This window comes from Cornus florida, unplaced genomic scaffold (assembly GCF_030987335.1).
Source record: "Cornus florida cultivar Cherokee Brave unplaced genomic scaffold, ASM3098733v1 CherokeeBrave_3.0.0_Hap2_Chr08, whole genome shotgun sequence".
NCBI lineage: Eukaryota > Viridiplantae > Streptophyta > Magnoliopsida > Cornales > Cornaceae > Cornus > Cornus florida.
The window spans coordinates 3,471,701-3,598,347 of NW_026775578.1; the positions used below are offsets into that span (position 1 = coordinate 3,471,701).

Below are 126,647 nucleotides of genomic sequence, written 5' to 3' on the forward strand. Positions count from 1 at the left end.
TCTCACTGAGAATTATTTGATTTTGTTTCTAGAAATTTTATTTAGTTTAAGATGTGAATTCTTCAAATGCTGGTGCTGTTGATAATAATTTGAAGCTTGAAACTACAAAATACTTAAAAAAATTTACCACCAAACATTACATGTTTGGTTATGCATTGCAGTTCAGCTTCAACAATTAAGACTTTTGGACTTGTCATGGATTTTGTTTCGCGAATTTGGCTTTGAAGTCCTGAAATTCTACATGGAACCACATAAAGAGGACGCTCTTCGAACTAGAGGGTATAACTTAGTTGGTGGCAACATTTGAAGTATATATTGCTTCTGCAATTAAAGTTAATGGAGAAATCGACTTTTACTCCATTCTTGGATTGGAACCATCTGCGACCAAGGCTACATTGAAGAAACAGTACAGGATGGCTGTCTTGCTCCACCCTGATAAGAACAAAAATGTTGGAGCTGATGGAGCATTTAAGCTTTGAAAACAAGCTATTTTATATTATATTAGATACAAAAGGGTAATATAATAATCTGATTGTTATACTTTCTTTTATTTTCTTTCCTCTGTTTTATCCAAACAAGAATGTTATTCATTCATTTTTTTTCTCTCATATCTATCCAAACATGAATATAAACTATTATTATCATTTTCTTTACTTTATTTTTTCTCATAACTAATGTTATCAAGCCTAAAGGTAATATAGTAATTTGTTTATTTTTATTTATTTATTTATTTGTTTTTTATTATTATTTTTTTAAAAAAAAGGTTATGGCAGTTACGCTGCTATTGTTCTTTTCTTTTATTTTTATTTATTTATTTGGTACTCAGTAAAATATAAATAAATTATTTTATTTTGCTATTAGTATATAATATTCTATATTTAACAGGTATAAAAAAGTAGCCAAAAAAAAAAAAAAGTATATTTAAATATTAGAGAATTACTATAAAAATAAGGGGTAAAGAAAACCCTTGAACTATGTTTTAATTTGTAAATAACATCTTGAACTATATTTGTACATAATACTCCTTAAATTATCATTTTGTTGTAAAATTTCCCAATACTTATACTATATTTCATTAAATGACCATAATGACCATTCTTATTGAATTATACTTAATTTATATTTCTTATTTAAATAAATTATGAAAAAAATTCATACTAATTTAATGACATATTGTCCATTAAATTTGCATAAATTTACCTTTTATTTCTAAATTAATTATTTAAATAAAAATCTTTAGTATTTAAAAATAATAATTAAAATTTTAATTTTTAATAAATATATTACATTAAAATAAATTATTTATATTTAAGTAATTTATTAATTTTTTATCAATATATTATCTGAAAAAAAGAATTTTTTTACAATAAAAAAGTTTAAACTAATTATAATAAATAATAAATTAATCATTTCAAAAAATAATACTCCATAGTTAGAAATCTATTTTTTTCGTTTTTATGATAAATTGGTACTAATAATAAAATTAAAGTAAATAGTATAATTAATATTTAGATAAAAGAAAAGATAATAAAAATAATTTAGTATAAAATTAAAATTTTTACTTATAATTTTTTTTTAATAAAAATAGAAAAAAAAAATAGAGATTATTTACAAATTAGAGATTTTTTTTACACTTTACCCTTAAAAATAAGGGTAAAGTACACGCCCCCTGATATTTGACAAAAGGACATTCAGAGAAAACTTGCCTGTTTTTTAGACAAAGACACTCCCTTAAGGTTCAAAAATGGACAAAGACACCCCTTTACATGAAAAATTGTCCAAATTACCCTTTGACCATTTATGAGACTTTTTTTAACTTTACAATTTAATAAATTGGACCAATCTACCCTCATGAATAATTTATGCATAAAAAAAATAAAAAATAAATAAATAAAAAAAAAACACTTTATATTGTTCACTTTTTTGTTTTTTGTTTTTTGTTATTTACTTTATAAATGTCTCAACTTCTAAAAAATGTAGACGTTTAAAATGATTGTTTGATTCAATACATATATTTCAAATAAATTATATTTTGTTTTTACTTCTTCTATTTTATTTTTAAATTAAGATACTTAATTATATCGTCTAAAAAAATAAACCAATCTCTTTTTCTTAAAAATAAAAAATATGATACTAGTATAACTTTATACATCTTAAATTATATATAAAATATTATACATTTCCCAATATAAAAGAAAATAGGTACTAGTATAACTTTATGTATCTTAACTTTATGCATGTCTTTGTTTTTTTTTTTTTTCCCTTTATTTTATTAAATTTTTTCCCTTTGTTTTATTATTATTATTTTTTCCCTTTTATGTTGAGAAATGCATAATATTTTATATATAATTTAAGATGCATAAAGTTATACTGCTACCATATTTTTTATTTTTAAGGAAAATATATTGATTTAATTTTTTTAGATGAAATAATTAAGCATCTTAATTTAAAAATAAAAAAGAAAAAGAAAAGAAGTAATAACAAAATATAATTTATTTAAAATATATTTATTGGATAAAAAAAATTATTTTAGACGTCTATATTTTTAAGAAGTTGGGATATTTATAAAGTAAATAACAAAAAAAAAAAAACTTTATGTTGTTCACCTTTTTTTTGTTTATTACTTTTTTTTATGCATAAATTATTCATAAGGGTAGATCGGTCCAATTTATAAAATTGTAAAGTTAAAAAAGGTCTCCAAAATGATTAAAGGGTAATTTAGTTAATTTTTTATATAAATAAGGTGTTTTTGTCTATTTTTAAACTTTTAAATAGTATTTTTGTCCAAAAAAAATAAATAAGTTACGCCTGAGTGTTCTTTTTCCTACCATGGGTGTAACTGTACTTTACCTGAAAACAAATTAAGGCTTTAACGGTTACTCCACCCGGTGAATGGTGAAACCCCCAAGCGCTCTAACGTCTCACTTAAAACAATCATCGAATACATTTCACTTCACTTGTCTCTCACGTTCTTGAATTCTTTCATTGCAGCTTCAATGCCCAGTGATTCCTTTAAAAACTCCCGCGCCGGCGTTCGCGTCGTTGTCGTCGGCGACCGCGCCACCGGCAAATCAAGCTTGATCGCCGCCGCGGCTTCCGAGACCTTTCCGGCAAACGTTGCTCACGTTTTGCCTCCCACTCGCCTTCCAGCCGATTTTTATCCCGACCGCGTACCCGTTACAATCATCGATACTTCATCCAGGTTTTGATAATTATTCGCATATATGCGTCTGTACATGTATATACTGCTCCTCTATATATATTTAAATTAATCTATCGATTTAATTATTGAATCTTGAAATATGGGTTTTCTTTCTATTTTTTTCCTTTTAAATTTAATCTTGAATTTAGTTTGGAGAGTAGAGGTAAGCTTGCTGAAGAATTGAAGCGAGCCGATGTGGTAGTGCTGACATATGCTTGTGATCTGCCTGCAACACTTAGTCGTCTGAGTTCCTTTTGGCTCTACGAACTTGATCGATTAGAGGTTTGCGATTCACGCATTTTGTTAACATTTGGTTCATATATATATATATATATTCACATATTAATTTATGTATGTATGTCTGCATACTTGTCAATTTTTTCATGATAGGTGAAGGTGCCTGTGATTGTAGTTGGTTGCAAACTAGATTTGCAAGACGAGCAATACCAAATGAATCTACAGCACGTGATGACACCAATCATGCAACAATTTAGGGAAATAGAGATTTGTATGGAATGTTCTGCGGCTAACCTGGTTCAGGTTTCTCAGTCAAAAATATGCAATTAGTTAGCATGTTGCAATAATTTTTTTGTTGCTGTTCATAAATAAGAACATTCTGATTGCATGTGTGTACGTTTTTACTTTATGATATTGATTTCAATTTCCTTTATTTATAGTTTATATAATAACATTAAATTATGAGTTCAAAACATTGTGTTGGCATTGCAATAAGATAAATCTCAATTATGGAAGTCGTCATTCTTGTTTAATTTTCAGCAATGTTAGAAATCTGAAAGTTTTTGGTATCTTTTTTCACTCTCAGTCTCTTGCAGGTACCTGAAGTATTCTATTATGCTCAAAAAGCAGTACTCCATCCAACAGCACCATTGTTTGACAAAGATTCCCAGTCCTTGACACCACGGTGCATGAGAGCATTGAAACGGATATTCATTCTTTGCGATCAGGATATGGATGGTGCCCTCAATGATGCAGAGCTGAATGATTTTCAGGTTTTTCTTTTATTACCACACACCCGTATATTTGTTTTCTTTGGTAGTTGAAAATTTGAACTTTCGCTTTTTCTTATTTATTATTATTATTATTTTATTTAAAATTTTTTTGGGGGGTGATGGTTGAGTGGTTGACTTGTTTCCATACAATGCTAGTATCTCATGCCTTACATGTTGTGTATGATTTTATGATCCTGGTGAACAGGTTAAATGTTTCAATGCTCCATTACAGCCTGCTGAAATAGTGGGTGTTAAAAGAGTTGTACAAGAGAAACTACCTCAAGGTGTCAGTGACCTTGGGCTTACACTGACCGGATTTATTTTTCTCCACTCTCTTTTTATAGAAAAAGGGCGGGTTGAGACGACATGGACTGTCTTAAGGAAATTTGGTTATGATGATGATATTAAACTCAGGGATAATTATCTTACAGTTCCATTTAAGAGAGCTCCTGATCAGGTATCTCTCTTACTGAGCTAATACTTGATCGTCATAATCTTGCCCTTGTTATAAACTTTTACGCTGGTGAGCCTTGTTCTTGTTTTTATTCAGTGCAAGAAAGAACTTCGCTTTAAGCATATAATTAGTTTTATAACTCAGTTTTTTTGAATCATATTATAACTTTAGTAGTTGGCAATGCAATGGTTACCTCCCAATAGGAATTTTTTTTAATTGGGAAAAAAAAGTTTTTAGTACATAATTTTTTCATAATAATTTATTTGTATAAACTACATACTTACTCTTAAATGCATTATTGTAGAGTATAGAGTTGACAAGTGAAGTTGTTGAGTTTTTGAAGGGAATCTTCAGTTTGTTCGATGTTAATAAGGTACTTATAAGGCTTTGCCATACTTCTTCTCATGTTCTTATTGATAGATTCTCTATCACGTTGTAGATGTCCAATTTCTTTTTATTTGGTTTATCTTTGAATTAAAATCATCATGCATGTTCCTCTTAAAAGTACTATGTAAAGAAAATTGTCTTGGCCCTTTTATTGTTTTTGTATGTCAGATTTTCGTTTCTGATTTAATTAGTGCCTCCTTGAGTCATCTCTCTACAAGAGCCATAAATTTGTTTGCACCGCCATTGAATTTAAATCATCTCTAGAAAAGACAGGAAATTGTAGATAATTTGGACACAATTAAAAAGGTTGACCTATAATTGTGCGTGCCCCCAAATTTTTCTCTCTTAAACAATATCTAAAATAATATTTATTTTTACAATTACCCAATATTTTATGTTCCTTTTCAATTATACCCTTACTTTTAGTTCAACATTTTAAATAGTATAACCATTATTTCAAGGATTATTGACACATTATTTGTGTCCATATCCCAGATTTTGACGATTAGAAGGATTTGAGTCATTTGACACCTAGACACGCACCCGTACCCAAGTCCGGGTAATGTAACATACAACTAATGCGGCATTAGCAATCTATATAGCTAACTTTCGTTTTCCTTTCTATTTTTATCAATTCTTCATTTTCTTCTTCCATTTACTCTAAATATATTAGTCATTGTCAGGTAATTCACAGTTGAAGTTTCATTTGGTTCAAGCACTTCAATGGTTTTCATAATTGGAATGCTGCATCTTTGTTACATTTTCTTCTGAAAAAAATTCTTTCAGGGAAAAATAAAATTTGAATGCAAGTAATTAGTATTTTTTTTTCCTTTTCCTTTTTTTTTTTTTTTTAATTTTTTTTTTTAAGAAGCGTTCTAACATGCCAAAATATTCTTTCATCTTGCATCGTCTCTAAGTTTCTAGGATTTAAGTGGTTGATAGATATACTTATCAGGGGAAAAAAAAATTATGTCTTGCATGATAGATACTTATCAGGGAAAAAAAAAATACTGTCTTGCATGATAGAAATTGTTTTCAAATTTAGGATTTCATGTTCTGTGATTCTTAGTTATGTGCCTTAATATAGTATAATTATCTAGCAGTAGTGCAATTTGACTCTAAAATTTAGGATTTTTATGTTTTTACAATTCTAACCATACGCATACTGAAGTTCTGAATTTGTGAACCTTTGTGCTTAATAGGATGGAGTCCTAAATCACTTTGAACTTGATGATCTATTTTCAACTGCACCAGAAAGGTGAGTTGGTTTTGTTAAGCAATATTTTCTTGGTCTCCTTCCCTTTATTTGATATGTTATGATATATAATTATACAGAAAAACACACGAATGCATGTATCGAAGTACTTCCATGCTGTGTATTCATGCATGGTATTGTTGCCCTTCTTTATTGATGGATGGAAAAGTATGAAAATATTATGATCAATGTTTCAGCTGTTACTTCCCATGGGGAATTTCAGGTTGATGTCAGCAAATATTGCTTAATGCACTGAAAATATTAACGGTCCATGTTGGCTGCAAAATTATTAAGTTATCTCTTGAAAATACGCTTTCAATTGTATGTGCCCACTATAAAACTCGAACCCTCACCTCTTCTTTGAGGAGGAGAGCTTGTATGATCCACGCCATAGCATAGTAGTTAGTTTCTAGCTCTTCAAAATAAAGAATTTTACCCCATAAATTGCTTGTAAATGTTGAATTTTAAACTCTTTTTTTTTTGTTGTTGTTGTTGGGGTGTTTGTAGATGATACTTTATATCTATAACTCCCTAGCATTACAAACATAATTAGGACCTCTGCATCGCTGATCTATTATATTTCTTGGTTGTTTCGAACTTTTCAGTTATGATGTACTACATATGCAATGAATTAGGATCACATCCTCTTCTTTTTTCTTTTCCTTTCCTCTCTTTCTATATGACTCACTTTTGCAAATGGATTAGGATCCCATTCTTACTTCTCGTTCTTTCTTCTCTTTTTATATGACTCACTTTTTTACGAGTCTGTATGATAGACGAAGTATGAAGAACATGTCATAGTTAAACGATTTCTTCTCACCATATCAACATCACAAAGCATCAACCCTAATCGTATTACTCATGTAATTTTTTAGAAAAACTGTATTTTAATAAAATTTTGCAGGATGTGTTATATCATTTAACTTCAATCATATCGTTAAGGCAGTGGAAATACACTCCAATAATGTTTCTGAAAAATTACAGGCTACACCAACTCTGCATAATGTTCTGTTTATCCTGCAGTTGGTTTGGGTAAATTGAGTTCACATTAAGTAGCATGTTTGAATGCTTTCGATCATTTGATTTTAAGCTTATTCTTTGCACCATGAGAATCCTATTATGATTATATGGATTCCTTAAATGGACAATGCATGGTTTGGTTTACACAGGCTCTTTCGTGTGTGTTTCTGTTGTGCTCTCTTTTGAAGGGGGAGGGGTTTTTTGGTTATAGTTAGGCTGAGAGTTGGAACTAATTTTGTAACAAAGATCAGCATTTTGCATTAGTGGGATTTTATCTTTCTGTGCATTAGCATCTCATCACTAGTTGTAAAAGGAAACTGATAATGGCCTTCAACCAACTTATTTGTTTCACATTCTGTATCTATATCATTTGAAAATACATCATGCATGTATTTTTTTTTTTCTGTTGATTTTTTGGTAAGTGTTTTATCTGGTGATATTTTATACATTGACACACAAACATGCATGGCAGTTTTTTACTTTTTTATAATTAAATTTCTTCATTTTTTTTCTTTCTATATTTGTTTTCTTTATTGACAAACAAGTGAATGTTAATGTCTCGAGTAACTTTAATGACTAAGAACCAGAGACAATTTATGGAAACTATATCCAATACACATATAGGGTACCTAAGATTTCAAAGATAGTCTCTCTCTCTTTTTTTTTTTCTCTCTTTTTATTTGTAAAATACTTGCTCAGGCAGTTGTGATAATTAGTAAAATTTAAGTTTACTTGTACTATTGGTCTTCACTACTTCTGTGAGTAGCTCCACTTCCCATAATCTCTTTGATGACTCTCCGTTAAACTGGTGATGTTGGGAAATGAGATGTTTGTGGACACTGGTCTTTACTGTTGACCTTCATGCTTAAATGTGCCTTGTACTTTTTCTTATATTTCCTGTGTATGTTTTGAATTTCAGTCCTTGGGGTGAAGCTCCTTACAACGATACTGCAGCTGCATTAGGGGGTTTGTCTCTTAATGGTTTTCTATCTAAGGTTTGTATGCCTGTTAGCATTCTTCAGTTGCTGCACTTTTATGAGAGTTACAACACTTACCTACATGTTTTACTCCACAATAATATTTTCTTCCCTTGTGTTTGTTTTTTGTTCTTGGGGGATGGGGCGGTCGGAATGGTGATAAAGCTTACGTGAAGTATACTGGAATACAAATCCTTTTTATCATCTTCCTGATTCTGAAACCAACTTAGCAAGAGCTGCTTGGTCATAGTGGTTATCTTGTAGTGGCTACTTTACAAATTCGTATTTTTTTCGTGACCAGCTGTACAGACTATTTGTGGTATGAACTAGCATCATCATCATCATTGTTGTTGTTGTTATAAATATTATTAAGACACACACCTGCATCCTAACTGAGACTTGAATCTTGCATCATCTTCTCTGGGGTGGGCTGGTGATGCCACTAAAGTTAACAGGTAGTGGTCTCATTGTATTGTTCTTGATGTTGCATTAATTTCTTTTAGCATTTGGCTGGCAAATAAGTGGTGAATGTTTTTTTCTTCTTCTTAATAAATGCTTATAATGACCCATCTTTAAGTCTACTGTGTTTTTTCCTTGTAGGCTTATTAATAGGCCTTGCAAACTCTAAAAATACGAAGTACCTTCTATTTTTAACCCAGAGAATATGAACCCAAATTATGTTCCTAGAACCCTTGAAATTTTCTGTAGAACTAAAAATCCCTGAATTTTATAAGAAACAACGCTCAATAAGACTATAAATTAAAAGATATCTACATTGACTTCTCATTGGTCCTATGTCAAATAAATCTTTGTTGATATCAGGCTTTGGGATGATGGGGTACCACTCTAACAACGATGGGAGTACCAAAAAATAGAGTCTTAGGTGGAGGCACTGAGCTGTCTCACACGGTCCTTGCCTAGAGGAGCGATAAAGAGGGTCGTGGGGCTTAGCTTTGGTGATCTCTATAGAGTCAGAGTGCTTAGTATTTATTTTTCTTTCTTCTTCTAACTATCATTCTTCATGCCATTCACTCCTTCTATACTACTCTATCATTGGACAAGGACCGTTGATCCAAGTGATTACCCCACAATTGCTTACCTAATTAGTTGCAAATCCTACACGCTATGAAGAGATCAATTAGTTCGACGGAGTAGGGATTAAGCATTTAATGCTGACTATGACTTAGAGGGCAATCTCATTAAATGCAAGCAAGATATCACCCCCCCTTCCTTCCATTGTGACCAACTGAGAGGCACCCCATGGTCAATTCGCAATGGGTGTCTCTTAGCTTCCCTCTAGTGCTTAGTTACCATGCCAATACGTTTATGCTGCGTTTGGTGTGCAGGAATAAAATGGAATGCAAGTGGGAATGGAATGAGAATGGGAATGGAATGAAATGGCCATTCTCATTCTATTGTTTGATTGTAAATATGAAATGTGTAGGAATGGAATAATAATAACCATTCTAGTGTTTGATTGGACCAATTTAAGATTTAGAATGGAATAAATTTCAAATTGAATTCTCCAAAATATCTCTCTTAGTAACAAATAAATTAAATTAACAAAATGACATTCTCTAATAATTTTAGAAAAATAAATGGTGGGAGTGACGGTGGTGGATTGTGGTGGAGGTGAAAAGCGGTGGTGGTGCAGGTGGTGGCATTGGTGGAAGGCGGCAGTGGTGTTGGTGGAAGGTGGTGGCAATATTGTGGTGGTGGTGGTGGAAGGAGATAGGGGGTGTATGTGGCGATGGTGGAAGTCAATGGAAGTGACTGTGGTGGTGGTGGAAGGCAATGGTGACGGTGGTGGAAGGCGGTAGCGTTGGTGGTGATGGAAGGCGGTGGCGGCGGTGGAAGGAGTTGGAAGGTGGTGGCGGCGGCGGCGGAAGGCGGAGACGGTGGTGGTGGTGTAAGGTGGAAGGTAATGGCGATGGAAGGCGGTGTGGTGGTGGTGGTGAAAGGCAGTGGTGGTGGAAGGCAGTGGCTATAGTGAAAGGCGGTAGCGGTGGTGAAAGGCAATGGCGGTGGTGGTGGCGGTAGCGGTGGCAGCTGGGTGGCGGTTGCGGCAAAGGAAGGCGGTGTCAGTGGTGGCGGTGGCGGTGGTAAGCGGTGGGCGATGGTGAAAGTCGGTGGCGGCGGCGGCGGTGGTGGTGAAAGGCGGAGGTGGTTATGGTGGAAGGTGGTGGTGATTTTTGGAATTGGAACATGAGGTTTTTTTGGGGAGTTTATTTTAAAAAAAAATTTACTTGGGATTGGAATGGTCATTCCATAAGTTTAGTTATGGAATGGATTTTCATTCCAATGGAATGACCATTCCCACTTTAAATTGCGTACCAAACAAAGGAATGGTTGGAATGGGCATTTCATTCCATTTCATCCCATTCCTGCACACCAAACGTAACATTAGTATCCATCGAGGAAAAAGTTCCATAAGGTTGTGCCCTACACAAACCACAACAGAGGAGTTCCTCAAAGGTCTTGCACTCTTTTCCTCGAATTTATTAGTAGAAAGGAGTTTCCCAAGGGCCTTGGGCTATCCTTGGGATTTATCTGTAGAGAGGAACTACCCGGAGGTCTTGAACTCTTCCTCAGAGTTTATCTGTAGAGAGGAGCTCCCCAAGGGCCTTGGGTTCTTCCCCGGATATTATTTGTAGACAGGAGCTCCTTGGAGGTCTTGAACTCTTCCTTGGGGTTTACCTGTAAATAGGATATCCCCTAGGGCCTTGGGTTCTTCCTTGGGGTTATCTGTTGAGAGGAGCTCCCCGAAGGTCTTGAGCTCTTTATTGGGGTTCATTCTTGAGGTTTATCCGTACAAAGATGAAGTCCTGTAGCTATTAGTCAACACTGAGGCTTATCCATAAAGAGGAAGTCATAAGTTATTTTTTTTTTTTGATAAGTAAAAATATATTAGAAAGACGTTCAAAAGGGGAACGCGTCCCTAATACACAAAAACGAAAGAGCAAAAGCCAAACCTATGGACCAACAGAGTCCAATAGAACAAAAAAGTCATCAATCGAGGAGCAAGTGTTGCCTCTGACATAGCAGAAAAAGAGAGCGTAGGATAAAAGACTTAAGGTTTGCAAAAGACGATTCCTTCCCTTCAAAGTTTCTGTTATTTCTCTCTCTCCAAATACACCACCAAACACAATGTGGGGCGACCCTCCAAAAATCACGAGCATGACCAGAAACAGGGCATCTTCTCCAAGCATTAATTAATTGGAAAGAGTGCTTAGGCATTACCCACTGAACGCCAAAAATACTAAATATGAGATTCCAACAATCAGATGCAACAGCACAATGCATAAGAAGATGGTCCACGGACTCACCATCAGTTTTACAAAGACAGCACCAATTAACAATGGTATTACCTCTCTTACGCAGATTATCCAATGTTAAAAGTTTTCCCCAAGTAGCAGTCCAAACAAAGAAGGCAACTCTAAGAGGAGCTTTAGAGCGCTAAATACACTTCCAAAGGAAATCATATCCAATAAAATTAGACAAACACAAGAACATGGATCGAACTTCAAATCTACTATGAAGAGAGGGAGTCCACAAAATATCATCACAACCTTTGCCAACATCTTTCTGTCTATACAACAGGTCCAAGAAGACGCAAACTTCAGCTATCTCCCAATCCTGAAAGGAATGCCTAAAACGCACATGCCACGTAACTCCACTGTTATCAAGATGATAACAATCAATTACATAAGCATGCTTATTCTCGGCAATGCTAAAGAGACGAGGAAAAGAAAGAGACAACAACTGATCACCACATCATAAGTCTTCCCAAAATCTAACATACATACCATTACGAACCTTGAACTGAATATGGGTGGAAAACACATCCCAACCTTTCCGAATGAACTTCCAAACGCCAACGCCCTCGGTAATAGAAATAGGACGAGAGGACCAACCTCCACTCTCTTCCCCAAAACGACACGAGATAACTCTTCTCCATTGTCGATGACGTTCTTTACCAAATCTCCATAACCACTTCCCCAATAAAGCTCTATTGAAAGGGACTAACTTCCGGATACCTAAACCGCCAAACTTCAATGGTTTACAAACCTGCTCCCAACTAACAAAATGATACTTAAACTCCTCTCCTTTTCCACCCCAAAGAAAATCTCTCTGAATTTTTTCAATTCTTTCAGCAACAGAACACGGGATCTGGAATAGAGATAAGAAATATGTGGGAAGGGACGAGAGGGTGCTCTTAATAAGAGTGACCTTCCCCCCTTTCGAAAGATACTGTTTTTTTCACCCCGCCAATCTTTTTTCATACCTGTTAATCACCGGATCCCAGGTCCCCACTATCCTAGAGGAGATTCCCAAAGGTAAGCCCAGATAAGGGAGTGGAAAGGCACCCACTCCACATCCAAGAACAGCAGCTAAAGTGGAAATATTAGAGACCTCCCCCACTGGGACAAGCACACTCTTTCCAACATTAATCTTAATACCAGACACAGCTTGGAAGCATGTAAGAATGCACCTCAAATACCTGAGCTGGGAAACATCAGCATCACAGAAAACCAGGGTATCATCTGCAAACAACAAATGGGATATCTCGATCTGGTTAGTAGCATCTCTACCAACAGTGAACCTCCTTATGTAACCCAGATTCTCTGCCTTTTTCATTAATTTACTCAATCCCTCCATAACAATGAGAAAAAGAAAAGACGATAAAGGATCTACTTATCTCAAACCACGTGAACTCGGAAAAAACCCAGCAGGAGAGCTATTCACAAGCACAGAGAACATAACTGATGAGATGCAAGATTCAATCCATTTTATCCATCGATCTCCGAAGCAAATAAAGAAGAAATTTCCAATTCACGTGATCATAAGCTTTCTCGATATCCAGTTTGCATAAAACACCAGGAACTTCACTCTTCAACCTGGAATCGACACATTCTCCTGCAATAAGAACAGAATCTAAAATCTGTCTACCCCCAACAAAAGCATTTTGTGACTCTGAAATGATTCCATCCAAAACAGTCCGCATTCTAAGAACAAGAACCTTGGCAATAAGCTTATACATACACCTCACTAAACTGATTGGCCGAAAGTCCTTAATGTCAAAGGCGTTGCTCTTTCTAGGAATAAGAGCTATAAAAGATGCATTTAATGATTTCTCGAATGTGCCATGAGAATAAAATTCCTGAAAAGTGCCCATTACCTCATTACGCACCACCTCCCAACTCTCTTTAAGAAACCGCATAGTGAATCCATTTGGCCCTGGAGCTTTATCACCATTGCAACTGGATAATGCCTTAAGAACTTCCTCTTCAGAGAAAGGAACCTCAAGCATATCACTATCCAACGTAGAAATAGCATTGAAGTGCAAACCATCAAGTTTTGGTCTCTATTCCAAAGTCTCAGTATAGAGCTGTTGATAAAAAGAAACAATACCCCCACGTACCTCATCTTCCTTCCGCAGCTTTGAACCATTCACACGAATACGCCCAATATTATTGTATCTTCTATGAGCGTTAGCAAGTCTGTGAAAGAATTTAGTATTACGGTCACCTTCTTTAAGCCATAAAGCCCGAGATTTCTGACGCCACGATATCTCCTCCATAGTGGCAATCTTAGCAAAAGTTGCCTAACAAGTCGCTCTTCTAGAGCGAAGAGAATCCGTATCTTGCCCTGTCTCATCAAGACGATCAAGATCAGCGATATCAGCCAGGACTCTATTTTTCTTCCATTCAAGATTCCCAAACACTTCTTTATTCCATTTCTTAAGCTCAGATTTGAGAATCTGAAACTTCTTAGCAAGCACATAGCTATTAGAGCCAGTAAGCGTTGTTTCTTCCCACCAGGACTGGACCTTCCCTTGGAAGTCTTCAGCTCTCAACCACATATTTTCGAAACGAAATGGAATCCGTCTAGATCTCATGCCTCCACAATCAAGAACTAAGGGCACATGATCAGACGTGACTCTAACCAAAGCTGACTGAGTGACATCCGGAAATCAGGAATCTATCAAGCCTCGATAAAGTAACTGGGTCTCTGCCACTAGACCAAGTGAAAGTTGCCCCATCCAAAGGGAAGTCAATAAGAAGGTGACCATCAATAAAGTCAGAGAACTGGGTCATCTCTGAAGACCACCTCCCCCCTGTGGATCTTTCAAATGGAGACCGAACAGAATTGAAATCCCCGCCTAAGCACCAAGGCAACGGCCACAAATCCTTAATGTAACTGAGTTCTTGCCAAAAAGCAGGTCTAACACAATCAATAACGGGTCCATAAGCTCCAGAAAATACCCAACTGAAGTTATCATCTTCCATCTGAAACACGCAAGACAAAGAAAATAGCCCTTTCCAGATATTCGTTCTAGACATCCATCTACGATCCCACATAATAAGAATACCGCCTGATGTACCATAAGCGTTCAAAGCTTCCCAATCCACGAACCTACTTCCCCAAAGGCTTCTAACCACGGCATCAGAAATAGAAGCCAACTTGGTTTCTTGCAAGCAAATAACATGGGCATTCCACTTCTTCAAAGCAACTTTAACCACCTTTCTTTTGTCCGGATCATTTAATCCACGGACGTTCCATGTAATAATTCGTATCTTCATTGAGAACCAAAGATAATTAGTGCCCCTCCTCCCTGCTTCCCACTTCTAGTCCTTCCCCTTTCTTTATTCACCCCATCCTTCCCTTCGTAATTGATATTAGAAATAAGGTTCTTAAGCTCCTGATCACCTTTCCGATGTGCATGTTTCTTATTTTTAACAACTTTTGTGCTTTTAAAGGTCTCTACATTATTGTTTCCTTCCACAAAATCATGAAGAATGATTTGTGTTCGATCATCATCTCCTTCCGAGGAGACACCCAAAGCTTCGCTGACCTCGCCAATATTATCCAACACCCAGTCCATACCCATATCGTTAACTGTCTCTAAGCAATCAGGGTGCACAGTTGCTAAGGGTTCCATAATGTCCACATCAGATTGATCAACATCCCAGGCAAGAGGACAAATCTGTTGAGACTGATCATCAAAGTCCTCCCCTTTGCTTTCAGTATTGTTCTGATACAGGTTTAATTGCAAATTCAATTCTGTTCCAGTGTCATCCATAAAATTTTTCATTAAATCATGGGTAGAATTGGTCCTAGTCACGGGGGGTAGACCATTTAAGCCTTTTAGAGCAGCACAGAGCTTAAGTTCATTAAGTAAAGTCATGGCTAAATCATCTTTCAGTTTAAAATGAAGGTCTCGACCAACACAAACTGTCACCCCGTTAGAACAATCAATACTTCCGGACTTGGACATTGAAGACGATGATTCTGCGTCCCGTGGTACAATAGCTTTAGAAAAACCTCTCTTTTGATCCAAACGATCCTCCACTACACCTTCACCATTTCCCAGCACCTTACTCGAAGAAGGGGTAGAAGATGAGCTCTTAGGATGAGAAAGAGGGGTCAAACCTGGAGAAGGAGAAGGAGAGCGTACTACCCATTTCTGTTTTTCAGTATGAGTCCATCGAGTACCTTGTCGACTAGCTGAACCAACCGGCTGTCTCCACTTTTCTTTCTCAGTCCGACGCTGAAATGAAGAAGAGGAGAGAGTTTGATTTTGGGCTTGAGTTTTAACCTGGGCTTTCCTTGGATCTGGGTCATTAAGAACAGAAACAGAAACTGAGTTTGGTCTTCTAATAACCCGTCTTTTAGTATGGGCTAACTTAGGCCCGAAATCAGGTTTGAGCCTTAATGCTTTAGTTTGCCCATAACCCCTTCGGCCCAAATCAACTTTAGGCCAATCTGTGTGGCCCATCCCATTTTCCTCACCAACCCTTGTAGATAAGGATAGTGTGGAATCTGGAAATGAAACTCTATGAGCACCACGTGCAGAGTAATTATTATCAGCTGTGACGCGCGTAACCGGAGCGTGTCGTTGACTTGATCTTCCTCGTACCCATCCTTTCTCCGGCATATGAGTAGGCCTTTCGCCGCCTTCGATACTCTCTGTTGAGGGAACCAACGCCGGCGCAATTTCTTCCCAAATCGCCACCTTGTAGCAGAAAGTATCATCATTAATAAACACAAATTGCGGACAAGTCGATCCTATCTTCACTGTAATACGAACGCTCTCGGCATCCCTGGTTTCATCGGCAACAGCTCCCACAAATCCGCCGCATAACTCCCCTACTTCAACAAATAGGGCATGACACCATAGATGAAGGGGGAGCCCAAACATCCGGATCTGTTTGAGTCCTTTTTCTCTAAGGACGCCACAACATCCAACCCTAAAAGGCCACACATCGATCCGTAAAGTTGCAGATCCCCAGTGACGTCGTCCTTCCTTTAACTTGCGTTGGGCTTCGGCCTGAGAAGGAAACCTGAAAAGAAGCATCGAATCAGATAATGGAGTAACCCCCACACCACAGGACGTATTCCATGCTTTCGCTGCCCATTCCTCCACACGATCACAGCCCCCAACTTCCTTATCAAAACGACCAACCAAGCAAGATGAGAGTACTGATTTCCTCCCTCCGACGGACTTCCCGTCGATATACATAGACGGTCCTCGATGCGGAACAGCCGACTTCACATCCCCAGCTAATGAGATTCTTGGAATCCTTGCAGTTTCTAAGTAAGATTTCATCGCGGAAAAAACAAAAAAGAAGAAAGAAAAAAAACAAAGTCTCAATCGCGGTAAAAATCGCCCTTAGTGGGGTGAAATCGCCCATAGTGACGTCATTGCGCCCTTAGTAGAAAGCTAAGTCATAAGTTATTTAGTGCCTTTTGGAGGGCATAGGTAGGGCTGCAAATGAGCCGAGCCGTGTTCTGGGGTGCTTGGGCTTGGTTTGTCACAGTAAGGGATGCTCGAGCTCGATCAAGCTTTGCCTATCTATGATTGAGCTTGGCTTGGCCAGTGCCCGAGCTGAACTTAGCTTAGTTGCTCTTTTATATACACACATAATACACACACACACACACACACACACACACACACACACACACCCACCCATATATGAATCTGTGTATACATATGCACGCATCTTCCTTGTTTGATCTCTAAATCCCACTGCTGATTTTGATATGCGTATATGAACTTCTGTATTTATACCCATTGATCTTCCGTGTTTGATCTCCAAATCCCACCCTCAATTTCGATCATTATGCCAATATCAAGAGGATACTTCTCTACTATCACAAAGAGAGAGACAGAGAGAGGAGAGAGAAAAATAACACTAACCTGAGCTATTTGCAGAGGTGCGGTTGCTATAATTGTCGGTCGCTTGAAGGGTTGGGATTTGGTTTGTGGCAGAATGTAGAGAAGAGAGAATAATGTTTAGGGTTTAGAAGGGATGGCAGGAAATGGGCTTGGGAATGAATGGATTTGGTTAGTTTTATTTTTAAAAGAGATAAATGATATCAAACTGGGTTGGGCTGGGTTGTAAGGCTAGTTTTACTTTCAAAAGAAAAAATAATATAACAAATGGGTTGGTTTAGATGTCAGGCTTGGGTTTAAAATAAGTTCAAATGGTTGAAATACCTATTATAACATAAATATATAAGAAAATGTATATATGTGTGTATTTACGAGCTCAAAACGAGCCTGGAGTCGAGTTTGTTCACAAGCATGTTTACGAACTAACGAGCCGTGTAGAGGGATGTTTGAGTTCGGCTCCTTTGATAATTGAGCTCAACAATTTTTTTTGAGTCGGTTCGTTTAATAAATAAATGAACACGAACAGAGCTCAACTCGAGCTGAGCCTGAGTAGCTCGTGAACGGCTCGGCTCGTTTACAGCCCTAGGCATAGGGCATCCTCGGGGAGCTTTATCTCCTTTTGCGACCGCACCTGTAAATCTCATTAAGGAGAAAGATCATTAGCTTCAAGATATATAATAAAGGATCCTTTGGCCGCAGGGCAGCATAAGGTTTGCGTTCGGGGGAAACCTTTTATAACAAATAAATACATAAATAAAAAGGTAAATTGCACAGACCTCCCCTATGGCTTGCCATAATTACTTGACCTCCCTTGTAGTATGGGAATTTACTTGGATCTCCCCTAAAAATGAAACTATCCTACAGTTACCTTCCTTTTGTGTGACGGGCCTTCAAATCCACTACTGGACCTGTCGAATTTATTGAAATGCCCTCACGTTGCTACCTGAAATTACTAAAATACCTATCAGGTTTTTTTTAAGAGTGACATCATACGGAACCACCCCAGGACCATATATCCGCCTTGGCACCATCATACCCTTTCTTCCTCAGAACCTCTAGCACAACATACACCGAAGTTCCACACTGGGTGTGAACTGTGAAGCAACCTATCATGTCTGCATTGCTTTGGCAAGGCGGAGAGCCTGAAATCGGAGACCTTGAGGTTTTCATTGTCGTCGAGGAGTAAGTTCTCCGGCGGCTTGAGGTCGCGATGGTAGACGTCGTGGTTGTGGCAGAAATCGACGGCACTGATGAGTTGCTTGAAGTATTTCCAAGCAGTGTCTTCTTGGAGTTTGCCTTTGAGGACTTTGGCAAAGAGTTTGCCACCGGCTTTGATTTACTCCATGATGAAAAAGATATTATGCTTGGTGGCCATGACGTTCTTCAATTCAACGATGTTGGGGGTGTCGGAGCAAGCGCATGACATCGATCTCGTGCTTGATTTTGGTTGGTATTGCAATCTTGTGGAATAATTGCACAATCCAATGATGGATATAAATGCTTGAAAGGGGTTTGTGAATTTAATGCGTAGCAGAAGACCAAAATCCAAAAGTTCCCCTGCTTTTAGGTAAGCTTTGCACAAATTGGAGTGTTACCCTTTATTTGGATTTCCCTTCTCTGGATTTGTGCTATGTTTTTTCACTGATTCACTGCCCCTACCATTTGCTCTCTCTCTCTCTCTCTCACACACACATGCACACTACACCCCAGCTTTATATTTCCTTTTAACATCTCACTCCTATAATAGTATTTCCATTTTTTTCCATTTTCTTTTTTTCTTTTTTTTTTACTTTTCTGGTCATGTGTCCAAAAAGAATTGGAAATTCCACAAGAGGTTGATTTGAAGGTGACTTCAAGTCATGCTTTGTTCGTCCTTTTCATTACTGTACGGTTTAATGAAAAATTATGATCTTTTTACACTGGAAGTTTCTGTTTTGCTAAAAAAAATGTGGATCTTTTCACGCTAGTACAACTACACATCACTCAATTAGCTTGGTTATTAGCAACTATTAGTACTAAATTTCTGGAATGACATTTTTTTTTTTTTCTTCTGGAATGACAATTGACATTTCTATTTGGAGATGTTTTGAAATTCTTGTCCATGCTCAAAAAAGAGGTCAATTAAATACTATTACTCAATTTCTAATTGATAACTGTTACTCAGTTTCATCACCATGTCTTTGTTGATGACTTTGACGGTGAAGCTCTTGGCGGTGGTGATATTCTTGGCGTAGTAGACTTTGGCGAAGGTGCCTTGCCATAATAGTCTACCCATTTCGTACTTCCTAAGCATGATGTTTCAAGTTGGGGCTGTATTTCACCGGGAACCATGGTTGAATGAAGCTCGTCGGCGACGCCGGTTTGGTTACTATGGCTTTGCGGTTTGAATGGTCTCCATGATCTTGAAGCTCTGTGCTCAGTTGAGTCTACAAGATGATTTAGTAAGCTTTTTCAATTTGGGTTTGAACTGAAGCTGTCTCTTGAGCAGGTCTGTGTAACAATGGTATATTGGTAGGGATGAGGTATTTTAGTAATTCTCTTGCTTTTTAAAGGTTTAAAATGTCTTTGACTTCAACGAAGGGTACTATGGGAATTTCAATTAATTCAATACATGACATCATCAAAATAAGTCGTTGACTCGCGTTGACTGTAACAGAAGGGAGGTCCGTATAGGATAGTTTCTTTTTTAAGGGAGGTCCAAGTAAATTCCCAAACCACAGGGGAGGTCCTTGTAATTATGGCAAACCATAGGGGAGGTCCGCGTAATTTTCCCAAAATAAAACAAGTTTATTGGTGAGTCATCGGACACGTGGACATGCAATGTGGTGATGATCTAGCATTGGTCCTAATTCTAGTATCTACAATCTTCAGAGATTTATTGATATGGCATGACTGTGACAGTCACAGGGCATTGTCATCATGGTGCATGAGTTCTATGAAGTCAGAAAGGTTTATTAGTTGGAATTTAGTATTTGCAACACTGCCTTGTAATTGGGATTGGCCGTTAGTGCTTCTAAAAAAATTGCTTTCTCCACTTCCTTTTGGCCTTTAATGGAAAATGAATCATCAATTCCATTTATTAGGAAGATTGGATACTAGTTCTCTGTCTGATTTGATGCATCTAACTCCGCATGTTGTGGTTGGAGGGAGGCTTATATCCACTGGTTTACTTTTGTTATAGATTATGTAAAATTTTGACATGCTATATTTCAATTGTCATTAGGCATCAGGTTGCTCTCCTTGCAGTATTATTGACTACCAAATGTTGACATCTTTTAAATTCTCCTCAAACTATCTATTCATTGTTTCTCATGTAAAACACGCGATTGCAGTGGGCCCTCATGACAGTACTGGACCCAGCTCAAAGTCTGGCTAATTTAGTATACATTGGATATACTTATGACCCTTCATCAGCACTCCGTGTTACTAGGAGAAGATCTTTAGACCGCAAGAAGAAACAAACAGATAGAAATGTCTTCCAGTGCTTTGTTTTTGGACCTAAAAATGCTGGAAAGTCTGCAATACTGAAGTCATTTCTGGGAAGGTGTAGTTCTGACTCTTTAGCTAGGTCAAAGTCAGATTGATTTGTATTTTTTTTGCATTTCTTGACTGAACTTGTTTTCTGCTGCTTGCCTTTTTGGCTTTTGTCTTTAAAAGAGGTGTGGCTTTACTTTCTTTTTCTTGGCAGCACAAAATATCATATACTCTCTCTTCTTCCAAGCCAAATTCAACAATAAATTGTTAACTTGTTTCCAATTACAGGCTGTTTTCAGACGATAATATTTTGACTACTGATGAGGGTTATGCTACAAATCTTGTTGATAGTCTTGGGGTGAGTACATAGTGTGACTTGATAGCGTGGTAGAATCTCTCTCCCTCTCTCTCTCACTTTTGCATCATATCACATCAAACCACAAGTTTAACAAGTTAAATAAATGATCATGGTGAAATGACAAAATCTGTGTGTATTTTTATCATTATGTAATATATACGTCTTACTTTTAGTTAATATGGGGTAGCAGCTGATGTCAGAACATTTTATTCTCAACCCATCAATATCTTCTTATATGATTTATAGTTTCTCTCCATTGTTGGATTGAATAAATGTCTTCATGCTATCATGCATGCCAAAATTCAAATTACTTGGAATGCAGCGCTGAATAAATTTTTTCTAATGTTTATTAAAGAAAAATATAGCGTCTACCAGGCACTTATATCCGATGACCAGATATTGGGCATGCGTGACAAGTACGATATAGTTATATAATCCAACGATTGGATTCATAAAAGACATATTGTATTTGCTAATTAAGTCGATACCCTATCTATTTATATATATGCACATATAATTTGTTTTCTGCATTTGAATATCTATTGTTTATTACATATTTTATTCATGACTATTGAGTTCTTGCTGATTTGAAGTCTATGATTATATTTGTGATATACTACTGCAATTGTAGGGAACTAAGAAGACTCTTGTACTGCGGGAGATTCCAGAAGATGGAGTTAAAAAACTTTTGATTAATAAGGAGTTTTTGGCAGCTTCTGATGTTGCAGTTTTTGTTTATGACAGGTAAGCATGATTTGGTATATTTATTAATAACCATGAAATGATCACATTAGTTTGCTTATTTTTTTGATAAATAAGCAATTAGATTAGAACAGAAAACTAAGTACAAAAGTTGGGGAGGGCATACCCTTTTATGTACAGCAAATTAAACTCAGAAACAAAAACAAAGGCAAATAGAAATGTTCCAAGAAATTTGAAATCTACTAAAAAGGTCAGAATCATCCAGATTAGAATCAAAGCACATCTTCAACAGATTCAAAGTTTAGCTGCCAATCATAAAATGAAACCAAGTCTGGGTATGCCCCTACGAAACCAGATGCGGGAGTCCACTTTCATGTATCATTATGAACTCTGAAGGTCTAGTAAGCATCTCCAATGGTGAAAATTTTAGAATTGTCAGCCCAAATAATATTGTCGACACCATCTTTAGATGAAAGGGGTATGATCCAACAGAATATTGTTATCTCTCAGGTTCTGAAGCTCTGGATTAGGCCATTTCCAACCTTCCCTCCCCAGAATGTCAGCCACTTCTTGTTTTTCTTTTGTCCTATTTAGCATACCGTTGGAGGAATTCTATAAATTTACAGAGTTTCTTCTTCATCATCATCATCTTCTTCTTCTTCTTCTTCTTTAATTTTTTATATTTAAAAACAATCATTTTTCCTGATACAATGATGTATGAAAGCCATGTTGTTTTTTTCTTCTTAGTTCGGATGAATATTCTTTTAAAAGAGCAGCAGAATTACTTGTAGAAGTAGCTAGACGAGGAGAAGAAAGTGGCTTCGGGGTGCCTTCCCTCTTTATTGCGGCAAAGGATGATCTTGATCCATATCCAATGGCAATCAAAGACTCAGCAAAGGTATTTACTTCTTATGTGTGAGATATAAACTTCTTCCTCTGTCCCACCCTCTCCTATGCGGTTTCCAGAAAATGAATTTCTTTCTTTTTTCTTGATTTATCTTTGCAAGAGAAAAATGCTAACTTTATTGCAAATTGCAATATTCTTTTTCTTTTTAGATTTGTCAGGATATGGGAATAGATGCACCTATTCATGTCAGTGTAAAGGAAAGAGATCTGAATAATTTATTCTCTAGAATTGTAACAGCAGCGGAGCACCCTCATTTAAGTGTCCCTGAAACTGAGATTGGGAGAAAAGAGAAGAAATACCGCAAGCTTGTTAATCGTTCTCTCACGGTTGTTTCCGGTATGTATGTTGATCTTCTGAATTCCTGAACTTATCAGACAACTATTTCACATTGTTATTATTAATTGTTACATAGAAACTCAAATCTTTTCATGGATCTTATTAACATCTAGATTAAACCATCAAATCTATAATTTTCAACGATCCTCCTTAAATTATAAAAATCAAATCCATTCGTGTAGAATTCATCCCGAAATGAAGCCTTAAAATGTTTGATATGGATGCCCTATTTTAAAATTGCAGTTGGGGCTGCTGTTACTGTAGTTGGACTGGCAGCCTATCGTGCCTATTCTGCGAGGAAGAATTCATCCTCTTAGGCGTATATATTCACCAAGGAATGTGGTGCTCCTATGCTGAAATTGAAAGCAAATGGTTTGTTATATCACGTCCTTTTGTGTTCCGCATTATGCATTGTTGACCATTTTAGAGTTGGCCGTTGTATATAGAATGTTTTTACATTCTGATAATCATTTTTTCCTATTGAAAAGCATGAATTATTGTTTTCTTTTTAGAACTCTCCTATGCTGAAATTGAAAGTAAATGGTTTGCTTTATCACTGTCTTTCTTTTGTGTTCCACAATTTCTATTGTTGAGCATTTTCAGAGGATGGCTCTTGTATAAAGAATCATTTTCAGAGCATTTTCAATAATAATCACTCAAGTACAACGAGTAGTGGTAGGGACCCCGACTCCCGGACAACTCCCCGCCTCCGGAGGGTGTCCGGAGTCGGGGGATTTATTATTATTTTCTAAGTAGAATTTGCATGTGATGGGACAACCAAATACACTAGTGTTGGGAGCATCTCATCTCTTGCAGTGGCATACCTCGAGGGTGGAAATTAATGGAAAGATATCGTGAGAGAAGTAAAAAGTTGTGGTTTTTGAACAAAAGGGTTCTTTCCTTCTCTATAGAGCACATGATGGATATAGACACAATCACGTGTATGTTTATATCTTACTACATCCCTCTCTCTCTTCTCACACAAGAAACCTATGTCCACAAAAGCCACAACTCTGCGCGGGTCCGATCATCATTTTTAAGGAAATGTTACCCACTTTCCTCGTTCTGTAGTATGTTGTAAATTCTTAACACAATTAAATCTGGCTGGAAGTAGATTTAATGTGTTAGAAAATAAATTTAATTGTGCCTTCCGACTCTTTCTCATCACCCAGCCTTTTCAAGTACCAAAAACCTCCTCCACTTGGTACTGTGCAAAATACTACCTTAACCCTATGACATTTCTAATTCAAGTCCTATTGATGGAACATAATTCTCTCCCGTACATTTTACTCCACGGTGCAATTTCAACACATTTCACTTTTAAACATTTTTGCTATTAGTTTCAGATAAATTTCACCAATCTAAACTCACCGATACAAGTGGTGAAATTTATCATTACAAGTGTTGTGAGTTTAAAGCATAAAAGCATCCTGTATGAAGAGTTACTTTGGGCTCTCCCCATTTGTGAATATAGGGAACATTCCCAAACTGACCAGCCCAGTTAGCTAGTATGGTGCTGGCGGGCTACTTGTAATAAATTTTAAATTGTTTGAGAGAGAGAGAGAGAGAAAGAAGGGACAGGACAGAAAGTGAGACTCATCAGGTCAAACTCCCTCGCTTTGTTTGTAGCGTGAGTGCTAAAAAAAAAATTGCGTGGGCCCAGTGATGTGGTAATCCCCACACAGCCTGCAAGCCCAACAAGACTTTGGTTCACTACAAAACAATAATATCGGATGCTGTCACCTGATTGAATGATGGTAGGATGAGGTGCAGTATCACATAGCCTACCTTGTCTCGTCAAACAAGGCTTTGGCTCACTATAGTGAATGCTTATGGAGTGACGGTAGATCAAAACAATGATACAGAATGGTGATGGAGTGATGTTAGACTCAGTTGCAGTACCACACATGCCTACGTTGCCTCATCAAACAAGGCTTTGTCTCATGATAAAACAATGATACCGGATGTTCAAGGCTTTTGTCTCACTACAAAACAATGATAACGGATGCTTATTGAGTGATGGTACGATCAAAACAATAATACTGAATGCTGATTGAGTAATGGTAGGATCAGGTGCAGTACCACACGGCCTCATCAAACAAGGCTTTGTCTCCCTATAAAACAATGATATCAGATGTTCAAGGGTTTGGAAAACAATGATATTGGATGCTTATTGAGTGATAGTAGGATCAAAATAATGAAACGAAATAGTGATTGAGTGATGGTAGATGAGCAGGTGCAGTAGCAACAAGGGGTACCTTGCTGTTGGGTGGCCATGAAGCAATGATAGCAGGTGCTGAATGAGTGATGGTAGGAGCGGGTAGTACAACACTTTATCCAACGAGGGATGGTGCAAAGACCTTGAAATGTATTCGTAAGTAACTTGCATTATGTAAATACTTCGTATATGGGTGGAGTGTGAGAATAAAAAATATGATAATCCATCAACAAAAGCTGTGAAGAGTCACAGACTGGATAGACAATACTCGAATAACCATAATAGCCATCATTCTCTAAAACAAAATGATGCACATCTTGAGGCCGGATTCTCTCTTTAGGAAAAACAAGGTGGAGAAACCAAAATGAAACCGAAGAAAAAACACACACAAAGAGTTCCAACTTCCAGCAGAGTTTTTTAGGGTTCAAGAGATGGCTACATAGAATGACCCCCAGCTTGACATCTCTTTGTTCCCACTCCCACCTTCCTTGCACCTGCTTGGCCTTGGAACCTCCTCAATCCCAATTTCACATCCAACATTCCCACCATTACCCTCACTCGAGCAATCACCACCACTATCGTCGTGGTGGTCATAATCATCATCATCGACATTTTGTTCTTGATCGCCATTTTCATCACGTTCAAGTTCTTCATAGCATTTGGTTACTTTCTCTTCATCTTTGGTCTCGGTACTCTGACAATACGAAGAACAGTCCTTCAGCAAACAGAGCCTAAGCCGGCCATTCACACGATTGGCCTGAAGGTAAGTGTTGCGAGAAACAGAGACAGCTTCTATAACTAGCCGGCCACCTTCCCGGTGAGGCCTTACTCGAACAGTGTCTGAGCCGCTGATCGAGCTCAGGGGAGGCGGGAAACTATCATTACCAATCACTTTTTTGGTAAATTGTCGAGGCTTTGATCGATGATGCATTGTGTGGAAGTTCTGATTCTCCGATAAAAGAGAAGAGAATTCATCGCTAATGTCACTACCTGTTTCGCTTCCCAAACTCTCAGTGCACATTTCCAAGCTTTTCATGCTTAGAATGGATGAGGAGCGCTTTACAAGGGGGTGAACATAGACAGTCTCTTTGTGGGATGCGTTGGAGAGAGCTTGAATGCAGCTCCAATCACCCAGCTCGTCGTCATTGTTGTTGCTTTTGTGTTCAGAATCACCAGAACAATTGTTGTGGGATTGAGAAAAGTTGGATTTGGGTGGAGTCAATTTGTGCCTTAAAACAAGGGATTCAACGAGCGGAGGCTCAGGACATGATGGCAGCCCTTGACACACACTCGAGGACATGGTCTTATACTTTTAAGTAAGATGTGAAGTAAACAGAGTAAGAACAGATGGAAGAGGGGAAGAACAGAGGACTTTTAAAATTTTCAAGAAATAGAGAGAGAGAGAGCATGAAGGACAATTGAAGGGTGTGATGGTGAATTTATAGGTGTAGAAAAAGCATTCACAGAGAGACATCTGCTGTGGCGACTAGAGAGAGAAGAATTTATGCCTACTAGAATTATTAAGCTTTTTACTCTGCCGCCCATTATCACGAGAAAACGAAACAAGGAAAAGGGGAACAAAAAGTTGGTCATTTTTGAAGATTTTATGTAGTGGGCACTTTTAAATATATATATATATAATATAAAGGACTTAATGGGCTTGTTATGAGTTTCTTAATTTGATGGATTGATTTGGAAATTAGTGTTAAATGATTTAAAAAACAAACTTTCCATAGATACTCTTTTGTCATCCAAAAACAAGCCAACAAACAAAAGATTGTTTATGATATCATTGATGGGGGATCACCTTTGCTTTGCACTGTTTAAAACCTAAGTTGATTGTATCTCATTCATATGTTCCCCACCAAAACACCAATCAGCCTCTATCTTTAAGTACCATTCTGTTTTCGTGACCTTTAATTCACACACACTTTCATAACAATGCTCATCTTCACAATAGAAAAGAAGAAGAAGAGAAAGACGGGATAAACATAAACATGAATCCACTACAGCTGTTTCTGTTTGTCGCCACTGTGATCACCATGAAAAAGAAGGAAATTTGCTATTACAAGACAATCTGCTTTGAACATCATTCACGTGACCATCAATCATATTGTGACCATCAGTGCCATATACATTGGGAGATTACTTTGTAATTATTACTAAGAAATTTCCATTACAAGTGATATGGTCCACACATCATAGTAATAAACAAAATCTCTCAATTTGTATCTATTTAATTTTTCACTAAAAAAAATGCATTTATACTCTTCCTTTTCCTTTATTATACGTATTTCTACTCCAAGACCATTAATGCATTTATACTCAGGACATGATGGCAGCCCTTGACACACACTCGAGGACATAGTCTTATACTTTTAAGTCAGATTTAAAGTAAACAGAGTAAGAACAGAGGAAAGAGAGGCGAAGAACAGAGGACTTTTAAAATTTTCAAGAAAGAGAGAGAGAGAGAGAGAACATGAAGGACAATTGAAGGGAGTGATGGTGAATTTATGGGTGTAGAAAAAGCATTCACTGAGAGACATCTGCTGTGGCGACTAGAGGGAGAAGAATTTATGCGTACTAGAATTATTTAGCTTTTTACTCTGCCACACGAGAAAAAGAAACAAGGAAAAGGGGAACAAAAAGTTGGTCATTTTTGAAGATTTTATGAAGTGGGCACTTTTAATATATTTAAAAAATTAAGGACTTAATGGGCTTGTTATGAGTTTCTTAATTTGATGGATTGATTTGGAAATTAGTGTTAAATGATTTAAAAAAAAAAAAAAACAACTTTCCGTAGGTACTCTTTTATCATCCAAAAACAAGCCAACAAACAAAGGATTGTTTATGATATCATTGATGCGGATCACTCATGCTTTAAAACCTAAGTTGATTGTATCTCCATTCATATGTTCCCCACCAAAACACCAATCAGCCTCTGTCTTTAAGTTTCGTTACCTTTAATTCACACAATGCTTATCTTCACAAGAGAAAAAAAAGAAGAGAAAGATGGGATAAACATAAACATGAATCACTACAGCTGTTTCTGTTTGTCGCCACTGTGATCACCATTAAAAGAATGCATTTATACTCTGCTCTTTCGTTTTTTATACATAATTCTACTCCAATCTGTTAAATTATTTTATATGAACTCAATCAATCATAAAATGATATATAATAAAATAATAATAATAATTTTATTTAGCTGTTCATCCAAATTTGTCATTGTTGATGAAATTGAAAAAAACTTAAAAGAGGGGAGTACACAACCATTTATCTTGAAATTAATTACAATTTTAAGTAAAGAAATTACTAAAGTTAGGTAAATTTAGAATTAGTTCTTGTTAACACTTTCACGTAATCGTGTGATTGGGTAACCAATGTGAAATAATGATTTATTTAATCTAATTTGTTGGTGGTTTGCTTTTGTTTAGAATTGGCCGACCAAACCCTTGTGAAGCAGGGAAAAAAAATTGGGATTATTTGCGTCATCAATCCCCTTATGGTATTTAGTCGCACATTATTCTTAATACACAGTTTTCGAGCTTCCCTAAGATAGATAGACAGGGAATCAATTCGTGGCTTACACAACATATCAACAGAGCCGCACTTTGCTACCTTTTTGACCCATGCGGTGTCGTCTTTTTTCTTCCAAGGCTCGTCCTTGTCGGGAATAGGGCTGCACCATTAGATACTTGTTGAAAATTTTGGACATTAAGAAAAAATATTTAATTTATAGAAATTTCTTAATCTTAATAACCAAAATATTTTTTCATACGATTTTTTATTTTACTCTTGCGGTTAGACATATTGGTCCTTGTTTTTGTGTCTTTCAAAAATCAGAAAAAAAAAAATTTGTTAAATTTAATTTTGTGCCGATAGTAAATAAAGATGCATTATGCCCTTGAAGTGCAATGAGGCAACAACACTCGCACCTTTCGGTGGCATAAGGATGGTAGTTCCCACTATTTTATTTATTATTATTTTTTTTTTTGAGTGTTGCCGAATACGGAGTATCATTATTCTTTTTAGGCCATTAAAAGTAGTCTGTGGAGAGAATCATTAGTATACCCCAGTCGGGTATTCTATACTTAAAGCAACCCCACAACCCCAGTGCACTCATTGATTTTCATTCCACACACACTTTATATAAAGTGTGTAGCCACGTCATCAACTTTATATAAAATGTATAGTTACATCAGCATTTAATTATACACTTATTTTTAAGACTTTAAGTTCTTGTTGTGCACTCATTTTTTCATTGTACACTTTATTATATCATTATTTTTTAAATAATAAAATAAATTTTTTATTATTATTTTTTTCTTAACAATTTTATTCTCAACAACTATAATACAAACGGTTATAATTGTTTGCTCCGATTTAGATACAAGATTTTATATATATATATATATATATATATATATATATATAAAAGAAAAAAAAAGTGCATTACATAACTTCTTACAAATAAAATAAAAAATACAACTCAGGAACAAAAAAATACATTAATACTTCCACACATGAAAAAAAAAAAAAAAAAAAAAAAAAAAAAAAAAAAGAATAGTAAACATTACAATTTTGTCTTTTTCCTAACGGCTATATTCCCAACGACTATATTATGTTTGTCTTATTCTAACGGCTATATTATGTTTGTCTTTTTGCTAACTGATATATTCTGTTTGTTTTTTTTCTTCAACAACTATATTCTCAATGGCTGTATAAACCACTCATTTTCTCATTTTTTCAATTATCAAGTCCACTTCTTTACATCTTCGAATTCATTTTCTTTTCTTTTAGTCTTTATCTTTATTATAGAAAAAAAATGGCTTCATTATCACAATCTATTCCAGTGTCCGGGTCAATTTCTCCATTGAGTTCATTTTCTTCTTCTGACGGGGAAGATTTTTTTGAAGAACATCAAAAAAGGATGAATGTAGTGATGCAACTGTTATCGCCTGAGAAGGTAAATGCATTCTTTCGACGTCGTAAGAGAAGATATATTAAACGTGATCGAAAGGAAGCAGCCCAACGGCTACTCCAAGATTATTTTGCTGAAAATCCCACTTTTCCACCCGAGATGTTTCGTAGACGATTTCGGATGCGCCGAGAGTTGTTTATTCGCATTTTAAACGGTGTTACAGCATATGACGAATGGTTCATCTAGAAGCCTGATGCCCTCGGTTGTATGGGTTTCACTCCTATACAAGAGATGACAGCTGCAATACGTATACTTGCATATGGAATTTCAGTAGATCTTTGTGATGAGTACATAAAGATTTCTGAAACCACTGCGGTTGAAAGCTTGAAGCACTTTTGTGATGCTGTAATTGCAGTGTATGCAGGGCAGTACCAATGCATACCGAACGAAGAGGACATTGCACGTCTGCTTCGAGAAGGTGAAGAAAGAGGCTTCCCAAGTATGCTTGGCTCTATAGATTGTATGCATTGGGTATGGAAGAACTGCCCTACAGGGTGGCATGGCATACACAAGGGAAGAAATCATAAGCCTACCCTTATATTGGAGGCGGTTACATCGAAAGATCTGTGGATCTGGCATGCTTTCTTTGGTATGGCTGGTTCAAACAATGACGTGAATGTCTTGGATCATTCCCCGGTGTTCAATAGCCTGATCAATGGCACAATGCCTCCGATTAATTACGAGGTAAATGGTCATCGACGTACAATGGGGTATTACTTATCTGATGGTATTTATCCCAAGTGGGCAACTTTGATTCAGACCATCCCACACCCAACACCTGTCAAAGAGAAATTATTTGCTAAAAAACAAGAAGCCGTTAGGAAAGATGTTGAACGAGCGTTTGGCGTGTTGCAGATCAGGTAGGCTATAATGCAAGGACCCGTGTATTATTAGGATAAAGAAGATTTAAACAAGATAATGAGAACGTGCATCATATTGCATAATATGATCATTGAAGATGAGCGTGGACACATTTTGCAATGGACACCTCCGCCGGATGAGCCAATATCCCTCCCACAATACATTCGAAACCCAACAATGTTGGCGGCACACATTTCCGGTCGTTTTAGAAGAATTCGTAATAGAGCGGATAATGCTGATCTCAAAAGACATCTGATGGAACATTTGTGGAATCAATTTGGTAATGAAGATGTTTAAATTTGGTGTAATCGAATAAAATGTAATTTTTATATTATTATGCGAATTAATTAAATCAGTACGTGATGAAGATGTTTAAATTTATTAATTGAATAAAATGTTATATTTTATATTATCATGCAAATTAATTAAATTATTATGTAATAAATAAATAAATTAAATTGATAAGTCAAAAAGTACTAACTTTTTTTTTTTCTTTTAAAAAATAATTAATTAAAAGCTTATGTAAATTAAATGACTCTTTTTATTTATATTAAAAAAAATGACTTTTTTTTTAATTAATAAAAATTTAATTATCTTTATATTAATTAATTAATCCAATATACATACCATACTTATTTTACATATCACATTTTTATTTTATATTATTCTCACACACAAACCCACAAAATGGCCCACTTTTCTGCTGCGACTGCGCATTTGACAGGCGCTACTCCATTCCTCAATTGTGGCGTGTTGAGTGTGTAACATTATGTGGGCCCCGCAAGTGTATAAGCTGCACAGGAAAGATTTTGCTTCTACACAGTCATACATATTACACACATTGATGGTGTGCTGGGGTTGCTCTTATTCCACGAACCATGCATGGTGGGTCCCACATGAAATTTCTCTGATTAATCCGTGTTTGTCAAATTTATTTGTACAACTTTCATCCTGCCACACACATAATATATTCATTCTTCTTGAGTTTCGAACAAATTTCATAATGATAGATCGTTTTAGACTATTTTTAATACAAAATGTTTTTTTTTTTTTTTTTTTTTTTTTTCATAATTGGGTTTGTATAAAAGAAAGAAAAAGTATTTACAGGCGCACAGAGGGCATTCCCTCATAATGAAACAGAAATGGAAAAACCTATTTCAAAAAAATAAATGAAATGTAAACAAATAATGCTAAATAATGTCCCTAAGGGGGACATTATAAACATCAAGAACTTCATATAAAATTTGTCGAGCCACCTTAGAGGTGGACCTAGAACTGTGGTCATGAAGTCTTCGATTTCTCTCTTACCAAATACCCCAAAGCCTAGCAACTAGCATAGTGTGAACCATTTTGCTACTCTGCTGCAAAAACCAAGTTAACAAATCATCCATTGAGTTCAAAAGAGTAAAATCAGTCCTCCAATCAAGAGTGTCTGCCAACCATTTCCAGAAATTCCTTGCAAATGGACATTAAACAAACAAATGATTTCTGGTATCAATCCCTTGTAAACAAAGAGAACATCTTGGAGCCAACTGCACATTTCTTCTTTGCATATTATACATAGATGGTAGTCTATCTTGGAACAGAAAGACACCATTAACTGACCACTTCGGTCTAGCTTTGCCCTAGCAAATTTTAGACCAATTAACCTCTGGATTTATGACCCTACAGCTTTCCCACACATTTTTGAATGTGAAATTTCCTCCATACCAAAGTAACCTATCAGTTCTAGAGTGAATTGTCAATGTACACAAATAATCTCTAATAGGTTTAAAAATATCCTCCTGTAACAATTCAAAATTCCATCCACCATCAATCATTAGTTGCGACAATGATGAATTCCATGTGAAACCCAACCTTCTGACAATTCTATAGCCAAATTTCTGCAATAAAGTCACCCCCTCACACCAAGGATCTAATATAGCTTTAAAGAACTGCCCATCACCAATTGAGAAATGAATTGCATTAAGCAAAGTTTCTCTAACATTAATCATGTTCTTCCACAAGATTGAATGTGAAATCTTAGGAATAGCATTCCAAAAATTAGAAGATGTTGTATACCTGTGATGAAACCAAGATATCCAAAGCCTATCCTTGCTTAATAGGAAATCCCAGGCCAAGACACACTGAGAAGTGACCTGCAGATCTTTCAATTTCCTGATACCCAAACCTCCCTCATCTTTGGGCCTGCACATCATATCCCAGCTCAAGAGATGAAGTTTATTCATTTTTTCCCTGCTTCCCCAAACAAAATCTCTACGCATCTTTTGAATTTGATTGATGACTACTATAGGAAGTTGAAAAACGCTGCACCAGTAAAGACATGTAGGAGTAATAACCAACTTGATCAGCTCAGCTTTACCTACAGTAGATAACAGCTTAGTACTCCAATGAGAGAGCTTTTTGGAGATTTTATCAATAAGAGCATTACAATGGAATTTTCTGAAATCAGTAGAACTCAATGGTAACCCCAAATATTTGAAAGGAAAGACATCCTCCTTGCATTGAAGCATGTTCAAAATTGATCTCTTTCTTCTGGCAAACTTGGAAAAGATAACACTACTTTTCTGATAATTAATATAAAGACCAGCAACATCCCCAAAAATCTTGAAAATATGTTTAAGTGTTCTAGCATTAGAAACTGAAGCTTTGTAAGTAATCAAAAGATCATCAGCAAAAAAAATATGACAACATGTGGATTTTGCTTTCAAGGCAGTATTTGACAATGTAAGTCTCCCCTCTGAAATAGAAGTATTAATAAGCTGAGATAATTGATCAGCTACCAAAGTAAATAGCAGAGGTGAAAGGGGGCATCCTTGCCTTAATCCTTTTGAGGGTTGGATAAAACCAGTGGGAGATCCATTCACAAGAATTGAGTATCTAGTGGAATGCAAAAGGTTACTAATCCATTTGATCCAAATAGGACTGAAACCAGAAGTGATAAGAGTCTTCAAGAGGAAACTTCACATGTTAAATTTATATTTTGTGAGTAGTTATAGTATCAAAACAATATATTTTAGTAATTCTGTTTCAATGATGGACCATTTTTTTTTTTTTTTTTTTTTTGTGAGTGTTTGTATTTTATTTAGCTTATTTGCCTTATTAAAAATAATAATTATCAAATCCAACTGAGTTTTGAAAATTTAGATAACTTTTGAATTAACAAACATATATAGTTATATATATAAACACAGACATATATATACATACATATATACCAATACTGACATATATATATATACAAGCACAACACCAAACTACAAAATCTACAGGAATCAAAAGTTCAAAACCCATATATTTCAGTTTGGCAGAAACAATAACCATAGCTATAGTTTGTGCTATATTTGGCACAAGATTTGGCAAAGTTATATTTTGGCATCCCATCTAACCGTCCATTAGAGAGCCCATGTTAAACTCACCTGCTATATTTTGAGATTGGCAGCCCATTTGCCAGCCTATTGGAGTTGCTCTTAACATTTATCATTTGAGTATTGTTATTTATCTTGATAAATAGAATAATACTTGGGTCCAACCCAGGATCGATCATCTAACCTGTTAAATATAATGGGATGCATTTTTAAATATAAGGTAATTAACTAGTAATATGTTACATTATATTTTATACAATGGAATGATAAAATTGTTACTCCCTTTATTCAAAAAGAAAAAGAAAAAAAAATAGTCCCTTTTGAATAATTTTGACTCACAATTTGTCCAAATTTTGATCAATATGTATGTGGGAAAGAAAAACATTAGAAATGTCGTTGAGAATACTCATCAAATCTAAAAAGAAGTCAAAGTAGTAAACCCTCAACGGCCTACCCATCAATAATTTGGAGATCAGTAATTTAATCTACATTCACTAATTGCTCGTCAGTACAAAATATAAGAAAATATGACCCACCACTCTCTCGTATTTAGTAAACATGATTAATTAAAGGTTTAGGTCTGAAAATTCACTTTAACCAATTGGCCCAAGTATGGTGCATCATGGTTCACCATATCGATTGATTTATAACTCTTTTTCAAAGGTCCGATACCGTTACATAAGTTTATAAATCGATTGATTCGGCTGATTTTAGGTGTAACAATTCGTGTCCGTGGGACATAATTATGTCGTGTCGATGTATGTGTATTCTACTAAATAGGTAAACTCAAAACCAACCAACTGAATAATCGTGTCAGAAACCTTTAATACTAACTCGACCTGTATATTAAACGAGTTAAGTGTTAACCCGTTTAATGAACTGTCTATCAAAACGAAACATTTAATATTCAATCAAATAATAAATATTAGAAAAAAATTGTTACAATTAACCCAAATATTCAAAATAAGAAAAAAAAAAATCATAATACTTAGTCAATATTTATGTTAAAACGACTTAAATGTCCATAATAATTGAATTTAAACAGATAACATATTACACATGTCATATTTATAATTATAACATGTTGAGTTAAACGTGTATAAACGGGTTATATGTGTTGAATCCCCTCAACCCTAACTCGATATGATTAAATAAACGAGTTAATCGTGTTAACCCATTTATAATTCAAACTCGTTTAAGGTCAACCCAAACTTACTTATCTTGTGTCATGACGAATGGTATTGTAATTTGCCACCCCAAACTAATTTACATCATTATTCTTTGGAGTTATTTTACATTGCGAGCACGACAACAACACATACCGCGATTGTGACGCATGTGCTACACATCAATGATGTTTGAGGTACGTGTTTAGTAGAGGTCAGTTAATTGAAACGCCCTCGTTTGACGGAGGTTGACTGTTGCTTTACGTGGGCAAATAGTAAGAAGCGTCAACTTGGGTATTCCTAGTTCCCAAAAGTCTTCAAGATTCAGCGGATCAGTGCCCACATTTACGCGTTCTACGGTCCTGATTGAGGATGCGATTCGGAGAATCATTGTGATCGACGACGCGTGATCTACCGATTGATCGTGGGCCCACTCGTGTAGCAGAAGAGAGTCTAATTGGACCATTAATAGTAAAACTTCGCACCCATCATTTAATGAGTTTTACCTTTAGAAGAAGAGAGACCAGAAACTTCAGTGTTCTTGTTGCATGTTCTAGAGAGAGAAAGATAGAGAGAGAGTAGTGGGTTAAGATCTTTTTCTGTTTTTTGAATCTGTTTGAAGAATGGGTAGGAAACCCAAAGCCGCAAAGGTCGTTGAAGGAATTGCTGATACCATGGTATATTTGAACTCTCTCTTGGTTGATGATCTGTTTTTCATTTTTTATTTTATTTATTGAAAAGATCTGGTTTTTTTATTTTCAATCTTTGAGTATTTACGTGCTTATATATATGTGCGCGCGCGCGTGTGCGTGTGCGTGTATGTTGAGACTGGGGTGTTTGGCGATTAGGGTTTTTAGTTAAAGAACGGAAAGCGTTTTTTTTCTCTTCTTTTTCCGAAACCACAAGAACCCGGTGAGAATGCAGACATATACTCTCATCTCTCTCTCCACACACACATTATATATATGCATCTCTGAGTGTGCTTGTGCATGTGGGTTTGTGAGGAGCAAAAAGCTTTTGTCACTATACTCTGGCTATTGTGTCCTCTTTTAAACACTTTTTAGCCTTTTAGGTGAAATTAAATTATCCTTTTGTATATCTCTGTGTGTGTTTTATTGGGGTTGGAGGGTTTTGAATGGGTCATACATTGGAGTATGTTATATTTAAGAACGCAGAGATAATTTTTGGCATATCTCTTAATTTGGCAATAGATTTTCAGTAATTTTGTGAGTAGATGAATGCCCATGTTTGGACACATAAATGCATTGCATATTCTGACTAATCCCAAATTATTCCCTTTGTCAATGTTGTTTCATTTCGTTTACATTTTCTTTTCCTGTACCTTTTCTCGTGGGCTTGTATATGATTCTTTTCCCCCCTTGCAAAATGAAAATTTGTTGTTTCTGTATTTCAGAAGAATGTTTATTTATTAAAGATGTTATTAGATCATCGTTGGAAGACTATTTCAAAAAGACACTTTTACTTTAATAATAACAAACAAGAGGGTTTCATGTTGAAGAATATGGCTTTCAATTACCAAATTAACTTTTTTTGTGTGTGTGTGTGTGTGTGTGTGTGTGTGGATCAAATGTACATTCTTGGTGATATCTACTTTTGTTATAACTAATGAAGAAATTTTTACAATGATGCTATGTTTAGGAGCAGAATCGTCGACTTGGATTTGGAAATTTGTTCCAAATCCAAAACACCGATTCAGTGCTCCCAAACGCAACATGAAAGTATTTAATGTTTGATTTAATGTTAGAAAATCATTTTGATTTAATAGAATTACATTTGATTGAAATTGATTGTTGCTTTTTTCTTCTTTTTTTATTTTTATTTTTTTTTATTTTATCAAAACTTATTCACTAACTACATTATTTTATTCATAGCCTGAAAATGCAAATCCTTCTTTGGAGATGGTGAATCCTGGGACTAAAATGCAACCCAACTCTGCTTTCTTAGATTTATCGAAAAAAGACGCTGCTTGCTTACCTACGAAGAAGAAAGCATCAAAGAACCAAAAAGCTATTGTTAGGCGATCTGAGCGCCTTCATAACATAATCCCACATGCTAGAAACCAAGAGATAGAGCCTGTGATTGAGGAAATAAATCTTGTTGAAAGCGAGAAAGAAGACGAGCCAAATGTTGAACAAAATTCCTCGGAGCCACTCCCACATGAGAGAGACTTGGAAGAAAAAATTGACTATCTTGTTGAAACAATGGAAGAATTGAAGTCCAAGGCATCTAATATATTTAGATCTAACATCATTATTTCTTTCATTTTAGTCCAATATTTCTGATAACGGACGTGTGTTTTCATTTGAAACAGGCAGCCAAGAGGTACTTTCAAAGTGAAATTAAACAGGGGGACCTCAGTTACAGGGGCCTTTATATTGAGTCACAGAAGAAAGTAGGTTATGTCCTTTAGCACTCTTTTAGTGTGCTATCATTTTTCCATTACCTATATTCCTACTGTTTGTTCATTTTTTTGTCGTATGCAGATTGAAGCCTTGACAGATGAAAACAATCAGCTTAGTAAGAATTTGGAAATTGCTATTGCAAAACTTGAAGGAGTATGTTCAATTTACTCCCCGTCTGCTCCTAATATACTGGTCTTTTACCTTTCAACAGAGAACAACTTGTGGTTTTTGTTGTTGTTGTTGTTGTTTCTGTTATACTGGAAGCTAAATTCAATGTGTAATGTTTATATATTGACAATAATAAAAGCTGGATGTGTGTAAGCTCCAACAATTTAATTTGGTTACTATCTTGAATGGCTGGCCTTCAAATAAAGCTGCATTTATAGTAATAGATGCATATATAGATATATTAAAATTCTTCCTTTTGTTTTATAGACTTTAGAGATGTCAAGCTTATTTCATTTCTTTTTTGCTTGGTTGCAGTTTGAAAAAGGGAGTCGAAATTGTTCTAAAATCATTGACAAACTGAAGGACGTATTTTTGATTTCAAATCTGGCTAAAGCTACTGAAGCAGCCTTTAATCTGCCAACACAAGAAACATCTGGCGGGAATTCTTCTCTTGATGGAGCTGCTGAACCCCAGGTTTCTGCTATGAAGAGAAAGAGGGTTGCTGCAAGAAGTAAAAAGAACTGAATTTACCAAATTATTCTAGTATTTTTGTGACTAACCTCTAAAAGCAGAATATGTTGGTAATTATGGTCCTCTCTTCTTTGTTTCTGTTGGTACTACTTATGGGTTTCTATTCTCATGTCCATAGTTTTTTGACTTGCCTGTTTGGAGAAGTAGTTGCTGCTGTTTGATTAACTTAATAGATAATCTATATGGTTTTTGCACTGGGGATTTTAAGAAGTGGGATTTGTTTGTCACTGTCACATTTTAAAGGTAATTGCAAGATTGTGTTTGTGGGTAAATTAACAGAGACACATAAGTAAGAATGCATCTATTTTGGTGGATCCCATCACTTTGTGTTGGGGTGATACCATGTCATATAGATTTTGTATTTAGTATAAAATTTAAATTTCAGATAAACTGCCTTGAGATTATGTAGGTAAGAATTTTGTATTTAGTATGAAATTTAAATGTCAATGCTAATTTGGTTACAAATCACCAGGGTAGTTGGTTAAAGAATTTGGGTGGTTGCTTTTCAACCATCCAATATTTTGGCCATCTCATAATTCAGATGAGTTTTTTATATGTTAGGTAAGAATTTTGTATTTCATGTGGAGTTTAATTTTGTGTCTGTCACGCCAAATTTAATTTATTTCTGCTTGAGAGATGAAGAAAGCAGCCCAAAAAAAACAATACTAGTAATTACTTCTCTACTATTAGATGTAATTAGGCCAACCGATACACCATAGTTGCAAGCAATGTATAAAAAATCCATCTGATAACAGACATCAAAATTTACACTTGGGAGTGAAACTTCAACACCAGATCTAAAATGAAAAGAAGACCGTGTCCTGTGCCCCCTTACGAAGATCTTCTGCCTCTACTGTTCTTGACAGTAGAATTCATTAAGAGAAGTGGATAACCCAAAACGCTCACCGCCTTTTGGTGTCTTTGTTAAAACTTCATCACCATCCTCCTCTGGTATGGATGGCGGTGGAGACGAAAAGTCTAAGCAAGTTCCTCTTATTATATGCTCATAGGTTTCAGACAGATCTTGGGAGGTAAGTTGGTGGTACTCAACAAGCTGGTGCAGGCATTGGTTTTCCCTAGTTAAGTTCGCATTTTCATTTGCTAATCTGGATTTTTCAGCAAGCAGAGCCTCCAGTTGAAGCCTCACCTGACCAAAACAGACGTTCCACATTGTTAAGATTAAAGAATTTTATGATTGTTTGTTTGGATGCATATTTTTCATGGAGAAACTTTTTTGGAGTAATTTTCCAAGAAAATTTCTGTGTGGTTCCAAGAAAATTTCTGTAAGGAATAAGCATTTCATGCTTGCTTGATTTTAAGCCTAAAAACTTCTGATTAAGGGAATATGAAGTGATCAAATAGAGTAAAGGCTAACCAGATCATCTTCCTCAGGTCTAATCCCTTTGGCAAACCCGTCACGAAGCCTCCTGTTCTCCTCTTCAAGCAGAGCGCATCTCTCTTGCACAAAACACAAATCTGATTTTATCAATTTCAGTTCTCTTGCAAATGAAGCCGCATTGCTCGCCATAGAAATCGCAAGCTGCAAAAGATGATGAACAACACAAGTAGCAATCAGCACAAGCTCGCTTTTTTCACTTAGTATCACATCTATTATTGAGCAAATAACCAGAAGAGAGATAGAGACCAACATTTTTTGCTTTATTGAGCTTCTTCTCATTGTCCTTATGTGAATCATCATCTTCTTTTTCCACACAACATTCTTGAGTAGCAAACTTCCTTTTCAATCCTCTCTTGGCTTCCTCTTCATCTTCTTCTCCTTTCTCTTCTGCTGCTTCTTCAGATTCATCTTCTTTGTTTTTAGCCTTTTCCATTGCGCTATGAAACATTTCAGTTAATGTGGGTGGTCTTGCAAGATCTCTTGCTCCCTGAAAAAGACAGGAGAAATATAGAATATTAAGCCAAATATGCTTCCCCATTGGGTTTTAAATTTCTCAAAAATTACAAATGTATGGAGATTCTTCATATCAGTAGCTTATGTGACTAATTAATTTTTTTGGGTATTTTTCCATGTAAACTCAAAGAATTCAACCCCTTCCTGTCTCTGACTTACCCTTTGATTGTACCTAAATCTAAATCAGAAAATAGATTGTTTTCTACATATTCTTGAACAAATGACACAAAATTTGAGAACCCAATTCTTATCTGACCATACAGAATTTTTTGGGTATTTTTTCATGTAAACTCAAAGAATTCAACCCCTTCATGTCTCTGACTAAGCTAAGTAGTAACTACCCTTTGATTGCACCTAAATCTCAATCCGAAAATAGATTGTTTTCTACACATTCTTAAAGAAATGAGCCAAAGTTTGAGAAACCATTTGTAATCTGACCATACTGATCCAAAAGAACAAACCCCAGAAATATCAATCCAATTTAAACTTGGTGAGCTGTTTTTGTTACCTGAAGTGCATTATCTAGATTGCTAGATAGCTGAGACAGAGAATAGGCAACAGAGTCAAAACCTCTGAGCAGAAGCAACGAGTCCTCCTTCATTCTTTTTGCACGGTCAAATTCTCCAGCATTCTATCAACAATTTTCAACATAACCCACAAATTGATTCTCAGAGAAGAAAGAAAAATTAAATAGAAATTGATAGAAAAATCCAAGACACACACTCACCGTTTGTGTGGAAGAAGACTGATAAATAGGCTTCCGATTGTCGAGAAGTGTTTCAATACGGCCTCGGAGCGTGCTCCAGAAGCGCTTATCTGATGAAGGGCTGAACATAGGAGACGAACTCATAAAGCTATTTGATTCCTGCAATCACAATTTTGAAGCAGTTAATAGACAATAATTGAAACTAGTCATGTGATTTAATTAGGAGAATAAAGAAGAAACAGACCTTGTTGAGGTTAACAGGAGATGGAGATTCGACTGAAACTGCCATTGGAGCTTAGATTTAGAGAGAGAGATTGTGTTTATAGAGAGAGAAGGGTAACGGCTAGTTTTTGGGAGCCTTAGTGAAGGCGGTGTTTAAATAGATGCGCTGTTGTCGCCAACGTTCCAATTATGTGAAGTGGACTTTCTGTGAATTCCTTTTATAACCCTTGATAAAAGGATGATCTAAAATAATCGGACGGTTGATATTTTTCAAGGCTTCTTACAATTTTATTTTGGCATCAGACTAGGACCCACCGTTCCTAAAGTACTAGCTGGGCACATTCAATTAACTCTATCACCAATGAAATGTATTCCGGAATTAAGCTCAAGTATTTCATGTTAGTGTGAAAAAAATAAAATAAAATAGGGTGTAATGCTCCTTATTATATTGGCAGACTAAATAGAACTGAATTTGTCTTAGTGCACTTCTTGTTAAGGATTACCAAAAAAAAAAAAAAAACAATATATGAATGTAATTTATGTGAATCTATTATGTAGTTGTGGAGATTTGAAAATTTGTAACAATTTTAGTTGTTAAATATATAAAAATAAAAATAGTATCTAGCTTTGGGGTGATTAAATTAGAATGTAAAAACATAAGAGTTTTTGTTTTTTGAGATGTGATTTTCGGCCAGTTAAGATTTGAATGTTGATTAAATTTGAATGTAATTTATGTGAATCGATTTTATTAATAAATTTACTGAACGTTTGTAGTTGTCTAGATCTAAAAATTTGTAAAAATTTTAGTTGTTGAATATATAATATATATATATTAAAAAAAATAGTATTTAGCAATGGGGTGATTAAATTAGAATGTAAAAACATAAGAATTTTTGTTTCATGAGCTGTGACTTTTCACTGGTTAAGATCTGAATGTTGATTAAATTAGTATGTGAAGACATGTTGAAACAGAGCAATTAGTACAAGTTTGGATGTAAAATATTTTTCAAAAAATATTTTTTATTTTTTATTTTCTTATGTTTGGTTGTCATAAAATATTTACGAAAAAAAAAATTAAACCATAAATTTTCGGCTAGTTACTTTACATACCCCGCTCGATGGACTCGACCTTAACGTAAACCTTTGCCAAACACAGAGGCTCGACCTTCGTAAACCTTTGCCAAACATAGACAAAGTTTACCTAAGCATAAATCTACATTAATTTTATTATCCAATAGATAGATAGAGAGGTCAAAATATAAATCTGGATTTAGTATTTTTTACATTTGTAATTTTTTTTTAATTAATTGGGTAACTTTTAAATTCATCCGGGAAACGAAGGTAGTTGAAAAAGCAGGTGTAAATATAAACCTATATGTTTGGATCAAAAACTGCTGGCTCTCATAGGATCATCAAAAGCAGTCAATGGCCACTCTTGCTGCTTCCCCATCCTCTCTCCTCTTCACCTCCCAAAACTCCAACCTTCCTCAACCTTCTCTCTCTTCTCCTTCCCGCCTCCTTCTCTCCTCTCACTCTTCGTCTCTTTCTTCATCTCTGTCAATTTCCCCTTCTTTCTTCACATATCCCACAAGCTCCAGACGCCTTTCACTCTCTTCCTTCACTGTCAAGGCCAGTGCTGCAGAGAAGAAGAAGGTCCTTATAGTGAACACCAACAGTGGTGGGCATGCAGTCATTGGTTTCTACTTTGCTAAGGAGCTCTTGGGTTCTGGCCATCAGGTCACCATATTGACTGTTGGTCAAGAAGCTTCAGACAAGATGAAGAAGCCCCCATTCAACAGATTCTCTGTTAAGATTTCATCATTATACATACATATACACACACCGTGTATTTATACATATTCAATTTGAGTTCTATTGTGAAATTTTCTTCATTGTTGAATTTTTTTTATTTTTATTTTTATTTTTTTTTATGATGATTTTGCAGGAAATTGTGAGTTCTGGTGGTAGCACAGTATGGGGAGAACCCGCGGAAGTTGGGAAGGTGGTGGAAGGGGCGGCCTTTGATGTGGTCTTGGATAACAATGGAAAGGACTTGGATACTGTGAGGTTTGCTGTTTTCAAATATTGAAATTGAATTTTATTTCTCTTGATTAATTGGCTTTATTCAATGTAATGTTATTCAGTCTTTTGCTTGATAGAAGTTGAAGCTTTTGAGTAAATTTATGTCTTATACAAATTATTGAATTTTAATAATAATCATTTGATGAGAGAGGGGCAACATGAATGAAGTCCATGTGCATGAAAGAAGTTCACAATGGTTTGTGTAGTTGGTTGTACAAACATTATTGTGGAATATGGATAATAAATCCTATTGTTAAATAATGATATTGATTAATTCTTTTAAACTCAAAATGTATCGAAGGCAATGGCAATTCCACAAGCTTTTGGTGAGTTCAAATAGGAATTGTGCTTCTATAATTCACCAGCTTTGCAAATGAACTATATAATTAAAATGGTGTACTTGAGGTGACCAATTTAAGTTTTAACACGCACATTCTAATATTTATCTTTACATATAGGCCTGTGGTTGATTGGGCCAAAAGTTCGGGTGTAAAACAATTTTTGTATATCAGCAGTGCTGGAATCTATAAGCCAACTGATGAGCCTCCTCATGTCGAAGGGGTATGTTATATGTTGATTATGTTCATGGTCCTAATAAGATAAAGGAAAGCAAAATTTGTTCTACTTAACTAAACTACCCATATCGCAGGACGTTGTCAAAGCTGATGCTAGTCATGTGGGAGTGGAGAAATATATCTCAGAGATTTTCAGTAGTTGGGCTATATTCCGTCCACAATACATGATTGGTTCCGGCAACAATAAAGATTGTGAGGAGTGGTTCTTTGATCGTAAGTGAATAACTTTGAGCAATATTTTTTGTGTTCCTTTTTTCCCCCAGAAAGTCTAAACACATATTCGTCAGGTTTTAAATCTGTTTGGAACCAAGATGCCCTCATTCATTCTTAGGCCACGACCCTGTTTATGGCTATTATTTGAATTTACTTAATGATTTTTAATTTTTTTTCCTTGCATTTTGAATTGTTGTATAATCTTGTACATGTAACTATGTAAGCTGTGGCTATGTGCCTATGTGTATGGTTATATTCATTGCTGCAAAGGATTTTAACTTGGAATCCAATGACATGGTGTAATGTTTGTTCAATTCTCATTTCCTATTTCGTCACTGAAAGTGGTTTAAACACAAATTATTATGATCAATTGTTCCCATAGTGTTTATGCTTCACTGCTTTTTGGCATTTTGTTGATAAGAAAATTATCAACTTTGAACAGGAATTGTTCGGGGCAGACCAGTTCCAATACCTGGCTCCGGAATGCAACTAACCAACATTGCCCATGTTAGGGATTTATCCTCCATGCTTACTCTTGCAGTCGAGAATCCAGCTGCTGCAAGTGGTAACATCTTCAACTGTGTGAGTGATCGTGCTGTGACGTTGGATGGCATGGCCAAACTATGTGCTCAGGCTGCAGGCCTCCCAGTTGAGATTGTGCATTATGATCCCAAAGCTGTTGGATTTGATGCAAAGAAAGCTTTTCCATTCCGTAACATGGTATGACGATATCTTTAAATTGACATAAAAAGGTGAAAATGAATGAAAGAAAACTGGATTAAGGACACGTCATTTCTATTATTGTTGTTATATTGCTTGGTGATTAAAGACTTCACTTACTGCACAAACTTAAAAAATAGTTGAGATAAATCTATATATATTATAAAACATTTGAATCATCCAACTATTCTAGGTTTATAAGCTATAAATGGATGGAATCCACGTAATTCCTGTATTATTTAAGCTGTATCGACATTTTATCTTCCTTTAGGCAGGAACCATTTGATTCTCAAAATAATGTGTCATTTTTTCCACTATTAACACTTTGCACTTTGTGATAACCCATATTGATCAATGTACTTCTGCAGCACTTCTATGCAGAACCAAGAGCTGCCAAGGACAATCTAGGGTGGTGTGGCACCACAAACCTTCCTGAAGACTTGAAGGAGCGGTTTGCTGAGTATGTGAAGATTGGGAGAGACAAAAAGGCCATGCAATTTGAGATCGATGATAGGATACTGGAGTCGCTGAAAGTGCCAGTAGCTGTGTAATAATCCAATGCCAAGTAATTGATGCATGTAACTTCCCTGTCAGTGGCTGTCGCCCGTTGTATAATTTGTATGTAGTACAAGTGAGACGCAGTTTTGTGTTTCATTCTCATGTATTTGCTGGATGCTGCTAAGAACCAATATATCAATTTTGATCATTCAAAGTAATACAATGAAATTCAATTACCAGTTAGTCTTATTCTTTATATTTAAGTCGTCAGTAAATTGGTTTTCAAGAGCATGATAGCTGCCCTTTTCTTGCTAGCGTGTATCGCTGAATCCACTTCGGACATGGTCCAGTGGTTGGCTTGCTAGAGTTTGGTGCTTTGTAGGCTCAAAGTCTAGGTTTCAAGTCCCCATTGGGTGTTCTTTGTGGCTAGCTTCCACTGTCCCTGCAGTGACTTACCCGACCCGGGTGGGAAAGCGCCCTTCCGAATCCTCGGGAATTAGTCGGGTTGTTGGGGGTTCTCAGATTCGTGCCTTCGCGGGGTTGTAGTGAGCTGATTACCTCATTTATCCGCACCTTAAGAACTAGAGATTAGAAAAGTTGAGATTTTATTGTTTGGCAAATGCCAGGAGTTCTGCTGATAATGTTTGTATATATACAGTAGAAGACCTTGCTTCAATTATCTATTTGAGCTAGAACATCATCTTCAGACTTCAGCTGTTAATTTTGATAATGACAGTGAAATTCGATCAAAGGGCCTCTAACTCATGCTATTTTCTCGAACACCATCCTCCTCCCCTGCTTATTTATAGTGAAGGAAAGTAATACTACGAACAATCAAACACCTAAGCATCGCGAGGGTGCAAGAAAATCAAATCCATTTTCATTTAAAACAGCAGCAATTAATCATGTACTGGGCAATGCATTTGCTGCAATCTGAAGCTTCAAAAAATGCTACAATCTTGTGAATATAGGCAGTGCGTGGCTAATATATATGTAGCATTATTCTGCATAAATTCATGCTTCAAAATCGATGTTGATTCAATTACCCGTCATACGCCGAATACTTTTTAACAGTGAGTATTGTTCCGTGTCATTTGTAATTTAAAAGTTCAAACATAATAATTCTTTTTATTTACAAAATTATCTATAATTTTTTATAAAATCTTAAAAATACTTCTACTTATAGTTTTTGATAATACTTCACTATATAATCTTATATATTCTGCTTGTTAAATTTCTGGGCTCGTGACTGAAGTTGAAGTTGTTGCTGTTGGTAGCAGTACTCTAGACAAGAAAGTAAGTGTGTTGATAAGTCCAATCAATGTAATAATTAATTGGGTTGGAATGGCAATCCAACTGAAGCTGATCGTAACTAGTTTAAGATTAATTAAGTCGAGCCAACCTGGCAAACCTAAAAGTGATCTAATAAATGTCAATAGTAACGTCATCATCTACATGTATATACACATTATAGTATATCTATATATACACGAGTATATTCAAGTTTGTTGTTTGTATTGTTTGTAAAGCATTTTCAAATCAAGTAGGACGGTAATGGAATCGTTTTTCAATTAACCATGCACACCACCAAACAAGGCCCCATCGTCCGATTAGGTGCAACAGACACCGATTTGTCCAAAAACAACTTGACAAAATGACCTTACAACTCAATCCTCTTCTCCTCTGTTGCCAATCTAATCAGCAGCGCACATACATACATATATATATATATATATATATTATAAGTGGATTTTATATTATAAATGGATTTTACCTACAAACACCACTAAATAAACTTCTTGTATCATAAATTATTATTATTATTGTGTTTCCCAATCAACGCTTAGACAAGTGAAGTGACGCACCGTCGGTGGCTTACCTTGCGGCGTTAATTACTACTGTATATCTTTCGGTTGGTGGGTCCACAAGAGGGTTATATCTCCACCGTCGATCCATTGAATTATTTTATTTAAATATTGATTAAATAAAATTTGATATGTTGATAATGATTCCAATTTGATAATCTTGTCATAACAAATTAGATATTAGATATGAATTAATGTTAATACATCCAATAGTAAGAATTCAATTAAAATATCCTATATATTGGTTATTTAAAATTAAACATATAATATATTAATTATTTAATTTTAGATTCATTTAGTTGCATAGTTATATGATAGACATCTCTTTATTATTTTTTATATTAATAAGTTTTTTTTCTATTTATAATTCATTAGCTTAACAAATTAAATATAAATTACGGTCCAAATATCTTGTTAATTGAGCAAAGTTCGGTAAGCATGAGTATTTTTTTTTTTTTTTTTAACACAATAGTAAAAAAATAAAAATAATAATAAAATCAATTGAGGTGTCAAATATTGATTAAAAAAAGATATAATGCTTGACTATGAATGGTGTTGCGTGTAGTACCACATGTGTCAATGGGCCTCACACCATTCACAAAAGGAAAGATGGACAGTGAATATTATTTTTCCTTTTTATAGTGATATTTACAATTTGATATGAAATAATCTGAAAAAAAAAAATGAAATAATCTAAAATTAAATCACATCTTTTATTTGCTGCATATTTTGAATTAAAATTTTATATATTCAGACAGAATAAAATTCATAGCACACCGAATACTAATTGTTGAACATTGGATATATTATGCTCCTTTCAACAAAAGATGTGGAATAAATGGTGGGGAATTAATTCCACACCTTAGGCACATAGTAGTAGGTGTAGTATGGTGGGGCCATTAGACACCGACACTCTTCCGTTCCAATATACAAAACTATATATATATATAGTGGGTGTTACGGAGAGTGATGTATGTAGGGGGAAGAAGAGGAGTCCATGTGATGTGATATAAATAAAATTTGGAAGCCACTAAAGTAAAGTAAATTATTTTTAGTAACTAAATAGGGGGAGAGAGACTTTTGTTGTGTAAGTGACCTAAAAGACAACCAATTTGGAGGGAGAAAAGGGGAGAGAGAGAGAGAGAGAGACTGTGTTTATTGTGGCATAAATAAAGCAATTTCTGAGTGGCAAAAAGTGTTGATAACATAGAGAGATATGGTTGTGACTCTCAGAGGAGGGAGGGAGAGAGAGAGAATGGAACTGCGATTCTGATATAATCTCTCTCTGTCTCCACCGTATCATCTTCGTGCCTCGTGCTCATGTAGAAGAAACAAGTACCGACTCAGACAATACAGATCTCTCACCAACCTATGTAAGCCCCATTCTATTATCTCTCTCTGTGTTCTTATTGTGATGCATTGTGTTGCATCAAATCTCACTTGCATTTCTTGATGTTCGATCATTTGGAGTTGATCTTTGTACCCAACGAGTTAGGATCTGCTAAATTTTGCTTTATTTCTTCAACATGTTATTTTAGGGATTTGGGTCTGTCTGATTCGTTCTTGACTATCAAATCGAAGGGGATTGAACCAAACTGATACTAATTTATATGAGATAATTTCTGTGTATTTCATGTGAATTTCGGGGTTTGGTGCTTACTTTGAGGGGTCTTTAGATTTTACTGATTTTCTGTATCTTTCTTGTTTATTTACTGAATTATGTGTTAATTGAAGTATTGGATCTAAAACTTTACAGTGATGTTTTGTTTTTGCTTAGTCTTGGAACGTGATTTGCAGAATTATGTACTACTAATAGTTAGAGATTTTGAGCTCGATTGATAGTTAAGATGAAACCCATGAAAGCCGTGAGTTTTACATTAAAACCATTCCATTACAGAGAGAAAAGGCCAAAGAATAATATATTATTATCTGGGAAGAGAAATTTATAATCTTCTCTTCTCTACCTGGGATGCGTTTATGAAAAAGAAGGAAAGGAAGTGTTTTGTTATCTTCTTCTTCTATTCTCTTTGCTTCTCTTGATCATAATGGAAGTGCTAGAATCACAGAAAATCTTTACATTTAAATTTTGTTAAAGTTATGTTTTCCTGTTGAGGAATATTGGTTATCCCACATTGATATACTTGGTATAGGTAACAACACCACCACAGTTACTTGAATCCTATATTTCCATTCCTTTCTACCCACATTAGCTTTGGGACTTTTGGTCATCCTCTTCTCCTAGTATTATCCTCGATGTGGACTATTATGTCACTTTTCCTAAAGGTCTTCTTTGCACATGTCCAAACCATCTTAATCGATTTTCATTCATTTTTCCTCCAATTGGTGCTACTCCAACCATCTCCAGAATATGATAATTTATAATTCTATCCGTTCCATCCATGCATTCGCATTTCTGCCATACTCACTTTATGCAAAATGTTGTTTCCTAGCCGCCCAACATTAGGTACCATAAAGTATGGCAGGTGTAATAGCTGTTCCATAGAACTCCCCTGTGCCTATCACACAATATAGTAGCAACATTTAGATGTTGCTAATTAAGTAGGAGAAAATGTCAGACACATGGTGAATGATGAAAACACGATGGCCATTGCACCGGTATGTTAACATGAAATAATTTATTATCAGCTCACTCTTCAATGAAGATGAGTGAATGCAGCAACTATGAAGGAGCAAAAGAATGTAGAATGAGTGATAACTTATGGTTTAACAAGAATGTGGCTGTAGATAGAGCTCTGTGGGAAAAGTATTTGTGTAGCTAATTGGGTATTTGGGATTTATATTTCTTAGGTTGAGTCAGTTAGTGATTACTAATGCTCTCTTCGCTTACTCGCATCATGGACTGCTTTGGATGGGCTGGTGAGAATGCTTTTTGTCTTGTAGCGTGTCTTGCTTCATGTATTTAATTATTATGTTTTTCTCAGTTATTCTAAACCTTGCATTTCATTTTATTGGGTTATTTAGTAGTCCATATGATGATACTGAGCGAGTTTGGCTGTACATATCACTGGCCCGCATTAGGAGCCTCTTGTCATCCTGTGGCCCTATCAAACAATACTGCATAATTTATATATTCATTCTATCTACCCATTTTAATGGCAGCTGTATATTTTATGATCCCTTGAGATTGTTCTTCATGCAAATTTTACCTTTGATATCTTTTTTTGTGTTGTCTAAACATTAAATGGGGATTCTTCGAATATGATAGCAATTTAAGAAACTTGCTGGGGTTTTATCATTTTATTGCTTCTGTTGATCTTCATTAACTTTCCAGACTTCCCCATTTGGTCAGGATGGATGGTTCAAACTTAAGAGTAAGTTTGACATTTTGAGCTACAACAAATTAAAGAAGAAAAAAAAAAAAAAAGCGCACAGATAACAAGGACAACACAGAATGGGCGATTCATGGTCAGTGACATCAGGATGTGAATTTTTTTTCAGTACCTAGAAAATTCCATTTTCAAATTAAATCACTTAAATACTTTCTATCGCTGAGAAGCTGGCAGCGACAGTGAAAAATGGATAGACGACAAATATTGGAAGAATCATTCTAGACCAGACTTTTAAAGTTTCCTTAAGTTTGTCTTGAGAATATCAAAACGTGGATGAGATGGAAAGCTAATAAACTAACACCATGTGTGTCAATGTTCTTTCAAAATTAAGAACCAGTATCAAGATTTTTGAACTGAGATTATATTTATATGGCATGTTGCAGATTTGTCTGGGTGGTTAAACTGGGAATTGGTTCTTTTTCTTACCTGGTGTGGAATAATTTTTTTTTAGCTCCATGTAAATTGTCTGGTGCAATTAGTTTTTTTTAACAATTTCAGATTTTTTGTCAAGTTTTTGTGTTTTCACTTGTTTATTCTGTGAAATATATCGACGCATTTATTTCAGTTCCCTAGTGGAATGAGTGTGCATTCTATACATTGACCAGCTCATCTATGTTACTCTGTTGCACCACAGCTTGAATATGGGAACTTTGGCACTTGAATGTGAGACAGTAAGCTCAGATATTTATCTAGCTTTGGGGCTTAAAGAATTGTGCAAGGAAAATCCAGGAATACCCCGAGTTCTGTCACTTATTTCTACCCTTTTTGAGAGATCTGTTCAAAAGAATGAAATGTTATTGGAGACGAGACAAATCAAAGATGTTCTTACAATATTTCATGGTTCAAGAGCACCTTCTCTGGGCATTCGACAATATATTGATCGCATCTTCAAATACTCGTGCTGCAGCCCTTCTTGCTTTGTTGTTGCTCGGATTTATGTGGATAGATACATTCAACGCGCAAATATTCACCTAACTTCCCTCAATGTTCACCGGCTTCTAATAACAAGTGTAATGGTAGCGGCAAAATTTATTGATGATGCGTGAGTACTAATTCCCGAATCGAGATGTACTTTGTTTTGATTATATATTGCAAAAAGTGTTTTACAATTGGAAGTATGTATATTGGTTTTAGTGATATCTAAGGCTCTTACTTGTTCACCTGCATCATTTTTCATGTGCATGAAACCAAAATCATTTGTTAAAGGAGAATTGGGTTCCATCATATAATAATTATCGCCATATGGCTCCATCATACAATGAGTGTTATTCTTTGCACCCTTTATTTGTTTCTTATTTAATGCAGGCTTCTTATATAATCTACATCTTTTTCAGGTTCTTTAATAATGCATACTATGCAAAAGTGGGAGGAGTAAGCACATCAGAGCTGAACAGATTGGAGATGAAGTTCTTGTTTGGTCTAGATTTCCAACTTTATGTAAGCGTTCCAGCGTTTGGGAAGTACTGCTCACAGCTGGAGAAGGAAGCCGGTGGAGGCCTCGAGATTGAATGGCCAATCCTGGCTTGCGGAATCAAAGAGAGCTGGTCAGCCAAAGATGATTCAACCTGCACTTCAACAATTGCTAGATAAAAATTAGGAAGAAATTTAAATGTAACATTACAAATTCTCAATCCACGACACGTGTCAAGTTAGAAAATGGTTGTTGAATTGGTAAGTTAGAGTTTCGCTGGGATGATTATTAGAGAAACCAGAATGTTTTTTGTGTCTTATAATAGTGTATAGGTTAGGTTGGTCTGAATTTATCTGCTTCCTTTCTGATTGATTGTACGTCTTCAAAGTTCTTCAAAATCGTCTGTTGATTTTTACCCCCATGAAGTTTGGGTCATCCTTAGACAAAGTGCCTGTATACAAAAGGTGTGTATGCTTAAGAAAAGAAGTTCTGTTCACTGTTTCCTATTGCTGCTACCACTGACCTCATGAATGGAGGAGACATTTAGGCTAGCATTATCTATTCAGGTGTGTGATGATTCAGGATTGCTTTTAGGAAAAATTATCTGCCTTGGCCATTATGTATCAGGGTGAAGAATATCACATGAGCTCATGCGTTTTGGTGGTAGAAGAGCCAAAGAGGGAATGGAAGGCCTGTCAGAAGAAAATTACTCTCCATAACCACTAATTTTTTAGAGAATTACTGTCAGAAGGAATTTTTTAGAGAATTACTTTTCCATAACAATCTAATTTTCCTATAAAAGTTTTTTACAGACGCACTGAAAAATTTTAATTTCTCGAGAAAGTTTCATGAAGCTACAATAATGCTCTTCTTTTTATGGTGAATTCTATGATATTCAAACCATAAAATGGAAAATTTTAATAATTTCTTTTTTTTAAAAAAATTCATACTATGCACTCCATTTTAAAACCTCTTTTTTATCGACTATACAATGACAGAGACACTGATATGTGTATAAATTACTAGTAATTATTTGATAGAACCGTGATGATTTAAAAGAAGGCATTTGTTGGCTTCAATTAAAGAATTTAATCATAGTTTGAAGTGTGTACGGCACAATAAAGTCCAGTATATTTATTCTGGGTCAAAAAAGTTGTGCTACAGGCCCAGAAAAGTAAACAGTGGTAGACCAATTTTAGAAAGAGTCACAGCATCTGAAGAAAGTGGACCGGCCCAATAGGATTCGCTAACACAATCAATACAAAAAAAGCCCTTCCCACATAACATTATTACTAATTTACATTCGTCCTATCGGGTGGTAAATGGTTTAGATAAGAATGTTCGATGTGGTTTCCTAGAAACGTCATCTCTGAGCCTCAGCGGATTTGATGCCATTTTGGTCTGAGCAACGTCAGATAATAATACATTATACATACAATACAATACTAATACTAATAGAATAGAATAAAATATGAATAGGGACTGTCCTGTCCTATCCTATCCTGTCCTCTCTCTCACTACTGGTACTGGGGTCCGGGGACTCTCTTTTTCTCTCATCAATCCAGCACCATAAATGACAAAATAAGTCAATCACATCTACCATAACCAGGTGTTTGTCATGGCCATTGTTACAGAAGACAAGACTCCATCAGTATATATATATATATATATTAACCCACCACAGCCGATATTATTTCGAGAGGTCCACCCCTAGCTAGTAGTCACTGGACACGTGACACGCACTAAAACATGCAATGTACCCAGCTGTATTTTTTTACTTGTATATATGTGTGTATATATATATTTAGGCATCGATAATAGATTTTTACTATTTGGGTCAAATTCGGCTAAGTCAATACACACATTTTGGGAAGCCTACTGATACTTAAATTTACCTTCCGAGTTGGAAGGGCGTGTGACACATGAGCCTTTTTTTTTAAAATTAATACATTTTGAATAAATAATAATAATAAAGAAAAATTACATATAAATGGAGTCAAAGTTTCATATTTACTTAGAAACTGAGTCAAAGTTCCATATTTTTCTAAAATGAATTGCTGAGGTGGCACATGATTTTTTACTGTTTAGAAAATTGTGGTGCCTAAAATGCCCTTCCCTAACAAAAAAGTAGTACATTCAGTGCAAAAAAGTAGTACCTTCACTTCAAAAAAGTAGTACCTTCGCGGGTGTTTAAAAAATACGATATCTGGACGCCAAAAAGTAGTACCTTCAGTTCAAAAAAGTAGTACCTTCGAAGAAAAAGTAGTACCTTCACGGAAGGGTATTTTAGGCACCACAATTTCTAAATAGTAAAAAACTATGTGCCACCTCAGCAATCCATTTTAGAGAAATATGAAATTTTGACTCAGCCTCTAAATAAATATGAAACTTTGACTCCATTTATATGTAATTTTCCCTAATGATAATAATAATAGTGCACATGTTATACCATCACAATCTATAAAATAGTGATAAAACAAATATTGGTAATTGGTGTTCCATCTCATTAAAATTTCTAATTTATATAAAAAAAAAATGAACATATATAAAAAATTAATATAAAAGTTTGCTTGAACCGAACCTCCGCATGTGTGCCACGTGTAACCGATGTAGTTACCTCGAGTAGCATGTCCAAGGTAAACTTTCATACCTCCTCTTCAGAATTTCACGTTAGGTGTGAATTACTACTACTACATGTTTAATCTCAATCTTACATATGAAGGGACAAAAATTTATGTTGCTATCACATTTACATTTTCACCTTATATACTTTACTATTTCATGGAAATTCTTCTTCTTTTTTTTTTTTCTTTTTTTTTTTTTTTTTAACTTTTTGCTTTGAACTGGATCAGTACCAAGTACATAATTGTGCAAAATATAAATTTTTTAATTAACTAATTATCTTTTTATACATATATATATATGTGTGTGTGTGTGTGTGTGTGTGTGTGACTATGTCTCTGTATATATTTGTCCTTTTGTGATGTATATATATGTCTTTGTTTCTTCTATTGTTGGATTAAGGCTGCTTTATACATCCACTTCTTTTTACCTTGCTTGCTGTTCCATCGCCAAAAGAATAAAAATCATTAATCCAAATTCAGAATCAGTTTGAACTTCCAACATAAGAAAATTGTGATTAACACGCACCACTGACATGAGCGGACCAAATTACTTCACGAGGAGAGAAAAATGGTGAAAAAAACACTCGTACGTTGTTTAGGTAAATGAGAGTCATTAACCCTCAACTAATTGAAGGAAACATAAGTTAATACTATTCATCTTTCAACGGTTAATGAAATTTTTGTTTGTTATTATAATATATTATAGGAAGAGATTCCAGACATATAAAGACCAATGAATCAAAAACACTGTATTTCACAGTGTACTAAAATGTACCTACCATGCAATGAAGTGGATTTTAGTCCAAATTTGCTTGTTTATGCATCAATAAATTTATCATTTGGTGACAAGTCCTTTCTTGCCTAATTATTCTTCTACCATTGAAGTGTCACAACATTTCCTATTGTTTAATATTGACATTTGATTAGATGGGCAGGGACATTAATATGCCGAAATAACCATATATTTTAAAAGTTTTAAGTTATTAAAAATTGTGTAAACCGTGTAATTTTAATATTTAAATTCTTTAACAATATGCTATCAGTATTTGACATATTATTTCTTAAAATATTTGAATTGTAAGCATAAATATTTAGGTTGATCTACAGAACTATTAGAAGAAATGTTTGAAAGAAAAATGATGGTTATTAGGTCTGAAATGGTGAAACTTTAAATAATATTATTAATCAAATTTGACGGGAATTATCTAGTAATATATATATGTATATATAAATTATTAGGTTAAACAAGAGAAATGTATGCAGGTGTTTCAAGAAACCCAACGGGACAAGATTTGAGAGGGGGAGCACCTCACGTGCTTCACCTGATCTGGGGGATACGCGGAGCCAAGGTAGGTGTTATGTGTTGTTGTGCGAATTGGTGTATTACTACCATACTCGAGTCAAATTAGTCGGATCGTGTGTTTTTTTTGGTATGCGTGTGGGCTATTTATGCCATTTTAATTTACGCGACCCAAAAGGTGTCTATCCTTGACTCATCAGGTCAAATGTTGACTTCTTGTTGCTCATGGTCATCTAAGAATTGGGCAACCACTTTGTAAAAAAAATTCCCCTTCATGATTCCTTAATATCACTATTAAATTAGGGTAAATTATATTCACATTCCTTGATGTTTGGATCAACGTTACTTAACATAGGGTCAACACACTACTTTACACTCATACCTGCTGAAGTTTTAAAAGTTATATTTACCCTGAACTTATTAATTGACAAAAATAACTCTAACCTGACCATGTAAACCCTCACACCCACCACCGCCACACCCATCGCCACACTCTGCCGCAACCACAGACCGCCACACCCCCACCGCCACCGCCACCGCCACAACCACAGACCCACACCCATAATGCCACACATACATTCTACCTCAACCACAGACCCACCGCCAAACAATTCACACCCACCGCCCCACACATGCACCGCCACAACCACCGCATCAAACACAACACACTCATCGTCACCACCACATAACACTTCAGATCAGGATGCTCCTCGATCCAACCTTAAATCAAACGCGTAAAGCGCACGTGAAGGGCAGTGGTGGTCTGGTGGCGGCGGCGACGGTGAGTGATTCACTAGCTGACGTCCCCATGGAAAGCCGTCTCAAGGAATTGCCAATTCGCTCCTCGATTTGAAGCGTCAACGCATTGGGGATGTCTCGATCGCCACCGTTGTCGAAAAGTATGTGTGTGGGTGGGTGGTTGTGTACGGTCTCGTCATTTTCGCAGAGGAATTTTGCCTCTAATTGGACAGAGAGGGTATGGTGGTGGTGAGAAAGACAGAGAGGGTATGGTGGTGGGTGGTGTTAGGGAAGGGAGAGATAAAGAGGGTATGGTGTGGTGGGTTAAAGAGAAGGTTATTTTGGTCTTTTAAAATTTAGTTTATAAGGTTATTTTGGTCCTTCAAAATTTAGTTTATAAGGTTATATTTGTAATTTATAATTTTTTTGTATTTGTTGACTAAGTCAAAAGTTAAAATGATCATTTTTAAATAGAGGGATGTGTACGATGACTTTTGAAATCTTATGGGGGTCAATATTGAGGGAGTGTTTGACGATCCGCTAAATCGCGTTGACCCAAATCTCAAGAGGTGTGAGTACAATTTATCCATTAAATTAAAAATAGCTAAGTCAGCTTTGTGTTCTAAGTTGATATTCATTTTCACACTTAAATCATTCAAAATTACCACCATATCTCCCAAAAAAAAAAAAAAAAAATCCATTCAAATATAGATATACAGGTAAGGTTAAAGTTTCACATGGTATGATTTTTTTTTCTTTTTTTTAAAAAAAAAGAGAGCAAAAATGGTTGATCATTTCTGACTACATCTATAATTTGGCCATTCCTCTCAAAATATAAATATTCAAAATACTAAATTCACATTTAATGTTTGATATGTATTCATGAGACCACAATTACACTTTTTGACAAGATGGAACAGCCCACTGGGTGGGTCATCCCTGTGATAAATGGGTGGTGCATCAATCAAATGAATTAATAGGGGTCAACTGAATTTTAAAGCTGGGAGATCCAAGTTTTAATGCTTGGCACCATAAAAAATAATAATAATAACAATTCAATTAATTAGCTACTATTACTGTATTATAAATGGGCTGTACTGAACAACTTTAAATTGTCAAATCTTCATAAATACTAGTAGTAGTTTCATAACTCTTAGCCCAAATTGCCACACTTTAATTGGTATTGGTAAACGGCACAGGTTTAATCTATAAAGTGGGTACGGAGGAAAGAGGTGGATATATTGAATACAAACTTTATTTTTTTTTAATTGAAGTCATTGTTATTTACACTCAAATCTGCGTTATGTATTTTAATTTAATATTTCAAAATCTCTATCAATAATATTATGATTGTCTTTATTCCATATGAATATAGTCGGTCATGTGAAATCTCTTTTAAGAATAAATTTTATTTAAGTTTTTTAAGATTTGTCAATATTTCATATAGTGTTTTTCTTGAAGTTCTTATTTATGTTATACATACCCTGTGACGGGTACTACCATTGTCAACAAGAGATATTTAATAGAAAGTCAATTTTACCTTTCTAATGCACAAAATAACATATTTAATTAATATATAATTCAAGACCAAAACCATAAAATAACACATTTGAATAATTGTCACTGCAAAGGACTTTTAATTGGTTTTTTTATGGCTTACCTTTTAAGCAAATAACTCTTTCTTGTCTAACTCGTACATCATAGGTTGACCTAAGTCTATTTTTTTTTTTTTTATTTACATGCAATATGCCTAGGGTACCCTCACACGCAAGTGGTTTGCTAGGCCTCATAAACTCTTCTTGCAAATTTCATAGTTTCCATTGTGGTTGGTAGATTTAAAAATCTTCTAATTCTTTCTTTAAGTATTTGTAGACATTAAAATTTTATGAATTTTTATTTTGACAAATTGACTCGTCAAATATGAGTCTCATGTTTAATTAAATTATTTTAATTGGTTCAGATTGGGTCAACTTAAATTATTTAATTAGTTAAGCCCAAATGATTAAATAAAAAAGATAATTATTCTTAATAAAATATATTTGGAATATATTTGGAATAATTATTTTTATGAATAATTATCACAATATAATCAATCCGTCCAGTTATAATTATGTCTTTATCAAGAAAGGACACATGTCATCATCCTATTAATCCAAAAAATCATGAAATCGAGAGACGCTGAATCCAGAGGGTCAGAAATTGAGAGACGCAGAAATCCAGAGGTGTATAATTTCAGAGACTCAGAATTCTAGAATAAAATAGAGAAACTCTGCCGACATTCATCCCCAACATCCAATCCTTGAAGAAGAAGAGTAACAAGCACATCTAAAGTCGTATCGTTCTTCCTTAAATCCAACAAAGAATAACAAACACATCAAAATCGTGTCGTTCCTTCTCCGTGATTCAACAAGTTTGAAGAATTGCCAAACAACACTGTTCGATATCAAACTTCTTTAACCTTCGATCAGAAATAATCGGTGGTCTTCATCAATTATAAATACTTGGAGAAGATTGTCAACAATTCGATTCAAGATCAAGCTCTAACGGCCCTTGAATCTAACCAACAAAAGTAATTGAATCAGAAGATATTTTCTTTCTTTCATAAAAAATACCTTAGAGAATTGTATATTTGAATTTTCATAAATCAATGAATTATTTCTTGCCCCATCTTTCATTCTTTAATTTGCCGGTAAGAAATTTGTGTGTACCGCATTATTTATAAGAAAGCGTAAGCGTGATTGGTTGAAGGGCCATATTATACAGGTAGTGTGTGTGTGTATTTATACACACACTGATTTTCCAAGGGTAAAGGTGTCCCATGCAATGCTTGGTTTGGTGGGAAATGGGGATGATTCTAGAGAGAATCACTTGGGACTTAATCAAATTATAGGTTCTTTCCTGGCATCAAATTATAGGTTCTTTCCTGGCCCCGCCATATATATATATACACACACACATGACACTTAAACCTCACACTTGCCCAAAGAACATAGGACACTTGACCCTTACACTACTCCCTCTTTCTGAACATATATGTGAAAGGGGCATATGTGTGTGTGTGTGTATATGACGAATGGCCTAATAAATAGCCACTAAAAGTCACACTAGTGGTCTCATAAATCATTAACTATTTGCTAACCTATTTATTAGACAGGTTTCTTAAATTAAAATAATCTTGAAATGATATGAATATAATAATATATGGGCTTGGAATCTACTTTCCTAAAAGAAGAGCTAAACCACTCACTAAAATAAGCGTTGATAAGGAACCAATACGGAAAGCCTACTTAATCAAAAACATGATCCTACTCTTAGCTTTTTCCATCTCTATTGTACTTTAAGCAAATGTTAAATAATTAAAGTGCTACATAGGAAACATATGTATAATTAACACTAGCTCTATATCATTGCTATGAAAGAATATAGCTTTTACTGTATTGCTGCAGTTTTTATTATTATTATTATTATTATTTTGAGAACTAGTGAGCCTAATTTACAAGTCTAATCCTTAAAAGAAACATCACCGAGCCATGTGCATATATTTTCAAGTTGTGTTTGTCCTTAGTGTACATAGATAGAGATATCTAAGTTTATAAACGATCAGCTACAAAGCAATATATATATATATATATATATCTCAATGGAGGGTACGTGGACCAAAAGGATAGGGACAACCTTCATATTTGACTCGTTCCCGGTTCTCATCCTAATCACCATAATCAGTTATTCCCTTTGATTTGTATCTCTATAAATATTTTTTATAAAAAAAATAAAAAAAATAAATAAAAATAAAAAATGAAGAAGAAAAAAAAAAGTAATTATGCGTTCACATAAATACTACCAGATTTAAAAAGAAATTTATTGGTTGGGACTTTTATTACAAGAATATTTCTCATTTCACATTATTTATGTCTTAATAAATGCATATATCTAATACTGGAAGAATAAGAATTGCAATAAATGTGCATTAAAAAAACAATAAGACTAGGATTTAGTGTTTGATTGATGCATTTAAGAGATCAATATATGAAAAACTTGAAGTGTAGTTAGTACTTACCTATCTAATATTTATATGAGGAGAATAAAATGATTCTTGTGTGAAATTTCCGGACTAGAATTTACTGTTTGGTGGATACATTCAAGAGATCAAATGTATGTATAGTGTACAATTAGGGTAAAGTGTAAAAAAAAAAAAAAAAAAAAAACTTTTGAACTATTGTTCTTTTATAAATTACTCCTCTTTGAACTACAAACGGCCTCCTAAAGTAATGATTTTTTTACAACTAAGCACAAACTCATCACAAAACACTATTTTACCCTTTCTCATCAAATTTGTCTGTTCTTATTAAATTAGTTTGATTATATTTTCTCTTATCTAAATATTAATTATACCATTTATCTTAATTTTATTATTAGTATCAATTTATCATAAAATAAAAAAAAGGTTAAATACATTTCTAACTAACATTTTCTAAAATGATTAACTTATTAGTACAACTTTACTATTTATAATAAAACTTATTATACCCGCTCTAAATTTTTTTACCATTAATTAATACATTTTTTTCATACAATATATTCATGAAAAATTAATATACTAAAATAAAAAATATATTCTTTTTCATGCAATATTTTCATGAAAAATTAAGAAAGTACTTAAATTTAATAAAATTTTCTACTTAAGATTTTTGTTTAAAAAATTAATTTCAAGAATTAAATGTTATTGATACAAATTTAATAGAGAATATGTCATCAAATTAGTATGAATTTTTTTATAATTTATTTTAATAAAAAAAAATAGATTAATTATAATTTAATAAGAAAGGACATCATGGTCACTAAATGAAAAATAGCCCAGACATGGGGTATTTTAAAGCAAAATGTGATAATTTAAAAAGTATTGTGCACAAAATATACTTCAAAGGATTATTTTCAGATTTGGAAGTAGTTCAGGAATTTTTTTTTGCACGTGAGATGGATGCATTGCTTTAGTTATGCAACAATAAAATTTTGAGATGTCAAGGTTGAGAATAGAAGTCTGGGTTTAATTAAGGATACGACAAAAAAAAAAAAATAAAAAAAAGACACAATCTATCATTCCAAACATCCCCATTAATAATTTGGGTTAAGTGCAGAAAACTCTCCTGTAATATAGATTTTGTGCACAAATAGTCCTTCTTTTTTTAAAATGTGCATTTTAGTTTATAAAATAAAATAAATAAATAAAAAATACAAATAAGCCCCTCTGACCACTTTTTTGTTAAAATTGACACAAAGTAAATTTAAAAACCCTAATTTGCCCTTTCCTCTTCCTATTCTGCCCTTCTTCTCTCCTACGCCCTTCACTACAACCAGTGAGGTCGTTGCTGCTGAGGTCGGTGGCACCATGACGAAAGCGGGAGTGGGAGCCGCCACCGGCGACTTAGTCGGAGAAGCAGTCAGCGACCGTTGTTTGGAGGGAATATGCGGGTCGGAGCACTGAAACAGAGAGGACGAGAAAAGTAGTGGCTATGGCCACCGCGGTGCTCGATCCATCAAATCTCAACCATCATTATCACAGAATTCGCGACAAAAGTCGATCTCAACCACTACTAGACCATTACAAACCTCCCGACCAAGCTCCTAAAACTATCAATCTCATAAATAATCTTTTGACCCGTCGACGAACAGTTTTCGATCTTCATTTTTGTAATGACCCGGTCATTTTCCTTCCTTTCTTTTTTCGGTGATTTCTTTTTTTTCATCTTTTCCTTGTTTTGTCTTTTTCCTATTTCGTCTTTTTCCAGTTTATCATTTTCCTTGCATAACCTCATTTTTTGTGCTCGAATTTGATTCTGGCTTTGCATGCATCCATAATAATTGATTTACAAGATATTTGTATTTTTACTTTTTTAGGAAAGTATGCTAGTTACTTACTTTTTCATAAAGGGCATGGATGCATGGTTTCTTAGAAACATTCTTGATTTTTGGGGTTTTAGTGTAATTATGTAAAGTAATTATTTTTCGTCTTAGGAATCATTTTGCAATTTAATTTAGAAGATATTTTGGAAAATGACCTTTTTGCAATTTTTGGAAAGTGTGACAAGTGTCACACTCTCATGGAGCCACTTGTTGGCATTAAGGGGGAGTGACTTGGAAGCAAAATCTTGTGACTTGTGGAGGGTGGAGATTCACCCACTTGTTGGCCTAGGATAGGTGCACTTGTTGGCTTGGATGGTTAACAAGTGTAGGCTTAAGATTAAGCCTAGGAAGGAATCATGGATTGGTGACAAGTGTAGGCACCAAATTAAGTCTTGCATTGTGTGTGTATGAGAAGTAGTGTAAGAGCACCTAGTGAGTGGAGGAATACTGGATCCTCCACTCACCATTTTTCACTTCATCTTTTTCACTCCATTTGTTCTTCAAAACCTTAACCTAGCCACCATTGGAGAAAAGCTTGGTTTGTAACTTATTTCTTTATTTTGATCTTCTTTCACTCACCTTAGACTTTAAACCTTAGGAAGTAAAAGTTTCCTCTCACTCTCCTCTTCAAAACCCTAGAATTGTTTTCCATTTTTAAGCTTGGTTGCTTGGGATTATAGATATTCAATTCTCTATTGAGGTATGGGTGGTAATATGTTTATGCTTTAAGTGTTTTATAATCTTTTGAGGTTTAATATATATTATGTACATGCTTTTAATATTGTAGTCTTGCATATTATAGGAAATCATCACATATGACTTAGGATTTATTGATTTAAACATGTATGATATGTCTTTATATTATGTAGAATTATTGATGTCATATACAATTCTTATTGATTTGAATTGCTATATTTATTGAGATGATAGTTCTATATTCATGTGGATTACTAATCATAATTATTTTAAAAACTTATTACTAAAATGTGAAGATTTAGTATATGAAGTTTGTTGTTGAGGCATGATTTAAATTGAAAAGTTGGTGGTAATGTATTGTACATTATATCATGATAAAGACTTGTCATTTGGTATGCCATTTTAGACTTGGAACCCTAAGACATGGTTTGTGTGGTTTCAAAATACTTGTGCGTGGAAGGTGGTTTATATGCCTTAATTATAGTGTATGAGTTTTGAACTTGATTATGATTTTGGATTCTCTTGGGACATTGTTACAAGTGACATGGCTAGAGTTTGGCTCTAGTGCGGGAGGTATGAGTTCTCCCCAATTGAGATAGTGCGTACTAGAGTAGTCTTCCCAGCGGGTTAATGCCTGGAATAATCATTTAAATCTTGGTTTATCCCGAGACGTGATGTCCAAGTCTTCCACTAATTGATTTCGCATTCAATTCTAAGTTAACAACCAATGCTTAATTGTAACTTGTGATTTTTACTATTGGCGAATTGATGTTGTTAAGTACATTGATGTTGATAAAGAATCATTTAAGTTAGCTCAAGATGATCCCTTAGAACACCTTGAACGTAGACGTTAAGTGGAATGATCCATTGTATTCGTCTATATTGATCTTGCAATGATATTGAAACTTTAGGGTATACGCATATACTTCTTCTTACGAGTAACTTGATTACTCACCCTAATGGTTTAGGTTGTTTTACAAGTAAAGTGTGATACCCTTCGATTCTAGAGTCACAGGTGATCAAGTTCGAGCACAGATCCAAGGGATACCAAACAATTAATATGTAAACATGTAGAAATAAAAAAACTGAACTAAGAATAAATTAATAATATGCTGAAAGAAATCTAAAATAAGAATCCTCAAACTTGAAATAATAAATTAATATAATTTAAAACCGTACAACTCGGGAATCCACCTAGTGGACCCCTAACCCCAAATCCATGAATAAATTTACAGAATTAAAACCCAAAAATTAAAATAGAAAGGAAATCCTATGTAACCGGAAGAATGAGTGTCTGTATCTGCACCAACACGATCAAGCTCTACGCCTGGTACTGTCGAACACCTGAAAAATAATAGAGTGGGTCAGACCCACATGCAAGTCCTAATCTACTACGATCCAAACAGTAATCCGATACACAGGTACATCATAGAAAGACTTAACAACATCTAGAGTAGTCCATATATATATATATATAGTACACACTATGGGATGCTCGCTAGTCCAGTAGGTCTGTCTCAGCCTGAATAGAAGGCAACATGCAAATACGCACCCTAAGGTGGGCATGAGTGTAATACCCCTAATTTTAAAAAGGATATTCCTGGTATTTAATGGTATTTAATTTATTATTTAAGTGCATTTTATTTGATTATGTGTCATTATTTTTTTTTATTAGGTGCTTAATTGTTTTCTTTTGTGGTGATTTAATTTATTTAAATGATATTTATTTTTAGTTATTTGATTGGAATTACTTGTTAGTATTTTAATTATTTAATTAGCATTAATGGTTTAAGTGTAATTGGTTTAACTATTCTATGTGTGTCTTATTTTATGTGTGTCTTATTTGGTTTAATTGGGTCTACTAATTATTATTTTGTTTAATTAGATTATTTGTTAAGTATTTAATGGTGAATAGTGTAATTAGGTAAATACATCTAACTAGGGTTTTAATTACAGTATAAATTAGGGTTTTATATTATAGCCGTCGTAGGTTTCTACGTTAATTGGATGGGCCGGTTAGGATTGTGAGTTGGACTTAAATGAATCTAGGGTTCAGAAAAACTCTATAAGTATAAGGTAGACGTCTGTGTAGGGTTTTTTTAAACAAAACACACGTTTTGTGGAAGTGGAGAAGGAAAAACGCAGTTTTTCACATTCTGCCAAGGTTTTATTAAAGCTCCGTTCCTGCTTCGTCCGTGGTCCGATCGAGCTGAATTTTGGAGGAGAGGTTCATGACTTAATGACGCACAATCTGAATGGTGGAGATCAGAGTTTGACCTTGGGAACAGTGATTCGTACTCCTGAACAGTAACTGGGTCGCACAGGTTTTTTCCATTCTGCCCAGATTTCATCAAACATCCGATCCCGCTTCGTCCGTGGTCCGATCGAGCTGAATTTTGGAGGAGAGGTTCAAGACTCAGTGACGCACAACCTGAACGGTGAAGATCAGAGTTTGACCTCGGGAACAGTGATTTGTACTCGTGAACAGTAACTGGGTCGCACAGGTTTTTTTCCATTCTGCCCAGATTTCATCAAACATCCGATCCCGCTTCGTCCGTGGTCCGATCAAGCTGAAATTTGGAGGATAGGTTCATGACTCAGTATCGCACAATCTGAACGGTGAAGATCAGATTTTGAGTTTGGGAATAGTGTTTCGTACCCGTGAACAGTAACCGGGTTTTGGAACTCGCCGGGATTTTTTAAGAAAACGACGTTCAAACTTTGAACAAAAGTTTCTGAGGCAAGATTCTATCCTTACTCTTTCCCTTAGGCTTCATACTCTTTGCACTCTTAAATGATTCCAGGATTAATGAAGATTAAACCAAACTAAAATGATATATGTTTTGCTATGAAACTGGTAGTTACAGTAGTGTTGTATGCTTGTTCAACCTAGACTAAGCATGTTTGTGGATGCATTGTGGTTCTGTGGTTCACGTTTTTCTTTACCACTGCTAGTATAAATTATTGGAAGGATGGGTCTAGATGATAGCTATCTTAACTTCTGTAATAGTAACTGTTGGAACTTAAATACTAGGAGGATTTGAGTTTAACACTAGATCGGTTTTGTGGAACACTATAATTTGAGTATGTCTACATACATACTGTGAATATTGTTTTGATGCTTACAATATCACAGTTAATATCAACTGTGGAGGTTAGGATTTTGTGATACATACCCTACATATCTGTATGTCATTTGTAAGGTGTTAAATGGAAGTTTTAATTAATTCTGTCTTTATATCAGACTAAAGGGAACAACTTAAATTGGGCATGTATATGTTGTTGTTGTGACCCTGTTTATCAATGCTTATTTTATCACTGCTAACATTGAATGTTGGATGTTGAAATTTAGTTGATATATACTTGATTTATTGGTATTATTGACTACTGGAGGATTGGAAAGTAGGCACCGGTATGTGACGGTGGCATACTAAGGATGGGTTTGGTTTTTAAACAATACCATTACCCACCTACTTGGAATAAGGATGGGATTAACTAAAAGTCAAGTCCCGTGGATTTGTATTGTCATGGCAACTACTTGTTGAGCGGCAATACCAGGGATTTTGGATGGATTTTATATATGTACTATTATGGTGCCTCGGTATGAGCTTGAGCCTCAGGACCGATAGCTAGGGAGCGTATATGCATCGGGATGTGTAGCTGGCTACGATGGTTGGAGGTGTACCCTGTTTAGGTATAGGTACATATGCCCACTTCGTGTGCGTTTTAGCATGTTACCTCTATTTAGGTTGAGACCGGCCTGTAGTCCAGTGAGAGTCCTTCAGTGTGACTATATATATATTTACGGACTAGCTATTGTTGAATTGTTTAGGATGTACATGCGTATCGGGCCTCTGTTTGGATTGTAGTAGTATAGAACTTGCGCGTGGACCTGACCCACTTCTATTTTTCAGGTACACGACAGTTCCAGGCTTAGACGTGTTCGTGCTGAGCAGAGGTCTCTATTTACTCTTCCGACGATGTAGGGCTCTCTCTATAGTTTTATTTCTGGACGTTTATTACATTTGTTCTATCTTCCGTTTGGATGTTTAATAGGAGTCCACTAGAGATGGATTCCCAAGTTGTAAACTGATGGAGTTTTGGAGTTTGGGTTTGATGGATTTTAATAATTATAATATTTTGCGGATTTTATTTTTAGTTCCTTCCAGCTTTAATTTCATTTCTTAATTTATTTTGTATTCCGTGTTCATTATAAAATATTAATTGTTTGATATTCCCTCGGGTTTGGGCCTGGGCCTGATCAACCCGTGTCTCGGATCCGAGGGGTATCACAATGAGTACCTAGACCTACGAGGGAACAACACCTATGTCCAGTTATCCATCTTAGGCGATATACCCGCCCTAACCATGGTCCTGAGACTCAAGCTCATACTATGGCACATTAAATATATATATAAAATCCGTACTCCCAATACAAAATATCAGCCATTTTTGTAGTGGTCTGATATATGCAAACACTCCATCCTGAAACCGTAGTAAGTCTTTCAATTCACAATTGATATGACACATGTAGATGATGGACTTAACCTTTATGGTTAATCCATACCTTAATCCAATTTAGGTAGGTCTTAGTATTTTGAGCTAAGCCATCCCCAATATGACACCGTCCCATATCGGTTCATATATATATACGTCCATATAAGTAGGACTTAACCTTTTTTTGTTTTGTTAATCCAACTCATTCCAAATTAGGTAGAATTTAATGTTTGAAATAATTCATACCTAGTATGTCACCGTTCCATACCGGTACATACAATTTTCCAGTTAACACAAGTGACCATACAATATTAAGTAGTCATCAACCACACTCCAGAATATGCACAAGATAAATTTAATGCATATACATAAATATTAGGCATTCCTTACGGGCCTAAAATCTAATTCCAATAATGTAAAGTGCTACAATAAATTCAAGCATTCACATACTCCACCATAGTCCACGAATTGATATAGTGAGTAAATATTTTAAGTATCAATTTCACCCAAGCCAAGCATAGATAAATTTAGTTAATTCACTATAATTACAATACTATGGACATATGATTTATTATACATATTCAAATCATAATTAACAACCTTGTTAAGCTCCAATATCTAAAACTAGCAAATCCTCCAACATAGTATAGTTACTAAAATAACACTATATAATTAACTGCCATCCTCCAAACTATGCACCAATATGAATTCATACATACATATCAACATTAGGTATTCACTTCAGAACCTAATTATTATACTCCAATAATTTAAATAGCTAAAATATTTCATAGTATTTAAATTCTACATGCAGTGCATAAACTGATACCTTTTAACAGCCCTTAAGTACCAAATTCATTCCAAACCACTCATAGTTGAACTTACAGATAATTCACTACGTTCATTACATGGTGGAAAATATGATTAAATATAATTAACTCATATACCAACAATTTGCTAAGTTCCGGTAATTAAATTCCTTAGCCAAACAATGTAACATATGGACATTTCTTTAAGCTGTTAATTACTCCTTTCCTTAATCCATTATTGTACTAAAGGTTTTCAATATTTAATTAAGTCCCTAACATTTAATTACACCTTACCATAGCATTCAAACAGCTTTAGAAAACACTGCACAGCCCAAACAGCCCCTAAAGCTCATTATTGTGCGATGCAAGAAAGAGCAGGCTCAACAAAAACATTGAGCCTGCTCCACTTTTGACTTAGAGCTGGCTCCTTCAACATTGAGCCGGCTCCAAGTCCCTAATAGAGCCGGCTCCATCATCTTTGAGCCGGCTCTAATGTGATACCCCTCGGATCCGAGACACGGGTTGATCAGGCCCAGGCCCAAACCCGAGGGAATATCAAACAATTAATATTTTATAATGAATACGGAATACAAAATAAATTAAGAAATGAAATTAAAGCTGGAAGGAACAAAAAATAGAATCCGCAAAAATATTATAAATTATTAAAATCCATCAAACCCAAACTCCAAAACTCCATCAGTTTACAACTTGGGAATCCATCTCTAGTGGACCCCTATTAAACATCCAAATGGAAGATAGAACAACTGTAATAAACGTCCAGAATTAAAACTTTAGAGAGAGCCCTACATCGTCGGAAGAGTGAATAGAGACCTACTAATTATTATGCCAACTTCGTGTGCGTTTTAGCATGTTTCCACGGACGAAACATCGTAGAGTGAATAGTTACTCGGCCAGGGTTTTATTCATAAGAGTACATCACCTTGGGGAGCACCGGTTCTGTTTGTAAAGAAGAAAGATGGTTCGCTTCGTCTGTGTATAGATTACAGGGAGTTGAACAAGGTTACGATTCGTAACAAGTGTCCTTTACCCAGGATTGATGACTTGTTTGATCAGTTAAGGGGAGCCACATATTTCTCCAAGATTGATCTGCGTTCTGAATATCATCAGCTGAGGGTCAGGGAGCAGGATGTTCCTAAGACAGCATTTCTCACGCGATATGATTCTTATGAGTTTCGAGTTATGCCATTTGGGATGACTAATGCACCTGCAGTATTCATGGACTTAATGAATAGAGTCTTCCGGGCTTATTTGGATCAGTTTGTTATTGTCTTTATTGATGACATCTTGATCTATTCTCGGTCGGAGGACGATCATGCTAGACATCTTCGCATAATCTTACAGACGCTTCGTGAGCACCAGTTATATGCCAAGTTCGAGAAGTGTGACTTTTGGCAGCGGGAGGTGAAATTTCTGGGTCACGTGGTGTCAGAAAAGGGGATAGCAGTGGATCCGGCCAAGGTTTCAGCGGTGGTTGAGTGGGGACAGCCTACATCACCTACTGAGATTCGGAGTTTTCTCGGTCTGGCAGGATATTACAGGAGATATACAACACTACTGTAACTACCAGTTTCATAGCAAAATAGATATCATTTTAGTTTAGTTTAATCTTCATTAATCCTGGAATCATTTAAGAGTGCAAAGAGTATGAAGCCTAAGGGAAAGAGTAAGGATAGAATCTTGCCTCAGAAACTTTTGTTCAAAGTTTCAACGTCGTCTTCTTAAAAAAATCCCGGCGAGTTCCAAAACCCGGTTACTGTTCACGGGTACGAAACACTATTCCCGAACTCAAAATCTGATCTCCACCGTTTAGATTGTGCGACACTGAGTCATGAACCTATCTTCCAAATTTCAGCTCGATCGGACCATGGAAAGTGGTCTCAACATGAATAAAGGTAACATGCTAAAACGCACACGAAGTGGGCATATGTACCTATACCTAAACAGGGTACACCTCCAACCATCGTAGCCAGCTACACATCCCGATGTATATACGCTCCCTAGCCATCGATCTTGAGGCTCAAGCTCATACCGAGGTGCCATAACAGTACATATATAAAATCCATCCAAAATCCCTGGTATTGCCGCTCAACAAGTAGTTGCCATGACAATACAAATCCACGGGACTTAACTTTTAGTTAAATTGGGCATGTATATGTTGTTGTTGTGACCCTATTTATCAATACTTATTTTATCACTGGTAACATTGAATGTGGGATGTTGGAATTTAGTTGATATATACTTGATTTAATGGTATTATTGACTATTGGAGGATTGAAAAGTAAGCACCGGTATGGGACGGTGGCATACTAAGGATGGGTTTGGTTTTTAAAACAATACCATTACCCACCTACTTGGAATATGGATGGGATTAACTAAAAGTTAAGTCCCGTGGATTTGTATTGTCATGACAACTACTTGTTGAGCGGCAATACCAGGGATTTTGGATGGATTTTATATATGTACTGTTATGGTGCCTCGGTATGAGCTTGAGCCTCAGGACCGATGGCTAGGGAGTGTATATGCATCGGGATGTGTAGCTGGCTACGATGGTTGGAGGTGTACCCACTTAAACCATTAATGCCAATTAAATAATTAACACACTAACAAGTAATTCCAATCAAATAACTAAAAATAAATATCATTTAAATAAATTAAATCACCACAAAAGAAAACAATTAAGCACCTAATAAAAAAATAATGACACATAATCAAATAAAATGCACTTAAATAATAAATGAAATACCATTAAATACCAGGAATGTCCTTTTTAAAATTAGGGGTATTACATCTAAGGTAATTTTAGAGCCTGCTCCTTCTCCTTTGCAGTAGTTGCCCGTTTCAGCTTCGTCTTCTCTAACTCCAGTGTTTACAGAGCCTCTGTGGTATGTTCTAATTTTTATTATAGGTTCAATCTTAGTCCTAAATAAGTTTAAACCACTGAGATCCAATCCTAACATGTGTAGGAACACAAGTATTAAAGCAACAATTACAACACTTCTGTTAACCAATTTTAAGCAAGCTGCGACAGATTTAATTCAGATTAATTTGATGCAATTAAATACTGTTCTAAGCACCTGTTCTAGAGTTCAAACTCAGTCCTAGATTAATTACTAGGCAACCATACGAATCGTTAATCTTAATTAAACAAGAAAATAAACATGTTACAAGATAAACCAACTAACAGAAACCTAAAGAATTTTGGTATAACAGTTCCATGCAACGAAGTTAATTATCAGTTTAAACATGCATAATAGATTGTTTAAGCATTAGTTTAATCCCTGAAGTCTTCCTAAGCATGCACAAAACATGAATTAACAGGAAAGAATAGAACAGAACTTGCCTGCAATTTCAGAGTTTGAAACTATAAACCACCGTCTCTGAGGTTTTCCGACCACCTTCTAAACTGTCGTTCCATGCCTCTGCTACTCTTGGTTAAACCCAGAAGCAACCTCGTTCCTTTCTCCTTGGACCTCTCTATTAAACTCTCAAGGTTTACTCTCTGTTTTTCCTAAAATTCCTCTCTATTGCACTCTGTATTTTCTCTCTGTTTCTTAGGTACATGAGAAGAACCTTGTGTATTCTCTAAAACCCTAAACCCACATAACTATATATTTATAGAACCAAAATCTTAAACTAATTTTAATTCGTTTACAAACAGGAAAACAAAACCCTAACATTCACTCCCTAATATGTCGGCGACATCCGTGTAAAATAAAACCCTAAGTTACCATAAAGAAAATACAGTACATTAATTAAATAAAATAATTAAATCAGTAGTAAAAATTAATCAAGTAATATATCATTAAAATAATCTTAATTAACATGTAAATTAAATACACACAAATATTAATTAAATCAATTAAGCAACCACAATTAATCACTTAAGAAAACAAAACAACTAAGTCACATAACTAAATCAATTAACCAATGAAAAATAAAATTAAATTTCCAATTCTATCCTTTTGAAAACTAGGGGTATTACATAAAGAGACTATGTTCTTGGATGCTTATCATCCTTAGGGTCTTATGAGTAATTGAAGCATTTTTGTACATTAACATGCAAATGTTTAGCATGCGTTACTTTTGATGATGTATTTTGTATATCATGGGTGTATGGTATTTTAGAAGCCAATGTAACTTCCTTGATGTGTAATGGTACTTAAGTACTCACTTTTGACACTATAAGCATATATGTAATGAGGCCAAGAGCCAAACATGTTTACTTTTGCACTTGTGCTCATTTGGTACCATATTTTGCTTTAAAAATGTATTTTAACCAACTTTGGAGGTTTGGCATATGAAATTCTTGTAATTGACATGTATGATGACATAGGCCGTTGTAATACATTCAAATATTCATATTAGGTTTGTTGACATGTTCACATGCTCATATCTCCTTGAAAATCAACTTTTAATCTTTGTTTTTAAACCAATACATGATGAGATTTGAGGCTTGGGTTAAGCCTCAATGTTCTTGGTGTTTAGCAAGTCTCACAACAGCTTTTCGAGTCATTTTGGCCGACCGAAATGTCATTTTGGTCGACCGATGGCTTTTGGATTTCATTTGCACAGTAAAAAACATATTCCAGTAGCCAAAATCACTGTTTGGGTCCATTTTAATCGACCGATGCCTTATTTTGGCCTACCTAAGTGACCTTCCCTCAAAAATCAGCTTTCAGGAAATTTTCTTTTCATTTCGGTCGACTTAAATAGCTCTCATGCACCAGCCTTCCAGATTTTGTTTCAGCATTGTTGTTTCGACTTCAAACGGTCATAACTTCTTTATTTCTAATTCAAGGATTTTGAGTCAGCTTTCTAATGGTACCTATGCCATTCTCATATTCAAATCACAGTGGGAGTTATTCATGTTTTAGTGAGAAAGTGTAATAACCCTAAATTTAAAAAGGACATAATTGGAATTTTATTTTTTATTTTATTATTCTTAGGTCTTTTCATGACTTTTGTTACGTGGCTTCCTGTTTTGTTGTTTAAATGAATTAACTATTTAATTATAAGTGTGCGTGATGAAGTGGCATTTGAATCTTAAATTAAATGTATTGTTTTTATTTTATTTTATTTTTAATCGAACTTGGGCTTGGATATGATTAACGGACTATTTGGATAGTGTAAATGGGTACCGTTTTACCCATGGAAGTATATACATGTATATATATGGGTATATATGTATATAGAGTTAGTTTTAATTATTGGTATTTATTAATAATTAAACTTGAGGTATTAATCATAATTTAATATAGGTTATAATTTTAGGGTTACATATATTCTCACGTTTTTAGCCGACTTACATTATAACTTTTATGGTTGTTTTTCTTTCTCGGATTAAAATTAGAATTAGGGTTTTAGTTTTTCTAAACCTATAAATATATCATTATGTTGACTTAGGGTTTTAACAAAAAAAATATGTAAACCTTTTTCACATACCAGGGAGATAGAGAGAAACAGAGCGTAAATTGTGAGACAATAACAGACCATCTTTGGTGAGGGTTTCAACTATGGATAAAGGATTGGTCATAGGAGAAGGGAAGGTTGAGCAGTAAGAGGCTTGACGGCAGTCATGATCACCGGGAAAAAACCTTGGAAGACGGCAACAAGGTTTTGATTCCAAAACCGCAAAGGCAAGTTCTTTCCTTTCTCTCTCCCGTTGCCTGTGTTCTGTGCATCTGTAGATAGTCTCTAGGGCTTTAATGGACTAATAAATTGAATCTTAGATGCTTAGTATTTGTTTAATCAATTATCTGTATGTAGGCGTGAATTAATTTTGTTACAGTTCATGCAAGTTTGGTTTGGTTGCAGTGCTTGCTCTTTCTAAGCATGTTGGATCGGTAAATGTTTTAAGTTTTAATTTGATGCAAATTGACTTAAGTAAGGATTTGGGATGGTTTTAGATATACTTAGGACTCCTAGGAACAATTTTAAAAACCAACAAAGGGAGTGGAAGTGGCCGGTGCTGAAGCAGATGGTCGAAAAAACGTAGCTGGAGGAGAACAGAGGCTCAGAGGGATGAAGAGCCGGCTCTGGGGATTAAAGAGCCTGCTCCCATCATTCAAGAGCCGGCTCCAAGAAGGCATGGAGCTGGCTCCATGCTTGCAAGAGCCTGCTCTTGCATTTTAGAGCAGGCTCTCTCCTATTTTGACGTATTTTAGTGTTTTCTGATTTTCTGGGCACCGTTTGGATGATTTTAATTCTTTCGAATTGTGTTGTGAGGGCATTTGGGTTCTTAATTTAAACTTCAAGTGTATTTAAACCTCTTATTGCACAGTTTATACATTTACGCTAAAGTGTTAAACAGTAGGAAAATAGACAACTTTTTAGTACTGTTAACGGTTGGAGGAAAGTTAAATTGCTTAGTTTAATTCAGTGATTGACGGATTATAAAACCAGTCATGGGGATGATTTTGGGTGTAAATAGGATTCTTAAACTCAGTATTAAAGATGAACCGAATGTTGGGAATAGCCGGAGACGAAGCTGAAAGACGAAACGGAGCAAAACTGGACAGAGGAGGCTCTAAGCCTTTAAGAGCAGGCTCTAAGTTTTTATGGAGCAGGCTCTAAGTTTCTAGAGCAGGCTCTAAGTTTTTATAGAGCAGGCTCCATGGTGTAAAGAGCCTGCTCTATGATTTTCAAGAGAAGGCTCTTTGGTTAGGTTACGTTTGGTTGCAATCTGGAGCTATCCGGGAACTGTTTGGGCTATGTTTGGAGTTCGAAATTGTTTTAGGGAGTGAACTAACAATTTTAAAAGTAATTTCAAGAGATCTTAAGCTCTCTAATTTCATAAGTCAGCCTATTATAGGAAGTGAATGATCAGTGTGAAAATTAGACAATTCACATACTGTTAACGGTTGGAAGGGAAGTAGTTGTTAAATTTTTAAATGGGTGACTTAAGTAATTATAACATGATTTTAATCTTGTTTTAAATGCATGTTAGGGTCATTTAATTAATAAATTTGATCTGTGCACACTCGGGAATATAATTGCTGAATTAATAAACCCGTTCTGCAATTATGTAGATTAAGGATAGGAAATTACTTGCTTGTTCTAATATGGCAATTTAATGAGTTATAACATGTTTCTAATTTTTGTTTTTGATGCACAGTTGAGTCTTTTAGTTAACAGATTGGACCTGTGCATGCTTTGGATTTTTATATTGCTGAAACATTAATTTTCCTGTAATTACATGAGTAAAAGGTTTGCTTTAAATTGCTGAATTATTAGATACACTTTTCTGCAATTAATTGGATGATGGTTTTCAACTGGATGACGGTTTTGGACTTAAATTGCTAAACTAAAACATAGGTTTTGTAATTTACATGGGAGTTAACCTGGACTTAATTGAAGAATTAATTGCATATTTTCTGTCAATTATATGAATGGATTCTGGATTTTAAGTTGACGAACGATTAAGTTTTGTCTCATCAATTTCATGGATATTGTCATGGATATTTAGTTGATAAACTGTTCCAATTTTGTTTTATCAGCTACATGGATTTATGTGGACTGTATTTGGTGTACTGATTGAGTTAATGCATCATTTACGGATCATATGCATGGTATGTACCGGTATGGGACGGTGACATACGGAGGGACGGATTAGATCAAAACGCTAATTCCAACCCATTCATACATACGGAATGGATTAACTAAAACAGTTGAATCCTACATGGTTTCATGTCCTGTCAACTAAAACAGTTGAATGACATATTGGATGGTTGTTTATATTTTCTGTTAATAGGAAGGATAGGAATTTAATTAAAACATTTAGATCCTAATTATATGTTGTGTTTTGGCGACGAATAGTTGACCGGCTCAACATTGTTTTTGGATGGGATGTATATACGCTTAATTTATGTCAGTCTGTGCAACTGAATAAGCTGAACGACTAGCTGGATTTCTTTTGGTTGGATAGGATCGGACTTTATATATATAATTATGGTACCGCGATTTGAGCTTGAGTCTCATAGTCGACGGTTAGGGAGCGTATATGCAGTAGGATGCATAGCTAGCTATGTTGGTTGAGGTACACCCTGTTAGGCTTAGGTAGTCATGCCCACTCAGGTGCGTTTTTGCATATTGCCTTCTATTCAGGTTGAGACCCTCAGCATAGTCTAGTGAGAGTCCTGTAGTGTGGTTATATGTATATATCTATTTACGGACTATATAGATATGGTTGAGACATCTAGGATGTATCTGCATATCGGGTCTCTGTTTGGATTGTAGTTAGGATAGAACTTGTTCGTGGGCCTGACCCACTATTATTTTTCAGGTAACGGACGGTTCCAGGTCTTAGATCTTGTTCATGCTGAGCAGAGACGACTTCTCATTCTTCCGACGACGTATGCGGTTCCTGTGTGGTTTAGAATTGGATTCTTTTTCAGTGGTTCATTTCTCAGTCATGATTTTATTAGCGGTCCACTAGATGGATTCCCGAGTTGTATTAAAAATGAAGAATTTGGATGTATCAGAATAATTCTTTATTAATTTAATTTTATTCTGAGGTTTCAGTATTTGGTTTATCATTCTAGTTTCTTTTCAGCAAATTTTTATTTATTCCTGTTTCCTTAATTGTATTCTATGTCCGTTTATTGCTGATTGGTTTGATATCCTCGGGTAATCGGGCGTGGGCCTGGCCAACCCGCATCCGGAAATCCGGGGGTATCACAGAAAGTGTCAGGTTTTGTTTGAACCGGGATTGGGCATTTTGTGGGATTCTAGGCCAAAGTTCTTAGAACTTCTTGAAATGTTGTGAAATGGTTAGTTTAGGTTGTATAGACCTCATTTGACTTGTTTGGAGTCAAATTTCCCTTCTTATTTATAAATTGACCATTTTGCCCTTGATTAACGGATTTTACCCGTTTTAACTCTAGTTTCCTCTTTCGCTCTCTTTAAGTTCCGTGACTTTATGGAAGGTTACATTGGTGTCTTAAGGATGACTTCTATATTTAAGGACTATGGTTTTATCTTTCGCTTCCGCATGCCGGATCTGTTACCGGGTCAACTTTCGGGTCATCATTGACGCATCGGGTTGAAAAACTTAGGCCGTCACAATTTTCATCCCTATCATTGCAAAATCACATATTAACATAAACCACCACTGTCCCAATCCTAACCCATCACCAATCGCTGCTGCCACCACAATCACCACTATCCTACACCCATCACCAATCTTGTCGCTGGAATCTGCAAAACCCATTCATCGCCTTCGTCATCAACTACCGTACTAGGAGTGTTCGCTACTGCGTGGTCGGAATCTGGAATTGTCAGAGTTTGATTTACAAGTTTGTTAAACCAACGGTGGCCATCCTCGGAGTTAGATTTGTGATTTGCACTCTGTGAAAGCAAGATTGAACATTTGATACATATATATATATATATATATATATATATATATATATATATATATATATTGTGTTCTTTGATTTGTCGGCGGTGTGAGGATGGAGTTGATTTGAGTTGATGGGCTGTAATATGGTGGACAGTTGTGGGTACAAAGAGAAAGAGGGGTAGAGAAGGATCGTAATCTAGGCACAGAGATACTGAGATGGGTTGCCATAGCGCATAGTCATTTTATAGAGAAATTCTAAGGGAGATAATGACAAAACCGTCATTTTACACGGCCTACATTTTTATATTTTATTTCATTTTACTAATATGAGGGCATTATAGTCATTTTAAGTCTTGAGGGGAGTATTTGCACCAAATCGATAATATAAGGGGGTTTTTATACTGCGCAGGGACTAATTTGCACTATATCGATAGTAGAGAGTAAATTTTTTTCACTTAACCCTAATAATTTAATATGAACAACTAAATAATTATCCATATTTGTCTTTATTTCAAATGACATAAAAATAATAGGGTAAAGTACAGCCACACCCCCTGAGGTTTGGCAAAAAGATACTCAGAGGAAACTTACTTGTTTTTTGGACAAAGACACCCCCTAAAGGTTCAAAAATGGACAAAGACACCTCTTTACATGAAAAATTGACTAAATTACCCTTTGACCGTTTAGGAAATTTTTTTAACTTTACAATTTAATAAATTGGACCAATCTACCCTCATGAATAATTTATGCATAAAAAAAAGTAAAAAAAAAAAAAACTTTATATTGTTCACTTTTTTTTTTTTTTTTGGTTATTTACTTTATAAATGTTCCAACTTCTTAAAACTATAGACGTCTAAAATGATTTTTTGATTCAATACATATATTTCAAATAAATTATATTTTGTTATTACTTCTTTTCTTTTTCTTTTTTATTTTTATTTTTAAATTAAGATGCTTAATTCTTTCATCTAAAAAAATTAAACCAATCTCTTTTTCTTAAAAATAAAAAATATGGTACCAATATAACTTTATGCATCTTAAATTATATATCAAATATTATACATTTTCCAATATAAAAGAAAATAGATACCAGTATAACTTTATGCATCTTAACTTTATGCATGCCTTTGGTTTTTTTTTTTTTTTTTTCTTTGTTTCATTTTTTTTTTCCCTTAGTTTTATTATTATTTTTTTCCCTTTTATGTTGGAAAATGCATAATATTTGATATATAATTTAAGATGCATAAAGTTATACTGGTTCCATATTTTTTATTTTTAAGGAAAAGAGATTGGTTTAATTTGTTTAGATGAAAGAATTAAGTATCTTAATTTAAAAATAAAAAAAGAAAAGAAAAGAAGTAATAACAAAATATAATTTATTTGAAATATATGTATTGGATCAAAAAATCATTTTAGACATCTACAATTTTAAAAAGTTGGGACATATATATATATATATTTTTGTTACATTTTTTTTATGCATAAATTGTTCATGAGGGTATATTGATCCAATTTATTAAATAGTAAAGTTAAAAAAGTATCCTAAACGGTTAAAGAGTAATTTGGTCAATTTCTCATGTAAATGGGTGTCTTTGTCCATTTTTGAATCTTTAGGGATGTCTTTATCCAAAAAACATGTAAGTTTCATCTGACTGTCTTTTTGTCAAACCTCAAGAAGTGTGGTTGTACTTTACCCAAAATAATAATAATAAATCTGGAATGGTTAGAAAAGAATAACTCGAGAATCATGCGCATCAACATTAATTGTAGTTTCCATATTTTGCTCATCAGCAATTGGCCTTATGAAAGGTATTTAACAACTGCAAGTATATAACATAGAATACAAACAATTATTTGTTACCAATTTAAAGTATGGTATGTGAAACAAACAACTATATATTACTCTTATGAGCAAATTGAGTTTTTTAAAAAAAACCACATAGATGCCCTTTTGTTATGAAGTATAGGGGTTGTATCCACGTCAACCAGGTTGTCTTAGCTAAAACCAAACCCTACAAAATTAACCAACACTTTATATATATATATATATAATAAAGCATAAACCTTGTCTTATATAATGTCATTACCATCCTATTAAGATAATGAAATGAGAGTATATTCTACCTAACTCATAGAAAGTATCCTACTACAATCATGAATTACCACATAGCTAGGCAAAGGACAAAGAAAAACACTCATGCCAATAGGGACCATTTTTTGCAAAATAAATATAAAAAAATAATAATAATAAGGGAACCATTTAATAGCATTAGAGAAATCAGTGGCCTGGTCTCATGCCAACACCATTTGAGAAGTACATTATCTCACCAAACATACCTACCAAAGTAATGAAAAGAAATTTCACAAGATTGTGCCTCTACAAAATATGCCCACTAAAAAGTGAAAACATGAGTGCAAACTCCATTTTTGTTACCTTTTTTTTTTTTTACTTTTTGATATTACATATTTGTTTGGTATTTTTATTTTTTTATTTTTTATTATTTTTTTTAACACAGTTGTTTGGTATTAGTGTGTGTGTGATATTCCATTTCATTGTCTATGCTATAACATTTTTTTTTTCACTGTTGGATGATTTCCCAAAAAGAGGTTTAAATTGGTACCCCAAAATATCCTCCCAACTGTAAGGCTTTGTCCGCTATATTTAAGTCTTTTTCACTGTAAAGCTTATATGTACGGGTGTTTATCCCTGGTAGTGGTAGTGGTGGATGACTCGAAAAGCATGTAGTATCATTTATTTGGATTTTTTTTTTTGGAAATAACAGTGTGAAATAACAAATGGATTTTATATTTTCTTTTTCTATAAATTCACCTGAATTTCACATAGAAATAGTAGTATTTAAATGATTGGACAATATTTGAAGTTATATTTGTAAATTGGTTGTGACTAAAAAATCATTTTGAATGAGCTTGTTCTTGAAAAGTCAAATAAGCCGTAAACTCAGAAGTCTCATAAAAAATTAAGTAAAGTGTGATGGAGTTGAGCCTTATATTGTAGTGTTTTTCCAAATAGTGATAGAACAAAGTTGACTCTATTTATTGTAGTGATTTAGATTCTCTATTAAAGAAAAATAATGCAATTTTTGTTGTCTCTGATATGTCAAACACGAATTAGAACACTTTTAAAAGGTGAGAGAAAGTATTTATTGTAATTTTTAGGAAAAATTACATATAAATGGAGTCAAAGTTTCATATTTACTTAGAGACTGAGTCAAAGTTTCATATTTCTCTAAAATGGATTGCTGAGGTGGCACATGATTTTTTACTGTTTAAAAAATTGTGGTGCCTAAAATGCCCTTCCCTAACAAAAAAGTAGTACCTTCCGTTCAAAAAAGTAATACCTTCAGTTCAAAAAAGTAGTACATTCGGAGAAAAAGTAGTACCTTCGTGGGTGTTTAAAAAACATGGTACCTGGACGCCAAAAAGTAATACCTTCAGTTCAAAAAAGTAGTACCTTCGAAGAAAAAGTAGTACCTTCGCGGAAGGATATTTTAGGCATCACAATTTCTAAACAGTAAAAAACCATGTGCCACCTCAGCAATTTATTTTAGAGAAATATGAAACTTTGATTCAGCTTCTAAATAAATATGAAACTTTGGCTCCATTTATATGTAATTTTCCCTAATTTTTAACATTACAGTAGCACTCTAAAATTGTTGGTTCATTTTGAATAAAAGTTCACACCGTTCATTCATGGCAGCATGTTTATCTCTATTCCAGCCCATCTTTTTTATTTAATGCATTTATTATGAGTTGGATCTTATCTCCACCATTCAATTTCGAGTTATCCAAAAGTTAGAAAGGAAAATACAAATAGTAGTGTCACTGTCTTAAATTTTAGTTCCTGTTATCTCATGATCTAATTAACACGATATTTATGAAAGAAATTCCAAATAAACTGAGGGGATAAGAGAAGGAGTGAGATTAAATGCCAAACAGAATCACTATTATTTGGATATTTAACTAACAAAACAAGGATTATGAGAAAGACAAAAAAAAAAAAAAAAAAAAAATTAACGGCCATTAGCAAGCGGACTAACGGCGTTTTCCTTGCACGGACTTGGTGGCAGACTACCCTTTCTCGAAGCAGCAGCGAGCCTCTGCACGAAGCTCTCAATTCTCTGTCCATTAGTCTCCGTCACTAACCGCTTCCCGCCAAATGTCAACGACTCCACCCCTTTCTCTTTCAACACCTCCTCCTCCATTCTCCGCCCCATTTCCTCCGCCGCGTAAACGCTCGCAACCTACATATTTAACTTCCTTAGTTATTCTGCATGTGAGTAACATCTAAATAAAAACCAATCTTCATCCTTTTTAAAAAAAAAATTATAAATAAGAGAATAAAGCTGAGGATTATTTGCAAACATTCTGACGAAAAAATTGAAGTAAATTAAAATATGATAGTTTAGAAGAAAAAACATGTTTACTAAATTTACAATTAAGCTATGTTGACTAACCTGAATTCTAACGTAGTCGGCACGGTTCCAACAGAAGGCGTTCCCCAACATTTGATCTATGGTTTCAGAGACGCCGTCGAGAACAATACCGACGATTGAAGAGGTGGAACACTCGCCGTTCAGCCGGAGATTCCGGAGGGAAGGATTAGTTAACGGACCATTACCTAGTGAAAGGACCAATAGATCATCAACACCGTTGACAGAGGGGAAGTCACGTTTGTTATGCAAAACGTGAGTGACGGCAGCGGCTGTGGGGTTGTTCATGACCAGACCACCGTCAACGGCCAAACAGGAGGTTTTTCCGTCAATTGACGTGAGGCTGAATGGCTTGAACATGGACGGAGTTGCTAACGTGGCGCAACACACCTTCCAGAGTTCGAAGTCGTAGCTCTGAGACTCGGAGGCATCGGCTCGGGAGAACACGAACGGCGCACAGCTGTTGAGATCGAAGCACGGGATAAGGAGAGGCTTACACGTGTCCTTCAGCGTCAACACCTTACCGTCCTCTCTCCTCAACGCCTCCTTCAACACGTTGCAGATACTCTTGGCCGAAAAACTTCGTCGGCGGCGGAAAACACCGGTGTTCTTCATCTTGAAGAGTTCCGCCTGCTTTTCAGCTAAGAATCTAACGGCTTCTCTGGCGGTGAAGAGCGGACGTCCGTTGCCGTCGTCGACGGTAACCATTGCGGCGAGGAGAGCGCCGATTCCGGTACCAGCAACTATATCGAAGAAATCGGCGATCCTTGAGTTAGTATCGCCAGTTTTGGATCGGATCTGGTCTTCGAGATGGATCAAGGCGGCTCCGGCGACAATGCCGGTGGTTCCGCCTCCGTCGATGCTGAGAACTCTAGTCTTCTTGCCTTCGCAGTGGTAGAGCCATTTCTGCTCAAGCTTTGAGAAAATCTCCAATGTCACCTTACTAACTTCCATCTCTTTTTCTCTCACTATATTTCTAGTCTCGAGGAGTATGAGAACAAAAGGAAACTATCACTGTGTTCGTTCGTGTTGTTGATTCAATGAATTTCAACCTATACTGAACTAGGCAGATTATGAGATAAAATCCGTGAAAAAACGAAATGTCAGAGAAGCATTAATGGCGTATAGATGCTCTCTCTCTCTCCAAACCATTCACACTTTCTGCGCTTCTCTGTACTATGTGGACTCTGGAGAGTTAAAACGATGACTGTGAGAGGCTTTGGAGACTCGTTTCGTGTTTTTTTATAGATAAATAAAGCAAAGGTAATGCGTGGATGCAATTATTATTATTATGTTTTTTGTTTTACGGTGAGTCGCATTTGCAGTATAGTAAGACAAAGTACTGTATTTTTATTTTTATAATTTTTTACTACTACGTATATCTTAAGTACTTTTTTTATTTTTTTTCGCATTTACTACTTACTCAGAAGTCAGAATCTACGTGTGTAGACTGTAGATGCACGTGCAACTCCTCGTGCGATCACGGATTCCGCGAAGCGCCAATCTTGGCTTTTTAGCCGGCTTGGAGCTTGGCGGACTCATGGTAATGTTTTTCCTTTATTCTTTTATTGAAAAATAAAATTTAATACTTTGTCAAAATATAAAAAAATTATTTGTGTTACAAATACTTTGTCAAAATATAAAAAAATTATTTGTGTTACAAATAATGAAATATATCAAGACTCTTGTGTCTCACTGATATTTTTTTTACTTCTTAAAGTGAATGATGAAAGTTTAAATCTCCAAAAGAATAAACTGAACGTGTCTATGAGTTTCTTATCAATAATAATAATAATAATGGAACAAAAAGATAAAAAAGAAAAGAAATACTTTGGAGACTTCATGGATGAGATTAACCCATGTGTAACTATCCTATGGCCATTTCAATTTTTTCTTTTTTTTTTTTTTTTTTTTTTTTTTTTTTGACACCAACAAAATATCATAACATTCTTAAGGAAGAACAACAATACAGAAGCGTGGCTTACAGAAGCTCTTCTTTATGACCATTTCATCTAGATTGAGCAATTAACTTCACCATCTTTCGGCCCAACTATTAAGGATGTGACTCGCACAAGAATGATTTTTTTTTAATCGTTCCGTAATCCAAATAAATTTTAAACTATAACTAAGAGCATAATTATTTTTGAGTAGTAAAAGAAATTTAATATTGAGGTGTCAGATAAAGAGAAATTTTGATTTACAATTTTTAAAAATAGTAGTTTTTTTATTTTTTTCTTTTTCTTTTTCTTTTTCTTAATTAATACTCACACACATAAATATCTTCACTGCAAGCTTGAAACCCTGTATCTTATTTTGAAAAATAGAGGCTTGATACCGCTAGACTACTCTGTTTGAGACTTTGAGTAGAGTATAAAATGGATCAAGCTAAAGAAATTCAAGAATATTAAATTTAGGAAAGAAAAAAAAAAAAAATCAAGAAAAGGGTGGAGGTGATTTGTTTGGAAAAAAAAAAAAAAAAACATTCAAATTTGTTTGACAAGTAGTTGTTTTAGGTAGGAAAGTTGAATTTGAATTTATTTTATTGTTATTAATATTATTTAAAAAGGCAAAATAGTTACATGGAAGCTCAAAAACACATGCAGGCAATAAAATAACCTAAAAAAATAAAAACCGAGCCTGGAAAAAAAGGGAAGGGATGTGGCAACAACCGGGCAAATCAGCTGGGGTATTGCATAATGTCACATACAAACTATGAAGTAAAAAAATCTGATTTTTTTTGTGCATCAGAATGAGTCAAACCAAGGTAAATATAAATATATAGTAAGAGAGTTGGTGCCGGCTATTGCTGAATATAACCTCCAAAACGAGGCCGTGGTATATCTAAATCAACGGTTAGAAAATGGCGCTGCAACAGCCACTGACTGTGATTCTAAAACAGACTCCAACCAAAGGCTGTCATGATGCTGCTTTCCAATTAGCAGTAACCCACTTTATCCAGGGGCTTTTTTTTAGGGGCATGTAAATTTCTCTCATACTTAATAGAGTCGTATTCTCAAAGCCTTATTAAACCACATCAAACTTTTTCCAAAAGTGGTTGGGTCAAAACAATTATGTCAAGTTTAATATAATAAGAATGTTTACTACTAAACATGAAGATCATGAAGCTTCTTTATATGCTATATCTGAAAATGACCACCACCTGCATCAGATATCGGTGATAGAATTTTCATATCATCTCTTCAATGAAAAAGACAGATTAACAGTTCAATTAGAAATCTTAGTCCAACTTTAGACAAGCAGTAAATAAAAATAACAACAGTAGTTCTCATAATAATTTTTAATGGAAACTCCCAAAAGCCAATTGAGCTTGTACATGGGGATTTTGCAAACTTTTCGTAGCTTAGTGAAGGCCAGAAAATTACAGCACTCATACAAGGTCTTCCAGACCATTCCTTTTCCGTCCATATATTCCATTTTCCTCCACTTTTCATTGTTCTCAGGTGTATGCAACAAAAAACCTATATTACTCCAGCCTCCACAACGCAAGAAAAAAAAATAAAAATAAATACGGCAATTGCTCACGCACATTCGTACTCTTTCCATGTCAAAATCCAAAACAGAATAATTTTCTTTTCTTTTTTTAATTTACATTAAGACACTGGTAAAGTTCTGTTCTGATTGCGATACTTCCCATATCTTCGGGAAACCCCAGCATCTGATAATGTATCCCATACCTGCATATAATTTTGCAAAAATAATTGTCACCCTCAGCTACATGAAACTCGCACATGAGAATTAAAATTGCTACAGGGCGAACATTGGGGAATTTTCAACTCACATCCAATTTTCCTTTCGAACCTCCTATAGCCAGCAAAAAAGGATTATCCTCTGCGAAAGAAATGGAAAATACAGCTCCCTGAAGACATTTGAAACACAATTTGAAATCCACATCATATTAGCACGCATATAAATATAATGCCACTCTATCAATCTGAGTTCAAAAATCATCATTTCCCAGTAATCCAAAATATTTTGCCAAAACAAAACCGGAAGAATCACATACAGCTTTAGGATTCCTAGATGCAATACATGAAGGCTGGTTGTTTGACAAATCCCAGAGTTTCACCTGCAGCAAATGAAGAGTAGGTAATAGAGATCATACAAACATTCATAATCTGCAGGGCATATACTGAGGCCAATAAAGGGAAATGGAAAGGACATTACCGTTTTATCAGAGGATCCGGTTGCAAGAAGCTACAGAATATCATAGGGGCAAAGTTACTATAGCAAGTATATAGTTAATCATAAACAAGGCAAGCGAGATAAAGGAGAGAGATGTACATTTGGTGCCAATATGTTATAAGAGACCGTAGAAACTGCTTTGTCATGTGCATGCAGAGTGAAACTTGGCTTCAACTCAGATAATGGATCAGACTTAGCAGCTCGGATATCAAAACCATTAACCGTACCATTTTCAAGACTGACCTGAAAACACAATTAAATAATTATTATTCAGTTGTGTAAGGATTACCCAAGCAAAGAATAAATGAAAAAAAAAAAAAAATTAGATACATGGAACATATGTTCACCGTGAGAAAAAAATTACATGGTCCCAGGCTAAGAAGCACGGATATGACACGACACAGATATGACACGACACGGACACAGCGACATGGCAAATCCAAAAAAATTAGGACACGAAAAAATTACTGAGTGTTACTATTTTTCATCAACCTCACAATGAAAAAAAAAACACAAATCATAACTCATAACTAATAAACTATAAAAGAACAATGTTGCAGAGTTATAAAACCAAATAAAAAACAAGACATTAGAATAATAATTAGTATCATTTAATCATCATTGCAACTTTTCTCCAAATACAAAAACATAGACAGAAAGGACTATTAACATTCATGACTGTTAAACATTCAGGACTTTATTGTTAGCACTTAACATTCACAAAAACCTAAAGACTAGTCCCCAAAAAAGATACAAAAACAAGTCAGTGTACTATCATCTATTCCCATCCATCATCTGACCTAGGACTTTTACCATTTACAATACCAAAGACACGCGTAGCCGCGGAGTATCCGTGCCTTGTCCGAAAATTAAAAAAAAAAAAAAAAAAATTCTAGACACATTTTTTGGTGTGTTCGACACGTGTCGGGGCGTGTCCGACGCGTGTCCGTGTCCGACACGGATTCTTTGCCCATTTTGGCATGTCCGTGCTTCCTAGGTCCCAAGCCAATAACCATTTGACACATAAGCAAACGTGTAAGCTTTATTCAGCTTTTTGCTGAGGTGTCAAATGAATGGTCCGAGGCCAATCACCTTTTGACACATAAGCAAATGTGTGAGCTTTATTTATTTTTTTGCTTATGTGTCAAATGGTGATCGGCCAGAACCAATGGTCCCGGGACCATATAATAATTTCTCGTTTACCATCCTTGCAAAGAAACTTTCTTTGGCGTAGCTCAGGAGAAGGATTCAAGTCTCACTTGGTGGATTGATCAAGCATTACCAGGGTAGAGGTGGTGCAAATTGTATCTCCAATGCAAAATGTTATATTTTTATGCCAAATCTATATTTTGAGAGGAGCTACAGTGTCAAAATGCTATATTTTTGCAATTCTACTCCAATGGTGCATTTCATCCTAAATACTATTTTTTGACACAACCATCATTCCATATTTTGAGAACCCATTGGAGTGCCTTATTTTCATTTAACAACTTTTGACAATCTCAAAATATGAGAGGTCTTTTGAGAGAGCCCATTGGAGTGCCTATTCGAGTTTGAGAGGCTATTTGAGAGTTGCCATATTTGATAATACATTTGAGAATCTCAAAATACGAGAGGTCTTTTGAGAGGCCATTGGAGTGCCTTATTTTCATCAACCTGCTATATTTTGAGTTTGAGAGCCCATTGGAGATGATTAAAATATATGGGGAGGATAAGTGTCGTTACGACGAATTTGAATATTCTAAAAAAAGGAGGATTCTACGCCCAGAGAATGGGCCATTAAAGAAACTTGGCGCCCTTAATTAAGTTCCTCTTCCAGACATCATTAAGTTGATTTCATAATATAATAGATGCGAGCTTTGTACAACTGGAATGCGCAGATGCTCAGAAAAAGGAATACGTAGCCACAAGAAAGTAGATAGCGTGGAGGGGTAAAGTCATCTACTCGAAGATTAGATTTAGAAATTCCAAGGATGATCAAAGCATTTTTTCTGCAAGTCATCTCGAGGCTTTCAAAGGCATCACTACTCAAGCTGAAGCGGCTTGAAAGGCGTGGCAAGAGAGCGAGCAAGAAGGCATTCCATGTGCCAAAGCCTAAACCTCAGATGAATCCATATCCACACCTTTTCTGCACCTTGTCGTTATGCCCTATTTCAAGAGGGGGCTCCCTCATGATCAACTGAGTCTTCTGCCTCTTGCACATATAGCACTAGCGTAAAATAATTTTACCTTTTAAATTTTTTATCGAATCTTTCTATGTACAGATGACCACATAAAAACTCCACCCTAGAATGGGCCCAAGAGAACCATATACATTTCCAAGGTTAAACAACAATCCATAGCTCCTTCCATAGCCTTGTAAAAAGACTTGGTTTAAACCTCCTTGAGCTCACTTAATATTCCTCCTCCTAGCTATCCACTTTGTTCAAAAATTCTATCAACTCAAACACTTCCTCTTAATTGCCTTCAAGGATAACTCTAATAAGCCAATGGAAATGTCGGCACCTGTTACGAAGACTGTTTCGCAATTAAACAAAGGGCGTTTTACAAACCACACTGCCCAGCGTGGAAGAGGTAAGAAAGGCAGGTTCAACCTGTTTGCAGTCACTGTATCAAAACTGGTCACACAGTTGATCAGTGTTGGGTTCTTCACCCTCAGTAGATCTACACGGTAATATATGCTATTTCGTTCAACAGGCTTAGAATGCCATAAATACGGCTACTAAATTCAGGTTCAAATGGTGATTATCTTAGGGAGCGAATGGGACTAAGGGCAAAGTCCAGCAAGTGAAAACTACTCCAGTCGAAGTCTCATCACTCGGGTTACCAAATGGATCTTGGACAATCAACCTTCTTGTCCCATTTGGTCATGCGGCTAATTTATACTCCCTCTTGATAGTATGACACCGGTTAGGGTTGAGACGAACTACTAATACTGTCCTCAACGCTTCTTCTGTTATTAGTTTATTTCTATAGACGCACTCCTTCGTAATACGTCAAGAGTCCATTGATGAGAAGGGGCGAGGTCACAAGGCAAGTGAACAATGCCTCTATATCTACCACATTCAACCGGATCTTGAACTGGTTTGAACTGGAGGAAAGCGAGTATGACTTGAGCAGAACATCCTGTTCTGCTTCTACTAGGAGCTCTCATATTTCTTTAATAAACAAGAGTTCTGTCTTTCTGATTGTAGACAACCCTAGTTGCTTGTTTGGGATGTCTGGTGTAGAGGGAAATTCGCCTTCTTCTCCAGCACCGACAGGGGTTCCTTCTATTTGAGTCAACTGAGGAATGTGGCCTCCTACTTATCAAAAAAAAATAAATAGAATGTGGCCTCCCACTGGACTACTCCAGGGCTCTATTGCTTCCTGCACCCCTAATAAAGGACTCGACATCCAGAAGGGTCAAAAGAGGGGAGGATTCTCCGCAATGAAAGAGATGGATCAGCAATCCTATTTAATATGATTATCTCTAAGCCAATCAAGGTTGGACAGTGCTGCTCTTTCTATAGATACTAAAGAAGCCCCCATTTATTACATAATTTTCTACTAATAGATCTGAACTTGAGCTTTTGGAATCAAGTTACAACTCTGTTGACTCAATGGGGCAGGAATAATCGATTGATTTAAGAGAACTACTATCATCGAAACAACCAACCATGTCTCATATATTAAGCTAACACTTTTCTTTCTTCAGCGCGGAGTCTTTTACCTTGCCAAAAGGCAGGCTTTCTTGTAAATAATACAAGCTGCTCACAGATCCTTTATGCCTAGATCGAAGCATCTGGTCACACCTATCCACTCTACTACGTCAAAGGAATGACAGAACCCACTCTTTCTCGATGCTGATCTGAAATCTGACTCTATCATCACAACCTCCAGATTTGAATAAAAAGGTACCCGCAGGCTGTAAAGCCCCGAGTCTGAGGCGAAGGGGGCACCCTTCCATGACGCTAACGTTAACCTTCTTTTTTCTATACATGCCATCAGCTGGTTCAAATGGAAATTCTCTTAGGGGAGGAACTCAAAACTTGAAATGGATCCTGGAAAGGCAGGGCAAGCTGCCAGCAAGGCTAGATGTCTCAGTTGTTCCATCCGTTGTTCCAGTTCCCTTCATCAATAAAGGCTCGATTTCTCGTCTTGAAGACTTCAAGCATTGTATTGAGGAATTGGAAAGAGGACAAGTGATTGCCTGAACGATGGATTTGCGAGCTCTAACTGAGCTGGATCCTGGCTCAGAAGCAAGGAAAGGATAGCACTAGAGGAACACATGAAATATCTCCACCTTGCTCTTTCCTGTCACGGACATTAGCTGGAACTGAGCTATGAGTTCCATAGTGATTCTAAATATTCTAATAACAGAGGATCTGTAGATACAATCCAGACAAATACCCCACAGAGAGGGAGAAAGCAGGCTTATCAATATGGGGAGCAGGGGATCTTGCAATTAGCCCAGACCTGAAGTCATCAGCCAGTCAAGAGCTCTTTTCCAGGGTCAAAGAAATTCATTTGAAGATTGACACTGGTATCCTGATAATTGGCCAGGAATAGAGGTTCTTTCTGGAGTTGCCGGTACTCCTATTAACGAAATTCCTAACTATGTGCCCACTTACGAAGGGTAGGAACGGTCTGTCAAGTGAATCGAACAATGTGACGGCGAAACCCCAAGATACTCTTTGAACCTTGTCAAAGGACCGGCTCAGGGCGTTAGTCAGTCATGGCATCAACACCGACTGAAACATCACCAACAACATCCCCGTCCATAGATAGAAAAAAAAAAAAGAAAAAAAAAAAGAAGAAGATGAGATTTGGCAAGAAGATGTTAAGGCCGCTGTCATCCCAATTCAGCTATTGTTCCATTTCATTGGTGAGGTAACCATCTACTCTTTATGTGGACCTTTCCACTGGCCTTTGAACAAGGCATATGTCAGAATCATAAAAGAAAAAAGCTAGCTAGAGAGCTTTTTCAACCAAATATAAAGCAAGAGCTGATAGAACTGCTCTCGAGACCACAGAGCAGAACCAAGTCTCAGTCGCTCCCAAAGTTTCAGTTGTTCTCCCGTTTGAACGATTTTCACCTATATATTAATATATTTCACACGCTACGCTAGCTAAGTCATTTCTTGTGCCAAGCTCTCCAGCCGTCTCTCTAATCCACTCTGCCATTTCCATTGTTGAGGTCTCGGTTGACGCATCTTTCCTTGCTATATCAGATGGATAGTGGACTCACCTCCACTCCGTCAAAGGGGAGACCTGGCACTGCAACTAGGGATCATATGGGCAAGCAGAAGGGCAGACAAAGTGAAGATTATTTCAGATAAAATGCTGCAATGAACGTATGCTTAGGTTAGGAGCAAAAAAGGGGTTGGATATGGTTTACTCTCATAGGAGAGAGAAGATTGAATCATAAATATCGAGAAATTCTTTCGGATCCCAAAGAAATGAAATATCAAAGGGGTCAACTTTCTAATTGAATCTCTATCAAATTTGAATAGAATGAATAAGCTGGTAAGATTTCTGCCACATTGAATGAAATTGATCTCAATGCGGAAGTTGTGTACTTCCACTGGTTCGGACTTGAGCTACTGGTAGCTTCCAACAAACAGTTATGCAAGCTTCCAGCACGTGCTCTAATGGATCTATCTGTTGAAAGAAAAAAATATGAAAAAGATGGTTGTTCTTCGACCAAAAGAGATCCAGTCCGAGAAGCCAAGGGCTCTGCCCAATCAATAGTGCTGCTCGTGTAATGCCCAAGCAGCAGAGCTGGTCTGCCCCCTACCAGTAATCGTCAATCTTATGGGCATGCCCCTTACTTTACTTGGTATCTGGTCTTATTGTCATAGGAGATCTTATTTATGTCTAAATTTGTAAGAAGCATCTGCTCACTTCCCCCGTGCAACCGACTCTCGATTCCAAATCTTAGGTGGCGAAACCTGCTATTCAAAGAAAGATTGTCGAAGACTATCAACCGGACTTTGGTGATTCATCTCCCAACTTCGTCCGGATCCCTTATCTCAACCGAAACTCGGGCTAGTCCTTGGACTGAAGAAACTGAAACTGTAATGGAGTTGTAACTACTGATGCGGAATTATCATTGCAATAGTTCAAAGCCAATCCTTGAACGCAATTAAGAGGAAGTGTTTGAGTTAATAGAATTTTTGAACAAAGTGGATAGCAAGGAGGAGGAACATTAGGTGAGATCAAGGAGGTTTAAACCAATCTTTTTACAAGGCTATGGAAGGAGCTATGGATTGTTGTTAACCTAGGAAACGTATATGGCTCTCTTGGGCCCCTTCTAGGGTGGAGTTTTTATGTTGTCGTCTGTACATAGAAAGATCACGATAAAAAATTTAAAAGGTAAAATTATTTTACGCTAGTGCTGTATGTGCAAAAGGCAGGAGACTCAGTTGATCATGAGGGAGATTTGTTATTTATTGTAGGTTTATTTCAGATGTCTTGGGATGTCACAGAATTAGTGACTCAGTAGATCACGAGGGAGATTTGTTATTTATTGTAGGTTTATTTGAGATGTCTTGGGATTTCACAGAATTAGTACAAGGGGTCTTCTCAGTTGGAGAGGTTAGAGAGCTTCTAGAACAAGTAAGGAAGCATGGATTGCAGCCCCTCGTTGTTTGATGAGGTGCATTTGAGGGAAGATGAATCAGTGCTCGTATGCTTTAAGTTGAGCAACTTCTTCTTGAATTGAAGAGCATCTTTACTAAACTTGGAAGTAAGGAAAGGTGAATCCCACTTGTCAATTTTTTTGGAATTTTGAATATTCTTTTAACATATTTTATTGGTGCATTTTAGTAACATATTTTATTTCTAAAGGGGGGGGGGGGGGGGGGGGGGGCGGGGCTAGTGTCCCCGTTTCAAGAGGGCTCCAGCACTGCGTTGCTGATTTTTAAATTACAACCTTGAATATGACTGTAGATTCTGCAATAATAGATATCAAGGTCGAAACACACACCACAAATGAATACTCAGTGTGTGGATCCCATGCCAAGCATTCAACATCAGCTGCAACAGACCACTTAAATCCAGCGTGCGAAGGTATCCTTCCATCCTTCTGAAATTAAAAAATACATATTTATTTAGGATATCTTCATGGCAAGGTAGGAAACAGAAAATGAACGATGTAAAATAATAGTTGTATGATTCATAATGAATGATTAAAACAAACGAAGATCTCTATTACCATGACTACTGAATGATCGAAAGATCCACTAAGAAGAACTTGTGGCGCATGATGATTCCATGCAACTGCTTGAACCTGAGAAGAATCCATAGGAACATGACATACAATTTATAGCTTGTGGAATTTTGCTACAGCAAAACAAAAATGAAACAAACAAACATTAGAATCCTCAAAAGTCATTAACTGGTAGTATGGAACAGCCATAAATGTGTGAGTTCATGTCTTTCAGCCAAAACTAGCTTAATTATCAATGCCATGTTGTGAAGTTACCTTATTAAGCACCTTTTAAACTAACCCAAAAAAGGCATGGTTTCTTCAAAACAGAATTGGAAAAAAAAAAAAAAAGTTCAAACAGAGAGAGAGAGAGAGAGAGTGGCTGCGAGAAGTATCAAGAGTACATTTATGTAGAGGAAACCCACCAGCCTCCCCAAAAATACAGTTAGTTCCAACTGCATTTGACACGACAAGGGAAACTAGTTGCTGGATAAGGTGGAAACTCCTGCTTTCATGTTTGTGCTGCAGCTGCTTAATACTTCAGCAAACTACAGCACAAAAATCAGGCAATGGCAAAGCGGCAAAGCCGAAGATCCAAGAGAAGATCAAGGAGAAAATACCCTCTTGACATTTTCTTTCTAAAACTTTATTAATATCCACAAAAATATTTCATAAGAAAGAAGGAAGCCAACTTATAGTTAAGACCTTTGTATAATCACAAATGTGAAAAATCCACAAGACTTGCCATATAATTTGTCATTATAAGATTCTAATAAGCTTTTCACTGTCAAAATATCAGTTTAAGACTGCATTGATGCAAATAGCAACGAGACTTAAATCATGGTTATGCTTGTAATTTTATTTTTTAAGAAACCTATTTCATGATGAATCATAATTGTGGTGGCAAAACAATAATGTGTTCATAAAATGGCCATGACCAAAAATTTGGATGTTGAGATATTTGTGTGATAAGACAAAAAAAGATAAAAGTAGAAATGAATAGATAAGAGGATGTTGGAAGTAGCATACACTGAAGATAAAGTGGGAAAAAACATGGTCTGATCATGTTCAGCAAATACCTATAACATCCAATTGCAGCTTGTGGTTTGAGAGTAATGACAGTAGAAATTAATCCAAAATTAAGGGAGGCCATGATGCCAAGGAAAAAATGGTAGCATGTAGTTTAATTGAAGTTATAGCCATAGATAAAGCAAATGATGAAATAGTTATAGCGTCAGTATAACTTCATCATGATTTAACAAGGCACAGGTGATCACTCCATTGTAGTAAGGCAGCAGCACTGGAAGTCTAAACCATCACAATTTGTGACACAACATTAATGAGGTAGTGTGTTCTATTACCTAGCCATGTTTTTCAAAAGAAAGAAAAGAAAAGAAAGTCGCGCAGTAATGACATAATCCATAAATAACTTAATCGAGCCACCATTGAATATGTTTGGAGGCACTAGTAGAAGTTTTAAACATTTTTCAACAAAAAAAATATTTATATATAGAAAAGAAAAACTTCCAAATGTTTCAGTCTCATTGTGATTATGATTTCCTTTATAGGTTAGTTCTCTTTCCTTGGGCATCACCATTTTCAAATTCTCAAACGGAAACACAAGTTTTCTTTATTTGGCCAGCTACAAACCTACGATGTTTGTTCCAATTGGTTTTGCCTGATCAAGGCCAGGCCGTGATTTTTTCATTCCATTAACTATGTCATTTAGGATAAAAGGAATTATTTTTACTATTTTGTGATGAAGTTATTTCAGGAAAAGAAAAAATAAAAAAGAGAAAAAAAGGAAAATTTTGAAGAATTATTATATAAACCCCAAACCATTCTCCCCCCCCCCCCCCCCCCCCCCCCCCCCTTCCTTTAAAGTGCTAAATCATGGGTCCACCACCACCATTAGGGCAATTTGTGAGGTATGAAGCACTGATACTTCTAAAAGAGTGGTGTGCCTGTATCGTATCCGTGTTGGATACCGACACCCCTTTGATACCTGCAAATACGTATCCATAATTTTAAAATATCTTTTTTAATATTTCTAATAACCATCCGATACTCTTTGATACTTCTCAGATACTTCATAACACGTATTTAACAAACTCAAATATTAAAATGTAACTTTTCATAGAATAATATCATAGTATTATAGTTAGAAAATGTTTAAAATTTCTTTTAAAAAAACATAAAAATAAAAAAATAAAAAAAATAAAAAAACTACTAAGATATATACCATGACTCATTTAGCTCAAAATTTATTCATGAAATATAACTTATGCTCTCATCTTGTCTTTCATAATATTTTAAAAAGAAATGTTAAATAACAATATATATAACGTAAATTATTATTATTCGAATTTATCTATAGATGCATATATATTCATCTTTATACATATCTACATGTGTATTATATGTGTACATCTCAAAAATTTCTCGTATCACCGTAACCATATCGTGTCATGTCCATAACATATCTACTTTTAATTTATATATATTATATATAAAAGTTATAATGTCTATGTCCATGTTTCATAGGAGGTTAATGAAGATACAATTGAGAATTGATCCCTTAAGAAAATTATATAGCTATTTGCCTTCATTATGTTTCAATGATGGAATTACCCTCCCCATCCGGATCAGATGTCGGGCAAGAACCTCTAACATTGCCCCCCCACCCGAACTCACAAAGCCTACTTGTCCCCCTTAGTGGTGGGAGGACCACCCGGACACCACCCAGGTGGGTGCTTGGCATGACAAACATATCAAGGACTGTCGTCACTTGTAACGAACGGGCGCTTGCCATACAACCCAAAAGCTTAAACAGTTAGGCGGAGCTGCCTACCCGCCCTTATAAGACAAAGACCTTCCCCATCCGGATCCGATGTGGGACAATAACCTCTAGCAATAAGATAATAAAACATCGGCCCTCATATTAGAACAACATATGCACAGACATCCTTAGACATCATATTGTTTTAGTGAAACCAGCACCTAAAGATGTATAGTTAAAAACCCTCAAATTTGCAAAAGACAAACTGGCAAATTCTGTCCAAGTTCAAAATATGCCCCAAAAAACAATTTCTTGTTATACTATTCTAGAAATGAGTCGGACTGAGGTCTGAACTTTCGAACTGGATTCAGTCTAGTGCTTACAAACAATCCTTTGATAATTATAAATATATTCAAGAATCTTTACATTATTTTTCAACATAAATTAATATTTTTTATTTAATATATAATGAAAGATAAACCATATCAACCAAAAATAGACAATCAATTTAAGTTTGCAACCCTTAACCCAATTACAGAAGTGATAAGATTGATATGGCTTGAACATAATAAATAAACCAAACCTGATACAAACTCTATCCCAATTGTGTATTCACAATGGTATCTAGATCACTCACTGAAAGTACTAAGGAAAGGGAATACAAAAAAGATAATAATTTCCTAGACGCAGCTATAACAAGAAGATTAAGTAAAGCAAGGCTGATTTCTTGCCTTGTCCGAGTGATGCTCCATGGTGATATTACAAATTCCAGTTGACACATCCCAAATCTTGACTAGTTTGTCAGCACTAGCACTGGCAAGTATGTTCCTGTATACATTTTTTTATAGCAAAATAACAGAACAAAAATTTAGGATAAATGTTGCATTAAAATAAACGTAAATCAAACCAAAAAAAAAAAAGAATCCGAACCTGTACTCCTTGTTCCAAGCAAGACCAAGCACTGAATCGGTATGACTATCTTTTTTGTATTTGATAGATTTCTAACACAAAGCAAACATGGGAGTTGTTAAGAGAGGTTAAAAGATAAGCTTTTGTAATGTTCAAAACAACATAAAATCCTAAAATTAATGTGAGTTCACAAAGAGCCAACCAAATGTTCCTTGAAAAAAATCACTTTATTAGATAAAAATCAGGCTGAGTTATTTATTACAAAATAATAATAAATAATGAATAAACATGAAATACACATTAAATCCACCATTAATGGGTTTCACTCAGAGTTATCAGTTGAAAATCTCTGTGATTCATTACACGGGACAATATAATATAATTGTTCTTGGATGGCCAAACAGAGCTCAGTAAATGATCAAGAAAGAACATTGAGGACGTTAAATACTTGTTGGAGTAGCACTTAATACAATATAATCAAATGCAGTAGGCAAAATAGACAGATCATATTTAAAACTGCCAGAAAACATTCAAAATTTCCACATCAAATTCACTGACTATTTTTTACAAGAAACACTTTTTTGATTGAGACAAACAAAAAACCTTATTAAGAGTGTTGCAATATGTGGAATCCAAATAAAACTCGAGATTTGAGTTACAACAGATTCACTAGCTGACCTTCTTCCCTTTTTTCTTCTTCTCAGCAATGCCACCTAATACCAGAGATGGCTGGACTTCATCCATCTGACAATGGTAAAAACAATAAGAGACTTTGCAATAACTTCTCCATCAATAGCTTCATAAACCTACAGTCTACCAAATCAAGATCCAAAAACCACATACAATGTCAAGGTCCCAAATTTCGATGCCTGGATCCATTGAGCCTACAGCTATGAAGTTCCCTGCCAACATACAAAAGGCGTTTAACAAGGACAACAATAAATAAATGGAAAAGGTAACAGATACAGGTGAAAATAATAAAGACTTTTGAGTTTTGAATGAATATCAAATACTACTAGTGACAATCCATTGTGTTAACTACCATCTACTCTACAAGCTTAAGGTGTTAGAGGGTGTAACTTTAATTTTTTATATCCTCTAACACGCTCCCTCACGTGTGTCCTTTTGCTCCAACATGTGCTTTTAATTTTAATATAAGGGTAAATGTTGTTAAATGTAGGCTCTAGGCTCATACAGGTGCAACAATTGAGTCTATTGTGTGCCCAGGTGCGCCATTGACAACATTTGCACCTTTAATATGGAATATGAATATCTAAGAAGCACGGACACGGATACGGGACACGGACACGGATACGGGACACGGATACGACACGACACGGACACGGCGACACGGCAAATCCACAAAATTAGGACACGGACACGGCGAATAGTATATATATATATATCAGCATTAATAATTTAAAAAAAAAAACACTGATATGTTTAGGTTGGAATATATATATATATCACTGATATGTTAGTATATATATATATCAGCATCTTTAGGACACGGACACGGCGAATTGTGGCATCTTTAGGTTAGTATATATATAAATCAGCATCTTTAGGGTAGTACAAAACAAAAAATAGAACATATCAGCATTAAAAATTTTATAAAAAAAAAAAAAAAATTAACATATCAGCATTAAAAATTTAAAAAAAAAAAAAAAAAAAATCCAGAAAAGTGTGTCCGAGCCGTGTCTGAGCCGTGTCCGAGCTGTCCGAGCCGTGTCCGAGCTGTCGGAGCCGTGTCCAAGCCATGTCCGAAAATTAAAAAAAATAAAAAAATTCCAGACACGTTTTTTGGCGTGTCCGACACGTGTCGGGGCGTGTCCGACGCGTGTCCGTGTCCGACACGTGTTGGACACGGATTCTTCGCCCATTTTGGAGTGTCCGTGCTTCTTAGATGAATATACTTTAATAGTAATTTAATTTTTCAATTGTGCGTCTCGCTTCACTCAGGCGTGCACCTCGCCTTGCGCCTAGGCTCCAACGGACCTCTAGCGCCTATGTGCGCTTTTAATAACAATGATCAGGGTGACGGTGAGATTTGAACGCGAGACTTTTTGGCTCTGATACAATGTTAACCACCATCTACTCTAAAACCTTAAGCAGTTAGAAAGGGTGTAAATTTAATTTTTAACCCGAGAGAGAGAGAGAGAGAGAGAGAGCTAAGAAAAGGAAAACTAATAATAAACTAAGATACGATAGCTTGCCATGTTAGTTCTTCATTTCTTAGCGAAAAGCCCCACCTCTAAAAAAGGAAGAAAATAGGAGCATTTGTCGATGAACTGGAACAGCCTAACAGGATATCACCAACACTGTGAGAATTACTTCCAATTGCCAACTATTTTCACATGTGCACTTGAGCTTCTAGTGCTGGAGCCCAAATTCCTGAGCGAGGTGCCTCCTTAAGCGAGGACCTCCCCTTCCATGGACCGAATAGTAATGAAGTCATAGAAATTAACATTTGATCCAGTTGAATCTCCAAAATCAATATATCTCTGCCGTATCTTAGCCTTTCAGAATCCTAAATACAGATTTTATGTTCCAATTGTAATCACCATTCTGCAATACATTATATAATAGCTTTTGTATCTCTAAAACTAAGAATATGTTTTTTTATCGTAGATGATAGAATCAAGGTTGTTAAAATCGGGATTCTACGTAGGATTGTTGGGGCCTCCGTAGAATCGGAATCGTAGAATCGTATCGAGAAACATAAGATTCTACCAAACTAGCAGAAAAACATTTCAAACTAACTCGTATCTCTAAAATATAGCAAGAATAAGTCCAAAACACAGTAAATGTAAAAATGTAACACTTCAACTATAATATATAAGAGAATATAGTGCTACTAATATATCCAAATAATTCAACTAATCAAGTTTAAACTTTCAACATCAATTCAATTAGATATGAATTATTACTTATTAGATGCTAGTGCTACTAACTATATGAATTATTTAATTATGAACATAAACATTATACACTGAACAAAATTAACAAATTTATATCCAAAAACAAATATAGAACAGATTAACAAATTAAGGAACAACTGAAGAAGAAATATCCATGCATAAATTAAATTAGGAACAACTAAACAAGAAACCAAGAACATAAATCAATTAATCAAATGCCCATGCATGCTGCATATCAAAACCCTAAGAAACCAATTAATGAAATACCCAAAAAAAAAAAAAAAAACAAAGAACACACATTTTCTCATCTTTATATTTAATGTTTTGGGGGCCAAGACCGTTGGGCTTTCTTAATAAAAGAGTTCAACCCATCAAAACAATATATCAGCCCATAAAAAGGGCCAAACAAGGCACAAAATAAAATCATATATAACGGTAGAATCTTACGATTCTACGATTCTACCAAAAGGAGCGATTTTCATGCGGTTTAATTGTTTTGGGGGTCTAGGATCGTAGAATTGTGCGATTCTACGACCTAGAGTCGCGATTTTAAAAACCTTGGATAGAACCACATCAAATTTAAAAATCATCTGAACTGTCGGCAGAGAAGGCAATAAAAAGCATAAAACAAACAAAAAAAGACAAAGGTTGCGCCTAGTCTTGAAAAAAGTGGATATGCTTTATTTTTGTTAAGTAAAAGAAACTGGATATGCATCTCTCATTAGTCCCACATTCGCCATGCACTTAAGGAAAGGTGAAACTAAGTACATGTGCTTGCACATAAATAGTTTTCAACCAAAAAACTAAATGAAGCCACACCTTTTTCTCCGCCTTTAAGTGGGCAATCAAGCCATGCTGTGCATAAGGGAAATGCTGGAATGATGATATCATGGTGAACATACATATTTGAATCACCATCAGCGTCCTCATAAATCCAAACCTGCTTGTAAACATTGAGCTTACCAGTGAGTTGGCTGGCTAAAATGAGAGTATTTTTTTTTTTTTTGGAGAGGTGGGGGAGGAGCATATTTTCTCTATTACATACCTCGAGATGACTGACATCATCCTCATTCCGTGCACAAACTATGACAGCATCCTCAGCTTTTATGGTCATGTCCTCGAGTTCTTCCGAGTCATCATCCTGAATAAACCAAAAAATAATATAATAAGAAAAAGAACAGAGTAAAATTAACACAACACTAGCACAAAAGTGATGAGACAAAACCATCAAATACAAAGGCAGCCAAACTTACATCCTTATCCTTCAAATATGGGTCCATGTCATTACTAGGGTAGTAAGTATCCCCAAGCCCCGCGTTGAACAGCTCGATGCCTGAGGTCAACCAGGAAGAGATGCATTCTTGCTTAAAAATCCAATATGGCATTTTCCACATGAAAATAACAATAACAGGTTCTGAATATAAACCTTCAAATATATATATATATATATATACGCACGAGAGACTAATACTAAAATATTTATGGAATTCTTTAAGGTTAAACCAGGTCTTTAGGTAAACATAATCATAGTAATATGATTCTTCAATTTAAGTATCAAATAGGGAGCTAAGGTGAGAAAATTAAGGAAAGAAAAAGTGAGCACAGGAAGATAGCAATACCATCATCCTCTTCATCATAATGTTCCATGTCTAGTTCTCGCAAACCATCAGTTATGTTCTCGAAGTTCGTCTCATTAGTTGTATTCTTGGAAGCCTTTCCAAGTGCATCTGCTGCTGCTAAAGCATGGGCAACTTCATCAACCTGCTTGGCAGCATCAACATTCATAGACTCGTCATCATCCTCACTCTCATTATCCCTACTGCCAAAAACAAAAATAAACAAAAAAAGTACAAAAATGAGAAGAAACTCAATCGAATTAAAAGATTACATAAAAAATAGTTATTTTGATGTCAATTAGCCTTTTATTCTTTGTCCTTCATATGAATCCAAAAAAAACATATTCCAATAGCAGTAAGAGCCATTTTGTAAAGCATCCAGTTGTGACAGTTTTATGTTCAAGTATATAGTTGTCAATCCAAAAATCCTTTTGACTCCTTGTTGAGCTCTTCCGTATGGTCATTTCTCTTTTACTACCTTTGTTTCCCCTTCACAAAAATGTTAAAATGCTAAGAGAAAAACAAGATGCTGGTACTATAATTGCTACATGCGAGAGCAACAACAAATCACATGTAAAATCGTTAGATTTAATTTACATAACATCTTCACAAGATGTGTTATATGCCAGGCTCAATTCACCATGACGAAGATAATCAACCAATTAACCAGAAGAAAAAGCTATATAAAAGTCTTACAGTTCTTCAAAATCACCGCTCTTCAATATCTCTTCAATCTCCTCTTTTGAAGGAGGCTCAGCCACAGCTGGAACAGACTTTGAGACCCCTTTGGGCACCCAAGAAATAGCTGCTATCATTCTTTAGACAAACGTTCTATCAACAGACAAGAAATGAAGCATTACGATGGGTTAGTTGAAAACTCCCATAAATATACATAAACTTCAAAAAATAAGAAAAAACAATACTTGCATTTCGATTTAAACAAAAAACCTCAATCCCGTGATAAAACCAAATTTCACTAACTTTTAAGGCAGATTTACAATGCAAAAGTAACTGAATATATAAGTCCTACTATTATGTCCTGAAATGACCCTTTAGGAAGGAACAGTAAGCTAGTTGCCTGTACTAGCATGGCATGACTAAACTCCTCTTGGATTCAGATAACTCATTATACTCTCTATTGAACCCACTATACTCTCCTTGCAAGGCGAATATTTAGTTGTGGACCATATGGCGGGCTTTTGGTGAATCTGAATAGCTACATTCATCGAAACATATGTTTCTTAGCATAATTTTCTTCCCTTTTTTCTTAAAAATAATAGGTGTCTTTTTTCTATTTTCTGCATATTTGAACAAGCACGTATACATACTTATATCCATACACACAACACACAAGTACACATGATACAAGTACACATGATCGAGAGAGAGACTGACAAACAGTTAAGATTGTGTACTAAACTCCTTCGATATATTTTGGTATCCAAAGATTTCGATTCTTTCTTCGTGTCTCGAGCTTTACAACTCTTATTGCTTTTCCACGTAACTTGGCAGTAATGGCCGACCTTATTTTGAACTCTCCCCTCTCTCGTGATTGTGAGTCCAACACAAATGAGACTACATAATGACTGAAGAAAACTAAGAGACTTTCGGTCCATGAAAATTACAGCAGCTGGTGTTGGCCTCATGGCGACACCACCACCACCACCTCACTGCTTATTTCCGATCCTATTTAGAACATGGGCATATTTTGATTATTGGGTAAATTAACTCGGACACTATTATTGTTAACCATTTTAACACACTCACATAACATAAGGCAAAACAAACACCAACAGGACCCTGAATGAAGGCGAGCAAAACAGAGTGCTTCTTCAATCGAAATTCAAAACCATTAAGAGATATAATCAAACGATAGAATTGAATACCATCAAAAGTGGAAAAAAAAAAACACAAATCGATAGCCACAAGGAAACAATTCAGATAAACCTAGGGTTTTGAAGAATAGGAACAGCATGTGTTTCGAGATAGATAGATAACCCACCTGACCCGTTGGATTAACGAATATCAAACACTAGAAAATCAAACCCTAATCGTTAATCTCCCGCCGCCTGGTGATGTCAATGCTAAGCAGAGTGGAGTCAGCAACTGGATTTAATAAAAAATTTAAACAAAGAAAGTCAAGAACTACAATTGCTGGAGAAAAAGTAAATATATCTTGGCATGTGTGTAGAAGAGGAAGTAGCGTAGTATATTGTTGCCAGTTTTGGGAAGTACAGATACCGGAATGTAGGAGAAAGAAGATTTATCAAAGAGAGAGAGTAACGGTAGTGGTGGCGGTGGGAGTGGTGGTCATGGGGGTGGGCTGATGATTGTTCTCGATGTGGAGAGTAGAGCTATTGGGCTTCCATGAGCGGAAACCATGGATTAAAATTGATCCATGAACGGGGTGTCCAACATGCAGTTCTTGCTCAAGCCCATTTCGTGTTGGTGTGATTGGAGCAAGCTTATTTATGCTGGATTCATAGGTTGGCAAATGGAGTGACTTTTATAATAAGGGCTAAAATCATAAAAGTTCCACTACCATTAATTTTTTATCATAAAACTCTAACGTGTTTGTAAAAACCTAATATTATTATAAAGTTGACATAATTGTTAATGACTTGTTAAATGACTAAATTACTTTTATGATATAACACTTTATTTAAAAAAACATAAATCAATATTTTACAAATTACAAAATTACCCTCAGACAAAAACATAAATATTATAATTTAGTTCAAGTCAATTTATGAATATTACATATTTATTAAATTATAATTTAGTTCATTTAATTTAAATAAAAAAATCTTTTGTAGAATTCACAATTTGGTAAACAAAAAACTAAATAAGTCATTAAAATATTATTATTTATTTTATATTTTTAAAAATTGAATCATTTTCTTACTTCAAAAAATTCACTAATTACTATACAATTTAAATATAAAAATTGACAACAATTAGAATAACTAATAATTTTTTTCAAATATGTTTAAATGGCAAACTAATAGATTTTGGATAACCACTAAATTTTTAATAAAATTTTTATTACAAAAGTTTAATTCTTATTTTTAAAAATGGTATATAAAAAATAATTTCAAAAAATATGCTAATGTGCCTTTATAAAATACACAATAATTTTACACATTGGTGATGTGGCAGTGTACATAAGGAGATAAAAAAATAAAAAATAAAAAATTACATATCATATGTGGCGGTGTATGTTTTACACAAAAAGAGTGTTTTAAGAGCATCTCTAACCATTTTTTTTGTGTAAATCTGATGTGTCATGATAGATTTACACACAAGCGGTTGTTTTATACATTTTGTGTAAAAATATATCCCACAAATACAACTAATCATGTATCATGTCATGACCCATATCACTTTTACAAACCTACTTAATATATGGTTGATTATTTAATGGATTGAGAAAGAGGGAAGAGAAAGGAAATATGCTAATGTAGTTGTGTAAAATATACAACAATTTTATACATTGATGACGTGAGAGTGTATCTTAACAGACTGCGAGAGATAAAAATAAAAAATAAAAAAAATTACACATCATACATGGCATTATATATTTTACACAAAATGATATTTTTACAGAATTATATGTTTTACACAAAATGATATTTTTACAGATTGCTGGAGATGCTCTTAGCGGTATGTTAAAATACTTTTTTGTGTAAAATATACACGGCCACATATGATGTGTAAATTTTTTCCATCTATAACAGTTTGTTAAGATATATTGCCATATTACTAATGTGTAAAAGGATTATATAAAATACACAACCCTTTTACACTGCCAAATCAATATATTTATTTTTTCATCTCTCTTTCTCATTCGATTAAATAATCAACCATATATTAAGTAGGTTTGTAAAAATTATGTAGAGTCATGACACATGGTTGGTTATTATTAGGAGATATATATTGTATAAAACAACCATTGGAGCTAAAATTAAATAATTCAAATTTTTTTATATAGATCCATCGTTACACATCAGATTTACACAAAAAATTATAGTTGGAGATGCATAAAAAGGTTCCATAATTTTTTTATTTCTCTATATATTATAAATTTCTTAAAATAATTATGTTAAATATTAAATCTCAAAGAATAGAGGGATAGCCTGAAAGATTTCTATTCTTTATCATTTTTTTTTTTTTTTAAGGGCTCACAAAATTTGTTTCCTTATACATTATAAGTTACCTAAAAAATTTATTTTCTTTTATTATTAAACTTCAATCAATAGTGAATTTTAATAGTAGGCCCAAAATATTTCTATCCTCATTATCATTACACCAACCATCATAAATATTATTCATTTGTGGTGAGACTTGGTGAAACTTTTTATATTTTTATATACTTTTATTTTTTATATTTTTCTTATTCCTCACATATTTTTTTATTTTTATCTTCTCCACTCCTACAATTTACAACCTCACTTATCATTCACAAGATTGATTTAGAATGGACTTTTATGCTTAGGAAAGAAAAAAAATTGGACTTCAATTGGATAAAAGAGATAATTTATTATGTTAGTTAGGAGAGAAGGAAAGAGAAAATTTTTAATTTTTAATTGTTTTTACATTATATCCAATAATATTTATAATATTGTAATCTAAAGAGGATAGTACTTTAAAACCTGTATAATAGTTACATGTCTTTCTTCCTTTCTTCCACCTATTTTTGGGCCAGTTAAACTTTTTCTAAATCAGTTTCTATTGTCCTATAAATTAAATTATAAACTTAGTTTTTTTTCTGTTGCAGTGTATATATGAGTGATGTTATAAACTTAGTTTTTTTTCTGTTGCAGTGTATATATGAGTGATGTGTGTCTAACGTACTAAATGTTTACTTTCTTTCATTTCAGAATTAATGCCAAGCTTTTATTTATATATATTTTTGATAAATTGTTAGTATTTTAAAAGATTTAAAAAAAAAAAAAAAACTGTTAGCTAGTTTCATTCTATACAAAGAATAAAGGAAATTGAACAATCAATGTAATTATTATTATTGTTCTAAAGAAAAGTAAGGAAGAATCGGTGGTATTCATTTTAATAATTTTGAATTATTAGATATTCACCCAATACTCATTTTGAACTCTCATATGCACAAATCATACATCTTTGGTGGTTACAGCATGAAATTTTTTTGTTAGAAGAAAATTTTTTTGTTAAAGAAGAAAGATATTGAGCTAAGTTGAAAAAATAAATCAATAACAATTCCGAAACTTATTTGTATAGAAGGAAACTAGCTAACAGGTTTTTTATTTTTATTTTTATTTTTTAAATTCACATAGTTGTTACTTTTGTGTACGATTATCACTAATCTTATTTGAAAAACAAAAGAGCTAGAAAAATCTTACTGATCAAAGTTGAAGTCACTTCTTGTTCAAAGAGAAGATCTAAATTGAACTGAAACAAAATAAAGTGGGGGCTACATCACCAAAAAAAAAAAAAAAAAAAGTTAAAAACCAAAATCCATGACAGATTTTAAGTTTAAAATAAATTATCAGAATGATAATGTGAAAAAGACGAATGAAGCTGAACCAAATTCAATAACACCTCGTCAAAGTCTACAGCTACAGAAACAACAGAAACAACGAGTCCACACTGACTGAAAAACAAATTAAAAGAGGAAGATATCCTTAAAAAACTAAACCAGAAGTTAAGAAGGCCAAAACCACCGCGGAGAACCAATGCGTCAGGAGGGTGGAGGCACTGTTTGGAGATGAAGATGGTGATGGTGATGGTGATGATGATGCCGGTGATGGTGATGGGGATGTTGATTGTGATGGCGATACCGTTGTTTCATCATCAATGGGAGCTGGAGTAGAACTTGCACTTGGACCTAGAGCAGGAGCAGCAGGAGCAGGACTAGAACTTGAACTTGGAGGGAGGGTCAAGTCGGGAGCTGTACCGACCCTGATATCAACCTTTTGTCCAGCCTGGCAGTGCCCTGGGACGCCACAAATGAAGTAGAAATGGCCTCCCTTTTTAATGGTGAACGAGTCATTGCCTGATGTGAAGTTGGCGTAGGGAGCGGTTGCATTGCAAGCATTGAAATTTTTGTGCGTCACTCGTATCACATTGTGGTATTGATTGTTGTACTCGAAAACTGCACATTGTGAAACAAATGGTCGGTCATATACATTATTATATATATAGTCAAGAAGAGGCACATTTAAAAAATAAATAAATAAAAACCAACACATTAGGAGATCGAGAACATAATTCTTTGACAGATTATCGTTATTACATTAAATGGACTTTTAATATTCAATTTTCTTTAATTGTATATATAATTATATTATACTACAAAAGTGAAGAGTTAAAAGTTATACAACAACATGAAAATGATGAAGATGCTAAAACCAATCGTAAATAAACATGAAAATTTCATAGCCCTCTTCAAATGGGGTCTATTGCTCATTTATGTTGAATGGATTAAAACTAGCAAAACAAGTAAATTAAATTACCAAAAAAAACAGAGAAGGCAAAATGTTAAACAATAAAAATAACTCACCGATGACGTCTCCAATCTTGAAGATCTTAGAAAGAGCCCAAGACTTGTAATCGACATGACCAAGGCTGGTCCAACCTTCAGAGTCACCAACCTTGTACACAACACCCATTGACACACCAGAAACAGCCATTAACACTAAGAAAACCATGGCTTTCTTAGCCAAACCCAAACCCAAACCCAAACCCATTGCTGAACCCACAGAACGAGACAGAAAAAGATTTTATTGTTAGGGCAGAAAAGATCCAAGGGAGTGGTTGAAAGTAATGCCTGCAATGAGGGCGTATATATAACCGTAACCGTGGATACAGTACTGGCCTTGGAAAGGAAAAGATTTGGTTGAAACATTCCATTTTAGTAGTTGTCTTTAATTATTTAATTAATGATTATTTATTTCTTATTTTAAATGTGATTCTCTTACCAAAATTTAATTTATTTATACAACTCATAAACATGATAGAGTTTCTTGATTGATGATCTGAATCGTCCATTTGCAATACTAAGTCAATCAGTCAACTTTCTGAGATCCTTTGTTGTGTGTTTTTTTTATGGGTTGTCTTCTTCCTTCATTTGCATGTAATCCATATTTAGAAAAAAATTAAATTTTGGTAATCAAATTTAAACAAAATTATAATACAGTCATGAAAGATTGAATAATCACAAATTTTAAAACTTAATTAATAACAAATGACCATTTAATAATTTATTACCTAAATATCTTTCTTGCAATAATTTATTTTTTAATCGAACAAATTTACTCTACACACTAATTCCAATTAAACATAAATTATTACACATTCACTACTTTACAGGGATGATACGTTAGTAGGAAGATTTGATTACATGGTTATATAATTACTAGTACCCGTACGGGCCGTACCCACGTATGTATAAGCATATTCATATATATGTATATTTTGGTAGGTATGTGTATATATAGTGTATAGAAACGAACAGAGATGTTATTAAATTATTAATATATACTATGAACTTCAAGCGTGTGTGATCGAATATAAATGAGTAATATTTCTATTTACTTTTGGTTATGTACTACTTCATATATGTTTTTGGACTATGGTAACCTTGAAAAAAAGATAAGGTTTAATGAAACTCTAATTTTAAGAGATAAGGTTATTAAAGAGGACTTAATTTTTTAATCGGTAGGTTTGTAAACTAAAAAGGAAATAAGAGAAGGTTCAATGAGAAAAGAGACGAGGATGAATCCAAAGGTAATTTTACGATCTACAAATTATTTTTAGAATGTGTAATAAACAAATAAATGTTTTGATCAAATTATCCTAAAATGTCACTTATTAGCAATTAAGTTTCAAAATTGGTGACTATTATCTTTGACTTTGTGGTCATTTTTTAACAATTTTTGTTTAATAAATGATTACCAAAATCTATTTTTTCCCAAATTTTTCACACGTTTGTACAATTATTTCTATAATTAGAGTTGAATTTATTGAAAAATCTCTTATTCAAACTTAATTTAAGTTGTGGTTTTAATTGGTGTGTATCCACAAACTCTAATTTTAAATATATTATATATCATTTAAATTGTAATTACCCTCTTCTTTTCGATTTCTTTTTATTTAAATCTGAATAATTTATTATGTTTATTAATACTTTGAAGAATTAATTGACTTAGGCCATCAAATATGCACCACATTTATGAATCCATATTTATGGGGGTCAATATATATTTATTTATTGACAATCCCACAAAAGACTCCCCAAGCATCCTCTATGTGGCGACTCTTTAAAAAAAATTTGCGTGGGAGCCTGGGACAGAGGCATTTTACCGTCCGTGGGGGCAATGAATTTATTTATTTATTTATTTTTGGTTATATATCATTAATTTTTCTTATTTTCAATTATATATCTATAAAATTTTTACTTTTCCCCTCCCAAAAACTCAGAATTGCACATACCAGATGGCTTCAGAATTTATTTGTAACTTTTGAGAAATTTACAAGAAGCAATCTAATCCAAAACTATTTTGAGATGAACTTGATGATTCTTAGTCTATGTTATCCACCTAGAGCTCCATCTAAAAATAAAATTTTAAACGTGGATTGCACATTTATCTGCACCCAATAGTGCAAGGTCTGATTGTTGTAAAATTTTGATTTAATTTTTTACTGAATTAAATACTGACCCAACCAACCCAAACAATCCGAACATGATTGTGCTCACCCTACCTTTTCCTAAACTGAGCTTGGGGAACCCGAGAGCTCGGACAATATTCCTCATATTGTGAGTTGGATTGGAATTCAACCTTTCAACTAATTGCACCCCTACTTATATACCTAGCTTGGTTAAAAGAAAAAAACAAAATGAAACAACATAAAAAGAGGGTGCTTATTATATAAATGTAGAGAAAGTGTAGACACAAAGAGAGGATTACAAAGAAAGATATATTATATAAATGTAGAGAAAGTGTAGACACAAAGAGAGGATTACTATATTATATAAATGTAGAGAAAGTGTAGACACAAAGAGAGGATTACAAAGAAAGATAGAGCCAGTTTATTTTCTTTTCATTACCATTGTAAACATGATGCACTCACGTTCATATATATCCTCCAGCGACAATGGCCACGTAATTTGAGCTAAAATCATAAATATGGATTTGGCGAACATGTTGGGTAAATTTAGAAATGATAGCATTAGTTATGAGAAAAATAATAATAATAAATAAATGAAAAGATAACAATAATTTTGATCTATTCGCACAATTTACACTATTTTTTTATTTCTTTTCCCTCACTATCCCTCCAAATCCCTCAATCCAAACAGAACCTTAGAGTTACAAATTAACCGAATTGAGTTCTGGTTTGTTCAGATTTGATTGTCTGTTTCTAGATTCAATTGAATTTTGACTCTTCATTATTTTGAAAAGCCCAAATTCAACTCACTCATTTAATAATTACAAGGTCAATCCTTTAATTTGAAAACCTTAGCTTAACCCACGTTGTAAGCATTGTTATCACGCCTTGGGTTAAAAAGATCATGGTCGAGTTAGGTCAGGTTAGTTGAGTTGCACTAAACTTGTGCGCACATGGATGCATGCGTGAATATATAAAAAATCAAGTTCAAAATTTTTAAACTAGGGTTGAGCTAAGTTAGAAAAATCAAGTTCAAAATTAAATTGTTCTTGGATCAATTTTAGGTAAAATTATTATAAAGAATAACAAATTTTTAAAAAATAATGCATATTTCTAAAAAAGCTGTTAAGAAATTCTCAGTGGATTAATTTTTCAAAGTATCAATATAAGAATTTGAGATATATAAAATATATTTAAAATTTAAACTTAAGTTTCTGTTAAGTTGGGTTGCTGACACCTTAACTTAAGCTCAAATTAAAAATTAAGTTGAGATTGTTCAAGACCAACTCTAATTGTAAAAATAATTATTAAAATTGGTAAAAGATTGACAGCTCTAATTGTAAAAATAATTATTCTTTATAGCTGTCACTTTTGCGTGCTTTGGAATTTTCGGCTCCATCTCTATATTATGTGACATAGGGTAAAACATTTAATTTTAGAAAGATCAGGGTTTACTTTGTAATTATAGGATTTTTAATTTTTTTTAAATTTTTAATATTTCTTTTGAAAGTCGGAGTTTCACGAATCTCACCAGTGGTAATAACAATTGTCACTTTTAATATATAAAAATACCCAAACTACCGTCTTCTTCATTTCAACATACTCACTCGTTCACTGTATCTTATCTCTAATGGCAATGTCGTTTTCGCCTGCGATTCCTGGACGCACCATCTACCTGCACCCAAACAACAAGACGAACCCTCCCAAAACCCTACTATCCCTTCGAGGTCCGTACACTGTAGATATCTTCGTCTTTATTTATCTTGATTATTATTATTATTATTATCATCTGTATTTGGCTCTTTCGATATGAATCAATGCGAGGCATCTTTACATTGCACCGTTTTAGTTTATTTTACAGATCTTTCTTTGCGTCTCGACTGAGTCAGTGATTGTTCGCTAGGCCTTGATTATCTGGGCCTGCTCCGTGTTCTTAGGGTTATTTTACTGTCCTTTCTTACGTCGGTGATGGTTCACTAGTTCTTGATTTTCTGGCCCTAACCGTGTTCCTAAGGGTTATTTTACTGTCCTTTCTTGCGACTCGACGGAGTCGGTGATGGTTCATTAGTTATTGATTTTCTTGTGTTTCGCGCATAAATCTATTATAGTTTCGTTACTTGTGTTACAGATTGCGAGAAATTCAATTCGGCCTTTCGCAATGTTGTGTTTTCGTGGAGCTCTGCTGGGAATTACGTTGCACTTCAGGCTAGCACCAGAAGACTTGTGGGAAAACCTTTTGCTGTGAAACGATTGTCTGAAAAGAGGCAAGTGCCGCAAGTCTATTTTCGTTGATTAAATTTCACACTTGCTATGGCTGCGAAAATTGAGTTCAAAATTTGTGGCATGTTTTTGGTTAATGTTGTTGGTTTCAACTTATTGTTTGTGTCATGTCGTTTGTGGATTATTCTTCAGAACAGGAATTTTTAGGTGTGCAACTATTGAAGAAATTGAGGCCGAGAAATCATTGATTGAAAAAGATGTCGTAAGTTTGTGTGTGTGCGCGCGGGGTAGTTGCCCTTAGAATTGTTGGATTTTTTTTTTTTTTATCATTGGGGACTTAGGTAATAGGTAACTTATAACTATGATCCTTGTCTGTAATGTTACTTATTTTCAGAAAGCAAGGATGGAGAAGACAATTGAAACTGTTCGATCGAATTTCAATTCCATAAGAACAGGGAGAGCAAACCCATCCATGTTGGATCGGGTTGAGGTATGAATTCTCACACGCAGGTCACTTCTGTTTTTCCTCAGTAGTTTAAGGCCACTTCTGCTTTTTGGTTCTCTTGATATTTTGTTTGCTGAAATGTGTCCTGGAATAATGTCATTTAAGCCACAGAAAATAAAGACACATGATGTTATAATGTTGACACTTAACGTATACCTAAGAAGATGTTCTAATGTTGACACTCTGGCACTTAAGGTGTGGCTTCTTAGGCTCATTTAATTTGATATGAATAATTCTAAAGCTAATATGCAAAAGTGTTTAGTGTGGAGTGGACAACTTGGGGTTTGTTATCTTTAAGGAAATTATATTCTTTACCCAGTTCTTTGTATTTGGTAAAGCAAAATCTATGTTAAATCCTAGTTCAGACTTTCATCATTTTAGTCTTTACTAGAACTTAGAGGGGAAAAAAAGAACTCCTGCTCTTTTATCTCATACAAATATCAAGTGTATGTAAATATACAAGATAAGTTGTATAAATTAATGATGTGTAGTTATTTGGGGTTCTGCTGTATTAGTTCCTCTGTCATAAATTGATAATATCAACTAATTCAGAAGCATAAAAAATTGCTGATGAACGTTCTGACAAATATATAACTGATCAGACAGCTGGGTTTTATTCCTAATATTAATGTACTGGATACCTATAAAAGAAGTAGAGGAGCTGGATAGAGTATGTGTGGGCCAAGGAGGATAAAAAAGCTCTATTTATATGTTAATGCAACATCGTACCAGTTGCAAATTTTTGCCTAGGATTTTGGAAATATAAAGCTGAAGCGTTATGCATTGAAGCATGTTACTCTACACGGAGAGAGCTCCAAGACTCTCTCACACCCATGCTTTCTCCACGCATCTTCACCAAGGGAGTCAATAGCGTATTATTACATTGCCATCTTCACACTCTCTCTCAAGTTTGCCTGTGCTTCCACCTCCCTCAATCCACCTCAGATTCTATGTTGTCTGGATCTTTCACATTTTATGTTTTCCATATTACCCTTGCTACTTGTAGCAACTTTATATTAAAGAACCCCACAAGTAGTATTTGAGCTAATCATGTTTTTAGAGTGTTTTAATATGGCTGCAGATTGGCTGGCAAATAAAACTTATACTAGTAGTTTGACTAGGAAATGGGAGACAAATTTCTGCAGGAGTCCTATTAGTATTATTAAGCAGTATTTTACAGCTAGACAGCTGCAGTCTTGCAACATTTCATTATTCTATGCGGGATAAAGACCCCTCATACTTAAGGTGGAATGGTCATATTCGATGAGTTCTGATTTGTGTGAATCTAAGTTACACAGATGGATTTTGTATGAAAATTTGCTACATTAGCATTTCAACTTGTGTGGGCTTCTTTATTCCCGTTTAAGTGTTGAACTTTGTCTTTAAAATCAGGATTTGAACCAGTTCAGTCAGATTTGCATATTTACTACAATGGATGTGAGGTGGTTAATGTGATTATTTTTGTTGTTTGATGTCTGCATTCTGTTCTGGTCTTTTTTAGGTAGAGTACTATGGGACTCCAGTCAGCTTGAAGAGCATAGCTCAAATCAGTACTCCTGATTCAAGCTCTCTCCTGGTGCAGCCTTACGACAAATCCAGGTACAATTTCTGTAAACTGATTTCTCATGGAGCTGATGTCTATTGTGGGTGGAGGGAAATGTGGTTCATGCCTTATTTGTTTATCTTCAGTGGATATGTTATGAGTGGAAACTTGCTTGATTTTTGCGCTTTTTGGAAAACAAATAGATACAAATATTTCATGACCATTGAATTTAGTGAATTTTGAGAAACTTTTGAAAAATACTGAATGTCAGGTAGTAAGTAAAAAAAGCAATGAGAGTGGCTAAATATGGATCATATGTTGATCTGTATTCTAAATTAGGCACAAAAGATGGGGAAAATAATATATATAGACTTGCTAAAGCAAGAGTGAGAAAAACTAGAGTGTTAACCATATTAAATGCATCATGAGTAAAAAATGTTTTAGTAAATTATGATGAGATTAAATTATTTTTTATTTCGGAGAAGTTACTTTGAGAAATTATTAGATGAAAAGCATCTAGGAAGTTTAGGCTTAGAATAATTTAATAACCTTGGAGATTCATATTTTCCCGTTGCGTCAATGAGTGCGACGAGTCAATACTATGGAACTTTGGGAGAGTTAAGACGAGGGACTTAAGTGTCAGAAAATCAATTTATATTCATGCCAAGGAGATCACCATGGAGGCCGTTTACTTATTGAAGATTAATGGAAAGATATAGAGAATTTATATTGATTTTAAGAAAGCCTATGCCATTGTAACCTAAAAATTTAATATGGAGGGTTCTAGATTAGAAAGAAGTCACAAAAAGATACATTGACACAATAAAGGACATGTGATGTATGTGTGACTATAGTTAGAATGACTGTAGGAGAACAAGAAAATTTCTAATTATTATAAACTTACATCAACGGTTAACTGATAAGACACATTCAGGATGGGTTTCCATGGTGAAAGTTGTTTGTTGATATCCTTTTAATTGATTAAACTCTAGGAGGAGTAAGTTATAAATTGGAGATTTGGAGGGAAACTCTAGAATTAAACGGGTTAAGTAAGAAAAAACTGGATATAATTTATAGTAAATTTGAGGCCGTGAATATTGGGGATCAAGAGGTTCAAAAATGTGAATTTTTTGTTATTTAGGCTCAATTATTCATAATGAAAGAGAAAATAGAAATGATGTTAACCATAAAACTAATGCAGGATGTGCATATAATATATGGTGTGACTGACGTAGACCAACTGTATTTTATAGGGTGGAATGTTGGACAACTAAGAAACAACACATGCATAAAGCGTGGTGGAAATGCGAATGTTGAGATGGCTGTGTTGTAAGATAAGAAAGGATATGATTTGAAATGAATACATTTGTATATGGTTGAAGTAGCACCTATTAGATATAAATCAAGATAAAATCGACTAATATGGTTCAGAAAGTGCGCCAGTTACGAAGAGTGGAATGTTCCACATTTAGGGAATGCTAGGAGAAGGGAAAGACTAAAGTTGATGTGGGTAGGGTTAGGAACGAATGACATGTTAACACGTAGTTTTATTGAGGCTATGGCCTTTTACAGAGGAATGGAAAAATTTGATTCATATAGCTGTTTTAAAATAGTTCAAAAAAGGCTATGTTGAGTTGAATTTATTGAATATAGTGAATTTTCTCTAACCTGATGTCTTTTTATTATCTTTTAGGCAATGTAGAATAAGTTCATTTTGGTGTATTTGTATCATGTTGCAGACTATTGATTTTGGTCTACACATGAATTCATTTGCAATCGATTATATGTTGGGCTGGTGCATATATCTTTTGACACTTAATGGTTTTCCAGCTTAAAGGCTATAGAGAAGGCCATAGTAAGCTCTGACCTTGGATTGACACCCAATAATGATGGAGAAGTGATAAGATTGTCCCTTCCTCAACTGACTTCAGATAGAAGGAAGGTATTGTCTTGATCTCTTGCCATGTTAACAGTTACATGAAAGTTACCCAAGTCTTTCCTCTTTTGTTTGTCTTATCTTCTACGTATAACTGATATTTACAGGCTGAGCAAAAGTGAACTTTTGTTATTTATATTATTTCTATGTGATGACTAATGAGAATATTGCCTATATTATTGAGTACCGATATGTATCATGCACCTGAATCTGCATACTTGGTCGGAATAAAACTTACCCTTATCTTATATTAAAAAAAAACATGGTAACACAGTCAGAGCATAAAGTCATCTGCCTGAATTGAGATGCAAGAATGGAGGGTGATATTGTCTTCTTTCGTCTCATTGAAATTTTAAGGGCTGCTGCTTTTGTTAGAGTACCTGCTATTGTCAAAAACATTGTCAATTACCATCCTTCTCTTTTCTTGCACGTGCACACATATATTGTGTGGGTTTGTGGACGAAACTGCTAAAAAAAGAAAGGAATATTTTCTTCAGAGTTTCTGCTTCATATGGTTTAGTTAAAAGTAATTGAATTTTTAGAAAGAAGGATGTTTTTTTGGTCAAAATATATTTTGGGAATTTAAGCTGAACAAAGAGAATGTTTTCAAGAAAATGTTTTACGTGGAAGAGATTTTACATGAAAAAGATTTTACAGAGAAAACTATATTACTAAAATAAATGGAGCAGAAGAATTGAAAATTTCTTGATATTTTCCTCGCATAGTCTAGGAAGACGTGCATTCGTCTAGAATGAAATGTGACAAAAGCAAATGACGGATTTGAGTTTGCTGAATAGCAATATCGTAGAGTACAATGCTTTTGCAAGTCGTCGTATTATTATTGGGTACACTAAACATAATTATAGGACTGTCAAACCTTGCTGCCTCTTCTTTTTCGCTGCCCCCCTTCCTTTTTGAAACTTAACCAAAAAGTATAATGCCTTTTAAACCTCAAATAATAAGTATTTCTGCAAAGCATTCTGCCAAAAAAAATTGTTGACTATTCATTTTTTTTTTTTTTTTTTCATTTGCTTGTTGCAGGAATTATTAAAGGTTGTCGCTAAACAGACTGAGGATGGGAAGGTTCGTATATTTTACAGATGGTCCGACATAGCTCCACTAATTTCCGATAAGATTTCACTCGTTATTAGTGCTTCTGGGTTTCATTGCTTATTTTAAGTGGACAAACTTGGCAGGATGGAAGAGCCACATAACATTTAGGAGATATCCCCCCGAAAGAATTTGTTTTATTATTTTGAAAGCTCAAGAAACAAGTGATATTTGATCTTATGTTGCGTATTTAATCATCAGTAAAATGTCACTTATTGTTTTAATGTGGATAATATATATCTAGGCACTCATTGTTAGGTATGCTCAGGGCACTTTCCAGAATACTTGAAGACATGATATTTTAATTTGTATATCTTACTTAATCCTTTGGTCAATACATTTATGTCTGTAGTGTTTTGGTCTATTCCATTTGTGCACTATTTGATCAATCCAGATTAATGGACATGCTAAAATTTGTTTTGTATCTGAGACACTAAAGGTTTTTCTATAATATCTACTGTTTTTTTTAATCTTGTTCTCTTGTAAACCTTTTTCTGAGCTTTGCTATCTTTTGTAGGTAGCATTGAGGAATATAAGAAGAGACGCCATAAAAGCCTATGAAAAACTTGAAAAGGTGTGAATCTTGTAGGTTTTGTTCAGTATTTCCTTCTGTGCCTTCTCTTTTCATTCTCTTCCTTTCCAGTCTAGGTTTCCTTTCTTAGGATTGTACTCTATTTTGCAGGAGAAAAAGCTCTCAGAAGACATCGTGAAAGACTTATCATCTGATTTGCAGGTCCATAACCAACTTGACATCTGAAAGACTTGTGTTAGAATTGTTCTATGCAATCTATCATTTTAAGGGAGTATTTGTACTTGTTAAAAGAAACTCAGCGAATCATGATCTTTTCTACTAGGTTTGGCTGATCATTTTTCTAATTTTCTGTAAATTTGTTTGAAACCACTGTTGTGGTGATTTCTAAAAAGGAGATATACTGGGTGGTGGATCCTTTATGGGGAGGTGTTCTAGGTTCATCTCAGAGGTTGTTGAAAAGGATTTATTAGATATACCTTTCCTTGCTACCAAAAAGAAGAAGATATTTTCCCCAAATTTTGCAATCATGATTAAGAGATGTACATTGACAAGAACTTGGATATTGTGGCAAGTCTGTTAGTTGAGGTAGTTTGGCGTTTTATAATTGGAACCTAGCTGGAATTGTTGAATTGTGTTGTTTTATGGTGGGGCCTTGAAACCATCCCAGTGGCTGTAAAAATCTTATAGTTGAATTCAAATTCATCCTTACATTAGGGGCTTCCTATTTTCTTTTTTACTATCCAAGGTCCTTGCATCTTTTTTATTTAATTTTATTTTAAATAATTAATTTTCATGTCTTACTACTACAGGAAATTGCAGAATGCGCTTTGTGCTTGACTTCATAAATTTTGTGTTTGTGCAGAAGGTGACAGATGACTATATGAAGAAGATGGATTCCACCTACAAGCAGAAAGAGAAGGTATCAAACACATCGATAACTTTATGATATTGAAGAAACCTCTCATACTTCTAAGTGATGGGGATTATACAGGGGTTTCTATTGGTAGGCCTGTGCTCGAGGGTTTGTAAACAGTAGGTGTATATAGATCCACAGAAGGGGGGTAAAAACCAAGAGACAGTTTAAAAATGATCTGTGCTCGGGCTTAACTGAGTTATTTTTGACCTATTAATTAGTTGCAAATTTCCTATTCTTTTTCCTAATTTGAGGCGATGGGCCTGGAGGGCTGCCTCGGATCCATCTTTGAGGTTACACTTGCAAATTTTTTTTTTTTTTTCATAATTGACACTTTGCAACTTTGTTATATCCAACATGATCACATAGAACTTTGGTTCCATAGGATAAATTTGAGTTGGGTCAAGTTGTTCAGGCCATGTGTCACTTACCAAATAAATGAAGAAAGGGTAAAAAATTTGAAAACGTCTAGGAAGAAAATTAGGTAAAATCTTCTCGACTGGCTTGATGAGTCTAACATGTATCTGCCTATATTTGAAGGATGAAAATTACACCAAAAAAAAAAAATGTGAAGGATATATAAGAGAGTGATATATATATATTTTTTCCTCGTTCCTTTTTTTTTACTGAAAGAGGAACTAACTTCTCTTTAGTTTAATTGGGAAAAAAATATTAACGTTTGCTTGTATTTGTAATGATGGTCTATCAAGCATACTCCAGAGTTCAATGAATTTCAATATATTTATTACCTGTGACGTCTCATCTGACTCAACTATTCTTTTCATAGTTTTGGGGCATTCAACTGATATGGTTATCTTATCATAAAAAATAACTTACATATATAGCTTGCTGTTGTTTTTCAGGAGTTGCTGACAGTTTAGTGGCAGATTTTATGCTGATATAAATGAGTGAGTTTTTCTATAGTTAATCTCAAGTGTTATCCTATTCTGGTTATTAGCAGTTACAGTCTTGTCACACATCTGTTTGCAAATCATTTAGCAATGTAATTTGTATTTTTTTCCAATGTAGATTTTTTAATCCATTTTTGGGACTGAAAAAGAAGTTAAGAAAATTTCTCTCCTGTTACAAATTTAATATTTCCCTGGTTCATAGATTGGATTCGATAGTCAAAGCTGTTTGAAGGTAAATTGAAAGGACAAATGCTTATATTTTAATATACAGGAAGCTGGCCTAATTCCAAGAAGCCGCTGAGAATGGATGGAAACGAGACTTCGATTAGGGAACCATAGAAGTATTATTCTCATTTTAAAAAACGACTCAAGATTAATCATTTCTTTAAAAAAAAAAGTTGGAAAAATACGTAAGTGTTCTAAATTTCATATATTTAGATCATCCCGAAAATCTGTTAACAACTAGGAAAAAAAGGCATTAGTGTGCTAGATTTGATATATTTGGATCATGAGCGAAAATCTGTAGGTAAGTGTTTTCTGTCCACTTTCATTCACAGAATGTGCATATTTTTGTAAGATACATCTCAAGCAGGACGAAAGATGATGCACTATTCCACGATCTAGTCCCCTTTTGCACATTCTAGTACATACGTACTTTCTATCCACTTTCATTTACGGAATGTGCTTTGTATCTCTTATTTTCTAAAAAAACAAGAATTTTGGATACATTTTATCTAAACTATTTTTTCTGTATGGATAAATTAGTATGGGATAAAATTAGTGTAGATGATATTTTGGATAAAATCTCGCCCATACTAATGAAGGAACTAATATGAGGACAGCCAAAACTAACACAGGTGAAGGGCAAAGTAATTAAAAATGATTTTAAAACATTAAATCTTAAAAAAAAAAAAAATTCTAATGTATAATAAAATAGAATGGAAAAAGAGAATTTATGTGACTAACTCTATTTATTTGGATAAAAAAAGTATTCTATGCGGAATATGCCCTCTCATTTGCACTTTGAAGTTTGAACTTCCACCATTTTAAAAGGTGAATTACAGCACTTTTGTTGATGAGTAAAAAGTGATAGACATTTTACCATTGATGAAATACACCATATTAAGCAGTAGCTCATTAATATAACCCCATCCCTGGACCCTTAAGAAGATCATTTGACAAATACTTCAGCCAAGCAGTAACATAATCTATCCTTTTTTTTCAAGCACTTTTTAATGGTGAAGATAAAATTGAAATGTAAATAAGAACACATTAAAATAATAAAATATTGAAATGTAACACATTATCCATGATAAAATTTAACCAGATACAATTTTAATGGTGAAGATAAAATTTCTCATGTGGATACGCGGATCACAGATTTTCAATGATCAGAGACCTACTTTTGAAGGAGATAAAATCTCTCTGGCTTGTCGATCGAATGGATCGTTACCAATATATAGATCTAATATTGACCGGCATAGGAGTTTGCTTTGGATACTTCCCACCACTTTCCCATCAACTGTTTAAGCAAATAAGAACTAAATCAATATAATGATGAATTTCACCAAAAATAGGCAGTGTAGGTATATAACAAGATGATTTTTTTACATCTCTTAGTTAAGCAAAAGAAAATTAGATATGAACTTAAATTTCCTTAACGAAACCAAACAATTAGACGACTAGTTTATTCTCCATAAAGTTGAGGTATTTCTACGATATTTGTCAACTTTTATCTTCCCTCTCAGAGAACTTAAAAAATTTAAATATTTGTCAGGCATGCATGCATGTCACCATTATCATAGAAGACAAAGGCAAGGATGATGATGATGATGATCCTCACTGTGTATCCATGTCCTAAATTTTCAGAATTTTTAGTGTCCATAGTCCATACTATACATAAAAATGCATTGTATCCTGTGCGTTTATGACTTTATGCTACTTAACTCGATGTTACTTTTTCTGATATATCATATAGGACACTTTTTGTTGTTGTAATTTGGTATAAGTGACTATTTTGCATCATGAAATTCTGCAATCAAATGATATGAAAATTATTAGTGAATCGTTTCTTCCAGTACTCTTCCTTGGAGTAAAATACAAAAACTTGATCAGATGTTGTCGCTTTCAGTTAAATTGTTGGAGACTAATAAAACTTTTAACCATATAAGAGTCAAAATCATTGCAACGCAAAATGTATAAAGAAAAGAAAACATATGCTGCTTCATAAAACAATATAAACATGAAGAACATCTTAATTGTGGTGCAAAGTACGTGACCCTGTTCCCTTGAGAGATCTATAATAGATCCTCGAGGTAGTTTGTATTCATCTTTAAACTGGGAGGTTTATCTGTAATGAAAATGGTGTCTCTGTTTATGCTACTCTACTCATATAGGAACACTTTGTTGTTGTTATTTGGTACAAGTGACTATATTGGTTGATGAAATTCTGACAATCAAATGATATGAAAATAAAAATTGATCATTTATTCCATGTGGATCCTAGAACAGCATGGCCATATCAGAATTGGCACCCTTGGTCTTAGTTCAGATTCATAGAATTTTTGTTTCTAGTTATTTGGTCAAAATTCCATGGCAGTTGTCTTCCACTTCTTTTCCATACGAGTAAAATACAAAAACTTAAACTTTATCAGATGTAGTTTAGTTTTGGAGATGCTGATAAAACTTTTAACCATATAAGAATCAAAATCATTGCAGCAATACGTACAAAGAAAAATATGCTGCAAAATAAAATAATATAAACATGAAGATCATCTTACTTGTGGTGCGAAGTATGTGACCCTGTTCCCTTGAGAGATCTATAATTGATCCCCGAGGTAGTTTGTATTCATCTTTAAAGTGGGAGGTGAATCTGTAATGAAAATGGCTGTTAGGCTAAAATTTAAAAATAAACAAGCTACATGACGACTTAATTAATGAGTAAAAATTTCCTCCAGATTTGAGATTAATGAACAAATTTATTATTTTATGAATAATACTTGCCTCCTACCCCATAAGTAGGAAGTTCTTTCTGCTTGCTGATGCGGTCCAACAAAATTTAACCCATTTTTAACAGGTTAACTGGGCTCAAATTAAAACTCATTTGAGAATGCTTCTAAAATCGTCTCTCTTCCCCTAATTTCCATCTCTAATCTGCTATCCATGAAACCCTAATCAATCTCCATGGACACCCCCAAAGCTTCAATGTGTTTCCTAAATTCGAACCCATTGAAGCATCTGATTATTACATCGTATTTTGGATTAGAGGCTATCAACTTGAGCATCAGGTTATATATGTGTGTGTATATATATATAATTATATATCTATTGTATAATTAGAGGCGCTGTCTTATAGATACATAGAGAGATGCCCCTCTCTCATATATATATATGCATAGATACATAGTGCCGTATGATACCATATTAAATATACGGACTTCTCTCTCTGCATATCTTATATACAGAGACACAGAGTCGAGTAATTCCCCTCTATATATGTTCTTATATAGATATATATATGAATCGGTTTAACCCATTGAAAAGGGTTTGTTACAATTTGGCCTTTTTTTAAATATTACATAGCTTCGGTATACGTGTCAAAACTTTGTTGGGCCACATCACCCAGGAGAAGAAAATTCCAACTTACAGAGTAGGAGGCAAGTATTGCCCTTAATTTATCACATAATAAATAGAATAAATTTCTCAAAACTTCATTAGAAGACCACCCCAGCAGAAACTTTAGATTTGACAAGGATGAAAAAATGTTACTTTTTAGTGAAAGGCAGAGAAAAATGCAATGCAAGTGAAAGCAAAAACATGTTAGGAGGGGTCAGATACACAGAAAAGTTTCATAGGAACAGTCGGCGAGTTTCAGAAAAATTCTAAACTCAAATGTAGTCAAATAAAGGTGTATTACGATACCAATAATGCCAAACAGAACAAGAATGACTTATCTTTGAAGCGAAAAAAGAAAAAAAAGGTTATTATTTCATGAGTGTTGCACACATTAAAATTTTATAGATGCTCAATGGTAAAAGAATGACTTACTTTTGAAGCAATTCTTTGTTTTTTGATCCCCCAAACTTTTGCAGCCTGCTTCCTACAGACTCTTTGAAAGCATTACGTACAGAACGAATGCTTAATCTTTCAACATCTATTTGAAGTCTAACTGTCATATTTATATCATTTTCCATGAGATCTTCATTGAACTTCTTGAGTTTATTCAGTTCAGAAGCCGATAGTTCCCCATATTTCTCGCCCAGAATTTTTTTAACATCATCATTGTTAACATAAACACCTGCAGAATGACATACTTGTGTTTTAGAATTATGAGAATTTGCAGATCGAAAAATTGTAAGGATGAACCATCAACTCGGCTCCTCCTTCTATCCTTAATAATGATACTAATATGTATGTAGAAAGACAAAAATAAAAAATAAAAAATAAAAGAAGAAGAAGAAGAAAATGTATGAGTAATAATGTATTAGTATTGGTATGTTCATGGCAAGCAATATCAAGGTAGGTTGAGCAAGTTAGGGCATGACTGTACAGGTGTAAAATAAGGCAATTACTCCACAAAGCATGCATCAATCCAGTGCTCTACCAATTATGGAAACAATTTGTTTCAAATTGGTATAACCGAATTCAAGAAACCAAAATGCTGTATCAATCAAAAAACTCGAAGGCAACACATAGTGAATTGTAGAATTGTGCGACCGATCCACCATAGATGCAAATTGAAATTCCAGCTAATAAAATATGAAAGTGACGTTAAGAAAAGAAGAAATGTGGTACCAAATTTCAAACCCAACACACTCTTTTCCCGCCCAATTCCAAGAAGCCGCTGAGAATCTTTCAGAATGGATGGAAACGTCTTTGATTCGGGATCCATAGATGGGTTGCAATCCAGAGAGATTGAACCCCATATGGGAGAGGAGTGATTGTTGTTTGGTGAGAAACTGGAGGCCCAAAAATTCAAAGCTTTTTGGAGAAACGGGTTTGTGGGGTTGTGAGAGACCGTGACGCCGACGGCAATGCCGGAACCAGCGACGGCAGCCACGGCGGAGGTGGCGGAGAAAGACCTGGAGGGAGCCCTGTCATTGTTATTAGGGGGCTTTGGCGGCTGAGAAAACAAGAATGGAAAGCGCACAGAAACCATGGTAGTTAGTCGTTAACAAAACTAGGGAAGTCATAGGCAGCGGCAGCACCAGATTTATTTGGTGGTTAGGGAAGTGTCACGTGGTACGCACGTGGACTTTGGAGCTTAAGATTGGGTTGGCCCAAATTAACAAATATGGCTGGCCCAACCTGCTCAGGCCCAGCAAAGCCCAGCCCAGGTTCTAGTTCAGATGATGAAGAGTGGAGTAAATTATTTTTGAAGGCTTAGGCTTTAGTTCAGCCTGGCCCAATTGAATTATTGAGATGATTCATGACCAACTCATGTGATAAGATTAGGGGTGGTAAATTAAGACACGACACGACAAGAGTTAAAAGGGTTTGGATTTGGCATAAACAGGTTTGGGTCATAAAAGGGTCGACACGATTAATCTGTTTACTTAACCGTGTCGGATTAGGGTTGAGGGGTTCAACCCGTGTAACCCGTTTATGACCCATTTAACTCAACATGTTATAATCGTAAATATGATACATGTAATATGTTATCTGTTTAAACACAATTACTATAGATAATTAAGTTATTTCAACATAAACCTTGTCTATACTTTATGATTTTTCTTTTTTTGGATTAATTATGACAAATTTTTTCTATTATTTAGTATTTGATTAAATATTAAATATCTCGT

General features: G+C 34.9%; 12 protein-coding genes across 16 annotated transcripts; 6 read left to right on the top strand and 6 right to left on the bottom strand.

The window, feature by feature from the left end:
* Positions 1–2,945: 2,945 nt before the first annotated feature.
* Positions 2,946–23,816, top strand: LOC132268945 (mitochondrial Rho GTPase 1). The gene is made up of 14 exons (XM_059769879.1): positions 2,946–3,202; positions 3,352–3,484; positions 3,593–3,742; positions 4,036–4,212; positions 4,418–4,669; positions 4,971–5,039; positions 6,256–6,311; positions 8,248–8,323; positions 20,819–21,030; positions 21,249–21,318; positions 21,950–22,062; positions 22,768–22,918; positions 23,077–23,263; positions 23,507–23,816. Exons 1-14 carry the CDS (start codon positions 2,997–2,999, stop codon positions 23,578–23,580), a joined length of 1,926 nt encoding a protein of 641 aa, XP_059625862.1. The 5' UTR covers positions 2,946–2,996; the 3' UTR covers positions 23,581–23,816.
* Positions 23,817–25,905: 2,089 nt separating this feature from the next.
* LOC132268569 (protein FANTASTIC FOUR 3-like) lies at positions 25,906–26,781 on the bottom strand. Its single transcript, XM_059769399.1, has one exon. It carries the CDS (start codon positions 26,779–26,781, stop codon positions 25,906–25,908), a length of 876 nt encoding a protein of 291 aa, XP_059625382.1.
* Positions 26,782–30,696: 3,915 nt separating this feature from the next.
* LOC132268570 (uncharacterized) lies at positions 30,697–31,329 on the top strand. The gene has a single exon (XM_059769401.1). It carries the CDS (start codon positions 30,697–30,699, stop codon positions 31,327–31,329), a length of 633 nt encoding a protein of 210 aa, XP_059625384.1.
* Positions 31,330–36,355: 5,026 nt separating this feature from the next.
* On the top strand, positions 36,356–39,176 carry LOC132268946 (uncharacterized). Its single transcript, XM_059769880.1, has 5 exons — positions 36,356–36,537; positions 37,753–38,103; positions 38,193–38,273; positions 38,365–38,436; positions 38,767–39,176. The coding sequence occupies exons 1-5, from the start codon at positions 36,484–36,486 to the stop codon at positions 38,974–38,976; spliced, it is 768 nt and encodes a 255-aa protein (XP_059625863.1). The 5' UTR covers positions 36,356–36,483; the 3' UTR covers positions 38,977–39,176.
* A 537-nt stretch (positions 39,177–39,713) lies between these two features.
* LOC132268337 (uncharacterized) lies at positions 39,714–41,936 on the bottom strand. The gene is made up of 6 exons (XM_059769194.1): positions 41,845–41,936; positions 41,622–41,759; positions 41,403–41,525; positions 40,632–40,868; positions 40,358–40,522; positions 39,714–40,129 (listed from the first exon to the last, which is right to left on the bottom strand). The coding sequence occupies exons 1-6, from the start codon at positions 41,887–41,889 to the stop codon at positions 39,833–39,835; spliced, it is 1,005 nt and encodes a 334-aa protein (XP_059625177.1). The 5' UTR covers positions 41,890–41,936; the 3' UTR covers positions 39,714–39,832.
* Positions 41,937–43,205: 1,269 nt separating this feature from the next.
* On the top strand, positions 43,206–46,153 carry LOC132268947 (chloroplast stem-loop binding protein of 41 kDa a, chloroplastic). Its single transcript, XM_059769881.1, has 6 exons — positions 43,206–43,628; positions 43,768–43,889; positions 44,363–44,465; positions 44,554–44,692; positions 45,135–45,412; positions 45,781–46,153. The coding sequence occupies exons 1-6, from the start codon at positions 43,248–43,250 to the stop codon at positions 45,961–45,963; spliced, it is 1,206 nt and encodes a 401-aa protein (XP_059625864.1). The 5' UTR covers positions 43,206–43,247; the 3' UTR covers positions 45,964–46,153.
* Positions 46,154–48,876: 2,723 nt separating this feature from the next.
* LOC132268948 (cyclin-P3-1) lies at positions 48,877–53,040 on the top strand. Of its 3 annotated transcripts, none has more exons than XM_059769882.1 (4): positions 48,877–49,148; positions 50,584–50,652; positions 51,760–52,167; positions 52,460–53,040. In XM_059769882.1, coding segments are annotated over exons 1-4 (735 nt in total). In that variant the 5' UTR covers positions 48,877–49,146; the 3' UTR covers positions 52,716–53,040. The 3 variants fall into 3 exon arrangements, with proteins under 3 accessions (XP_059625865.1, XP_059625866.1, XP_059625867.1); XM_059769883.1 differs by lacking the exon at positions 50,584–50,652 and adding an exon at positions 51,086–51,201 and having other exon boundaries at positions 48,879–49,148; XM_059769884.1 differs by lacking the exon at positions 50,584–50,652 and having other exon boundaries at positions 48,884–49,148.
* Positions 53,041–82,379: 29,339 nt separating this feature from the next.
* Positions 82,380–84,461, bottom strand: LOC132268949 (probable inactive patatin-like protein 9). Its single transcript, XM_059769885.1, has 2 exons — positions 82,938–84,461; positions 82,380–82,724 (listed from the first exon to the last, which is right to left on the bottom strand). Exons 1-2 carry the CDS (start codon positions 83,865–83,867, stop codon positions 82,494–82,496), a joined length of 1,161 nt encoding a protein of 386 aa, XP_059625868.1. The 5' UTR covers positions 83,868–84,461; the 3' UTR covers positions 82,380–82,493.
* A 1,717-nt stretch (positions 84,462–86,178) lies between these two features.
* On the bottom strand, positions 86,179–104,970 carry LOC132268950 (uncharacterized WD repeat-containing protein C17D11.16-like). Its single transcript, XM_059769886.1, has 17 exons — positions 104,536–104,970; positions 103,230–103,364; positions 102,537–102,736; positions 102,171–102,250; positions 101,963–102,058; positions 101,737–101,857; positions 98,840–98,898; positions 98,675–98,740; positions 98,018–98,088; positions 97,819–97,915; positions 94,315–94,389; positions 94,087–94,185; positions 87,216–87,359; positions 87,099–87,128; positions 86,938–87,000; positions 86,713–86,790; positions 86,179–86,608 (listed from the first exon to the last, which is right to left on the bottom strand). The coding sequence occupies exons 2-17, from the start codon at positions 103,346–103,348 to the stop codon at positions 86,525–86,527; spliced, it is 1,482 nt and encodes a 493-aa protein (XP_059625869.1). The 5' UTR covers positions 103,349–103,364; positions 104,536–104,970; the 3' UTR covers positions 86,179–86,524.
* Positions 104,971–108,190: 3,220 nt separating this feature from the next.
* On the bottom strand, positions 108,191–109,255 carry LOC132268572 (chemocyanin-like). The gene is made up of 2 exons (XM_059769403.1): positions 109,069–109,255; positions 108,191–108,660 (listed from the first exon to the last, which is right to left on the bottom strand). The coding sequence occupies exons 1-2, from the start codon at positions 109,253–109,255 to the stop codon at positions 108,191–108,193; spliced, it is 657 nt and encodes a 218-aa protein (XP_059625386.1).
* Positions 109,256–112,740: 3,485 nt separating this feature from the next.
* LOC132268953 (ribosome-recycling factor, chloroplastic) lies at positions 112,741–122,911 on the top strand. 3 transcript variants are annotated; one of them, XM_059769890.1, is made up of 12 exons: positions 112,741–112,903; positions 113,305–113,440; positions 113,589–113,658; positions 113,791–113,886; positions 115,403–115,500; positions 117,275–117,386; positions 118,422–118,463; positions 119,008–119,064; positions 119,173–119,223; positions 119,885–119,941; positions 120,799–120,843; positions 122,624–122,911. In XM_059769890.1, exons 1-11 carry the CDS (start codon positions 112,807–112,809, stop codon positions 120,814–120,816), a joined length of 834 nt encoding a protein of 277 aa, XP_059625873.1. In that variant the 5' UTR covers positions 112,741–112,806; the 3' UTR covers positions 120,817–120,843; positions 122,624–122,911. The 3 variants fall into 3 exon arrangements, with proteins under 3 accessions (XP_059625873.1, XP_059625874.1, XP_059625872.1); XM_059769891.1 differs by lacking the exon at positions 122,624–122,911 and adding an exon at positions 121,118–121,263; XM_059769889.1 differs by lacking the exon at positions 122,624–122,911 and having other exon boundaries at positions 112,742–112,903; positions 120,799–121,030.
* On the bottom strand, positions 121,928–126,020 carry LOC132268952 (fatty-acid-binding protein 1-like). Its single transcript, XM_059769888.1, has 4 exons — positions 125,641–126,020; positions 124,894–125,143; positions 123,627–123,718; positions 121,928–122,368 (listed from the first exon to the last, which is right to left on the bottom strand). The coding sequence occupies exons 1-4, from the start codon at positions 126,002–126,004 to the stop codon at positions 122,238–122,240; spliced, it is 837 nt and encodes a 278-aa protein (XP_059625871.1). The 5' UTR covers positions 126,005–126,020; the 3' UTR covers positions 121,928–122,237.
* Positions 126,021–126,647: the final 627 nt, after the last annotated feature.

What these genes read in the sequence shown, in the direction of transcription:
- LOC132268950 (XM_059769886.1), bottom strand. Translation starts at nt 103,348, where the DNA reads ATGATAGCAGCTATTTCTTGGGTGCCCAAAGGGGTCTCAAAGTCTGTT. An exon ending in TCGATCATTCAGTAGTCATG is followed by an intron (nt 94,186 to 94,314) that starts GTAATAGAGATC and finishes TTTTAATTTCAG; the next exon opens with AAGGATGGAAGGATACCTTC. An exon ending in CATCTAGGAATCCTAAAGCT is followed by an intron (nt 86,791 to 86,937) that starts GTATGTGATTCT and finishes AAATGTCTTCAG; the next exon opens with GGAGCTGTATTTTCCATTTC.
- LOC132268953 (XM_059769890.1), top strand. Translation starts at nt 112,807, where the DNA reads ATGGCAATGTCGTTTTCGCCTGCGATTCCTGGACGCACCATCTACCTG. An exon ending in CCATGTTGGATCGGGTTGAG is followed by an intron (nt 113,887 to 115,402) that starts GTATGAATTCTC and finishes GGTCTTTTTTAG; the next exon opens with GTAGAGTACTATGGGACTCC. An exon ending in CCTATGAAAAACTTGAAAAG is followed by an intron (nt 119,065 to 119,172) that starts GTGTGAATCTTG and finishes TCTATTTTGCAG; the next exon opens with GAGAAAAAGCTCTCAGAAGA.
- LOC132268946 (XM_059769880.1), top strand. Translation starts at nt 36,484, where the DNA reads ATGGGTAGGAAACCCAAAGCCGCAAAGGTCGTTGAAGGAATTGCTGAT. An exon ending in ATATTGAGTCACAGAAGAAA is followed by an intron (nt 38,274 to 38,364) that starts GTAGGTTATGTC and finishes TGTCGTATGCAG; the next exon opens with ATTGAAGCCTTGACAGATGA. An exon ending in CTATTGCAAAACTTGAAGGA is followed by an intron (nt 38,437 to 38,766) that starts GTATGTTCAATT and finishes GCTTGGTTGCAG; the next exon opens with TTTGAAAAAGGGAGTCGAAA.
- LOC132268337 (XM_059769194.1), bottom strand. Translation starts at nt 41,889, where the DNA reads ATGGCAGTTTCAGTCGAATCTCCATCTCCTGTTAACCTCAACAAG. An exon ending in ATCTAGATAATGCACTTCAG is followed by an intron (nt 40,869 to 41,402) that starts GTAACAAAAACA and finishes TGTCTTTTTCAG; the next exon opens with GGAGCAAGAGATCTTGCAAG. An exon ending in GACCTGAGGAAGATGATCTG is followed by an intron (nt 40,130 to 40,357) that starts GTTAGCCTTTAC and finishes TGTTTTGGTCAG; the next exon opens with GTGAGGCTTCAACTGGAGGC.
- LOC132268572 (XM_059769403.1), bottom strand. Translation starts at nt 109,255, where the DNA reads ATGGGTTTGGGTTTGGGTTTGGGTTTGGCTAAGAAAGCCATGGTTTTC. An exon ending in CAAGATTGGAGACGTCATCG is followed by an intron (nt 108,661 to 109,068) that starts GTGAGTTATTTT and finishes CACAATGTGCAG; the next exon opens with TTTTCGAGTACAACAATCAA.
- LOC132268570 (XM_059769401.1), top strand. Translation starts at nt 30,697, where the DNA reads ATGACAGCTGCAATACGTATACTTGCATATGGAATTTCAGTAGATCTT.
- LOC132268949 (XM_059769885.1), bottom strand. Translation starts at nt 83,867, where the DNA reads ATGGAAGTTAGTAAGGTGACATTGGAGATTTTCTCAAAGCTTGAGCAG. An exon ending in CCGACTACGTTAGAATTCAG is followed by an intron (nt 82,725 to 82,937) that starts GTTAGTCAACAT and finishes TTAAATATGTAG; the next exon opens with GTTGCGAGCGTTTACGCGGC.
- LOC132268569 (XM_059769399.1), bottom strand. Translation starts at nt 26,781, where the DNA reads ATGTCCTCGAGTGTGTGTCAAGGGCTGCCATCATGTCCTGAGCCTCCG.
- LOC132268947 (XM_059769881.1), top strand. Translation starts at nt 43,248, where the DNA reads ATGGCCACTCTTGCTGCTTCCCCATCCTCTCTCCTCTTCACCTCCCAA. An exon ending in AAGGACTTGGATACTGTGAG is followed by an intron (nt 43,890 to 44,362) that starts GTTTGCTGTTTT and finishes CTTTACATATAG; the next exon opens with GCCTGTGGTTGATTGGGCCA. An exon ending in TGAGGAGTGGTTCTTTGATC is followed by an intron (nt 44,693 to 45,134) that starts GTAAGTGAATAA and finishes AACTTTGAACAG; the next exon opens with GAATTGTTCGGGGCAGACCA.
- LOC132268952 (XM_059769888.1), bottom strand. Translation starts at nt 126,004, where the DNA reads ATGGTTTCTGTGCGCTTTCCATTCTTGTTTTCTCAGCCGCCAAAGCCC. An exon ending in TGTGTTGGGTTTGAAATTTG is followed by an intron (nt 125,144 to 125,640) that starts GTACCACATTTC and finishes GTCATTCTGCAG; the next exon opens with GTGTTTATGTTAACAATGAT. An exon ending in AACAAAGAATTGCTTCAAAA is followed by an intron (nt 123,719 to 124,893) that starts GTAAGTCATTCT and finishes TTTTCATTACAG; the next exon opens with ATTCACCTCCCACTTTAAAG.
- LOC132268945 (XM_059769879.1), top strand. Translation starts at nt 2,997, where the DNA reads ATGCCCAGTGATTCCTTTAAAAACTCCCGCGCCGGCGTTCGCGTCGTT. An exon ending in ATCATCGATACTTCATCCAG is followed by an intron (nt 3,203 to 3,351) that starts GTTTTGATAATT and finishes TCTTGAATTTAG; the next exon opens with TTTGGAGAGTAGAGGTAAGC. An exon ending in CTGAAGTCATTTCTGGGAAG is followed by an intron (nt 21,031 to 21,248) that starts GTGTAGTTCTGA and finishes TTCCAATTACAG; the next exon opens with GCTGTTTTCAGACGATAATA.
- LOC132268948 (XM_059769882.1), top strand. An exon ending in GGACTGCTTTGGATGGGCTG is followed by an intron (nt 50,653 to 51,759) that starts GTGAGAATGCTT and finishes GTTGCACCACAG; the next exon opens with CTTGAATATGGGAACTTTGG. An exon ending in GCAAAATTTATTGATGATGC is followed by an intron (nt 52,168 to 52,459) that starts GTGAGTACTAAT and finishes CATCTTTTTCAG; the next exon opens with GTTCTTTAATAATGCATACT.